At 34.6% G+C, this 139,530-nt stretch overlaps 1 protein-coding gene and 1 long non-coding RNA gene across 4 annotated transcripts; one reads left to right on the forward strand and one right to left on the reverse strand.

The window, feature by feature from the left end:
- Positions 1–48,092: 48,092 nt before the first annotated feature.
- Positions 48,093–71,617, reverse strand: LOC105237403. Of its 2 annotated transcripts, none has more exons than XR_002142569.2 (3): positions 71,544–71,617; positions 62,469–62,578; positions 48,093–48,187 (listed from the first exon to the last, which is right to left on the reverse strand). It is a non-coding gene; the product is annotated as an uncharacterized LOC105237403 (long non-coding RNA). The 2 variants fall into 2 exon arrangements; XR_004627882.1 differs by lacking the exon at positions 48,093–48,187 and adding an exon at positions 52,580–53,481.
- Positions 71,618–71,801: 184 nt separating this feature from the next.
- Positions 71,802–116,523, forward strand: EMC2 (ER membrane protein complex subunit 2). Of its 2 annotated transcripts, XM_019799132.2 has the most exons (12): positions 71,802–71,841; positions 77,908–78,021; positions 78,521–78,585; positions 81,230–81,315; positions 86,838–86,895; positions 95,636–95,721; positions 95,869–95,928; positions 101,369–101,450; positions 102,244–102,354; positions 104,600–104,704; positions 113,570–113,657; positions 114,921–116,523. In XM_019799132.2, exons 1-11 carry the CDS (start codon positions 71,802–71,804, stop codon positions 113,654–113,656), a joined length of 894 nt encoding a protein of 297 aa, XP_019654691.1. In that variant the 3' UTR covers position 113,657; positions 114,921–116,523. The 2 variants fall into 2 exon arrangements, with proteins under 2 accessions (XP_019654691.1, XP_019654690.1); XM_019799131.2 differs by lacking the exon at positions 114,921–116,523 and having other exon boundaries at positions 113,570–113,972.
- Positions 116,524–139,530: the final 23,007 nt, after the last annotated feature.

Below are 139,530 nucleotides of genomic sequence, written 5' to 3' on the forward strand. Positions count from 1 at the left end.
AAAAAAAAAAAAAAAGAAGAAAAATACAAGTGTACTCTTGATTTCTAGAGATAACAATTATTAAAACCTTGGTGCATTTTCTTCCAGATTTTTTACTTTGCATGCCTATATGAAAACATGCATGAATACATTAACACATTTGTTTTTGAGAAAGCTAATTTATGAAAGAGATTTAATGTGGAGCAATTGGAGCCCTCATACACTGATGGCAGAAAATGTAAAATGGTGCAGCTCTTTTCGAAAACAACTTGGCAGTTCTTTAAAAAGTTAAACACAGAATTACTATATGATGTAGTGATTTCACTCTTAAGTATCTAACCCAAGAAAAATTAAAGCATATGCCCCCACAAAAACGTGCGTAAAAATGTCCTAAGCAGCATTATTCATAATAGCCAAAAAGCTAAAATAACCCAAATGTCAATCAACTGGTGAAATAATAAATAAAATATGATATTCCATAACATGAAATATTATTCATCAATAAAATGCAATTAAGTATCAATACATGCTACAACATGGATGAGCCTTGAAAATGTTATGCTAGGTGAAGGAAACCAATCACTAAGGGCCACACACTGTATGATTCCATCCATATGATATGTGCAGAATAGGCAAATTTATAGAGACAAAGTAGACTGGAGGTTGCTTAGAATGGGGCAGGTATGGGTGGGAAATAAGGATGGACTGGTAACAAGTATGGGGTTTCTTTTAGTAAGAATGAAAATATCCTACAGTTAGATTGTGGTGATGGTTAAACAATACTGTGAATATGCTAAAAAAATTAAAAACATTGAATTGTACACTTTAAGCAAGTGATTGTATGGTATGTGAAATATATCTTAATAAAGCTGTTTTAAAAAGACATAGGAACTCAGAGTCCTTATTTCACAACTTAATGTTCTAATGCTGATTATTCATTACCTCTGTTTAAAGGTATTTATCCCCATTAGTTACTCTTCCTTTTCTCCTTCTTCCAATGGATCTTTTATAAGTGAGTTGACGGGGAACTCTTTACCATCTATCTCCTCCAGGAAAAAAAAATGAATTTTAAGACCTACTTAATTCTTGTTAAAAAGAAGTTTGATGTTACAAATCCCAACGTCACTAGAGTCTCAACTTCAAACCCATGGCAAAAGGGAGATTTGAGTGAAATCTGTGTCACTAGGAGATGCTGTCAACATTCCTTCAAAATTAAAATAAACTTTTTCAGGACTTGAATTCTTGAAACAGCATTCACTTAGCCAAGTTTCTGGTTTGTCTTTTTTACTANCTGATGGCAGAAAATGTAAAATGGTGCAGCTCTTTTCGAAAACAACTTGGCAGTTCTTTAAAAAGTTAAACACAGAATTACTATATGATGTAGTGATTTCACTCTTAAGTATCTAACCCAAGAAAAATTAAAGCATATGCCCCCACAAAAACGTGCGTAAAAATGTCCTAAGCAGCATTATTCATAATAGCCAAAAAGCTAAAATAACCCAAATGTCAATCAACTGGTGAAATAATAAATAAAATATGATATTCCATAACATGAAATATTATTCATCAATAAAATGCAATTAAGTATCAATACATGCTACAACATGGATGAGCCTTGAAAATGTTATGCTAGGTGAAGGAAACCAATCACTAAGGGCCACACACTGTATGATTCCATCCATATGATATGTGCAGAATAGGCAAATTTATAGAGACAAAGTAGACTGGAGGTTGCTTAGAATGGGGCAGGTATGGGTGGGAAATAAGGATGGACTGGTAACAAGTATGGGGTTTCTTTTAGTAAGAATGAAAATATCCTACAGTTAGATTGTGGTGATGGTTAAACAATACTGTGAATATGCTAAAAAAATTAAAAACATTGAATTGTACACTTTAAGCAAGTGATTGTATGGTATGTGAAATATATCTTAATAAAGCTGTTTTAAAAAGACATAGGAACTCAGAGTCCTTATTTCACAACTTAATGTTCTAATGCTGATTATTCATTACCTCTGTTTAAAGGTATTTATCCCCATTAGTTACTCTTCCTTTTCTCCTTCTTCCAATGGATCTTTTATAAGTGAGTTGACGGGGAACTCTTTACCATCTATCTCCTCCAGGAAAAAAAAAATGAATTTTAAGACCTACTTAATTCTTGTTAAAAAGAAGTTTGATGTTACAAATCCCAACGTCACTAGAGTCTCAACTTCAAACCCATGGCAAAAGGGAGATTTGAGTGAAATCTGTGTCACTAGGAGATGCTGTCAACATTCCTTCAAAATTAAAATAAACTTTTTCAGGACTTGAATTCTTGAAACAGCATTCACTTAGCCAAGTTTCTGGTTTGTCTTTTTTACTATCTGCTAAGAACACGCCTTAAAACAACTCCATGTATTCTGAAAAAATTTCTCATTGAAAAATTATGTTCTCATGACTTATCTTCCTAGGAAATATAATTACATAATAATTTAGATTGCAATGGGTTGAGAGGTACAAAAGAGGAAGCTTGGGGCTGCTAAGACTGCTGTGGGAAGTTAAAAAATTGAGTAGGAGTTTGTATTGATAAGGAGGGACATAATAGCAAATGCCTACTTCTCCGGCTGCATGTTGTGGTTAACTTGATTAAAGACAGGCTTAGAATCAGCTTGAGCTTCAGGCTTGCACTAAACTGGTCAAACTCAATTGTTACTTGAAATTGTACTTGGACACTTGAAAATAGCAATTTGGGGATTTTTTCCCTCCCCTTTTGCTTTCAAGTGGTACAAAATAATGTGAAATTTTCTGGCCCATCATAGACTCATTGAGTACGTATAGTAAGAAGTCAACCACTAGCTAATCTGCTAGGGCAGACATCCCAGAACTGGTGGATACATTCCCTTAGAATTAAAGTACCAGTCGAAGGCCTCATAAAGGAGGGCAAAGGGTGCATTAATCTTAACAAAACCCCAAAAGCATTTCCCATAATTTTTGCTTTTTTATTTATTTTATTTTATTTATTTATTTAATTTTATTTTATTAAAAGATTTTATTTATTTATTTATTTATTTATTGGACAGAGAGAGACAAGCCAGCGAGAGAGGGAACACAAGCAGGGGGAGTGGGAGAGGAAGAAGCAGGCTCCCAGAGGAGGAGCCTGATGTGGAGCTCAATCCCAGGACTCTAGGATTACGACCTGGGCTGAAGGCAGATGCGTAAAGACTGAGCCACCCAGGCGCCCCTATTTATTTATTTATTTATTTGAGAGAGAGAGAGAGAGAGAGGGAGAGAGAGTGTACAAACAGGGGGGAGGGGTAGAGGGAGAAGCAAACTACCTGCTGAGTAGGGGGCCTGATGAGGGGATGAAGGACTTGATCCCAGAACTCTGGGATCATATGAGATCTGAGTCAAAGGCAGACACTTAACCTATTGAGCCATCCAGGTGCCCTTCCCATGATTTTTAGATTTGAAGTGATTTAAAAGAAACTGGGAAGAAAAGGTAACTTAAAAGAAGTTTTACAGTCTGCATTAAGATAGAGGAGCCCATATCAAAGTCATATTCATGGTCCCTTTAAGAAGCATCTTCTGTATAAAAAATAAGTGATATAGAAAATAAATAGTATATTATACTATGACAGTCTTGTGTCATAAACTATTGTTTCTCAAAGAGATTTGTGTCCTTAACTCAGGATGTGTCCTTTTTTTTTTTTTTTAACAAAGGGCCCATAAATATACAGGTCCTTGCCAAAATGTAATGCTACATGTCAGTAGTCCTCAAACTTTAATCAATTTTACTTTTTAGAACAATTTTTGGTTTACAGAAAACTGGAGCAGAAAGTATAAGGAATTTCCATATACCTCTTCTCCCCAGCCCCTACCCTGTATATAATTTCCCCTATTATAATTTGCTATAAATGATGAACTAACATTGATACATTGTTATTAATAATTTACACTAGGGCTCATTCCTTCTGTTGTACAGTTCTATGGGTTTTGAAAAATGCATAATGGCATCTATCTACCTTTGCAGTATTATACATAATAGTTTCACTGGCCTAATAGTCCTGTTTTTCCACCTGTTTATCCTTCTCTTTCTCCCTCCAAAGCCCTGGCAACCAATGATCTTTGAAGAGTCCCTAGAGTTTTGCCTTTCCAGAATGTCTTATAGTTGAGATCTTATAGTAAGTAATCTACTCAGATTGGCTTCCTTCACTCAGCAATGTGAATTTAAGATCATTCCACTTCTTTTCATGACTTGAGAGCTCATTTCTATTTATTGCTGAATAAATATTCCCTTCAATGTATGTACCACAGTTTGCTTATCAATTCACCTATTGAAGGACATCTTGATTGCTTCTAAGTTTTGGTAATTATAAATAAAGTTGTTATAAACATTCATGTGCAGGTTTTTGTGTGGATGTAAGTTTTCAGCTCATTTGGATAAATACCAAGATGTGCAATTGCCGGATCCTATGGTAAAACTGTGTTTAGCTTTGAAAGAAACTGTCAAATTTCCAAAGAGACTGTACCATTTTGCATTTTACCATAAATGAATGAGACTTCCTATTGCTCCATATCCTTGCTAGTACTGGATTTTGTCAATGTTTTGAATTTTAATTATTCTAATAGCTGTATAGTGGTGTCTCATTGTTTTAATTTGTAGTTCCATAATGAGATATGAGGTTGAGTATCTTCTCATATGCTTATCTGCCATTCATATATTTTCTTTAGTAAGCTGCCTGTTAAGATCTTTCGCCCACTTTCTAACTGGGTTGTTTGGTTTCTTATTGTTGAATTCTAAGTGTTCTTTATATATTTTGTATATTAGTTATTAGACACATATTTTGCAAAGATTTCCTTCCAGTCTGTGGCTTGTCTTTTCATCCCCATCTCAGTATATAGCATAGTAATAAGCACAAAGTAAAATCAGTAAACGTTAATTGAATGAACAAATAAGGTAATTGGGGTCCATTTTCTTTAGGCATTCCTATTGCTGGCTAAAAGTTTCTTCTAAATATATGAAAACCTAATAATAGATTAATGGTTATTTAAAAAAATTTTCTCTTAAAATGCACTGAGCTTCTTGAACAACTGAAAAAAAAGATATGTGTTTGAGTATTGTATTAGCTCCAAATTATCTCAACAGGAAACCTATGCCTCCTATTGGGATGTCCAGATAGTAACAACTCATTGGAGGAAAAAGAAGATGTGTGTTTAAGAACTGGTTCACATGGGAATGCAATTTCTAGCCACTCTGGAAAACAGTATGGAGTTTCTTCAAAAAGTTGAAAATAGAGCTACCTTACGATCCAGCAATTGCACTACTGGGTATTTACCCCAAAGACAAATTTGTAGTGATCCGAAGGGCCACCTACACCCCAATGTTTATAGCAGCAATGTCCACAATAGCCAAACTATGGAAAGAGCCCAGTTGTCCATCGACAGATGAATGGATAAAGAAGATGTGGTATATATGTACAATGGAATATTACCATCAAAAATTGAATTTTGCCATTTACATTGACATGGAGGGAACTGGAGGGTATTATGCTAAGTGAAATAAGTCAATCAGAGAAAGACAATTATCATATGATCTCACTGGTATGTGGAATTTAAGGAACAAAACAGAGGATCATAGGGGAAGAAAGGAAAAAATGAAACAACAAAACCAGAGAGGGAGACAAACTATAAGAGACTCTTAATCATAGGAAACAAACTCAGGGTTGCTGGAGGGGAGGAGGGTGGAGGGATGGGGTAACTGGGTGATGGACATTGGAGAGGGAATGTGTTGTAATGAGCACTGGGTATTATATTAGACTGATGAATCACAAAAAAAAAAAGAACTGGGTCACAGAGAAACCTTTAAAGAGTTGGGAGTAATTCAATTTATCATTATAAAGCAGGTCACTTGAGAAGCTTTTTTTTTCCTGCACCCTTTGTATGAAATGGAGTTTGATTTCATAATTTTTTCTTTGCAAAATCATTCTTCATGAATCCAGTGTTTATGAGGGATCATTTATTCAAATCTACTTATGTAAGTCTGAAACCTGTTTTAAGTTTGCTTATAAAACAAATATGTATTAACAATAGGGAGAGGGGCTATTTCCCTATAAAACCTGTTACTGCATTTTTGAAAAGGCTATGATTGATGTACTGTGAGAGTCAAAGAAGTGTTTTCCACTTGATCTTAGGTGAAAAGATGATTTCTTTTAAATAAGTTTAAAATAAGTTCTCCAGTCAAATTAGTCATGGAACTTTTTATGCAATAGCTCATTCCTGTCATAGAGATTATAATGAACATATTATAGCACCTTAAAGTCTTAAAAAATTCTGCAATGAATAAAATAACCACCAATTTTAACCAGTTTGGCTATAGAACCCTTCCCTGACTTATTCGTTCCCTCTAATATCTATTACCATCCCATAAAACACACTTTGTGGTATGATTTATTAAAATACTTTTCCCCCAAGAAACCAATTTTGGAATAATTGTTTTTTTCCCTGAAGGCCAGAGAGGGCAGAGATGAGCTAACGAGTAACTCTTTATGCTTGCTTCATTTTTGTGTGCTGCATGACAGATTCTAGAGGAAGGAGGTAAGATAAAGACAGTGTATAATGGGTAATACAGAAGTCTCAATTCTTTTGCTGATGTACTTCTAAGTATATTTCGTATCTATGAATCTTTTTATATTTTATATAAATATATTTATATTTATATTTATATATTTATATAAATATATTTATATTTTTTATTTATATANTTCGTATCTATGAATCTTTTTATATTTTATATAAAAAGATTAAGTGAATTTTGTGAAACTGGGTGGTAAAATATAAGAACAGACACCACTTGCTAGGTTTGGATCTGTATATTGTATANGAACAGACACCACTTGCTAGGTTTGGATCTGTATATTGATTCACATCCACCTTGAATACCATATATTTTATATATATGCAATTTTATGTCTATACATTTGCTTCTTTTGACCTAAGAATTGTATAGATAAGGATTCCATTTCATATTTGTTTTGCATAATATGTAAGAGCTTACTGTATATAATTTGTGATAATATCAGCTTCTAGTAAAATGAAGTCAGCATATTACTTAAGCACACTTGTAGCAAATAAAATTCAACCTTAATGCTTTCCCATTTTAAAAGGATTACATTATATCTTGCTAAAATAAAAATTATGTGTAATGTAACAGTTCAGAGTGACTTTTTTATGTTAATGTAACAGTCACTCTGAACTAGTTGTTCTTCGGAATGATCCCTTTAGACAAGTAATCACTGATTTGAGATTAACACCCCAAAGAAATGGAAGACATATTTAACATACCTCATAAAACACAAGCCACATTTTGCAGTTCTTTAGGAGATAGACAACTGATTTTAAGATGTTAATCAGCATGGAGCATGTTAAAATCAGAAAGCTGTCTTGAATGAGAAGGAATTAAACACTGTGTTTTAAAAAAGAAGTAAACTAGAAAAATACTGATTCAAAGAGATACCAGTGTTTACAGCAGCATTATCAACAATAACCAAATTATGGAAAGAGCCCAGATGTCCATTGACTGATGAATGGATAAAGAAGATGTGGTGTTAATATACAACAGAATATTACTCAGCCATAAAAAAGAATGAAATCTTGCCATTTGCAATGACGTGGATGGAGCTAGAGAGTATTATGCTAAGTGAAATAAATTAGTCAGAGAAAGACAAATATATGATTTCACTCATATGTGGAATTTAAGAAACAAAACAGATGAACATGGGAGGGAAAAAAGAGAGGCAAACCAGAAAACAAACTTAACTACAGAGAACAAACCAAGGGACTAAGAACAAACCAAAGGGTGGGTTACATAGGTGATGGGGATTAAGGAGGGCACTGGTTGTGATGAGCACTGGGTATTGTATGTAAGTGATGAATCACTAAATTTTATATCTGAAACTAATATTACACTATACATTAACAAACTAGAATTTAAATAAAAACTTGAAAGAAAAAATAAAGAGAAGTAAACTGGGATGGATAGAGTGATGCATTAAAAATGTATTGACTGAGTTTTGAAATGTGTAAGAAATTTGAAATGAGATTATTTGGTGTACACAGTGCTTGATGGTTTGGATGTAACAGAGATTTCTCAAGTAACAAATAAAATTATTCTCTTTATAATAGCTTGGAATTATATTCATAAGAATAAAAAGTGGTATTTTGGTGCCCATACTGTGAATCAGTGTAATTCTTCAAAGACTTACATTAGAAAATAAATAAATAAATAAATATCAAGGTAGATTACTGGTACACATCAAGTGGTTGGACTAACTGAACTCTCAGATCCCTTAAAACCTTAAAGTATTAACAGTTAGAGTGTAATATAATGCACAAAATCTCTTGAATTAGATTGTGTTTGAATCTTGCTTCTGGCACTTCCTAGTTCTATGACTGAGCAATTTATTTAATTTATCTGAGTCTCAGTTTCCTAATCAATAAGATGGATCTTAATAAAATACTTCTCTTGATAAGTTACTAAATAAATAAGCAATGCCTAGAAAAGATTCAAAATCTTCCACTGAGAAAAATATCAGACAAAACAGTTCTCATCTAAGGATCAGGAATTAGAATGACATCAGACTTCTCAGTAGCGACACTGGAAGCTAAAAAATATTGTAATAGTCCTCCAAAATACTAAGTAAAAATTATTTTCAATCAGTAATTCTGTATCTGACCAATCTCTTAACCAGGCATAAATACATAATAAAGACACTTTCAAATATACAACACCTAAAAATTCTAAAACACCATGTCTAGGAAATTACTCTAGAATAATTTTCAGAAAACAAGAGAGTAAATCAAGAAATAAAAGGTTGGGGCACCTGGGTGGCTCAGTGGGTTAAGCTTCCAACTCTTGATTTTGGCTCAGGTCATGACTTCAGGGTTGTGAGATCGAGCCCCTGTCAGGCTCTGCACTGGGTGTGAGCTGCTTAAGATTCTCTTTCTCCCTCTCCCTCTGCCCCTCCCCCCACCGAAAGAAAGAAAGAAAAAGAAAGAAAGAAAGAAAGAAGAAAGAAAGAAAGAAAGAAAGAAAGAAAGAAAGAAAGAAAGAAAGAAAGAAAGAAAGAAAAGTTTAGGCTCAGCAAATTTCCTGCTAATCAGGCTCACAAGAGAATAATGTACAACCTAGAAGTCCATTCATTCATTTTCAATGATAAACACAATGATCAAGAGTCCTAGAATACTGTTTATCATCTGGCCATTGCATTATTTCTCTAACAGAAAACCTACATAAGAAATATGATTATAACTAAAAAGTTGTTGCTTTGTAAATATGAATCAAAGTGGAGGGAGATATTCTACGATGGCCAATTTACCCATGTCCACTATCAGGATATAATATATACAAAGGCCTTTTGGAACTCTCCCAACCCACCCAGGATAGTGGCAAAGATATGTTAGCATTCTTACTCAGAATATTATCCTGCAGTTAATTGTCACCCTCTCTGTTATGTCATTCTTCCTATCAGCTGGATTAAATCTATGGATTACACTTTATTAGAGGGTTTCCAAAATGTCCTTCCATATTTACAAATTATCTTTTTAGAGTGGATTACTTCTACACTTCATTGATTATGTATGATTCTTACTTCCTTCATTCAAAGAGGTTAACTTTATTTCCAACTTTTGAGGACATCTCACCATAGCCCCTTATGTACTGACTACATACGTTCCCTGGCAAACTGAATAAAATTAACAAGAATTCTCAAATAGAATCATCACAAGACAAATTTTTAATCAGGAGTTTTCTCAAAACGCTTACCTTCTTCAGAGCATGTTTGGTTGCATGGAACAGAAGGTAGCTCAAAAAAAGCATGGTAAATTATAAAGACAGATTTTATAGTATGCAAAAAAAAAAAGATGCAAGTCTCTGAATGGATGAGATCATTGAGAACCTCAGTGGCAAGAGATTTTGAATCATTAATAAAGAGCTACACTGTTTTTTGGAACCTAGCTTTATTACATTCTAGTCTTTCACTATTAATATGACCCAGCTATACTATATATGACTATTAATTTTTGGTTTCCCCATCTCTTTGATTTTAGAACATGTATTTTTCTGAAATCAAAATATATTTATTTTGAGCAGTCACAACCATCTTTATAACTACATTGCACACATGCACACACACCCAAACACACATGAACACACTCATGCATACACACTACTGAACACAAATTAAATACAAACTCAGTTCTAAAACTGGAAAAGTAGAACTAACAATATTTGGTGTAACTTCAGAAAAAGAGTAATTTCTGGCAGCAAAATTTCTCAAAGTCTTAGATTAGAAAGCATTACGTTAAAATATAGGGTCAATCCAAGGTTCCTATGCAGGATTGTTAAATTTGATCTATTCTATAACCACTGATGCTATAACCACTAATCCCAGACACCTTGACCCTTTGTATCATTAGTCACAGTGGGGACCTTGTTGTAGTGTGAATGGATCAATGCAAATCCACCTCTATTACTGAGATACTATTTCAAATCGCATGCCCAATAGCGGGTAAGGGTTAACATCTTGATTTATAAGGAGTTAATTGTAACCACCATTGAAAGCAAGATCAAGAGCTAGAACTAAAACAAGCTAAAAGACAATCTAAACATGTGGAAAGACTAGAGAGCAGAGCAAGTTAGATGGGAAATGCAAGTGTAAAGAGAAGAGGAAAAAATTAAAGACTATGCAGATAGGGGATAAAAGGGATGGGAAAGTAGAAAGATAGAAGAGAAATAAAATATTATAGATGCACTGATGCAATTTGAAAAATTGAGCTGACTTCATATTATAAACTGTTACATTAGGCCCTATTTAAAAAGATAGTGATCTGGGAACCATTTTTTGAGGATTTCATTCTCTTTACCTCACAACTGTAAATGGCTCTCTTTAGACAGGGGGAGCACATAGCTACACTGAATGACATAAAACACTACATCAAAAACTAATGATGTACTATGTTGGCTAACTGAACATAATAAAAAAAAAACACTTGCTTCAAATGAGGGACTAATATTTTCAAACTTATATATCTGGAATCCATGGTTTCTCAAGTAGTCCATGGATAGAATTCAAGAGATCTATAAACTTGGATGGGAAAAATTATATCTTTATTTTTATTAACAGCTAACTAAATTTGGCATTTTCTCCAATTATGAACTATAAACACCACAGTAGTATTAGTGGTATCTGTGACTATGTCATGAATAGAAGTCATCTATATTTCTGTATCACTTTGTAATTATTGTAGATATCCCAAACTATCATTTATGCTTATTATTTCTTTGAAATTCCATTAGTTATTAGACCTGTTCCTGGATTTGCTATCAAATGTGTCAATAAACAAAACACTTCTATTACTATATCACAAATTTGTTTTCTTTTTAATATTTTGATAATTGTATTCCAATATAGTTTCTTTTGTACTACTATGTATTTTACTTTAGGCACCTAGAAACATTATTGTGAGAAACATTTCACAGGCTTACATAGACTGCAAGAGAGTCCATGGAAGAAATTTCAAGACTCCCGAATAAGGGGACTCAAAATATCAGTGATATAGTAAGTACTTTCATGTCAATTAAAATTTTTTTTGTAAGAAATACAGATGTTTTTTAAAAAGAAAGAGAAAAAATAACAAATAGTATTAAAGTATACAAGTAAAAAGTAGGAGTCTTCCAGATTAAGAGTACATTTATGATGAGCACACAGTAATGTACAGAATTGTTGAATGACTGTATTGTACACCTGAAACTAATATAACACTTCTATGTTAACTTTACAGAATTAAAAAAAAAAAGTAGGAGTCTCCTGTTACCTCCATAGACTCCCACTACCCCGTTCACTCTTCTGTTATGTATCCTTGCTGACACTTCTATTCACACTAAAAATATCTCTTATTTATAGAGACTTTTATAATGTATAAACAGAATCACAACATACATAATGTTTTACAACGTGGTTTTTAAATTTAACATATACTGTGGATATTTCTCCATATCATTATATATAAATTTACCTCATTATTGTTTTGTGTCGTAATATTTCATGATGTTGCTATATCATAAATTATGTAATTAATCTTTAATGTGTATTAAGATATTTTCAAAAAAAATTCAGTGACCATCTTATTCACAGAGGTGATATTGAAAATATTTAAGAATTCTTATGTCATAGGCACTGACTAACAAAAATGGATCCCAACTTTAGTGCTGTAGGGAGATTTTAGTGGCCCCCCTGGACTGGGCATTAGCCTTTTGTTGCTGGGTCACAAAGAAGCCCACTGCAGAGGGTAGGGGCGCTGAGATATTGGGTGAGGAAATCAAGAACCTGAGTGGAGCACCATTTACAGAAGGGTTTCTATGTTTTAACAACCAGCATAGCTATAATTTTGCCTACTGGTTGAATATAAACTCTGCACACATATCTTTCAACATTTATGTGAGTATATCTATTGCTTAATGGCTGAAGTGCAATTGCTAGATCAATGTTATATTTATATTTAGATAAATAATGTCAAATTGTCTTTTAAAAAAGTATACTTATTCTCATTCTAACAAAACTTCATTAACAATATTTTTTCATCTTTGTCTAAATGTACATAGAAATTGTAATATTTAATATCAAATTTTAATTTTTATATGTTTATAGAAACTTGCATTGCTCTCTTTTATTTTGCATTTTTAAAAATTATGAGCGAGGTTGAGTGTCTTTTCATAGGTTTATATGATTAGGTTACTTTCTCTGAGGCCAGTCACTTTGAGTCCTTTGTCCATTCTGCTATTGACTTCATTTATTTTTTTATAGATCTTCAAATTAAGAGTTTTAAAAATATGTATTAAAAATAAATAAAAATTTAAAAAATTAAATATGTATTAAAGAAATTAGTCCCTTGTCTACCATATTTGTCATGTTCATTTTTTCCATTTTGTATCTTTTGGCTTTACTGATGTTTATAAACATTGAGAAAACTTTCATTTCTACGTAGTCAAAATTGTCAGTCTTTTCATTTTGAATTCTGGATCTTGTATCACATTTTAAAAGCCTTTCCTATTTCAAATTTATTAGAAACAGTCATCTGAGTCTTTTTAAAACTATTTTTATGGTTTTAGTTTAAACATTTTTTGATCCATCTGGAATTTATTTTAGTATAATGAGTGAGGTAGGCATCTAGCTTAATTATTTTCCAAATGGCTAGCCAGTTGTACCAACACAATTTATTGACTAATCGGTCTTTCCTCCATTCTCAAATGAACTTATATCCATTTTTAGATTTTTGGATCTGGTCTATTGATCTTTTTATTCCTATTCTAGTATCACATTATTTTAATTACTTTAGCTTTATAATATGTTTTAATACTTAGCAGGGCTGTCTCACTTTGCTACTCTTTCAGATTTTTTCAATAATCTTATGCATCCAATCATGTGTCACAAAAAAACTTGAATTATTTTTTCAAATTTCAAAAAATCAGTTATCTAATTGGGATCAGAATGGACTCATAGACTAAATTAGACATTTATATCATTACAATAGAGTCTTTCTATAAAAGAAAATGTCATATCTTCCTCTATATTGACATCTTCAGTAGAATTTTAATTTTTTCTTTGTTCTTAAAAAAGTTTACCTCTAGATTTTTTGATTTTTGATTACTATTGTAAATTGGGTATTTTCTTTCTGTATAATTTCAAAAGTTAATGATTTCTTTGTTTTTTAACTAGTATGTTTAACTGAATCATAATTGTTTCCCATTATTTTAACTCGTTTTTATTGGGTCTTCTAGATAAACTGCCATACCATTTGCAAATCCCGCCTCCTCTCTTACAATAATTGTATTTTTAAATTTAATTTTCTTGTCTAATTTCATCTTCAAAAATAGGAAAAACATCAAGGTAATAGGAAAGAGGTGGGGGAATTTCTCCAGGGGCAAAATCATACAAAGATGTTTAGGTAAAATAAGATGCTAAAATAACCCGTTTTGTTCAGTGAAGCTACTTTTATATATAGTTGTCACTATATGAATCATTCTTGGTCACATTTTCAAGCTCAGCATACACCTCCTGCTCTATAATTGCTCTAATAATTTTAAAATAAAAACACTGATAGCTGTGGACAGCTATAAATAACCAAAATGGAAGGCATTCACACCATGCTTTCAAAATGCACTTGTTTAGCTTTACTTTGCCAATAACTTAAACCATATGGAAAGGGCAAATCCTCCTGCACAAACACATTCTACAAGTGGCATGCACAACAAATGATAGCATCTGACAAGTTTTTACCAGTTTCTTTCTTTCAGAGACAGAAAAGCCAGTTGTTACAATCCGTGTAAAGTGAAAAAAACATGCACCTTACCAATCCAAAAGATTTTTTTTTCTTTTCTGCCTGTGTTACATCATGTTTATACAATAGCAGATCTGCTGGACAGGTTAGCATATATCCATTCCTTTTCCCTTTGCTCCTGTTCCAGAAGCTGAGGGTCAGTGACACAGAGATACCTATTAAATACCATTTGGTTATGAGGTTGGTAATTTTTAGGAGCTTGACTGAAGACAGTGATGGACTTCCAGATGTCCTGACTTACTTGAAGATCAACTTGAGAAACTGAAAGTTGAGCTTCATAGCACCTAAAAAAGCCCACTTGGGCTTCTCAGCTGAGATGCTATAGGACAACTATAGGAACAAGACATGAATAGGAGTTCTATACAGAAATTGATTACTTAAACCATTGACACCCTTTCCCCTTCTTGAATAGTGAGAGGAGTGGAAGTAAAAGAACTTAAGGACACCCAGATTTGAACAGTGAGCAGTTTTTCTGCCTGAGATAAAAAGTAGCCCCTCTGGTGTGCTTGTGTGTATCATGGCCCTTTTCCTATATATTGGGCCTGAAGCATGAGCAGAGAGAGATGGGAAGATGAAAGTAATGTGTGTCAGAGGTTAACTGAAGACAAGTTATGGTTGCTTGAAGATTAAGGAGTTTTCCAGCTGGTTCTTATCTACACTCATTGTGAAACTATATTTACTCACCTTGAGGGAAGAATGAAGTTGATGATTTGGTTATATTTTATATTTTATTTTTATTTCTATTGAAACATTTAGTCCTCTTTAAGATGGCTATTCTAAAAAAGTTACACAAATTTTGAAATGACTAAATTTGGTGAAATTGTAAATGATCAAGATCAAGCTTTAGGGGATCTTGTAACCAATTTATATAAACAGAGTTTTTCTTAAGAACCAGCAGCATAAGAAGAGAAAAGAGACAGAGGTGAAAAAGGACATAGTTATAGCCTGTATCCTGAGTGTTGAGATGGTAAAGATAAGGTAAGATAAGCAGTGGTGGAGTCTGAGATGGTGCTGCATAGGTGGTTACATGTGCTGTGGCTATTAGGTTGCATTTGAGACCCAACTTCTAAAAAATTGGAAGCAGAGCCTTCAAAACAGCAAATTTCAATTTGTTCAGTTGACCAAGCAGCCATAATCTTAGGTACTCTGTCTTTCTATCCCCAAATAGTTACACATTTATGGCATTATAAAACTAGGAATAATTTCATTACCATAAACTAGAACTGTATGATAGGCATAATGGTTTCTGAATCTAAAAAATAATGGTGTATAGAATTTATATTAAAATTATATATTTTGGAGGACAGATATTATCTACTTAGTTACCCAATTTAATATGAATGATTAGACTTACCAATTGAGTAATCTTCTGAATTTAATAATTTCATGTCAAATTATTTGGACATTTGCTAGAAGATAAGCAAAAGTGCGCACCAAAATTTTAAGAAAGGGTTCTAGAAAAATTTAACCTTGAGAAACCCCATTTACTAAATTAAATTCACTGGGGTTTGGATAAAGGAAGAAAAGTTAAGAGAGAAAGAGTTTTTCTTCATATGTGTGAATAGATGTGATTACAGCTGTGCTCAGTAACTATTTTTTAATTTATTTTTCTAGGAGCAAAATACTGAAGTAGAAATAAAATGCCTCTATACTTTTGTAGACAATTTAAAAATTCTATGTTTATTATTATTGATGAAAATTACCCCCATGTTCTTAGTACTGGGAAACTCTGTTCATCCTTAGTAAATTAATCAGGACTCTTACAACAGTAAGAAACAGAATCCTAAACAAATTATTTTAAGGAAACAAATAATAATTTATTGATACATATAACTAGAAAGGATACAAACATAATTCATGAAATCAAGGAAGAACTGAACTGGAGTTGGAACTCACAGCCACCAGGACTCTTCATCTCTTCATTTATCTATACTTAATTGAATTTTTTTTTTAAACTCCCATAACCAGAGTCTCCATTTTCTCATCTGTTTATACCAAAGAAAATGGTCCATAAGAAGTAGAGAATGTGGGCCAATGATTAAGTTGCCCTTTCTTTCCTTCCATTCAATAAGTACATAAGCTTCTGCAGTATAAAAAGTTTACGTGTTAAGGATTAATCTAAATCTGGAGAGTCACAGAAATTACTCACTATGATGACTTGTGTAGATTCCAATACCATGGGGAGACAAAATCTCTAGCAAATATCCCAATTTAAGAGTTGAGGAAAAATCTATCTTGGGTGGATCTAGGCAGATTGGCAATCTCAAAGACTCATTGAAAGATGTGCTTTACAATTTCCAGCCAAAAAAATGGATGATTGAATATACATGCACCAAACTCCACCCTCTCCCCCAACCTCACCAAGAAAAATCAGAAAATGGATTTTTTAAAAAAGAAATGAACCCAAGTGGATAGAGGATAATGAAAGAGGAAAAATAACACAGAATTTGGGGAACTAGAAAGCAGATTTCCAAAGTAGAACGGATGTAGCATACTTGAGAAAGTTAAATCCCAAGCCTGAAGTGGGAACAGTGAAGAATGAATTTAGTTTATTCTAAAGGATACTCTAAAATGTCAGGAATTGGTGACACACAGTTTATTCTCTCTATGCAGCTCCCAGACCACCACTGTCCAGTAGAAGACCAGAGGTTTATCGCTTGGACAAGATAATATGCCAGGGCTCTGGAACAGCAGACACTGGACACTTGTAGAGTGACGAGTACCTTACTGAAAGCAGAACACTGAGATGTTGAGTTCTTCTGCTCATTTGGCTCCCAGAACACTGGAAGCCAGACCTTTATCCTTCAGGAAGGAAATGGAAGAGACTCTTCAGGGGAAAATGATTGTAACCGAAGACATCTAAATATTTGAAGACTCTAAAATTTGGTACTGATCAACAAAATGTCTTAGCCAAATTATATTACTGTGATGCTCGCGTTCAATAATTATTCCTCATGCTCAGATCTTCCAATCAGTGTTTCAGTCCCCTATCCTTAAATATGAACTGATAATCAGGATTACTGAACATCTGAGGAAGGGTTTTAACATAGAACACAAAAAGAATGAAAAAGAAGGAAAAAGCAACACTTTGAAGGAAAAAGGAGACTATGCAATAAGAAAACTGACAAAAAATCATTAATTTTTCAGAGGGTGAAAAGATAGTACAAACAAGAGGCAAGCAAGAGCTCTTGGAAAGTAAATATATGAAAGCAGGAATAAATAACTGATGGAAAACACATTTGAGAAAATCTCCCAGAAACTATGACAAAAAGACAAAGAATCGGTGGGTAGGGGAAAAAGAATGAACATTAGATTAACTGTCCAGGAGATTAAAAACAATTATATGGCACTTTTATGATATGCACACAGGCATTCATATACTATATCGTTGACTAATCATAAGAGCCTAAGATGTAGGTACTTTTATCATTTCCATTATCCTAGTGGAAAAACTGAGACACAAAAAAATTAAGTCACACTGTTAATAAGTAGAAGGCCTAGGATTCAATCCTAGGCAGTCTGACTTCAGAGCCTGGGGATTTCACCGCTTAGCTTGCCCAGAGTTCAAGAAAGGGAGAGTAAGAAAACAAAGAGGGAAAAGAAAAAATCCTTCTCAGAAAAAAAAGCTCAGGTCATGATCTTAGGGTCCTAAGATTGAGACCCATGTTGGGCTTCCCAGTCAGTGGAGAGTCTGCTTGGGACTCTCTCTCCTTCTCCCTTTCCCCCTCCCCCTGCTCACGTGTTCCTCTCTCTCTCTAAAATAAATAAATCAATCTTTAAAAAAAAAAAAATAAAGCACCGAACACAGCAAATGAAAAGAGACCCACATCAAGGCTAATCTCAGTGAAATTCAGAAAACTAGAGATAAAGGAAACAGCCAACAAGCTCCAGAGACAAAAGAACAGGCCACAAACAAAAAAGCTGGAATCAGAAAGGCTTGGGAATTCTGAATATAAACACTGCGAGACAGACAATGGGACAATGCCTACAAAATTCTGGGGGCAAAATGACTTCAAATGGAGACTTATATATCATATAAGCTATTAATACAGTGTGAGAATGGAAGAAACACATTTTTAGATATGCCAAGTGTCAAAATGTGCTCTCCCATTTACCTTTGCTAGGAAGCGATTGGAGGGGAGTGCAAAGAAAGATGGGAAGGAAGTGTTATATGATGGGATGGGAAGAAGAAACACAGACACATCCTCAGCCCCAGTAGGATACAGTAGATGATGACTAATAATGAAAAAAAAAATTACAACCATGCACTTCTAAAGATATGGAAGTAAATAACAAATATATTCTCTAAAAGTACTGTTTTTCATAACAAAGTTTCTATATCTTTGTAGAACAATATAGCTCATTATGTCTATGAATTATAAAAAGTCCATTTTTGATTGTTACAATTTTCTAATGACTAAGATTACTTGGTGTGCAAATTAAAGTCCTCTTACATTGAGTTTTATTAAGAGCATTTACATGCAGAGCAAGTAGAACACATACTATTATTACATAAAATGTCTTTTAATTTTGCATATTGTAAAATTTCATTAAATAATCTATAAAATCCCTTTAAAATCATCTCTTCCTTAATGTATAAGGTATCCTTATGGAGCTAGGCATTTTTCCCAATTTAAAATGAAGTTTCAGATAAATAGATTAATTTTAATTTCCCACAGATCTCTTAGGAATTTGGGAGAGTAGTAAGATCAGAACATAACATTCCCAATTCTGTCATCAAGCCACAAATTCTTGTTGAATTTCCCCAAATATTTTAAAAATAATAAACAAAAAAAGACAAATAATTTGAGAATGCCAAAAAAAAAGTGACATTGTTGGCATGATTGTAAATTAATTGTGCATATTTAACAAGGACTCATGAATTCCTGTCAGATACAAAAGTAAAGAAGTCTATTTTCTCCAAAATTGTGGCAATCCACAGCTGAATAAAAACTATCATGAATAAGTGTAAATAGCAGAATAAGTGATAAGATCTAGTATATAATCAGTGGATAAATATGGTCCAAGCCTAATTAGAGTATATCTACGAAATCAATGAAGGGTAGAGAAAGCTAAACACACACACATCCACACACACACTTTATTCCAATTATTTTCCATCAGGGAGACTGATTATTTGTCTTTGATTGGATAGGACCTCATCTCGCCCTTTTAGATCAGAATATTATTTAAATCTAGTTTATATGAAATCCTTGTTCTTTAAGAAAATATTAAAAGAACAGAAACAGGGAGTAGATATAGATTTGGCCTCAGGTTCCTCATCTGTAGAATTAGGATAATAATTGTACTTATCTCGTAAAATTGTTATGAAAGTTAACTGAAATAATGCATGGGAGGAATTGGCATAGTGCTTCAAGCCATTTAAAAGGTAAACTCTAATTTCAATGCTTCTGCCTAGTTCTCTATACTGTTCTTATACTTAGAAGAATACCTTAATGGACGTAATATTTAAGTGATGACAGGATCCTTAGGCATAGTCTGGAAGGAGAAAATTGAAAGATGGGGGAAAAAAAAGGAAGATTGTCTGCATAATGTATTAACAGGGAACTTTCAATTGGTTGGGTGTGGACGGGTATGAACTAGAGGTTTGGGGGTCCTGGCCAGGGAGTAGAGGAGTGTACTGTAAGAAGAAAGACAGAGAAATATCCAAAGATAGAAGACAGCACAGTTTAAAACAATCTCCCCGTGAGTAATTTCACTTTTCCTTTTCTATGTTGGGCATATTCCTCCTTTTCAAATGTTTGGTTAATAAAACACTGTCTATTCACCCAACAGTATTTGTTGGTAGAGCTTTGGAAAATGCACATGGGTTAAGCATACAGATAAAAAAAAGTCCCAGAGGCAAGGCAGTGAATGGATATTGGGACTGAGTGAGAGATAACTATATCCCTTGAGCCTCTCCCATGGCTCCACCATTTTAGGAAACAACTGGGAAACTGAGGAGGGTCCTGAATTTCCTAGTGTCTACAGAATATGTAGCTGAGCAAATTTGTTCAATTACCCTAGAAGACTGGCAAATTTGGGCTTCTCAGGGTTAACATCAGCTTTTCTTTCCTTTAGCTAAAATACCCCAAAACACAAACAACTATGACAGACAATAGCAAGCCACATTGATTCCCTAAATAACAAGCAAGTTATGATAACATAAGGGAAGTGGATTAAAAAAATTTAGAATGTTTAATGTTATATAAAATTGTTTCACAAGCATTAGCTCAAGCAATTATCACAGGCTGTGAGGTCATAGAACCCCTTTTTATTTTTAATGAGAAAAGTAGACTCAAATATGCTCATGAACTTGCCCAAAGGATCACAATGAGCATAGGCTTCCACTGCAGTACAAAAAAATCCAAACCTTAGGTGGGGGAGAGAAGACAAATTTGGCCTATTTCAAATTTTGCCTATACCCGTTCTGATAGATAAATCAATTTGAAAATTGAATGTATACTTAGTATTATTGCAGCTGCCTTTTCAAGATATTAATGAGTGTGGTTTGGTTTTGGTAATCTGAGATTTTTTTTTATAATTCTGCCCCAAATTAATGTGCATTCTAAGAGAGGTTACCGTCCAACATGATTGTCTTAGCAATGTTTTTACCAGACCCATTCCCCTTAATCTTGGTCCTCCCTTGTTTTCCATGTATTTTAATGAAAGAAAGTGAATTATTTTAATAAGCCCAGTTCTATAAAGAGAAAATCTTTAAGCCAGAGTGAAAAAGAAATTAGTTTGAAAATGTATCATCTTATTATCAGAGTACTGATGGAAGTATGGGGTCTAAACACAAATGAAACAAGAATGTAATGAACTTTGAAAGCAAATACTCTAGGGTAGGCTGAAAGAAACTGAACTTAGGAAATGAATCATTAAGAAGAGATACTACCATTTTTAAGATATACATTTATGACAGAAATATATTGACTAATGCATTCAAAAGTCTACACATGAATAAGTGCCCAGTATGTGGCTTTGTATCATGTCTTTAATTTTTTTTTTAAATAATGACTTATTATAAGCACATAGGAGACCAGTTTGGGTACCAGATTTCTATTTCCCAAGTATGCATTTTTTCCCCCATTGGTGATGGCTACTATTTATATGCTTGGTGCTGAAAAAGCACATTTCTGCTTGCTTCCTGGTTTCTATTACAAGCAAAATGAAAACCCACTGATTGAATACTGGTGATGGTAATCTTAGTGTTTTGCTTGTTTTGTCAGTCTTCCATTAAATTGTATTTGAGATAATCATTATCATTTTGTTAAATTAACAGCATTTTTGCTTACATTTTGGAGTTGAAAAGTTCCCTGTACCTGTGCTTTACTAAGATTTAGTGCTATTGAATACAAGGCACTGTTCTGCCAAAAAAATCATGCCAAAAATTTATGAAACAATGGAACCCAAACCCTGTATAATCACATCATATTAGCAACAATGCAGAACAAAAGCAGACTGCAGTGAACAACTATAGGAGAACCCATTATGCTTCTTCCATTAGATTTCATTACCTGAGAACTTTCTTCCTCGATGGTTTCATCTATAATAATTTTGTTTGCCTGGGTTGGGGTATAGCAGTAAAGCACCTAATTCTACCACCTAACATTTGTACTGCTAACCTTTTTATACCTCACTGTCTTTATTGATAAAGATAATTATAGTGTATACCTCATAAGACTGTTACAAGGCGTAAGTGAGAACCTGCATGGTAAAAATAGAGCTTGGCACATAGTGACTCAATCCATATTTATTATTTATTCTTTCTGGTTTTCTTTTTAGCGTAACTTTTCATGTCAGATATACTTGTTAAAATGCTTTTAGCTGAAAGTTTTAGGCTACTTTAGAGTCATCAAAACACACAGAAATTTATTTTCTCACTTAACAAGAAATCTGGATGCAAGCAGTTCCCTCATAGGCTCAACAGTGCCAGGGTGTTAGTCAACGTTTCTGGAATTCTTTTGGTTTCTGTACCCTCACCCCTATCCATGATCACAAAATGGCTACAACATTATATGAGAGCATTCAAGCAGGAAAGAAGGGGACAGGCAGAAAAGAAACTTTCTTTTCTCAAGGAGATTTTCCCTGTGTCTCATTTTCCCAAACTGGGTGTCATGCTCACCTGTAGGCCAATAAAGAATGAGATTCCTATGACTGATAGAGACCAGTAAGAAATTATTCTCTGAGCCTGTTGCTGGGGGATTGCTACACAAACAAAACTGTGGTTTCATTTTTAAGGCAGATGAGTGGAAAGGCATCGTTAAGACAAACAACAGGGTGACTGTTTTGTTTCACGGCTCCCCTGTGATAAAGCTTGACTAACCACATAGAGCTGAATCATTACTGGTCTGTTTGCTGTTATTTTATTAAGTAGCAAAAGGAGGCCAGAACTTATTACTTGTTTTTTGCTCCTAAACAACAAAATAAAGGTCTATACAATTGTATAGGGAAATTTAGAGTGTACTAATAGGCTCTTCTCCTCAGTGGTCATTTGCTCATTTTCCCTGAATTATCTAGGTAAATATTTTCATTCCTAACCATATTCTATAGATTTATCCACAGTCTGCCAACATAAATGCACACAGATTTTTTATTTGTTTTATGTGTTTTTAGTTGATTTGAGGAGTTAGTTCTTCACTTAAAAAGATTCAAGGAATTTGATGACTTTTCATTGTGAATAATAGTCAAATATGAGAAATTTCTATTCACAGAGTGAAAAATCATGTTAGGTTCATCCTTAGGTCTCATATTTATTTTATTTGCATTTTGTTTTCCCCTAGGCAGGAGTCCTACCTCACTATCCTTCATTCTCTTTTACCTGCTGTTGCTTTTGGTATAATGCACATGAGAAGTCTCCAATTTGCTGTAAACGTCCCTTTACACCAATTGTTTCTAAGGTATCATGGTAAGCTGGCAGTGACACAAATATTCGTGAGGACACCACATGATCATTAGTTTATCCCTTTGTGGCTGTTCCAAATCCATGTAGCTAATACTGTATTACAATATGTTACTCTATGAATCTGGTTCAAGGACACAAGAATGCTGTGATAAAGAATTGAAAAATATTTGAGATGTGTCAGTACAGAAATGGAACCACACTCCTTTAAAAGGGACAGATTTTCTGCTCTCAAATCTTGTAAATTAAAATGTATCATTTATTCCTACAAAAGGTTTCACAAATGATTTCTGGTACATAAGGATCTTTTCAGCACTTTTGAGGAGGTTTTAATAACTGTAGTTTCTGTCCATGGAATAAACTAACCCAACTCTCCAATGGACTGGGTAATGTATAAGAAGAAGCTATATAATTCCCTCACATGAGAACATGCTGATAAAAAAATGTACGTACTAGACATGTAGGCATGTCTACATTCATAGCTTCTTTTTTGGAGATGTTCAGTTCAAAACAGTCTGCTAAAAATTAACCCAAAACCCATGGATAAATAATCTCCAATCCAAAGCTTCATTTCTGATGAGGAGAGAATAGAAAAAAACATCATGGCCATCAGCCCTGAGAGGTGTGGTGACTGTGTTCAGAGACTGTGATCTGTGGTCTCCTAGCTTTTTAATTGGCCTCCTGGGGTATGTAGAATGCTGTGTGTTTGTCACACTTGTAGAGATCTTGGCACAAACGATTTACAGCTGTTTGGGGCCTTAACATACAATAGAAGGGGCCTGCTGGGTCTGGCATTTGCTGACACAGCCTTGGAGTCAATGGAAAAGTCTGGCTTCTCTTTTGAGGTCCTCACAGTGAAGGATTTGCAGACTGTAAAGTATACAAGAAACTAAGAATCATCTTTAGCACAGCCAAAGAGCTTCTCTGCAGGGCTCCAGGGAATCTAGTGAGTACACTTTTTCTGCAGAGCCCTGGAACATTTTCGCTTTCTTCACTTGAATAACATCATCCTCCACAATAAAATCCTTTATAATATTTTGTCTACATTTGCCACGCAAAGAGATTATGATAGAAGATCTTGCAGTGGAGGTGGGGGCAGACTAAGAACTTGGGGGCTGAATCCAATGCACAGGCATTATTTATTTATTTTTTTTTGGTTTGGATCCTCATAGTGTTTCATTATGCTTTGTTTAGTTAATTTGAATTAGTTGCCAACATTGAAAAGTCAGAACATTTCGCATTTTAACAGAAGTCCAGATGATTGATTTCCCTGTAAAATCAGATCTGGCAACACAAAGTCTGAAATCCTACTTGGAACAGATAGCTAGGGATGGACAGCAGTTGCCCTCTTTGAGGGGACATGGGTCTCAAGTGCCAGAGACCTTCTGGAAAGCCTCTTGTATTTACATCCCTTGACTGGCACGACTAGGCACTTGAAATAACAACCACTATATATAGAACATGCCTTTAAAATACAGATTTCAAAAAATAAAAAACAATAAGAAATAATATTAAACACAACATAATCACCTCTTGTTCAAATAACATTTTCCTATTTTGCTTTATTTTTTTAAAGGAATAAAACATCATATATAAATTTAAGCTCTCTATTTATATTTCCAAAATCTCAATCCTCTTTCTCCAACTATACAGAACTGCTATTCTGACTTTGGTCTTTATCATTTTCATGAATGTTCTTTTACTAGATATCTATATAACTATATATATATATTTTAAATTGTGTTCTTTTGTAAATTTTTAAGTTTCTATTTATGTTTGCTTTTGTACCTTTCTCATTCATTCAAATTTATATTGTTGAGATTTATCCAGGTTGAAACATGTAGGCCTAGTTAATTCATTTCAAGAGACCCATATCTGTTTAAATTTATTTTGTGATCTACTTTGCAACTATACTTCAGTTAATTTATCCATTTTTCTATTGTTGAAAATTTGTGACATTTGCAATTTTTCACTATTTAGACAATGTTACTTGGAACATTCTCGTGCACAATTCCTTGTCCACATGTACCAGAGTTTCTTTAAGATATACCTAGCAAGGAATTGCTGGGCCTTAATTATCCTCAATTTTCTCAGATATAGCCAAATTTCTCTCGAACATTACATAATTCACCTCCCTATCAACAGCATATGAGAGTTCTCTTCTTCCTCACAAATACTTGTCACTTTTACAATTTTTTTGTCAATTCAATGGCAGTGAATGGTATTTTATTATTGTTTTTAAATTTATTTTATTTAAATTCAATTAGTTAACATATAGTATATCATTAGTGTCAGATGTAGAGTTCAGTTATTCATCCTTTGCATACAATACCCACTGCTCTTTACATCACATGCCCTCCTTAAGTCCCATCACCCAGTTACCCTATCCCCACACCCTCCCCTCCAGCAACCCTCAGTTTGTTTCTTATAGTTAAGAGTCTCTTATGGTTTGTCTCCCCCTCTGATTTCATCTTGTTTTATTTTTCTCTCCCTTCCCCCATGATCCTGTTTTGTTCCTTAAATTCCACATATGAGTGAAACCATACGATAATTGTCTTTCTCTGATTGATTTATTTTGCTTAGCATACCTTCCAGTTCTATCCACGCCATTGTAAATGGTAAGATTTCATCCTTTTTGATGGCCAAATAATATTCCATCGTGTGTGTGTGTGTGTGTGTGTGTGTGTGTGTGTGTGTGTGTGTATCTCACATCTTCTTTATCCATTTATCTGTCGATGGACAGCTCAGTTCTTTCCATAGTTTGGTTATTGTGGACACTGCTGCTATAAACATTGGGGTGCAGGTGCCCCTTCAGATCACAACGTTTGTATCCTTTGGGTAAATACCTAGTAGTGCAATTGCTGGGTCGTAGGGTAGCTCTATGTTTAACTTCTTGAGGAGCCTCCATATGTTTTCCAGAGTGGGTGTACCAGCTTGCATTTCCACCAACAGTGTAAGAGGGTTCCCCTTTCTCTGCAACCTCGCCAACAGTTGCTGTTTCCTGACTTGTTAATTTTAGCCATTGTGACTGGTGTGAGGTGGTATCTCATTGTGGTTTTGATTTGTATTTCCCTGATGTTGAGTGATGTTGAGCATTTTTCTGTGTCTGTTGGCCTTTGTATATCTTCTTTGGAGAAATGCCATTTTTGTTTTAATTTGCATTTCCTTGTTTACTAGCGAGATCAAACCTCTTTTCATAAATTTATTGGATTTTCAAGTTACCTGAGATTTAGTTGGTGGTCTTCTTTGCTAATTTTTTTATCATTGCTTTTTATTTTTCTCAGTGATTTGAAGGGATTCTTTACATATTCCAGATACCAAATCTCTTGTTGATTATATGCATTGAAAATATCCCAGGCTTTGGCTCATCTTTCACTTTTGGTGCCTTTTATTTACAGTAAATTTCCATTTTAATATAAAATTTGTCAGTATATTCTCCAGATTTGTGTTTTTTGAGTCTTGCATAAGAAATCCTTATTTAAACCTAAGTTATAAAATATTCTTATGTACTTTCTTCTAAAAGTTTTACTTTTCACAATTAGGTTTTTAGCCAAATTGAAATTTATCTTTGTGCATAAGAACCTAATCTTATTTTATTTTTCAATATGAACATCCATTTTTCCCAGCACAATTTATTGAATAGTCCATTTTTTCCCCAAGTTTATAATGCCGCTGATGAATATATAGAGTTTGGGGGCTATCAATTTTGTTCTACTGGTCTGTTTGTCTGTTTCTATGTCAGTATCACAGTCCTAATTAATGTAACTTTAAAATCAATTTTGATTCTTTGTAGGGAAAGTCTCTTCTTTCCTTCCTCCTATCACTCCTCCTTTACAATTATCTTATTCTTCACTTTTGCTCTTCTACATGAATTACCTTCTTAACTTTTTGAAACAAACAAGCAGGCAAATAAACATAGCCCTGTTGGGACTTTGATCAGAATTATAATGGATGTTCAAGGTCCATCTGGGGAGAATGGAGATATTTACAAAAGAGAGTCTTCTTATTCATGAACATGGCATAGTCTCCATTTGTAAAGAAAATTGTCAATAAAGTTCTGTAATTAGGACAGTGATACTGACATAGAAACAAATAGACCAGTAGAACAAAATTCTACTGAATTCCTGAAAAAATTCTATTGAAAAAACTGAATTCCTAGATTCTTTATAAAAGTTAATATATACTAAAAGTATATTTTAAAAATTACTATAACTTATTTCTACTCTTTTTCGGTAGGCAATAGAATTCCCAACCAATTTTTATTAATTGATCTTGAATCCAGCCACCTTGCTGCTTTGTTTTTTTTTTTTCTTTTCATCAGTCAGATAGTTTGTTCATAGGGTTCTTGGACTTTCTATTAAGCAATCATATCATCTTTATAAAATGACAGTTTTATTTCTTCTTTTTCTATCCTCATGGTTTTGGATCTTTTTTGTCGAATAGAATTAGCATAAGCAGGAATTATTACCTTTTTACCATACATGCAATTTTGAAGTTTTACCTGAGCTAAAGCCTACCTCGTTAAGATGAAAGAATAAACTTTTCTGGTATTTTCTAACAGCTCTCAATTATTTCCATTTAACTAATTAACTTAAGAGCCACTGGATACTCAGACTACTGCAACAGCATCCTAACAATATCTTTTTAAAGATTTTATTTATTTATTTATTTATTTGAGAAAGACTGAGTGCGGGGAGGGGGAGAGAGAAAATCTGGAGCAGACTCTGCACTGAGTGCAGGGCTCCATTTCACAACCCGGAGATCATCACCTGAGTCAAAATCAAGAGTCGCATGCTTAACTGACTGAGCCAGCCAGTAAAGATATTCTTTTGCTTCTACTTTTGTCCCTATATAAATTTACTAAAAATGTAAATAAAACCACATCACTCCCCTATCTAAAATTCTTCACTGACATTTTGCTGTGTTTTACAATGAAGTCCAAACACCTTTTAATGCATAATCTCTAGTCTCAGTGCTTACCACTCCTCCCTAGGTATTACCAAGGCTGGAGATTTTATCTCTTTTAAGAATCTTCCTTGACCACTCTATCTAAAATAGTTCCTCCACTCTTGTGTTGCCCTCCTTCCCCAGTTTCTCTTTAAAACATCACCCTGTTTTCATTTCTAGCACATATCACATTCTGAAATTATGTCATTTGCTTACTTGTTCATTGTCTGCTTCTTCCACTAGAGTATAAGCTCCATAAAGGCTGTCTTGTTCATGCTAGAATTCCCAGCGCTTAAACTAATGCCAGGCACGTAGCTGGTATTAATACATGCTTTTTGAATGAATAAATTAAAAAAACAGTTCTTTCTCCTCTTATCCATAATTATCTCACATGTACACTGTATTTTCTGACTGCCTTGACTTTAAGGAAGAAAATTATCAGAAGTTGGAAAATTTATCAAGGATAAGAATAAAGATCAAAGTTTTCTAGATGGCTATTTAAAAATATGTATTATTCATCCCAAATGTTAGGAAGATAAGCAAATGTGAACCTATTGGATGGGCAGCCTTTTCAGGTAAGGTTCTAGTCTAACCTAGGTTTTCTGGGGGTTAACATGGCTTCTTAGCAGTAGAGCTGTGCTCCTCACAGTGGTTCTGCTGTTCTGTAGGTCCAGGCATTTTTTTTCTTCCCCCTATGGATAATTGTGGGGAATGGGGCCCTGGTATGTAAATCCCAAGATTCCCGCTTTATGTCTTGTTGTCCACTCCTCTCCCAAGAAATTCCTCCACCCTCTATAGGCTTTCTTCCCAATATTTAAGTTTATTTCTCTGCTAGAAAAGACTTGTCCTCAAAATATCATGAGTTTAGAGTCCCAGTCCTTTGCAACCTAAAACTTGTACACCTTATCTTCAGAAAGTCTAGTCTTTAAAAACACGGTGACATTTTACTCCCTTCCTGGAGACTTCATATCCTGCTCCAAACGTACGCTTGTTTCTACAGGGCAAAGATTGGAGCAAATAATGCTGAGACCTCTACTGTGCTACTTAGCATGGAAAGAAAAGAAGCCAGGATTGTAGTGGAGGCTGGAAGTGGAAAATGTAACTCAACAATGAGTTCTGAAAGCACCATTCAATAAGCCCACTGTGATCCAGGAAGCCATACTGTCTTGTTACAACTCTATAAATGGGGAAGTGGTGGTTCCAGGAAACAATAAGTATTTAAAGTCAGGCAAATATTTTTATTATATCTATTCATGTAGAAGACATTTAATTAAGTTTGTTGCAACAACAGGTAAACAGCTGATAAGCCATCATCTACCATTCATATTCAACAAGTTTAGCAAGTCAGCCTCTACCTTTTCCTCTCTATATGCCCCTCATTCAGTCAGTAAACTCTCCTCCTCCTCATTATTATTATTATTGCAAACTTATTACTTTAGTTTTCAAGAAGTCCAGAAGCAGTCTGGCCCAAAGTTATGAATTCAGCAGCTCAAAGAACTTGTCAAGGACCTGAAATTATTTTCCTTCTTTCCTTTCTGCCAACCCTCAACATGTTGGAACTTGTTTTTAGGCTTTTTTTTTTTTTTTTTTTTTTTATTTTGGCNATCATGGCTGCTACAACTTTAAGCATTGTATCCTTACAAATCTATATCAAGCAGCAGAAAAGATAAATCCCTGCCCCTGTCCCCTTCTAAAGTTGGGAAAAAATTTCCCAGAAGGCTACCAGCAAACATCTCATTACATCTTACTGACCAGTGTTTCATGCTTAAAAAGATCACTGACAAGAAAAATGGAATAATTATGACTGATTTACACTGATCAACATTCACTCTCTGGAGCTGGAGAGGGGTCCATTGGCTATTATATTTTCAAATACCTGAACAAAATTAGAATTTTATTAACCAGGAATAAAAGTGATAATAGCTGTTGAGTAGGCGGTTCTAGCAGACACTGTTGGTGCCTAAACCATACTCCATGGGCCTACACTGAAGGACTCCTGCAGTTTCCTCACACACCCATGGCTTCCTATTTCCCTCTACTTGAGAGTGTTCTCTGACTATGGGAGCTTGCTCTATCAGGAGAAATCTTCAACTAATGAAGACAGAAGGTGATGGGCAAATACCCCAGCTTCCCCTGATTGATGGAACATTTTCAAGGCATATTCCACAGTTTCCCAGACAGTCACCAGTAAGATGACTTGCCCACAGTTGCAGTCCAATCATTCCTGCACCATTCATTGACTTTACTCCCTTCACTGTCTCACTTCCTCACAGTGCTTCCTAGGATCACACCCAAATCATTGTCCTGTGCTCTGCTTTTGCGCAAATTCAGTTAGGTGTCTGCTGGTTACAGCTTCTCTTCTGTGATGTCTTCCCTGGTCCCCAATACATGCTTATACCTTATACATATACATGCTTATACCCCAATACATATATATACCTTATATAATCCCCTAATATAGCACACATTATTTTATGTGTGTTTTTCTCCTACTACACTCTATGTTCCTTTTCTAGTCTTTGCTACACACCTATTGTCGAGCACAGTACCTGGCATATAGGTACTGACTGAAAGAAAATATTTCCAGAGTTCACTATGTGGTTTCTTACTGGGGACTCCTTTCAAAAAAAAAAAATGTCACAATCCTTTGAATATCCCAGTCATGGTCCTCCCTTCTCCCTTTTGTTTGCATTACTTCCATTACTCTCTGCTTTGACTGCTGCCTTAGAGGTTAAAACTCCAGATTTTTTCAGACTAGGAAGGTATTCGTATGGGATAAATATGCTTTCTATAAGTGAATACCCCTCAAGACACTTTTTTAACCTATGTTTCAGCAGTCCCAATCTCTGACAGATCTTTTAACCTAAATATTGCCTCACAGCTGGCCAATCACGTCCAGACCCACTGAACTCCAGCTCACTATGAAAGCCAATAATCCGATGTCCTAAAATATGGACAGCAGGGCAGAAGGCTGCCCTGCTGCTGCTGCAAGGAAATTTTATTTGAGAAACTCTAATTCTTAGTGACATATTTAGTATATTCCCATTTTTCCCTTAACTTTATTGCCTCATCAGTAAAACAAACTGCCTTTGAGTATAGAAACTGAGTAGCTGGAGTCACGTGAACAGTGTAGTGATTGCTGCATATCTGTCTTACCCCCGCTCTTAAAAATTCAAAAAATAAACAGAAAAAAATAGTTTCTATTGCCAATAAGATAGATGCCAATTCATGATGTAGAATGACAGTTAAAGAAGAAAAAATAGAAAACTTGAGACTTGGGGGAAAATTTTAGAAAGAGAGGAAGAATAAGATTTTTAGGCTAATGTGAAGCTAGAGCAATGCTAACATAGCTACTGACCTCATTAGCTTGGTTTCAGTGTATTAACAGCTGTTGTGGTGAGGTTGGCTTCCTATACTGATAGCCAATTGGCATTTAGTTGAACATAGTAAACAGGAGCAATGGGAGTGTGGAGAAAGGGTGAGGCTGCATCAAGGGTCAGACAGAATAATCTGTGAGATGAACGTGGCTCAAATACTATGTCTTGCAAATGTTGGACCTAAGTGCAAAAAGAAACATGTTGCGATCAAGATTTCAGTCCCATTAATAGAGGCAGATTTATTGTGGAATTAAATGAAGCTTGGGTTTTAGACTCCCTTCACGCATACAGGTCCCTACTAAGGACCAGTGCTTAATTTGTATTTATTATTTTTCTTTCAACAAGCCCCCCTAAATTGTGTGAGCTCTTAGTTCTGAAACATCTAACCCCCCCCACCAGTTACATTTAATTTTTAAGAAGTTCTCAAAAGATATCAGCCAACACTGTAATGAAATACTGTTTTAAAACAGTATGAAGGACTGCAATTCTGATAAACAAACAAGCCAATAAATAAGTCATATCATTCAACAAATATTTATAACCCCTGATTAAGAGGTTTAAGATCTGTTTCTTTAAAGGTATTACACTGTAATTGAGGAATCAAGGCTTAGGCACATAAAAGTAATTATTGTAATTAAAAATGAAAAACGGGATGTATTCATTTAGCAAGAATTTATTAGTTGTGAACTCTGGGCCAGGCACTATACTAGGCACTGGGTATCCATTAGTTAATAAAACAGACATAATCAGCTTTCATGAAGTCTATAGTAGGAAAGAATTTTTTAAAAAAGTAAGTGAATAAATAGAATCATTAAAAGTTGTGAAAAGTTCTATAAAAGAAATTATCAGGTTGCCAAAACAGAGATTAAAGAAAAAAACTTTTTAAGATTAGGCAGTCAGTGAAGGTTTATTTGAGAAGGGACACACCAAAAAAGAGAGAATTAACCATGAAAAGAGATGAAAGGAAATATGTTCTGATCAGGGATGCAGAGATCTGAGGAAGGAAATATCTTGGACCTTCTTGAACAACAGAAAGGAAGCCAGTGTGGTTAGGCACAGGAGGCAGCCAGAGACATGAGATGAGGCAAAAGACCCATGGTGCTTGCAGATGGAGACTTCTGAGTGTTTCCCATATTACATTTCCTTCTTAACTTGGGAAGTTATGAGATTGGAAAACTGACTTGGCTTCTTAGAACATAGTAGTACAAGTAGCACAAGATCCAACGATTGTGTTTTAAGAGATCGTTTATAAAGTTACAATAGAGGAAGAAAAATTAAGTATGTCCTGTTTTGTAAAGTTCTTAAACTCCAATCTCTATTTTAAAAAAGTATATATCCTTGCTGATTTATGTTTTTATTAAGTTAGGAAATGGTGAAAGCCTACCCCCAGTGTTGCACATAAGAAACATGGTAATTGGATATCATCATTATCATTCATCTGGGTTGTAAAAGAATGGATAAGGCTGTACTCCTTGCCACCTTTGGAAGAAATTACTGACATGTTCATAGACTTTAACCTTGGATGAATCTGATCATATCTATGGTGGAGGAATGACATTAGGAATAGCAGTTCCAACTGTCCCGACCTCTGAAATAAAGAAATCTTACCAGCTAAGATCTGAGGAACTATGTGGGTAAATTTTTATTACTCAATAGTTAGGTAAAAATAACAAAAGGAATTTTGGTAAAAATATTTTGGCCGATTACTTTCTCTTGGAGTTCTGAATCCCCATTTCACCTCTCAATGAAAGAACTAATCAATTAGGGTTTGACAAGGAAGAGAGGACAGGGGCCTAAACAGACCTGGTCCTGAAACCAATGGCATGGAGATTAGATTTTGATTTAAAGTCACTGGAAAGCTGGGGCACCTGGGTGGCTCAACTGGTTAAGTGTCTGACTCTTGATTTAGGCTCAGGTTATGATTTCAGGGTCTTGAGGTCAAGCCCTACATCAGGCTCTGCACTGGGCATGGAACCTGCTTAAGATTCTCTCTCTCTCTCCTCTGTCCCTCCTGACCCTCCACCCAAATAAATAAATTATCTTGGAAAATCATTTGGTCCAGTTCATGTTTTAGGAAGCTATATGTTTTAATAAGTAGCACAGATAATGAATTCTATATTGGGAGATTAGTGTGTGCTCATCATAGAGAAGGGGACTTCTGAGTGTAGATAAAATTGGGACTTTAAATGATGGGTGAACATAGACAAGCAGGGGAGGGAACAAGAAAGGGCATTCATAGTAAATTCACTGAAATGAGAAAAGGTTTTGAGGTTGGCTGGGATGGGAGAGGGTAGGGAATATCGCCATCTAACCGAGATATGTTAAGTTATAATCAAATTGTAATGGACTCTGCTGATCAGACTAGGAACATTTAGGTCATAGGAGACTTTATCATATGCATGATAAATGGAAGCTAAGCTTCAGAAACACAAATTTGGTAGAAATGTGAAGGGGGGATCCATTCAAAAGTAAAAAAGTAAAAACAACTAATAAGAAAAACCTAAGCAAAAAAATACAGTCTGAAATAATATATACATTTTCTTTTTCTCTTCTAGTTAAAACCTAGATAAGCTTGGCAATAGTTGTTTTATTCTTTGATTAGCAGGCCAGGGAGAAACAGAGAGCAAGACCAGGATAATGCAGATGGAGCTAGGGTTAGCTGTAGGACAGGTGCCAAGGACAGACTAAGCATGGCAACTTGGGCGTGGGTATAAATCAGTGGTATTCAGTGAGTCTTATATGAAAGGTGGGGGATGGTAGCTGGTGACATGTATGTGTTGTTATAATGATTATTTGTGTTGTTACAGTCAGGTAAGTGGTTCCAAGGGAGTAGGAATGAAAGGGAGGCACAAGGAAGAAGGGGGACTGGCAAGCTAGGTCATCTGTTAAAGTCCATGATGCAAGTTAAGAATTTACCACAACTCAGTCATAATACAAGTATCCAAGGTTGCATTTGAGGCACTCTGACTTCAAGTAGGTAATATACTAATTAAATATCCCAACCATTGGGGGAAAGGGGCACTTAACACTTGCAAGGCTTGGTTGCAGTAGTCTCAGGACCTGGACAAATCTGAGACTGCTAAATGTAGGGAGGTAGTGTGGTATAATGTAAAAGAACCCGGGGACCTGGACTCACAGCCTGGCTTCCCTCTGCCACTTGCTAGCTGTTTAAAAATGATGTCATTAGCAAAATAGTCTGGAACCTGAATAAAATGTTATCTCAAAGGATTGTTATACAACCTGAAATACCTATTCATTTCTCCCTGGGATAATGAAGTCATAAGGATAAACATGAGTATTGTGTCTCTGCTTACTGGGCCATAAATGGGAATATACTGAGGTGAATAATAAGGAACACCATGGTTTAGAATGTAGAGTGATTCCTTGGTGAGCGTGATCTATATGCTCACCTCTGGAGCCCTGGTATCTCATGGCATTTTAGGAAAGGCTGCTCAGAGTCCAAGGAAAAACTGTTACAAGCACCAGCTTCTTATGAAGACATTTGAAAAATGATACAGCATCAAATCACTTGGTAGATGGTTCAGAGGAAGAGGAAACGTATTCCACATTAATGAATCTGCACACAGAAAAGCCCAGTATGCTTACAGGAGAAGGGTCTTTTCAAAGACGGACATGCTACTTTTGGGTATAACGAGAGTAAAATTATGTATAAAAGCAAAGTTACTGCAGAAAACAAATGGGTATTAGCAAGTAATGGAGCTACTGAAAGTTCCTGAAAAATAAAGCGGAATTATACAGGGGGAATATAATCCCACAGGAAAGAGAGGTGACTGTTTAAGGGAAAGTCTCTCCATGTGTTCTGCTAGAACCTGTGCTTCCGCCATTGGAGCACTTACATCCTAGAATATAATTAACCATCTGTCATTTTCTACCTAAATTCACAAGCTCCATAGCAAGAGGAAGTCAGTCTAACTTGTTTACAACTCTTGGTACAATCCCCAGGGTCTAGTGCATGTTTGGCACACAGAAGCTGCTTAATAAATATTGATATTAAATAATCAAGCTAGCCTCATAGAAAATACCATAGCAACCTGCATAGAAGATAAAGTGAATATAAGGAATTTCACCAGGGGAAAAAAGAAAGAAAAGAGGCAGTGCGGCATATAGGCAGATATGTGTTTTAAAGTGCCCTAATGTTTCATGTCTAAAAAATACAAAACCAATTTTTCCATCTGTGACCCTGATGAGTAAGAGAAGAGATAAAGAAAAATTAACTCTAAGTTGTAGGTGAGTGTATGTTAAATTTTAAATGGTGGCCATTGCGGCTAGAAATCAGATTCAAGGTCAACTTATGATGAAAATAGTTGTCATTTTATTTAGCTTATGATTTAAAAGGTTATTTTACATATATGATCCAGTCTTGGAAAATTTTACACAAAAAGGAGAAAGAATCTTCCAGTAAAAATTAAAATGTAATCAGGAGCAGTAAAAACAATATGCTTGTTACTTCAGCACTGAAGAAGACAAAACTTCAGGTCCAAAAGCCTCAGAGAACTTTGACAAATGTGACCCATGAGATGTAGGATGACCTGGAGGTGTTGGAATTGGATGCACACATCTATTGCTCTATGTTACAGCTGGATGATTTAAGAGACCCCAACACTAATGAATATCACAAGGAACCAGAAACTCCCTTGACAGCCATGTATACATGTGTAAAATAACAAAGAATTTGAATGCAAGTGTTTGTACTTCATCACTCAGTCTGAAATTCTACCCCGTCCATTCAGGCCCAGAGAAATGTGCAACTTTAGCAAAAATCAGTTCCCTCTCTTGAAACAAAATATTAATGTTACCACTGATGCACCCACTTTTCTAGGCATTCTTCATTTCAGATGTTCTTAATAGAACTCTGACACTGCGTCTAATCAATTCATATTAAAAGGCCAGCAATAGGATTTGATATTTCTTCTGGAAAATTACATTGTGTTAATATAAAATCTGGGTATTTGCCACAGAGATATTTCGTTTTAAGCGAAAACTGCTGCTTAAGAAAACAAAAAAATTTTGCCTGAAGAAAATTTGGAACTTTTTATCCAGCTTAATTTGATACTGAAATTAGAAAAATGAGACAGGATAAATATGTTGCTTTCTCTATGATGATACTTATGCATCAAATGAAACTACTCTTGCGTTCGTGTCCTTGTGTTTTCTATGGTACCGTTTACCCCACAGTAGGTCTAACTTTAAAATAATAAATGTTTTGAAAGTAATAAAATTTAGCTTGAGGGAAAAAATGTCAGTTACAGTTCATGTGGACTGGGCTAACTGAACAACCAGACAATATACAGCATCTTTCTAGAAAGCCTATGGTTGAATAGTGGATAGTTTATATCTTTTCCTAAGATAAAAAAATATTATTATATAATACCAAGGATAATTGAACTCTTATTTTTTTAAAAAAGATTTTATTTATTGGAGAGAGAGAGACAGAGATAGTGAGAGAGAGCAGGAGCAGGGAGAAGAGGGAGAAGCAGACTCCCCGCTGAGCAGGGAGCCCGATTCTGGACTTGATCCCAGGACCCTGGGATTACGACCCGAGCCGAAGGCAGACGCTTAACTGAGTCACCCAGGCACCCCAACTGAACACTTATTAATAACTTCATCATGAGATAATGGATGCCTTTAATGTCAGAATAATCATTTTTAAGATTTGGAGATTTAAAAAGGCATTGAATATATGCTATATCCCTGCCTCTTTAATAAGTACATTGCTTAATATATACTGATTTGTACTGGCCAAAATTTGGTTGCTAATACCATTAATTCAACCCAATCCATATTCGCTCAGCTTTTTACAAGAGAAAACCACAAACTAAAATTAAAATCTTATACTCACAGTCACATTTCATGATAATAGACTGGATGAACATGAAAGGTCAAAAGTTATCAACACTTCACGCTTTATAACAACTCAGTCTTGGCTGGCCAGAGAGGGTCTAAATTTTACTTGGACCTCTCGAGCTTCTCCCTCTCTACTCAAGCACCTGAGTTTAGACAGCTTCAGGAATTGGTCTTGGATGTCTTCTTTTCTCTGTCTAGACTCTATCCTTAAGCAATTTTACCCACTCCTAGGGCTCTACATAACATTTCCAGCATAGACCACTCACCTAAACTCCATCTTTTGTATCTCCACTTAGCTGGCACATGTCCATTTTAGAATCTGTTTTATTTATTTACATGTTTGTTTGCTTATTAAGTAGGCTCCATGCCCAATGTAGGGCTTGAACTCATGACCCTGAGATCAAGAGTCACATTCTCTACCCACCGAGCCAGCCAGTTGCCCCACATAATTATATTTTTAAAATGTGAAAGATTGTGCCTCTTTCCTGGTTAAATTTCTTCAGTGGCTTCCATGTCTTTTAGAATAAAGTTCAAATTTCCTTACCAGGGTCTAAAATGCCCTGTCTGATGATTTCTTTGTAATTCCTCATATCATCTCTCCATTGCTCTTAGCTATTGTGATTTTCTTTCCCTTCCTTGGAGGGTTTGCTCTTTTCAGACCTTTACACTTGTTCCTGGACTGCTCTGCTTTTCCTGCAGCTGTTCCCTTGAGCTTGCTTATCCTCAACCTTGGGTCAAGGAGCAAAGACCACCCTCTCAGAGGCTTTCCTTGGCCACCTTCCAAAAATTTCTTTTTTCTATTTGCTCTCCTCCTCCTCACCCAGATTTTTTCATCTTAGTACTAATGATAATCTGAAACTACCTTTATTTCTAGATATTTTGAATTCTATAAACATGCTTTTGTTTTCCCACCTTCCTATTTGTGCCCTACTCTCTGTTCAGCTAGAGGCCTCCATTGTCTTAGGGAGGATTAGGGTTGCTATAGCATGAATAAGAGAAAAAGATGGAATCAGCGTTCTCCCTCTTTCAGTGACAGCAGTTATAAAACATGAAGCCTTTTGATTCCTAAGAGCTTTTTAAATGGTTTTTGAAAAGGAAAATGTTTTTTCCCTAAACTTCTGACAGAGTTTTGGTTTATCCATACATGACAGTTTTAAAAGAAAATAGATTGAAAAGCATCAACTATCATAGAATATTGAAGAATTGTGGAAAGTATAAAAGAGGGGTGAAGCGAGGTAGAGATGAGGAGCTTTAATTAATTTAACCACTCTCCACAGGATGGGCTTAGAGGAGGGAGAAACTGAAGGCCATTCCCCCTACCTCTAATAGGCTCAGGGTCAGACTTTCTCAGATTGACTTTTGACTTCTCAGTCTACAAGCTGAGAGTCTTTGAGCTGGATGCTCTAGTTATCTTATCTGTAAGATGAAGCTAATATTTCCCACTTCTAGATCCTGAAGATTAAAATAGTTACTACATATATAGCACTCAGAACAGGTCTACTAACACAGGGAAAAGCTCAGTATTTACTAGTTTGTATGGCTATCTGCATAACAACCTCTCATTCATTGTTTAAAATTGTTTGGGCCTCATATCTCCTCTCTGAAGACTTTCTTTAAGGTTATCCCTTTTCTAATCCCTCCACCCCCAAAACACACGAAGTATTTGCGCCTTTATTTTTGGTGTCTATTTGAATTACTCAGTATTGTGAAGAAATTTACTGCCAGTCCAAAATTGGTAAACTAGATAAAGAAGGGTTAAAATTTTCCCAATGACTTCTAATTCCTTTTAAAGGAACGAAAGTATCTGTAATGGTTGTTTCTTAGAAATATATTTAAAATAAATTATGGAATTGTAGAATTTTCAATTACAAGTAAATTTTATCTACCCAGAGAAACTTTAAGAGGCACACTGGTAACTTAATTTTTTAAAAAAAGAGCTTGAGAGGAGAATTTATATGCTGTTCTCAAGAAATGAACTTTTATAAACTAAAAATTTCTCTAAGTGATTTATTATTGGGAGGGACAGTATACCCTTCTTATGTTCTGAATCAAATATTAATGTCCTCATCTTATACTTATGGCATCATTATTATAAGAACACAAAATCATATTCCAATTATTCTCAATTGCATGTTGCTATGACTTTTTCCCTCTAAGAGATTGCTTATTTAAAAGTACATCACATGCACTTGTGGGAACTTCTAGAAATCACACTAATTAAGTGCACATGGAAAAATTACTTAGCATTCCAGGGCTGCTTCATAGGCTATACTTAGATAATAGATTAGCACAAGTGGAGCAAGAACAATAAAATAAACCATAAGTCAAAGGAATGATAAATTTTAAACCTGTGCCCCAAAAGGTAATGTATAACTTCTACCTTATAAGATTGCTACTAATCATTTCTTGTATAGAGGCTTTTAAAAATACATGTTGAATCAATAACTACAGTTTCTGGAATCCTTTATAATTTGTCTAACAAATTGCTATTGATATATGTCAGAAGACAACTCTGGAGATTAAGTTTCTAATCCTCAACGAGAGTGATTCAGCTGTAACGTAAGTCTCCAAAACATAATTCTAATTTGGTAAAGTGCTGAATTTCATCTTTGGTCTTAGGAGCTAACATATCAGTAATCTAAATAATTTCATTGATAGAATTTGTATCTTTTTGCCTTTCTTCGTGAAAAACTTCTTTCCCTTAACCAACTTGGTATTATAGTCGGAAACATAGATTATCTACATAAATATTCATTTCCTTTTCAAATGACCATGTTGCAAACCCAAATGTATAAAGCATACTTTTTTTCTAAAGATTTTATTCTTAAGTAACCTCTATACCCAATGTAAGATCAAGAATCACATGCTCTGGGCGCCTGGGTGGCACAGCGGTTAAGCGTCTGCCTTCGGCTCAGGGCGTGATCCCGGCATTATGGGATCGAGCCCCACATCAGGCTCCTCCACTATAAGCCTGCTTCTTCCTCTCCCACTCCCCTGCTTGTGTTCCCTCTCTCGCTGGCTGTCTCTATCTCTGTCGAATAAATAAATAAAATCTTTAAAAAAAAAAAAAAGAATCATGCTCTACCAATGGAGCCAGTTAGGTGCTGCCTATATATACAGGCACATACATGCTGCTGAAGTGAGCCAGGTGCCTCCTATAAAGCATACTTTTTAAATCTCTATTCTTGGAATATTCTCCCTTTTCATACCTTATTTCCTACCAAATATACTTTCCTTTCTGCATCAAAGCTCCCCCAAATCTCACCTTTTCCCCAAAACTTTGCAAACTAAATGTCAACAAATCTATTATACTTTAAGCCTAAATCTCACAAAATGGGCTAGTTTAATGTAAAAACCTTACTTTGGGGGCACCTGGGTGACTCAGTCAGTTAAGCGTCTGCCTTTGGCTCAGGTCATGATCTCTGGGTCTTAGGATCAAGCCTGGCATCTGGCTCCCTGCTCAGTGGGGAGTCTGCTTCTCCCTCTACCCCTCCCCCTGTTTGTGCCCTCTCTCTCTCTAAAATAACTAAAATCTTGAAAAAAAGACACATTAATTTGTCTTTTTAAATCCAGTCCTCACTTCCCCCACTCCCAGTAACCCCACTCCTACTATAGAGCTCTGTCCTTTATGGCCCTTCGCCTCTATTTCTATAACCTATACTTGCCTTGCATTCCATTCCTTCAGGGCTTTCGAGTGATGATTAGATCATTTGACAAACTAATTTGAACTAACCTAATGTACTGAAGTAGTACTGCCTATGGTCATGTGATAGGATGGGTATAAAACACAAAATCTGAGACCGTATGAGCTCAGAGAGCAGATATCATCAGTCACCAGGCAAGGGAATTAGAACCACCAGATTTTACCACAATTAGGAAAAAATTTGTTTCTGGTTTGTTTTATAGCTTATGGTATATATTTTAAGTTTTGGTGCTTTAAGGAAAATAAATTTAATGACTAGTAAAATCCTTCATTTAGAGAACACAATCTTTAAAAATTTCATGGAATAAATAGGTGTTACTGGAACTAAAACTTAATGATTTATAATCAAGTGGCTATTGTAATACATGCCTTCTCATTAGGTATTACTTTCCTTGAGCATATTCTGACGCACAAATCTGAAGGCCAAATGACTTCATTCTTCCCAGAATGGCAATTTCCCAGCATAACACACCCTGGAATGTATTATTGTGGTTTCAAAATGGTCTGTGTAGTGGCAAATTTGTCATAATTAAGATGTTTTGCAGAAAATAATGACGGCCTATTAAAGTAATAAGTGAAAGATATTTCTAATTTTAAATGTTGACATGTGTGAAGATTTATGTATATAAATATACATAATATACTTTTACATTTATATTTTATACTTATATAATTTATAAAAATTTATATAGACATATATAATTCATATGGCTTTATATATATTATATAATTTAAAGTCATTTTAACTTTGTCCAGATTTAGTTCAAACTCTTTCGTCATGCAATTTATTTAGCTGGCATCCTCCTTCTTAAATATAAAACTTCAGAGGAGAATGATGAACCAAAAATAAGGTAAGTGGAGTCTTCAAGAATTTAAAAAGCAAATAAACTAATACCTCTGTTGGTAACAGTAGGGAATAACAGGTGAGTTCTCATACTACTAGTGAAGATGTGTATTGTTACCTTTTTTTTTTTCTGGAGGTCAAGTTAGTCTTTATAGTAAATTCCTTAAAGTTGTGCATACCTTTTCCATCTAAAAAAAATCACCTTCTAGTGATTCATCCTAAGGAAATAATTTGGTAAAAGTATAAAGTTGCATATATACGGATGTTCACTGTAGCATTGCATATCACATTAAAATGAGGCTAATCATCTGAAAGTAGAAAAAGAAAAGCTTGATTAAATATATTATGATATACAACTACAATGAACAATTCATACTTTAAAATAATTATGCAGATCACATATGTTAACGTGGAGAATGTTTATCTGTGTTTAATGAAAAAACTCATATTACAAATATTACACATAGTATGATCCACTTATACTTAAAATATGAATTTATATATTTATGTACACCTTGGTGCACGTACGTGAAAAGTCTACATTTACAGCACTGTTGGATAAATTTTCCATGATGAAAGAAACATTCCATATCTTTGCTAACACAGTAGTCCCTCGCCACTTCTGGCTGTTGAGCAAGTACAACTAGAGCAAGTGAGGAACTGAATTTTTATCTCTCTCTCTCTTTTTTCTTTTTTTTTAAAGATTTTATGTATTTACTCGAGCAAAAGAGATATAGAGCACGTGTGCACAAGAGGGAGCAGCAGGGGTGGGGAGGGGCAGAAAGAGAGGGAGAAGCAGGGTCCTGGCTGAGCGGGGAGCTGATGCATGACTCTATCCCAGGACCCTAGGACCCCAGATCACGACCTAAGATGAAGAAGGCAGATGCTTAACTGACTGAACCACCTAGGCACCCCCTGAGTTTTTATTTTATTTATTTTAATTTAAATACCACATGTGGCTGGTGGCTACCATACTGGGCAGCGTAGAGCAAGAAGGGTGCATACCACGGTGGTAACAGTGGTTATAATTTGCTGTTATTTTCTTCTTTTTGTCTTTTAATTTCTAAGGTTTACAAATGAACAGGTATTACATATGTGATAAGAATAAAGGTTCTTTTTTAGAGGTCAAGGAGGGAATTCAAGTGTAGGTCTAAGAGTTTGAAGACCTGGATTTGAGTAGCATTCTGCCATTTACAGGCTACATTAATTTTTACTTAAAATTTTTAAGCCTGTGTAATACCTGCAGCACCTCTTATATATCATTTCATGTTGTTTTTATTAAATTAGTTAATGTTTGTGACCAATGACTTCATTTAGAGAAAGTTAGGAGTAAAATATCCTTTCTTTATGTTGTATTTTCTATGTAGAGAATGAAAGTATGGATAAGAAAGAAGAAATATAAGAATAGTGAAATCAGGGGCTCCTGGGTGGCTCAGTCGTTAAGCGTCTGCCTTCGGCTCAGCGTGTGATCCTGGAGTTCTGGGATCGAGCCCCACGTCAGGCTCTTCTGCTGGGAGCCTGCTTCTTCCTCTCCCACTCCCCCTGCTTGTGTTCCCTCTCTTGCTGACTGTCTCTCTCTGTCAAATGAATAAAAAAAAAAAAAAAAAAAGCCTTCTGCTCCAAGGATCATACTATATATAGTCTTTGTACTTTGTTTAAAAAAAAAAAAGAATAGTGAAATCAACTATGATCTTGATGTTTATGAAATAGGAAATAAAAACTAAAAGCTTGTATAGAGTGAGAGAAGAGTGGCCACATTTACCAAAGAAAATGAAATTACTTGAGACATTCATTAATGTGAATGAAAACTTTGGCATGTGTCTTATAACCATTAACCATTTTAATAAGGCATAATAAAAACAAAAACATTCATCTAAGAATATCTCACTGATTAGATGAGTTATCCAAATTATTAATAGAAGCCATGTACTCTCATTTAAATTTCACTAATTAAATTTTAAAATCCACATGACTGCAATGAAAATATGGCTTTTTGTTTGTCAGCATATAATAACATGGTAGTTAAAAAAATAGTTCTCTGATTTAAGAGATTGAAGAAGGATCTTCTTAAGATAATATTTTGTAAATTCAGAAGAACACCACTTAAAGAGTTCTTAATTCAGTGAAAAGGGTTATTGCTTCATGAGGTCAACAGAAATGCTGATGGCAGTACTTTAAAAAACACAGCAACACTTTAAAAGCATTTACTTAGAAGTCAGATGAACACCAAATTATGGATTTTATATTCATAAATGAAATCAGGCACAATATACAATATAATGGCACTTGGAAGCTAACATTTAAAGCAACTCAAAAAACTTGTTGCTAAGATATCCATAGAGAAGAATGTTTTTAAAGAGTACTGAATGTATCTTAGGAGATTCTTGTAGAATTCAAATAAGAAGCCAAAAGAAATAAACTATAATTATGAAGAAAAATAAAAGATAAAGATGTTTATTAAATATACTAGGTATGAGAAAATTGAATTTCTCAACTAACCCAATGATTAGGTTAAAGTGTTATTATTTACTCTTAATCTCTGTGAAAAACTCATTTGTGACCTGATTCATCTAGGTAGTTAATATGGATGAAAGACCAAAGACGGCACTAAAATATATGAGAAAATAGGTAATTTTCTTAACTGAGAAGTTTCCAATTTGTAACTTCCAATTCTTTCCTCTTATGTTTTTTAAGGCATTAGCTGAAGTCATCACAAGCCACTAACAATTATTTTCAAGCTCTGGGGAGACTGACCAGATGCCAATGGGCTAGGTTATAAGTGCTTATAACCAAGGGGGGGAAAACAGCATTAGAAGCTATAGACTCATTACATCAACTACATAACTCAGAAAATATTGATATATATTTCCCAGAAATAGATTTGCAGTCATTTAGACCATGGATTTAAAAAAAACAAAACAAAACAAAAAACCCCAATCTGGCCCTTTTTCTTTCTTTCTTTTTTTTTTTTAAAGATTTTATTTATTTGAGAGAGAGAGAGCGCGCATGAGCAGCAGGGAGGGGCACAGAGAGAGAGGGAGAAGCAGATTTCTTGCTGAGCAGGGAGGCCAACTTGGGCGGGCCTGCTCCATCCCAGGACCCTGGGATCATGATCTGAGCAGACACTTAACCATCTGAGCCACCCAGGCGCTCCACCCTCTTTTTCTTTCTTTGATGTTATTTAAAAATGACCATAGCAATTATTTCTAAGTTTTTGCATTTGAGCAAGAGATTGTAATATTATAGTTATCTGTAGTTTATATTTTGCATGTTACTTTTATTTTTACTACAAAACTATGAGTTAAGATTGATTAAGATGAGATGAGAATTTTACAGATGAGAAAATTCAGTAAATTAGTAAATTTACCTAAGGTAAATGGCATTGGTGGGGCTTGAACCTTGGTTTCTTGATATTAAGGCTGGTCTTCTGGACTTTATGACTACTTTAAGGAAGAGTCATACCAGGCACATAGCTTTTTATCGATCCAGACATCTTTGATTTATGCATTCCTAGCGCTGCTTAAGCAATGAAGGCCTGATGCATCTTTTCTCCTCTTCACTACTCACTCCCCCACTCCCAATAGTATAGGCAGTATGGCTCCTTCCTGGTATTCAATTATTCTTGTTCTGAGTTAGACACACATGCCCTTCTGTTTGGAATATAGATTATTACCATATCCTTGAAAAATAAACTCCAGTCTAGGCCCACTGATTCTTTTAACAACATGCAATATCAAACCCACATGTAAGCATTATTATAAGCTGCTGCTCTGAAATGTCAGGAAACTATTATTCCAGGGACAGTAAATCATCAGAGCCATGTAGTTACTTAGTTTTAAAGCAAGACTTGTAACAGGAAAGAGATATTTGGTGTGTCACGTGCAATTGTCTGGTTCTTCTCCTTTCCTGAGAATTCTTATACTAAAAAGAACAAACCCTTTACACAAGCCAAATGAAAACTTAGCCTGTGGTTGACCGATAAAATTATCTGTGGTTGTATAACACTAATGCAAATAACAAGTTTGGGACTCTCCAAGTCAAAAAATAAAATATAAGGTAAAGCTGTATTTACTTTTGTGTGTGTGTATGTGTGCGTGCACACGTGTGTTCGACAATTATATCCTTGTTTTCCAAAAGTTTTTAGAGATGTTTTTATTTCTTTTGGTAGAAGTAATGGTTAAAGCGCAGATATTGATCTCCAAGATTACCCACACAGTTGAAGTTTTTCCAAACGTATGATGAGGCAAATGAGAGCATGAAAGGATCAACTATCTCCTTAACCCTCATGAACAAGGCTAGTTTATAAAACAGGCATGTTTGCCTCTTTTCTTGTGGAAGTCATTTCACAAAAGCTATTTTCAACCTGTAAAATAACTTGAAATAACATTCAAGGTGGTGCTGAGGAACACCTTTTCATTTCGTCAGGCCTCTCTCTGGAGGGTGACATTAAAATGTGGTGAATCTGGGCTGTGATAACAACTCTTCTTTAGAATTTTGACAGAACACACATTTTGCTTATGGATCCAGTAAGAAAAACCAATAGAAACTTAATCATGTTTTAAGCAAGTCATTTTAATTTTCATGTTTATGATATTTATAATAGCATTAACAGTGACATTGAAAGAGTAAGCATACAATAAATGTAGAATTCATGCTCCAAATTAATATATGAATTAGATTTTAATGTTTGAATATGTCTTGAGCATTTATTATGTGCTTGACATTAAGCTTAATGCTTTCTCTACATTATCTTTGTTACCCCTCATTAATAATCCTAGGCGTTTAAAAAGGAATATGTCCATGTTATACATTTTGTATATTAGCATTTCCCAGTATGTTCCATAGATCATTAGCTCTAAAAAGTGTCTGATGAAAAAAAGGGGCCTGTGGTCAAAATCTGTATCATTGTTCCTCTTAGAGATTTCGAATATACATTATAAAAGATATGAGAATTAACAATATCAACAGCATGAAAAAGAAAACCAATATGATCTTTTCAATAGCTGTAGAAAAATAATTTGACAAAATGCAACATCCACTCATGATAAAAGCTCAACAAACTAAGAAGAGAAGGGGACTCCTTCAACTTGATTAAGGAAATTTACAAAAATCTAGAGTTACCTATCATATTTAATGCTAAAAGAATGAATGCTTTCTCTCTAAGATCAGGAGAAAGGCAAGGATATTCCCTTCATCACTCTAAAGCTGTCCTGGAGATTCTAGCCAGTGAAATGAAACAAGAAAAAAGAAATACAATTAATTCAGATCAGAAATTAAGTAGTAAAACTTTTTTTATTCATAGATGACATGATCTTCAATACAGGAAATCCTAGTCTACAAAAAGTCACTAGAATTAATAAGTGAATATAGTAAACTTGCAGATAAAATAACAGTAAAAATTGATGTATGAGATAATATTATCTTTGGGAGAAAACTCAAGTGGTTTAGTATTGTTGGAATACAAAGAATTTGTGGAGATTTTAACTGGGGAAATATCAGATCTATATTTTAGAAGGCAGTTCTAATTGCGCTGTGGAAGTGACTGGAGAGGTAAGACTAAAACTGAGAAATTGTTAGGGTATGAACTTGGTAGTGGCAATGGACAAGGAAAAGAGAAGACATTTGATAGAAATATTTAGAAGGCAGATTTGGTATTCTTTGAAGACTGACTGAGTGGACACTGAGAGTAAGATTAAAGAAAGGATCCTTTCTGGCTCTTGTTAAGAACACATGGACGTGAAGTTCCAGATAAGAATCCTCAAATTATTAGCACAAGACATAAAACAATATTTATACATGTTTATTCCCTACAATTCCCTACAATATGCAATAGGCAGGAGATTCTCAAAAACTTCCTGTTGGATGAATGACTAAATGAAAGAATAGTAAAGAACTAAATGTTCATAATTTCAAATTCTGGGAATAGGCAGATGAATTTTTTTTTAAAGATTTTATTTATTTATTTGACAGAGATAGAGACAGCCAGCGAGAGAGGGAACACAAGCAGGGGGAGTGGGAGAGGAAGAAGCAGGCTTATAGCGGAGCTCAATCCCATAATGCCGAGATCACGCCCTGAGCCGAAGGCAGATGCTTAACCGCTGTGCCACCCAGGCGCCCAGAGGCAGATGAATTTTTTAATAGAATTTCAAGAAACTACAATTGTTTCCAAGGCCCAGAAAGTGCAATTCTTCCCAAAGCTGTAAGAATCAAAACATATGAAAGACTTCATAGATTAAAGGCTCAGTATCTTTATTTTTTAATACCTAAAATATGTTATAAATTTGAAGATAGTTAATAAAAAATATGAAGCTATTTAAGTACTTAAATGTACCATTTCCTTAAATCTTAAAAAATGTTTTTATTTATAACAAAAGTAATTCAGTAAATTTTCTACCTTACTGTTAACAGTCATCATTCTAAATCTTTTCTCTGTTTTTTGTAAATACCCATTCTTATTTTTATCCCTCCATTTTCAGTTGAAGACCCCACCTCCCGCTTTACTAACAAAACAGGCACCCAGCCTGAATTACCTCATTCTCCTTCTCTATGCCTCTTAAATTACTGGAAGGAAATTTTCCTTCATGGAAAATGATTTCAATTGTTCTAGTGAAAGTGACTACCTTTTGGTATATTGGACAAAAAAAAACTAAGTATGAACCTTTCTAATATTGTGATATACAAATTGAATATTGATTTAAAAGATGAGCAGGATTTACAAATTGACTTTGATTTACTCAATTACGGATAAAGAAACTAAGGTCCAAAGAGGTTCAACAAATAGTCCATGATGGCCAAGCGATTTTTCGCATTAAAAGGTCCATCCTAGCTCTAAAAATCTATTATCCTATGATTAGAAAGAAAATCTATGAATAGGTTATGGGTAACAGAAAAATACAAAGTAAATTGGCTATGATTTATCAAAGTAAAAGTAGACTTTGGTTATTTAAAATCTACCTGTGAATAAGTTAAAAATAAAGAAGAGTGTATCAGTATATATTAATTTATTTTTGAAATGTTCATTAAAATTATATGCTAGGAATTGTTCTAGGCTGTGGAGACAGAACAGTGAACAAAACAACAATCCCTCTTTGTGGGGCTCATATTCTAGTGAAGGGTAGCAGAGAAAATAAGACTAAATAAGCAAACTGCACACTATATGAGATGGTGAGAAGTGCTATAGATTATCAGAGCAGAAAGGGGTATACTAATTGCCAAGAGTTGGGTGGAGGGAGAGTTACAGTATTTTAAATAGAGTCATCAAGGAAGCTTTCATTAAGGTGACATTGGAGCAAAGACCAGAAAAAGAAAGAACAGGTCATGCAATGACTTAGGCAGGGGAGGCGGTTGGGAGGGGTGGAGAGGGACCTGGTGAGAAGGCGGGAGGATGCAGGGATGTGATATTTCAGGCAAAAAGAAAGTCAAGGGGAAAAGCTTTGAGGTGTACTATTTGTAGCATGTTTCACGAACAAGAGGCTAGAATAAGAAAGCCAATGGGGCTGGAGCAGAGGACAGGAGGAGTTAAAAGGGAAAAGAAGAATAGGAAGCTACTGAAGTAGCAGGCTGCTGAAAGGCCTTATATTAAGAATAAGATAGAAGCTGTTGGAAGTTTTTTGAGTAAGGAAATGATAGGATCTATAAGAAATGACAAATGTTGGCGAGGATGTAGAGAAAAAGGAACCTTCATATAGTGTTGGTGGGATGCAAACTGGTGCAGCCGCTCTGGAAAACAGATGGGGTTCCTCAAAAAGTTAAAAATAGAACTACTGCATCCTCCAGTAATTGCATTGCTGGATATTTACACCCAAAATACAAAACACTAATTTAACGGGATACATACACCCCTATGTTTATTGCAGCATTATTTACAATAGCTAAATTATGGAAGCAGGCCAAGAGTCTTTCGATAGATGAATAAAGAAGATAGGGTATGTGTATGTATGTAAGTATGTATGTGTGTATATATATTCAATGGAATATTATTCATCCATAAAAAGAATAAAATCTTGCCACTTGCAACAAAATGGATGGAGCTAGAGAGTATAATGCTAAGTGAAATGAGTCAGAGAAAGACAAACACCATATGATTTCACTCATATGTGGAATTTAAGAAACAAAACAGATGAACAAAGGAAAAATCCAGAGAGAGAGAGAAAGAAACAGAAGAAACCAAGCAGCAGAATCTTAACTATAGAGAACAAACTGATGGTTAGCAGGGGGGAGGGAGGGGAGGAAATGGGTGAAATAGGTGAAGGGGATTAAAGAGTACACTTCTTTTTTTTTTTTTTTTAAAGATTTTATTGATTTATTTGACAGAGATAGAGACAGTCAGTGAGAGAGAACACAAGCAGGGGGAGTGGGAGAGGAAGAAGCAGGCTCCCAGCAGAGGAGTCCGACGTGGGGCTCGATCCTGGAACGCCGGGATCACGCCCTGAGCCGAAGGCAGACGCTTAACCGCTGTGCCACCCAGGCGCCCCTAAAGAGTACACTTCTCATCATGAGCACTGAGTAATGTACAGAACTGATGAATCACTACATTGTACAGCTGAAACTAATATAACCACTGTATGTTAACCATGCTGGAATTAAAAACTTAATTTTAAAAAAAGAAATGATAGACTCTAACGTCCCTTTTAAAAGGCCTATTCTAGCTTTTATATTGACTATAAGAGAACAAGGGGTTATGCAGGGACATAAGAAGGCAGTTCCAATAACCCAGGTGAGAGATGGAAGTGGTGAGAAGTTAAATTCTGAATATATTTCAAAGGCAAAGGTAAAAGTATTTGCTGACAGATTAGACATGGGTTATGAGAGAAAGACTATAAGCTTTTTTAGTCTGAACACCAGAAAGGACAGAGTTGCCATTACTGAGGAAGGGGAGACTATCGGAGACACTGGTTTGGATGGAGATTGAAGAATGGAATACGAGGAGTTCAAATTTAACCATATTAAGTATGGAAATGCTTTTTAGACATCCAGTTAAGGATGTCAAGAAGGCAGTTAGATATATGAATCTGAAGTCAGAGGAGAGATATAGGGGGGAGATACAAACTTAGAAGCCACAAGCAGATAGATGACATTTAAAGCTATGTGTCTGAATGAGATTACAGAGATGTTCAGAGGCCTAGCTTTGGGGCATTCTAATGTTTTAGGTCAAGAGATATGGAAGATCCAAAAAGAGTTTGAGAAGTGGCCAGTAGGGTAGGAGGAAAACCAAGAAAGTGAGTGTCCTGGAAATCACCGTTTGTAATGTTGCTCTTAAGGCAAGTAAGATGAGATAATAAAATGAACCAGTGTATTTAGAATGGTGAATGTCATTTGTGTTCTTGATGAGATAGCTGGGGAAAGAAGTGTATAAAAGTCTGATATGAAAAGCCACAACATGTTTTATTGCTTATGATCCATGAGAATGAGAAATAGTGATAAAGCAGGAAAGGGAAGAATTACTGGAATGACAACCTGAATTGAAAAAAGGGCATGAAATCTATTGAGCAAGTGCAGGGGTTGGTCTTAGAAAAAGCACAAACCCACAAAGAGGAACAAAAGAGAAAGTCAGAATATAAACTGTTAACAGAAAACAGCTTATGTTCATTTATTACTATTACTTTTCTTAGATTCATATTTTATCTTTGTTCATTATTTAAAAAATAAATTAATATCTATTTTACTTTTGTACATAATAAAATAATGGCTTTCTGGATTCTAGAATATCTCCTTTCAGTCCAAAGAACTTTCTTGAAGACCAAGCAATTCTAGCACACTGCAAAACTATCCCAAATGGCAGAAATAACTCAGATTCATATGGGACATTCCAAGTCTCTTTACAATTTTTCTTAACCAAGAAAAAAGTAACCAGAAATCTCATAAGGGCATACCATTAACAGGGATATGCCAAGATAATATTCTTTTTACACCACATGATTTATGTCAAATATAATCTCTCTGTATATTAAATACCCTGGGACAAATAATATACAGGAAGATTATATTTCAATATTCAGGGAGATAATATTTGACATTTGTTATATTTAGTTATATACAGTTGTCCTCTTCCCTTTATTCATAAATTGGAGCAAGTAAATTTATATCAGTAAATTATTCAGACTTTTAAAATATTTTTATTGATTTATGAATAAAGAATAACCTAAATATTAATAACCTAATATACCAAAACTACAAGTTTCAAAAATTCAAGTTGTTTTAAATATACATGAGAAACTACATTATTTTTCAAAGATAGTGACTTCTAAGTTTGTATCTCCCACCTAGACCTTTCTAATTTACTGACTATATATGTACACAGAGATACATGTAACTTATATACATATGTAAATTGTGTGTATATATAAGTTTACATATAAATATATATAAACATCTATACATATACATTTGCCAGGAGAATGACTTGTATACTAGCTGTATTTGAGCCTTTAGCTTAGTAAATTTCATTTAGTAAAACAGAAAAACAAAGCTAATCACACATATACCCAATGACGCTACTGAAGGCACGACTGACTATACAGCAGTTTTATTCAAGAGGTATAAAACATTACCACCGTATCCATTAATAAAATTTAAACTAAAATAAACACAATCAGGAATAATGTGAACTACAACATTAAAACAGTAAAATTACCAACTTTTTCTGTTTCTAAGAAGTAATCTTTTGGATATTAGTGAAACTTCTAAGAAAGAATGCATGCTGTTCTGGGACATATGCCACTGACTGACATTTTTTTTTTTTTTTACAATAAAGCAGTGGATTTGTTTTCTAGGGCTCACATAACAAATTGCCATAGACGAGGTAGCTTAAACAACAGAAATTTATTTTCTCACAATTCTAGAGGCTGTAAGTCCAAGAGCAAGGTCTTTGCAGGGTTGTTTCTACTCAGCCCTCTCTCCTTGGCTTGCATGTTGTGATCTTCTTGTTTGCACATAGTCTTCTGTCTGTGTCCTAACCTCCCATTCTTGTAAGGACAGCAGTCATATTGGCTTAGAGTCCACCTGGGCAAACCCATTTTAATTTAATTACCTCTTTAAAGGTCCTATCTCCAAATAAAGTCACATTCTGAGGTACTGGAGGTCGAGCTTCAAAATATAAATTTAGGGTGGGGGGGCACAATTCAGCCTATAATGAACACTACAGTTAGTTACAAGAAAAATGTATAACTTGGTTTGAAGGCCTTATGGTATTTTTCTTTTCTGAAATCACAATATTTTAATTAAAAGTTAGGTCCCTCAAATTAATCCACTGAAATTCTTTTTATTACAAAGATTAAAATGTTCATTCCTTAAACAGGATTATCACTCAATGTTCCCCGAAAAACTAAAAATGGTGGAAAGGATTATACAGATTTCTTTATAATTTACAAGGCATTTTCATATATCTGTTACTGACTGGGTCACACAACTCTGGGAAATTCAGAAAATATGGCTAGGTCTAAAACTTCTCTTATTCTTCATTCAGTGGTCATTTAACTATATTATGTGACACCTAGAAAAGAAAGTAGATGAAAATTTATGTGCATGAGGATTTGGGAGACTTGTCTAGAAGAATGACTTAGGCCTAAGCCCACAGTTGCACAACGCTTTTTCAAGGACCACAGAATGGTTACATCTATGATATGATAGCACAAGCAGGGTAAAATTAAGAAAGGACATGCTTATTTGGTAAACTGGACTAAGTTATTTTCCTAACTAATCTGATATTACTTAGCTTATAGTTTATAACCAGACTTTCCTCAGACTCTGATAAAGTAATTTGAAAGCTTTGGCCAATGTTTAAAAGTTCAGATGACTTCTGGTGATGAAGAGTGGCTATGGTGAACTAAAATTCTGTACTGTATTTTTAAAGTTTCGTTTAAAGAGCAGAGCACACTGATAGGATCAGGGGCAAACACACGGTATTCTTCCTCTGGGGATGTCCCTAGAGCTCCATCAATCAGCTTGATCATATTAACTGAATCATTGTTCCACTCATTGAGCCGGTGTGCTCACTGCCTAAAAATTCACAACTCTGCCAACTATGGCTACCACTATTATGGTGTGCTTTTTCTTGTTGACTAATATCATGCTTTTTGCTAAGGAAAGCTATAGAACATTATCATTGAAATTTCTCTATCGTAAATACAGGAAAATTCTTCATGCTAGGGTTCTTTTTTTTTTTTTTTCTCTTCATGTTGAAATCCCTAAAGTATTCTACCCTGGGGATAAACTCAGGATCTGGCAAAAGCAATGAGCAGAAACATCTTTTAGAAGGGAATCTAAATTTATACTACATGAAGTGAAAACTTCTGATTAAATATGCCTTTATTTCCTCATTCTCCTGAAGCTTCAATAAAGTAAGTAAAGGAATAAAAAGAAAACAAAAAAGAATAACAAAAAATGAAGGGAGAGAAAGATGATGAGAGATTTCAACGGAATTCTCTGGGAGATGGAAAGCAGCTGGAGAGTGGTGCTCAGTAAAAGAAGCTATTAACATGGGTGCCTACGTAGGAAGTTATCTGTAAAAAAAACTTGCTTTTTGTCTTTTCTTCCTTCTTTCTTTTTAGTCTAATTCACCCTACAGAATACTGGAAAGGTTTAGGACATTGAGGCATAACATACTGGGGAAGTTGATAATGAACTCAATGCTAAAAACAAAGAAAACGGTTGAAAGTAGCTAGATCCTCATATTTTGTCTACTCCCCCACACTCCTAAGCGAAGTAATTCCTTCCCTATTTTCTCCCTACTTCAACCTTGGAAGATACAACTGTTTTAGCTTCTTGATAAATTACTACATCCAAGAGGCTTTGGACCAGGGACAGTAATCAGTGTGAGGGATGGGATGGGAAATGGGACTGAAGTCAAAAGGATTAAGTCCAAATTTTTGTACTGATTGGTGGGACTCTGGCCCCCTTCTCTACCCTGCTCCTGGAATGTAGGTGTTGAGACATATACTCACGCAGGTGGGAGAATAAAAGAATACTTCTCTGGAGAACCAAATGACCCTAAAGAAAAGACCTAATGAAACGGACACAGAGAGATCCTAATTTAAAAAAAAAAAAAAAAAAAAAGCAGGCACCGTATTCATCACAAACACACAGTGCTTCCATATAGCATTCTAGTGTCTTATACTTAAATATAAAACAGACAGCTAAGTATCACAAGACATTTGAGTAAAGTCTTCTATATGAAAGTTAGACACTAGATAAGATAAGAGAAAATAAAATACCTAGAGCAAATAGAGACACTGAAAGGAGCAGAACATTAAGGAATATTCTCAGAGAGATAACTGCTTATCTCTGATATCTGATATTTATCTCTGATAACTGATTAGTGCTAGCTAAAACAAGAACAACATGCTATTAAAAAAAGAAGAGAACATGGAAGACTTGGAAATGAAAAATAAGATAGCCAAAAACACCAATTTAATAGAAGATTGGGAAGATAATATTGAAGACATCTCCCAGATAGAACAGAAAGATCAAGGAGATGGGAAACAAGAGATGAAAAGCAAAGAACTCAGAGAATCCAACAAAGGATCTGACTATCAAACAAAAAAATGAAGGGAATGAAATCATCTGAAGAATTACACAAGAAAATTCCCCAGAACTGAAATGTGTAGAGAAGTCCAGATTGGAACAGGGCATAGAAAAGAAATAAAAGCAGAGGAGGAAGAAATTGATAATTGAGCCCTCATAAAACAGTATTGAAAAAACACAGTAAATTTAGACAAATGAATAATAAAAACTGTCAAATGTAAAGTTTAAGTAGTTACTAATTCCAGGAAAGAATGAAATGTTGTAGAGAAGGAGGGAAGAATTGCTCTACGACCTACAATGGCAAATGTATTTGGGTGTTTGATAAAGTAAACCCTATATAAAAAGGATGGGCAAAGCAGAAAAAAAGCACTGGCAGAGATACCACTGCTATACTGAGACAGCAGTAATCTATATTATTAAGAAATATAGAAATAGCAGGGAAAATGTATATTTAGAAGAATTCAGTGTTCGGTTTGGGAGAGGAAGATTGGCTTTATTATAATTTTAGTGAAATTTGCCTTAATAAAGACTGTTTACATATTTTGATGAAAATAAAAATCTAATTGATACAAAAAGGAAAATCTAAGATTATAACAAAGGGTAAATGAGACTGGAAAACAGCCAAAACTTATATATTTCATTTATATGTAAACTTTAAAAGAACTTTTAAATGTAAAGCTGGACTTCATTTATAATAGTTATTTTTAGTATGATCAAATAATATTTCTCTTATTTTCACATTATGTTAATGCCTTGATTTATGAAATTTATGCCTTTGTTTGGCATCTTTACACTTACATATGTACTAACTTTTTAAAAACAAAAAAGATCCAAATGTCATACACATTCTACTAAGTGAATTACAGTAACTCTTTAAGAGTATTTCTCTGCAAAACTTTGTTTTCAAGTAAGACAAGGCTTACTTCCTACCTTAGTCATTGGTTGTAAGGAACAGACAATCAGACAAACTAGCTAAGAAATGATGGGACATTCATTTAAAGGATAAAACACTATTTAAAAAACTTAGGGGCCAGTTTTTTGAGAGACTGAACAAGGTATAAAACGCCATCAAGACCCAAGGCAGTTGATTTCATTCTCTCTATTCTCTCCTTCCAGGGCCAAAGGGACTCTCATTTCTTCATCTTTTTATGTGCCTGAACCAATATTTTCTTTTTCCATGGAGATTTCCGTGTTTCACTTATGCAAGCCCAAACATGGTCACTCCAGGGTCAGCTTTACCTCCTCTTCCTAAATGGTCCAAAGTTGTCAAGTAGAATTTCTAAATTCCAATTCCAAATGCTTGGAAGATGAATCTGATTGGCTCAGCTTGAGTCAAGTACCTACAATTGATCCAATCAGCTGTGGGCTGTGTTTGGGGGAGCTGTCATGTGACCTGATACTCCCTGGCAGCTATTGTGGAAGGAGAGAAGAGATTGATAAGCAAATTGACTAACACATTTGCTTTACTTTTCAGCTAACTTGATAAGGACTCACACAGTCTCTTTCCATCCCTAGCCCAGTTCCTCCAAACAAAATAGACACTTCAAACAAACTGGAGTGACTGACAGGTATCCCAAATGAAGCGGTGAAATGTGAAAAGTATAAAGAAGAATGTATGTCTTTTCTCCTGTTCTTGAACTTTTTTCACATGCATGCATTAAAATTCTAAATCAGGGGAGTTATAGGAAACTTCTTAATCTTATTTTTCATCCCAGAGACATTCCTACAATTGACCAACTTTTAAGGCCAATATGATTGCCTGGTGATGTGAGTTGTTACTTGAAGATTTTCATTATGGCTGTTAACGGTATGAGAGTAGATCCTGTGTTACAGGAAAAGTTTCCAGAATTTGTTTATGCTACTGTTGCTTTCCTTTTATTACAGGATTAAAATTACATTTATATTTTCAACCATATGAAGCCAATTCTTGCATCCCCATCTATTTTATAGCCTATGTAGAGAAGTATTAAGGAACGGGGTTGGGATGAATGATGGGCTGGAAGAAATACTTAGATTCTAATACACAAGGTATGTGAACTAGCATTATGTTAGCTCCCATTAAAATGTCACATATGTTCGTTTCTTGATAACTGCTTTCATTTACTTTTAAAGCTGAAAAAAAAATTTTGTTAAATGACACTTGTACCTTGGCTTTTTTTCCTAAGGACATTAAGAAGAAATTTCAGAGAAGAGACAGAAGAAAAAAACCTTTTGTTAGCAGGGTTTATCAGTAGTGTTTTTTATGGGTAAAAGAGGTTTGGTTTTAGGTTATGTGTTGGAAGAGATGTAAGAACAGGTGTGATTATAATCTCATTGCATTCCACATCTTCATAGACAGGTTAGTTTAGAGTAGGCAGTTGCTTATTTTATAAACTTATGAAACCATACAGGTTTCCTGGATATCTGGCTGAAAATTCAAGACAACTGCCTGCCGATTTCACAAATTTAAAGTAGATGGATTTGTAAATGTGGATAAAAATGCAACAAATAGAAATTATCTTTTCTTCTTCCAAGATATTATTTTCAAATCTATGCCAGGCTTCTATTTAACTATCACCAAGGAAATATTACACAGTTTGCTAGATCATTCTGTACTAGAGCTGAATGATGAATGGAAAAGAAAATAGAACTAGTCTATGAAATGATGACTTCATTACAGTGATTATTTTTAACCACTTAAAGTTTATTTTTATTCATGTGTCAGGTATTGTGCTATGCTTTCAGCCATTTTCACATTTAATCTTCTTAATAACCCTCTGAGGTAGGTATTATTATCTTCTATCAAATGAGATTGCCAAGGACTTACACCAGATCATGTCATGAACAATTGGTAAAGTCAGAAATCAAGCCAAAATTTTAGTATTTCAAGGAATATCACTGTTTTATATATTAACTGCAATTGAAAAAAAAAACAGCTTAATTGAGTTTCTTTTTTAGCAGTAACTGTGAGAAATGGCATGTCTATGTATTTGTGTCCTGTATTTATTCAGATCACTATTTGTGTGCCTACAATTTCATTTGAGTGTCTATTCCTTGGTGACAATTTCTTCAGAAACAATGGTCTCCTCATAGATTTGTCCACTGGTAATTCAACGACATATTTCAGAAGCTCAGCTATCTGAGTCTTTCAACAAAAAGAGCTTTTACACTTTGAGTAATATATACCTTTTATCCTCTCAAATTAAAAAAAAAATTATATATCTTTTCTAACTAAAAAAAAATTGTCTATTTAAGTTAACTCATGTAATTGTTCTAAAGTGACCATAATCTGAAACTGGGGAGAAGAACTCTCAGAATTAGACCAGTGTACTCTGGTTGAACTTTGGTTTTTCAGTTAATTGTGCTTAGCTTGCAGCTCAGGTTGATAAGCTTGTTTGTGTTGACACTAAAGTATCTACTTAGTGATATTATGCTGCCAATTATAACTGTTTTTATAAGTAATGAACCAAATTTAACTCCTGATAGTTTAAAAATATTTGACTCCTATCATTAACATTTCTCAAAAAATGATATTATCAACATCATTTTGTTTTTCATTTTCTAGCATTTTTAGAATGGGAAAACTTTCATTCAAGATTAATGGTTAAAGGTGTTATTAGCTATTCACGAATTAAATGAAAACCTGCAAGACCAGCTTACATTTTAAAAAAATATATAGTGTAAGTGTGACCTCTTATGCCCTATACTCACATTGAATCAGGCTAGATTAATAATAATCATAAATACCATTTTTAGCTACTCAGTTATTCCTTAAATTAATACATTAGGTGGTATCATAATTGGGACAGCCAATACATTAAAATAGATTACTTTTCACAAGTCAGATTATACATGTTGTGCATTTCAAACCTGAATTAAATGTATTGCTCTTTTATTTTCAAAGAATGCTGATGAGGCAAAAAACACAATGTAAAAAAAGCATAATTCATCTTGAGAGTTTACAATGTATAGAGATCTATAATTCATGCGATTTCTAATCTTTATTCCTGCATATGGATGTTGTTTGACGTATTTTATTGAGAGGCTGGACTTTAGCTGTGAAACTTACTTGTGAAATTGTTTTATAACAAAAAATAACATGCTTTTACTTTCACTATTCTATTCGGTGTACTACTGTAAGAAAAAATGTACTAAAATCAGAATGTTAAGGCCTCTTTTTTTCCCTCAGGTCAGCAAGGAAGTTATAATACATAGAAAAATAAAAATAAGAAGAAAGCAGATTTGTGAAGGCACAAGTCAGATTCAGAAATCTCTCTTTGCCTGAAGCATTACAAAAGACACAGCATGAAGGCAGACTCTTTAAGGGAGTCTCCTCTGTCATCAAGGGTCTAGATTACATCATCACTGATTTCATCTTTTCCATCTCCTAATTTTAATGTCTCTGCTTTCTCAAAGGCTGCTGTAATTTATCCCATGGGTTCTCAAAATAAGTGACATTTAAAATAGAAATATGGCTTCTGTGTTTTCTTTATTGTCTCTGCCATTTGTCGATACCACACCTATTTGCAGAGATAAATACCTTCTGTTCCAGAAATGAAAATGCTCTTTACATGTCCACTGTTTTGTCAAGAATTTTTGTGATTTGTAAAATGAAACACTAATAATACATTTGTGCTGCTTTAGTGTAAAACTTAATAAAAATGAATTTTGTTGAATGAAATGAAATGCTAATGAAAATGCTCTTTACGTGTCCACTGTTCTGTCAAGAATTTTTATGATTTGCAAAATGAAACACTAGTAATACATTTGTGTTGCTTTAGTGTAAAACTTAATCAAAATGAATTTGGCTGAATTTATGAGACAAGAGCTATATTCAACATAAATTTGCCAGAAATGTTTTGCATCATGTGATACTTCAACTATAATTTTATTTTTCTTCTTAGCTCAGCCTGGAGCAACCCTTCCCCAAGCATGTTTTAAAGACAAACAAAATTACAGTAGTTCTTACTTTCTAATATGTTCACTCCTTCAGGGATTTATTGGGAAAGAGTAAAATATCTTTAAGAGGATAGTTAAGTCCCGGCTGTGAATCATGTGCCAAGATGTTCAACGACTTCTTTTTCTTTAAAGACATAGATAATAAGAATAGGAAACCAAGTGTTAGCTACTTGGGAGTGTTTCTTTAAAAAAAAAATCTAGAATTTCCCACTTTGAACATAGGTGAGTTACCATTTCAAATTATCTATCTGAGAATAGGAGGGATTTAAGGAGTTTTCAGCAGTTCTCAAATGTGTCTGCCATGTGGTAGCCAATTCAGGTAGAAGCTGTCACTGGTTTCTGGTAAAGAAGTTAAATTTACTCCTTTTCAGGGACTGTTCCTACTGATTCCTGTAACTCCTTTGGTGTTAAAATAGCAACTTTAAGATGAAATTATGTGAAGCTAAATTATAGTTATTACTTTTAATGTCCTCACTTAGCAAAATAAAAAGCTGGCAACTTATTTGGCTCCTTTACCTTTTTCCTGTAAATTTTACTGGTTCATAAAACCCTAAATCAGTGAGCATTGATCTAATGGAGCTTCTGCCCTTCCACGAATAATTATTGAGTCTTTGGGGACAGATCATGAATATGACACACAGATGCTGAATGGAGCTTAGAGTCTAGTCATAGACACAAATGATAATATATAATGATTATAACACAGTGGGATAAGTGCTTTTAGGGAGAGGAAATACTGGAGCATATGAGCAGGGCACCTAACCCCGATGGGGTGAAGTCAGGCAAAGATCTCTCTAGGAAAGAGATAACAAAATATGAAGTATAGTATATTGGCTTTGTGAGGAAAGCACCCTTTTCAAGATGTCTAGGTACTTGGAAAATCAAACCAAGTGTTACTTTATCATCATGGAATCAGAGCAAAGAGCCATTAACTAAAGCCTGTTAAACTTTGATGAAATAATCACGTCCCAGCTAATATAATAGTTCTTTAGCGGGCAGACATTAATTTCTCTAGAGACAGGGCAGTGGGATAACATTTTTAGGTTAAGAAGTGATATTCTCTTTCTCTGCCCATCTCTCTGAGAGTGAAACTTGCCTCACTGTCCTCCAGGCCCTGAATTACTGTCTCTGGGAGAGAGTGTCAGGGGAGAAAACTGGGAAGTCAGGAACCTCATCCCTTTGGCTTTGGTTTTCAAATCTCATCAGAGAGGATATACGTAGGTGCATCTGGAAAAATCACAAGACAATTCTTGGGGGAATAAAGCACTGAGACTGCAGGGGTACTTCTCTTGAGACTGAAATATTGCTCTCACAGGGTTGGGGAATGGAGGCAGGAGTGGTAAGGAAGATGAGCCTCAAGGGGAGCTGATAAAATTCAAGTTTAGAGGCTCCAAGGGAGAGAAGCCGTATTGTCTAATCAGGGTGTTAAGGAGGTGAGAGCACCCAGAACAAATAAAAGATTGGAAGGTATGCAGAGGGAGGGAACCTCAAATTCCCATGTGATTAAAAAGTAGTTAGGAGAGCCACAACACGTGGAGGTGCTTGTGGAGGGAAACAAGGGCTGTAGTGCTAACTGGAAGACCAGGTGGGCTTCCCAAAGCCTCGAGACTACATAAGCATGACTGATATATAATTGGTATGGCTGTACCGGTTTATAAGTTATCAAAGTACTTTACATTCACTGATAAATAGCCATTTACCCATAATCACCTACCCTCCCCAAACAAAGAATAATGCCTGGGATAACAGAGGAGGCTCCAGGATGCTGTGTAAGCAATAAGCCACTGTCTGCATCCTTTCTGATTTTTTTGGTGTATTAAGTTACCTGTTGTTGTATAAGAATTCATTCCCAAAGCTGGCAGCCTAAAGCAATAATAAACATTTGTTCTCTCACACAGTTTCCATGGGTCAGGAATTTGGCAACAGCTTAGCTGAGCTGTTCAGGCTAAATGTATCTCATGAGTCTGCAGTCACAATGTCAGCTGGGTCTGAAGTCTAGATCGAAGATGTGTCACTTACATGGCTTGCAAGTTGCAGGAGACCTCAGTTCCTCACTACATGTATCTCTCTCTGTAAAGCCGCATGATTGTCTTCATGACATGGGAGCTTTCTTCCCCAGAATGAGTGATCTAAGAGAGAGCAAGGCAGAAGACACAATACCTTTTATGACAGCCTCAAAAGTTGCACTGCATCATTTCTGAAATATCTTATTGATAACACAGGTCACCCCTATTCAATGTGGGAAAGACTCATACAGGGTGTGCTAACCAGAAGGTGAAAATCATTGGGGACCATCTTAAAGGATACTACCACAGTCAGTGACCTTGCCCTATGGTTTGTTCAACATTCTAAACATCACTTTCACACAAGTCAGAGTAGTCTTGAAAAAGGAGAAGGCAGCAAGGCAGGGGCAAGTTTCAACCTGAGATTAAATTTTTGTCTTCCTCCAAGAAGGTACCCCAATTAGAAATTTAGTTTTATAAAAATGCAATTTCATTCTTGCACAACTGAATTTGTGCATTGAGATTCATAGCTTCTGTGTTCCATGTAACTAGTTGTTCCCTGAAAATAACTGCCAAAGTTTTGTTCACCAATACTCTACTGTTGCTTTAATTCTTTCTTTAAAAGGTACAATCCCTCAATAACTTTGCTACTCATTTGAGTCTGAGAAGCACTCTGCCTTCTTCCATTAGGTACTGCTTTCATTATATCATTCATTCTGGCAACCCAGGATATGGAGCACCTGTAATATCGTTTCTAGGAGGGCACCTGTGCAGCACAGCAAATGCTAACTGGGACTGCCTTGGCATTCAGTAGGAAGAAGTACAGGTTGACAGTGAGGGTCTTTGAATTTATGCACCATTCATACTTTAGACCCGTAATCAATTTTGTTTTGGGGGGCAAGTATTAACAAAATTTGGCCTTGCTTAAGTTTATTAACAAGCAATCATCAATGATAGTATGGCAGCTATCCAGTGAATTATCAAGGGACATTGTGAGCACAGTATCTTTGGAATTTTCTAGTACTTCATGGAGATCTTGAGTTATAGAATTTTAGAAATGCTGCCATTTTTCAGAGTTATACTGTTATTCTTGGAAAGCTGTTTAAAAATTCTAAATTACTTGTATATACTTGGAATCTGACTGAAAAAAAGAAATATGAAATCCTAGGTAATTTATCAGTGGTAGTAGCATTAATTCCCTTTCCAAGAAAATAGTGAATAATTCCTGATTAGTGTCTCATAAACAAATGAGCAAATTTTCAGGTCTCTGTGGGCTATTTATAATCTACCATGTCTTTTTTTCAATGCAAAGCAACCACTGCTGAGCTATTAATCATATACTAGAAGAAGATATTCTGTGGAGTTGAAATAAAATTTCCACATGTCTAAAAGCTATGTTAAATAGCTTCGCAATCTAGCTAGTATTTCAGGAGACCTACTTCTCAACAAAAATGGAAGATTACACCCAGAATGGAATAATAATAACAATACTACTGTGGCAGCAAGGGAAGTGTACTGTTAGAATCTCCCTTCAAGAAAGAACTTGCTATTCAACTGCAAGGAGTGCAAGGCAGCTGACAGCTTCCAGCTCTTTAAGGCTTCAAAATTCATCTCAGCTTCTGAGCTGGGGCCACAATCTTCCAGGCAGCCCCCATTCAATGACTGAACATGTGAGGGTTCTAGGGCCTGACCATTTCTACCCAGTGCAGTACTCTAACGGGTAATCTTTGCTCAGGAGCTTTTCTCCTTGAAATGGCTAATACTTTGTCAGATCTAAATCGTGGCGTGAGGCTCTTACTGTCCAATCCAGCTTCGTATTCTCTTTTCTTTCACAGGCGTCAAATATGCTTCGTGGTCTGAAAGCTTTCCCTGCTCAAGCTTTCCCTTCCCAGAGTACCAAAATGACAAAGCTATTTTTTACTAAGATCCTACTCTGTGAAGGAGTGTATCATAGTGTGTTTGGGAAAGTTATTTAACCTCTCAGAACTGTTCCTTCATCTGGAAAGTGGAGTTGTTGTTTGAAATAATCTACAAAGAGCAATTTGTGAAGTGCCAGTATACAGTAAGTACTCAATAATTGGTATATAATACTGAGTATTATTATACCACATGCCAAACTCTGTGTGAGAAATTCCCAGTTTATTACTTGTAATCTTTGTTATAATCAGCAAGTATTAATACGCTTATTCAACATATAAGGAAACTAGGATTCAATGAAATTAAAATAACTTGCTCAAATTGCTTAATTACATAGCTAGAATGTGCAACCTTGGGTTAAAACCCAGCAAGTTCCGCAGAAGGGAGCAATGTACATGTATACTGGCAAATAATCCACTGCTATTACCTCGGAACGTAAGGAAACTCCATGCCCTCCATGACATGGTACGTACAATTTGTAGTTAATACAAATTACTTTGGCGACTCTTTCATAATTGTCAAGTCTGTACATTTAATTCCATTACATATGTGACACTAGAATCTGTCAATGGGTGTCTAAGACTAAGCATTTGTCTAAAAGCTTAGAAGAGCAATGTATAATGTCATTACCAGTCTCTGATGAGTACTGGTCAGTTATTCTCATAGAATGGCTCTCAAACTGGGTTTGTCTGATGTTTTCTCAAGATTAGACTGAGGTTATTTTTAATATTCCATAATCTTGCTATTGCTAGAAAAACTGCGTCAATTGAAATTATTCCCCTCTGACTGTTGTGGTTCCCACCCCACCCAAAGAAATGCTCAAGCCCATTATTAAAAGATGCAAAAGAATCTGTAATGGAAACATAATGGCTGAAGGAAGTTAAAATACTATTTTGCTCAAAAAATTTTTAGTGAGGTGGCAGTAATTTGAACTGAGTGGCAGTTTTTGAAGCACACTTATACTGTTCCTTAACTCACAGTTTCAAGATAAAGAACCACAATAAGACCTTACACCTGTCAGAATGGTTAAACTCGAAAAGACAAGAAATAACAAGTGTTGGTGAGGATGTGAAGAAAAAGAAACCCTTGTGCACTGTTGGTGGGAAGGTAAATTGGTGCAGCCACTGTAGAAAATAGCATGGAGGTTCCTCAAAAATAGTATATAATTACCATATGATCCAGTAATTCCACTATGGGTATTTACCCAAAGACAGAGAAAACACTAATTCAAAAAGATATATGCACCCCTATGTTTACTGCAGCATTATTTACAACAGCCAAAGTATGGAAGCAATCCAAGTGTCCATCCATAGACAAATGGATAAAGAAGGCGTGGTATATATGCACAATGGAATATTACTAAGCCATAAAAAAGAATGAGATCATGCCATTCACAACAGCATAGATGGACCTAGAGGATATAATGCTAAGTGAAATAAGACAGAGAAAAACAAATACCATATGATTTCACTCATATGTGGAATCTAAGAAACAAAGAAAATAGAAAACACACAAAAAGACAGACTCTTAAATACAGAGAATAAACAAACGAGTGACTACCAGAGAGGAAGTAGGTAGGGGGTTGGGTGAAATAAAGGTAATTAAGAATATACTGCTTATGATGAGCATTGAGTAATATACAGAATTGTTGAATCATTGTATTGTACACCTGAAATTAATATAACACTATGCTAATTATACTTCAATTAAAAAAATAATTTTAGGGGCACCTGTGTGACTCAGTTGGTTGTGTCTGCCTTCGGCTCTGGTCATGATCTCAGGGTCCTGGGATCAAGCCCCTCATCAGGCTCCCTGCTCAGTGGGGAGTCTGCTTTTCCCCCTGCCCCTTATCCCGCTCATGTCCTCTCTCTCAAATAAATAACATCTTTAAAAAAAAAAAGAATTTTATCTACAATTTAAAAAATTATGTTACATATGTTTAAAAAATATTTGAGATTGTGGTGCTTCTGCAGGTATGAGATAGAGATAGATGAAGCTGGTAGAATGGATTTAGGTGGTGGGCAGTTTTCTTAGTGGAATTCTGCCAGGAAGCTGGTCTTTTTCCCAAACAAATCCATGGGGTTGACTAAGTACGCCCTCCTATGTGCAAAAAAGCATATGACTTTGACCTGAAAGATAAGATGGATACTTTGTGTCTGGTGTTGCTATTGGCATTTAAGTGAATTCTGGCCAAGAGTGGTCAGCATGACCATAGAAAGAAAAAGATGACCAGTAAAGGAAATGAACTTGTGGCCTGATGGCAAGGGTAAGATATATCAGAACTACAGGTCTGAATAAACAACTTAAGCCACTTGAGGCTAGAGTGATGCTAACAAATCACAGAAGAGAGACTGTAGAAAAATGAAAATTATATTTGTAACAGAATAACATGTACTTAGAAAAAATGTATAAGTTAATATTCAGTATATACATTTTTAAAGATTTTATTTATTTATTTATTTGAGAGAGAGACAGAGAGTGTGTGAGCACGAGGAGGGTTGGGAGGAGGGCAGCGGGACAGGGAGAAACAGACTTCCTGCCAGGAAATATTATGGAGCAGGGAGCCCTACACAGGACTGGATGCAGGACTCCATCCCCGGACCGAGATCACAGTCTGAGCTGAAGGGAGATGCTTAACTGAGCCACCCAGGCGCCCCAATATTCAGTATATTTTTGTGTGAGGTTACCCATAATGCAATTTATTTCTTGTGAATAAATACTTTTTTGAACATTTTTCAAGTAAAGAATTCAGTTATAGTTCTACTGTAGAAAATGGAGTCTAATTGGGCTCCATAAACCATCAGGTCACTGTAATACTTCATAGACCCTCCTGGATGTTTGGTACACAAAAGGGATATTTACAAAAATACAGTTTTGCACAACGACTACTACATATACACAGATGTATGTGTGTATGAGAACAGAATATACACTTTGGAGAAATTAAATAACTATCATTTGAAAAAGTGGACTTTTAAGTATGGTTATAAATCTTAAAAAGAAACAGCTCTAATTTATTGCTCATGTGGGAGAAATTCTGGGTGTACTCTTTCTGGATGTACTTTCCTTTTCACTGTTACAACTATGGCACAGAGGGGTAATTATCAGTTCGTGAATTCTACTGTGAAAGGACCAAAGTGATCTCACTGGAAAGGTTTCCCAGAGACTCTCCTTTGCTTTCTAAAATAATATAACTGGATGTGAAATGAACTGCCGGAACATTTTAAAACATATATTGCAAATGATGGCAAAGTTGGAAAAACTAGAAGTGCCTAAATGCTATAGTTGTGCCAGCAAAGGGGGTATAGGCTCTTGTGTTTGGAGGGTGGGACATATCAAATTATATAATCTTTTAAAAATGTAATAAAAAGTATTCAGAGGTTTCTAAAACAACTCCATGTTAATCTGGCTTTTGGTAAATAAAACTCTAAGGAAAACTTCCTTCCAAATGTAAATGTGTCACAGTGAAAAATCTATTGACATGGAATGAAGATGAAATAAGTAATATTTTCCCTTAAATACAAAGGGATTTATGGCTATGATTCACTAATTAGAAACAATAACATGATTTAAAAGGTATAGTAAATTTTATATGAGACTTGCAGTGAAACCAATTTACTTTCATGGATAATTGTCACAGTAAATAGAGGTTATAAACTGTGCTACATAATGTGGAATATTTTAATTCAGTATGATTAAGACAGAACAAAGCAAACAGATTCTAAATAATGATGACGATGTTGGATATTGCAAAATCAATTCAAATGGTATTTTGCTGTCTTGTTAAATGATGTCCATTTTGCAAATGCCATAACGTTTATTACATCTAAAAAGTTGCTTTAGTCTTTCATAATGTCTGAAGATATTAATTGAAGTAAGTAAACTTTGACCATAAAAGAGAAGCACTCCAAAGGGCTTGTGATAAATATGGCTTGATAAATAAAGCTTAACCCACCTCAAAGATAATGTAGGCTTATTCAAAGTTATTCCTTTCTGACTCTAATTCATCCTGATGTATTATCATTCTAACTATTCAAACATAACCTTTTAAAAAAAATTAAAGCATGTCATAGACCACATTCATATGCTTTTTTCATTGTTTTACTGAGACCATTAGATGAGATAGTTATTTCCCATGATGTCTAACATGGCATAATCTAATATTTGGCTGCTTGGATATTTCCTTGATACTTCTCACCAATACTGGGCAGTGTTCAATCAGAGAAATTGAATTAAATTTTTTTTTTGTTTTTTAAAGATTTTATTTATTTATTCGACAGAGATAGAGACAGCCAGCGAGAGAGGGAACACAAGGAGGGGGAGTGGGAGAGAAAGAAGCAGGCTCATAGCAGAGGAGCCTGATGTGGGGCTTGATCCCATAACTCCGGGATCATGCCCTGAGCTGAAGGCAGACGCTTAACCGCTGTGCCACCCAGGTGCCCCTGGATTAAATATTTTTAACATATATGAATGAAAACTACTTTTTCAAAGTAGTGAGAGAGTGAGAGATAAAATTTTGAAAATATTTTATAAAAGCAGATTTATAGGAAGTATGATTGATGTTTATGTTTTCAGGGTTATGATTTTATCTATAGAAGATATTTCTTTTTTATTCACACTTATAATTACATTATAAAATGTTAAAGAAAAATAAAGACGTTTTGTTACTGATATACCAGTTTTTTCCTGGCCTGAGGAGGGCAAGTTTTATTAGACACCCGCAATGTTACAATATGTAAACATACAGTCACTTTCCCCACTTCAGAAATTATTATTGGTAAAAAAAATTTCCCTTAAATATATTTTTCCTGTAAATAGTTCATTTTTTATCTATGATTTAAACAGCATACCTTCTTGATATGTATTTCCCATCTTTGCTACCTACTAGTGGCAAGAACTTAAGCAAACCATTTTACTTCAGGGCCTCAGATTAGGAAACATATACAAAGTCCATTTGTTTTTCAAAGTATGGGCATTACCCCATTAATGGGTTGCAACTAGTGCTTTTATAAAAAAAAGTGAAATTGAATCAATTTGAATAGAAAATATAGAGAGAAATACATCGAAGGCTAGTTTTTTTTTGGTTTCAGTTTTATATATATGTATGCATGCTGTGTGATGTAAAATGTCTTCCTTCATATAGGTTGCAGGCAAAGAAGTTTGAAAAATATAGTTCTAATGATTTATAAATATCGTCTAAGTCAAAAATGAAATCATTCTAGCTTCCAGCTCAGAAATTCTGAAAATGGCCTCCTTTAACATACTGTCGTATGGTTTACTGCCTGAGAGACACTAGCAGCTAGTTACAAGGGCATTTAGCTGAAATGACTAGAGAATATTTACTCCCTTAATTAGTTTTAACTGACAATATCCATTGTAAGTATTTAAAAGGCACCTCGTTGGGCTTTCACCACCTCAAAAAATCCAACACAATGTTAGGGATAAACAAATATTAATTTGTAGATGTATGTCACAAATACATATGCCACATACTGTGGTAAGGGGCTGGGAGATGTAAAATGAATTGGTATAGTCCCAAACTCACTATGTTTATAATTTTTAGGAAAATATTAGATATAAAAAGAGAACATCCTATCCATAATCAGGGAGAAGAGTTCATATGTGCCCTACTATGAAATATTATCCTAATAATCACTAACAGAAGTTGTTATTTTTTGAGTATCTAATTCACTCATTCAATAAACATTTACTGTATGCCAGGTGTTTTCCTAGGTTGGATGTTCCAAGGTTAAAATGACAAAGTCCATACTCTCAAGGAAATTATATAACAATGAAAAATACAGAAAATAAGTAAAGAAAAGAAATCAAACTGGTAAGTGTCATAACGATGTAATAGGCATTAACTAGGAGCTACTTGTTATTGGATAGTCAACAAAGGCTCCCCATATAAGTAGATAGTAGTTTTAAATAAAACTGAGATATAAAAAACAAAAAGAAAAGAGCCAAAGATACGGAGAAGAACATTCCACGAAAAGGGATAATGGGCAAATGCTACCCAAAGCAGATAGGAGCTTGAAATGTTTGAGGAATAGGAAGTAGGTCAGAACGGCTGGGATCTAGTGAAGAAAGAATGGTAGATGATTTAAGAGATGTAGGAGAGAGCCACACTGGTTAAAGCCCTGTGAACTGTGGTAAAGTGTTTAGAGTATATTTTTATTGCCTGGAGGAGTCATTTGAGGGCCACAGGCAAAGGACCTCTGTAGTCCGATTTTTTTTTTTAAGACAGTAGGGGGGCTGTATAGAAAATAGATTTTACACAGCAAGAATGAAACTAACACGGTTAAGGGGCTATTACACTCAGGTGAGAGATGGTTGTGGCTTAGACTAAAGTAGTAGTAGTGGAGATATAAATAGATTCTGGGAAAGTTTTGGAAGTAGAATACAGAATTTGCTGACAAACTGCATATAGGGTGGGGAATCAACAATACTTCCTAGAATTTTAGTTTGTGCAACTAGGTGGATAGTTTCATCAACTGCAGTGGGGAAGGTCAAGTTGGGGGGCATGGTGGCAGGAACCCTGAGTTCTCTTCAGGATATGTTAAGTTAGGGATGCATATTAGCTATCTAAGTGAATATGTCAAGAAAGCAGAACTGGATCTCAGGGGAGAATTTGGGAGTCATCAGCATGTAAGTAGTATATATAGCCAAAGGACTAGTACTTCCATGGGAATGGAGGAGCGAAGTGCGAGGCCTGGGATGGTCTCATTCGTACATTATTCGGTATTTCATTCATTCATTTATTTATAAGATCTTAATGCGTTTTCAAATCTAGAGTGGCAGACAGTGATTCAGATCGGCAAGGAGACAGGCATATGAACAGTAAGAAGTCCTCGACCACACACACATAATGTGCAAAGACAGAATCCCGCTTAGTCCCTCACAAAGATTTAAAAAAAAATTTGGAGTGTATCAGTTTAGTCGAACATTCAAAAGAAAATGGAAAGCAAATCCCACTAAGGAAAGGAGGAAAGTTGGGAGCAAATAAAGGACTGGAGAAGAACGTCACGTTGAGGTAGCGCATGAAGAGAACAAGATACTGATTAGGGAGTGGGAAGAGAATGAATACACCTATACAGAAAAAAATGAAAAGCTGGGAGTTGCGCATATTAAAAAAAAACAGCATCTGCTAAAAAATCCCTGGTAAAACAGTCACCTCAAACCACGCCGGCTCCACCTTCCAGCGCCTAGCCACTGCGTCCTCAGAGTCCAAGAACGCCGCTCGCCGCCCAACTCGCCCCGCCCCCTTCCCCAACAGCCCCTCCGCAGAGCCGCGTGCACGTGCGCAGCGATTCCCGCCCCCTTCCCTCTCTCGACCAATGAATAGTGGTGTCGTAATTCGCCACCGCCCGGTCGCAGGTCACGTGACGGTGTCTCCCCGCCCTCTCGTTCCCTGCCTCCAGGTTCTGAGAAGATGGCGAAGGTTTCAGAGCTTTACGATGTTACTTGGGAAGGTAACTGCGGCGGGGCGGGCGCGGAAAGACCAAAAGCCTTGGGAAGCGTTTCGGCAGTACCTGCTTCCCGTGGAGACGTGAATTCTCCGGTCTGTCTTGTGCACTGGAGCTCCCTCTGGACGGGCCAAGCTGAGGTGGTGGCTATGGTGGAGGCTGAGGCTGACCCCTTCCTTGGCCCGGCCTCCGACTGGAGTCTGCGGTGTTCCCCACCGCTTGTGCTCATCGATAGACTGACCCACGTACCTCTGCGCCAGTACAGTGGCCCAGGGTAGCTTCCATTATAAGGCGGGAGGGCTGTCACACATTTCATGTGGCTGCTGGGCGGCGCGGAGGAGGCGAGATAGTAACCTGCTGAAGCTTCCCTGCAGCCAAGAAATACAGGACCTGTAAGGCCTTTTATTAAGTGCTGTGTAAAGGTTACAACTCTGTTCAGTAAAGGCCTGTGAAAGACCCATGAACAAATCTGATTTTTCTACATGCCACCTTACATTTAGTTCTCTGCAAAACTGGGTCTCTGAATTCTCCTCTTCAATATTCTCTGCCCCACTCCTTCTCAAAACACAGTTAGACTCGTAACACAACTTTCTTCTCACTTTCTTCCAGTAATTCCTTTTCTGAAAGGGCAGATTACTGGTTATCTTGGTCATATGCTCACGTGTGGTGGACTTCTTTTCCCATCCTACTTCAATCTAAGGTGGAGTGTGTTCTTTAAATCTGGAAGCAGCCAAACTTTGAACCACTTCTATGAGATTTTTCTCTTCTTAAAAACTTGAGTGGGAAGCATGGTTAAGAGAAGGGCCTCGAGTTTCTTGTACAACTGAAATTTCTATTCCCATCATTTAACAGTAGACTTTAATAGATTATTTGTTTAGTGAATGCCTTCTTCATATATTTAAACAATGACCTAATAACACGTGGACTGAAAGTTATATTGATCATTTAATGGTGAATGCACCTATCCAATATTACAAAATTGCAAACACATATGGGAAAAGGTAAAATTCCTTTATATTAGAACTGAATTCAATAATTTATCATTGATTTTGTGGCCTCTAGCTCACTGTGAATGGTATTTCTACCTGTATTTGGGGAATTCATTGTATTAATCAAAAGTATTAAGTGCTTAATGCTAGATCTTGGGTATGTTAGACTAAGTAACACACAGTCCTTACTTTTAGGGAGTTCACAGTCTAATGAAGAGGACAGACTTGTAAAATACATAGTTTTAAAAGATTTGTGTCAGGATATATTTTTAAACCAGATGGTAGATATGTGGATGTTACTTTTAATGCTTTTTAAAAAACGTTTCAAATATTTCATAGTTTTTAGAAAGTGCTACTTTGAAGGTATGTTCAGTATAGGTTTCTTAGATGGTAGGAACAAGTAGATGTGTAATTATCAGACCTACCAGCAGACAAGGTGATTTAACTAGGTAACTTGGACCTTACCCTGTGGGTATTCGAAAGGGGAGTGAATTTAGAATAATATTTACTACTTCACAAGTATGTTTGGACAATAGAGAAAGCATGTTAAAGTGCTTTTAAACTATTAAGTGCTTTATAAAAAAGATGTTCTAGGTCCTGCTCATGTCTCCAGCGTTATCTTAACTATTTCCTCTCTTACTCTATGAGTTCAATTGTTGAATTCCCTAAATGTGTTCTACTCCTCTTTGTCTTAGGGCTGGACAGATGCTGTTTCTTCCAGTAGGAGTGTTTTCCCTTTCTTGCCCTACTCTTGCTACCATTATATATTCTATTAGAATTTCCCTCAAAGGTCACATACTTCAGAGAGCCTTCTTTGACCACCCTACCCTATCCCACCCCTAAAATTTTTTAAAAAGAAAAAACAATGAAAGCAAAATGTACTCTTGGCCCTTTAACTCTGTGTCCTCACACTATTGAAGTACTTATCCAATTTGTTACGTTTTAAAATTTTGTCTCCTAGAATGAAGGGAGGGACCAGTTGTATCTTGTTCTTGTGCTAGACATTTTGGATTTGCTCAGTCGTCATTTATTGACTAAGTGAATTGTTAATGGCATTAATAATAAACATTAACAAATTGTCACAAAAGACTATAAGCCTTTTTTCTAGTATTGGAAAACTTTCTTTAGTATCTTAGGTAGACTTAGGCAGCTCACTTTACTAATAAGATACAGTATGCTTATTTGTAAAATGAAGGTTTCAGACCTTTTCAGAATCGAAGTTCTATTTTAGGGGACTTTTAAAGAGTGTTCTAGATTTTTGTTTCAGAGACTTCTAGTAACAAATTTTTAGGATGTTAGAGGGTGATAGAGGACTCTTACAGATTGTTTTTTGTTTAGATTTTTTTGGGAGGGCGTGTTATTTGGAACTGTGTCCTTAAGAATTCCATTGAATTCTCATCATGAGTTAAGGTTGTGGAAATGGCTTTTTCAAAAAGTATTATAATTCTTGTGATAGGAAAATTTATCATGTTTATAAAAGACCCATATAGTAAGTCTAACACTCTTCTAATCTTTTGGGCTCTATAAAAAAAGTAGAATATATGGTTTACTTATTCAACCAGCTGAAAATTAATGATGTTTGTTAGAGGAGTTACTACTTAGGAGTTTGGAGATGGGAAAGAGAGTTGTAAGAAGGGTATAGCCAAGTTTCTCAAAAATAGGATATTTGACCAGGATATAGACAGGACGTCTAGTACAATGCCTGGCCTGTAATAGGCACTAAATGCATATTTGTTGGAAAAATACTTATAAAAATGCTTACTGTCTCTACTTTATTCATTTCTTCAAACAACATAATTTGGTTTCCATGCCCTCTCATTCCAGTAAGGTTTCTAGGGAGACCTAATGCCAGTTTGTTGCAGATCACTCCATGAAACATTCTTTCCTTGGTTTCATAATAACATTAAGGGCCTCCTTTTCCTTTTCAGACCTTTCCTTTGTGAGTTTTTGACATCCATTTGCTCCTTGATTTTTAGTGTGCCTAATGGTTCTTTTCTTAGCACTCTACTTAATCTGTTATTGGTGGTTATTAAACCTGAGATCAATAGAACCCTGACTGATGGAAGGATAAGTTTTATGTGGTCTTTGAATTCACTGAAATTGTATGTAAAATTGAGTATATGTAAACATGTACATATTTCTGGGAAAAGAAGGTTCAAAGGTCTCATCCGCCTCAAAAAGTCTAAAATTAAAAGGTTAGATGCCTTCTGTGGGTGAAATCATTCACACCTAGCTTTAACTATTAGCCTATATATTAAATAACATGTTAATTAAATACACATCTGGAGTACTTTGCACCAGGCGCTATTCCAGTTCTTGAGGATACAGTGCTAAACAAGACAGGCAGGATCCCAGATCTCATGGAACATACCCTGAGATTTCACTTCTAAGCTAAAGATCCATACTTACCGATATGTATATGTTTTGTGAAGGTGATTTTTTTCAAGGTGAGAGGTAGATTGATGCCTTGAATGCTAGCCTGATTTGGGTTCAGCATATGGGCAAAGGGTGAAATGTTATGGATAAGATCTGTAAAACCCTAAATAATTTATATTCCCAAGACACTTATTCCTCTTTTAAAATAATCTGTGAGGTTGGGGCACCTGGGTGGCCCAGCTGGTTAAGTGTCTGACTCTTGGTTTTGGCTCAGGTTGTGATCTCAGGGTGATGAGATTGAGTCTTGGGTCAGCCTCTGTGCTCAGTGCGGAGGCTGCTTGGGTTTCTCTCTCCATCTCCCTCTGCCCCTCCCCTCTTAAATGCTCTCTCTCTCTCTCCCCCTTAAATAAAATAAATCTTTAAAATAAAATAATCTGCCAGGTCAAAAGTGAATGTGGATTCAAGACTGTAAGTGAACCGTGGTATAGGGGATAGAGTTCGAGTTTTGAGAACCCATGCTGTGGATTTAAAGATAACATATGTTGTGATATGATAAGGGATGTGTATTTGTTTTTTGTCCCCAGTTCCTGTCACAGAGCTCCTAAACTCCTGAAATTTCCTAAATGGTAGGGTTGATAGGAACAGCTTTTGTTATATTTAGTCTTTTTTCTGGGTTTCTGACACAAGAGCCTCTAAGATCTTTGGAGTTTCTAGAATGATAAGAGTATCTTTTTTGTCTGCTAATGAGATGATTGGTAGCTGGTTGCTTCTGGTTGGGGGCTGATCATCCAAAAGACCAGGGCAAGATTAAAAGGTTGGAACTTTAGTCTCATTCCTTGATTTACTGGGAGGGGAGATCATATGGAGATCAATCATGCTGGTGGAATGAAATCCCCATAAGCCCCCTTAAGCTATGGTGTTTGTAGAGCTTCCAGTTGGTAAGCACATCAAGGTACTGGGATGGTGACTCTCTTGGAGAGAGCATGGAAGTTCCTCTGCTTCCCTCTCCTCCCCGCCCCAGTTTGCCCTGTGTAGCTCTTCCATTGGCTGTTCCTGGGTTGTATTTTTTGTAATAAACCCATAATAATAAGTGAAGCAGTTATCTGAGTTCCTTGAGGCATTCTTGCAAACCTAAGGAGGAGGTTGTGAGAACTCCCAATTTTTTTTTTCTTTTAAGATTGTGTTTATTTATTTGAAAGAGAGAGACAGAGATTACAGAGGCAGAGGGAGAGGGAGAGGGAGAAGCAGACTTGCCACTGAGCAGAGAGCCTGATGCAGGGTTTGATCCCAGGACCCTGAGATCATGACCTGAGCCGAAGGCAGACACTTAACCAACTGAGTCACCCAGGCACCCCGAACCCCAGACTTTATAGCCAATTGGTCAGAAATACTGGTGGCCCTGACTTGTGATTGCTGTCTGTAGTGGGGGCAGTTTTGTGGGACTGAGCAATTCACCTGTGAGTTATGAATGACCTGCCTTTTTTTTTTTTTTTTTTGGTCTGTTCATTTCCTCTTCAGCCTTGTAAGATTCAGTTCAAGGTTATTTCCTGTGCGGAGTGAGAACTAAAGCTGATTTCTAGTTGTCAGTAGAAGGAATTAACTGTGTGTTAATTTGATTTTCTAAGACCATTTAGGATCTATTTTTGTCTTGGATTTTTGTTCTGTTTTTTTGTTTGTTTGTTTTTTAGACTTTGAGCTATAAGGACTCAGATAATGCATATGAAAGTAGTGAAAATCCCTTCTGCTTCTTTTATACTTATTCTCTAGAGGCCTAGCATATTGTTTATTTAACTCATATGTTCAACAACAATTTAGCTGTTTAAATCTGTAGAAGGAAGAAGTTGGTACTTCAGATGAGTAAATATGTCAGATTTTCAGAGGTAAGAGGAAGAAAGCATGTATGTGATTGGTGAATTGGACAGTTCATTCTACCATAACTATATGAAAAAGATCTTTTGTTTACTGGATTAGGTACTCTTTCTTTTTCCTTGTTATTATTTCTGCTGTTGTCAATATGTTGTTCATTAACACTCCTCAGCTTCCACTTGCTTTATAATATGCAAAATTGTTCTTGTGACTTTCTTGTTTGCTAGTGGTTTTTGCCTTATTCTACGTTCTTCTTTTCATTTATTATTGTGTATACAATCAAAAGATTTCCTTTGTTCTGAATCTTTCACTGTTTATTTTCTTGCATGTTTCTGTATCTTTATACATTATATGTGTTTTTGTAATGTTAATAAAGAAGTTTTGTGCTGATTGCCTAATATGATCCCCTGATTATGAAATTTTACATTTTTGAGTGAGAGGAGCTTCAGGAGTACTTTGGATTTTTGAGATTTCTATGCATAATTTTATGTTTTTTTTTTTTTCCCTGGGAAAATTATCCCTAGCTTTTATCAAGTTCTGAGAGTTGTCTGGAACTTCAAAGAAGTTAGGATCCATAGTTGCTTTAAAGGGTTAGAGGATCTTTGTAGTGGACCAATGCTGTTCACTACTTTTATAGTTGTAACATCAGTTGTAATGTCTTTTTAATCTTCTAAAGGATGTGTTGCTCTTGTTAAATTGATTTTCTGCTTTATGAATTTTGACATACCATAGACTTATATTAGTGTGACTTTATTTTCTCTACCTGAGAAGTTGATTTCAACTTCATTATCAATTTTTCCCTGCTCAAATGTATATGTAATAACAAACTCTATTTTTTTAGAAATGCGAGATAAGATGAGAAAATGGAGAGAAGAAAACTCACGAAACAGTGAGCAAATTGTGGAAGTTGGAGAGGAATTAATTAATGAATATGCTTCTAAGCTTGGAGATGATAGTAAGTTCTTTATTCATGTTCAGCTCATGTTCTGTTTTGGTTTTTAGTTTTTTTTTTTTAACCAGCTTTCTATTATGTTTTTTCTGCTGTTTATGCCAATCTATGATTTGTCCCTTTTTAAAAAAAACTTCTCAGGATGTCTAATGATGCATTATTTTGAGAAGGATTTCTAATTGCTGATTTCAGTGAAGCAATCAAATAAGCATTTTTGTTTTAAAGCTCACGGGGCTATGGTCCTGGTCTGGTCAAAATGTATTTTATAAAGAATTTTTTAGAACAAAGGTATTAAATAATAGTAGATTTTTTTAAACCTTATAAGATATTAAAATATTTTGCATTATTGAAAGCAATTGAGGATACTTTCTTAATCCTAGATATGCAATAAATCAATTTTCAATTGAAAGTAATGTTCTGTAAAATATCAGAAACAAGAGGAATAACTAATTTCTATTGGGAGATTTTTACATTAAATTCGTTTTTTTTCTCTTTCTGTGTCTAGTTTGGATCATATATGAGCAAGTGATGATTGCAGCCCTAGACTATGGTCGAGATGACTTGGCATTGGTGGGTATTCAAACTAATTATATTTTATTTTAAATTTGCTATATGAATTATAAGTAGCTAAGACTTAGTACATGGCTTGTATTTGAATGCTTTTCTAGGTCATTTTCAGTGCTACTCTTAAGAGTAGGGGAGACTAGGTACTTTGGGACAGGGAATGTTATTAAATCTTTTTAATAATCTTGGCAAGTATTTAGTATCCCAGTTTTACTGAAGAAGTTAAATTAGTTGGTGAGGGTCATCCACTTAAGAGGTGAACTATGCTATTATAGAGTTTAAAATAAGAAACAGTTTAAAACAAGTTTATCATTTGGGTTATTGAATGACTTTCATAACAAAGAGAGTTACTGACTTACAATGATTCAACTTACGATTTTTCAACTTTATGATGGTGTGAAAGTAATACACGTTCCGTGGAAACTATACTTTGAATTTTGATCTTTTCCCAGGCTAATGATAGGTGGTATGATACTTTCTCATGATGCTGGGCAGTGACAGTGGGCTGTACCTTCCAGTCAGCCATGCGATCACAAGGGTAAACAACTGATAAATTTACTACCATTCTATACCCATACAACCATTCTGTTTTTCACTTTCAGTATAGTATTTAGTTAATTAAATGAGATAGTTGATACTTTATTATAAAATAGGCTTTGTGTTAGATGGTTTTGCCCAACTGTAGCCTAAAGTAAGTGTTCTAAGCATGTATAAGGCAAGCTAGGCTAAGCTATGCTGTTCGGTAGATTAGGTGTATTAAATGCATTTTTGACTTTCAATATTTTGAACTTACTAATGGTTTATTGAGATGTAACCTTATATGTGGAAGATCTATACATAATGTTATTAAATACTCTTTTGCAATGTTATAAATATATCTCTTAAATTATTAGAAAATCCTAATGTGCAGTACATGACTTAAAATACTAATACTGCTTTTAAAATAAAAGAATGATGATAGCTGTATTTTTGAACACTCGTGATAGGCACTGTGCTAAATGCTTTATATCATACTTTATTTAATCTTCACAGTTATTTCTTAATTTGATTTGTGCCTGATGCTGTCATTATACTCATTTCCTAAATCAAGAAGTGGAGGTTTCAGTTTTGTTTGTTCTGTTGTTCTATAATCCTGAGTTCTTAAGTTCTACTTCATGATACTTCCTCATTTAAGCCAAAAAGAAAGTACATGCGAACAGAAAGTAGAAATATCAGGAGAACATATGCATATCTGAATTAGCATTGTTTTTTTCCAAGGTAATTATGTTATTTTGGCTATACATCTAATTTCAGTGGAGTTGCTAGTAGTAAAAAAAAAAAAAAAAAAAAAAAAATTCCGTAAAACCTTTTAGATTACCTTCAGAACCTATGCGATTGTCTATTTATTTATTTATCTATTTAAGGGGGGAGGGTAAGAGGGAGAGGGAAAGAGAGAGAGAATCTCAAGCAGGCTGTATGCTCAGTGCAGAGTCCAATCCGGGGCTCGATCCCATGACCCTGAGATCATACATGAGCTGAAATCATGAGTTGGGCGTTTAACCAGTTGAGCCCTGAAATAGTCTTAAATATTCACAGAGGTGGCAGCCTACATCTTAAGGGAAAAATTGAGTTGTTTTTTAAGTAGCCAGATGCCATTTGATAAAGTAGGAGATCACATTAGATAATACTGATAATCAAAGCAGGAGATCAAATTAAATGATAGCTTTTTTGGTAACGCAGTATTTTTTTTGATGTTCAGAATTTCTACACAGCTTGATTGACTAAATGGTATGAGTTTTGTGTGGTGTCAGAGAAATAAGCGAACATCATCTTCAGTTTTGACTAACTTGAATATTTTTCTTAGTGTGGCAGATTTTTAGCCATATACTTGGAAGCTATACTTCCAGATCATGTTATAACTTTATTACTAATTAATAGTTTCTTCACTACTGAAAGGTGTTTTTTGATCACTTATGCTTTGGGGCACTGGAATGGACCATTTTTATAATCCTTAACATTCTGGTGCTTCCAAGACTCTTAAAATCTTCCTATGTTGCTAAGAACATAGTTGGTGCTCAAAATACTTGTTTATTTATTTATTGAAGTTGTTGGGTGAATTTTGGATATCTCCCAAAAGAGATTGGTACTCTATAGACTTGGTGTCAGTGTTTTATGACCCCAAATCATGGTATGTGTACTGACAAAATGATTGATTAATACATGATTTCAGCAGGGCAAACAATGTTACAGTATTTCTGGGACTTCAGAGTACTGTCAGAGAGCTTAATTTTTATCAAGAGAATGCTTAGATAATAGAAACTAAAAGCCAGGAAGTTGTTATAAATGTTTAAATTGGGCCTAACACATTATGAAGGAGGAGTACTGTGGCAGTATCTGAAGAGTTATTAGTATATCCCATGACCTGCTTATTTTCCCAGTAAAGAGCATGATCAGTGTCTGAGAACTGATTATTGCTCCCACTGTAATTTCAGAGTTCTTCTTTTATGCCATGATTCATTACCAATTAATTTCACTTCATGATGTTAGAGTACACTAATGAAATGATTTAAGAAGATACATTGAAGACTATATAGGCCATTCCTTGTAGCCCATTTAGTATATGTAACGTAATTACTACTCTTTAAGTCTTTTTTACCAATTATTTTTTCAGTTTTGTCTTCAGGAATTGAGAAGACAGTTCCCTGGCAGTCACAGAGTCAAGAGACTAACTGGCATGAGATTTGAAGCCATGGAGAGGTAAGTGAATCTTAAAAATAGTATAATCCCATTTTAAAATGGCAAACATGGTGTCTAGATAAAAGGTCCTCCTACCCCCATGGCAACATCAGTAATTGTGCAAGATCTTTTGCTGCTGAGTTTCAGAATAGTGTCAGAGTGCTTCTCAGCATAAATCTTGCCAGTTACTCCCAATAAATAGGATTTGACGTAGGAGTGCAATTCATTTACCGCCTCTGGCCTAGTGAAATGGGATCGTGTTTTGGAGTAAGGATTGGTTTTATATCCTGTTTCTAAGATTTATTAGTTGTTTATCTGACACATTATTTAACTTATTTAAGCCTTTTAGCCTTATTCCTTTGCAAAATGAGAATATTATCAACTTAACAGGATTGTTTTGGGAATTAGTAATGACCTCTGTGTAGGACCCTTTCAGGCATTCAAGGTATAGAAGTTATTATTTTTTTAATGAGATATAGTTGACATTGTATTAGTGTCAGGTGTATGACATGATGATCTGATATTTGTGTATATTGTGAAATGATTACCACAATAAGTTTAGTAAACGTCCATCACCATACATTGTTAAAATTTTTTTTCTTGTGAGAACTTCTAAGATTTACTCTCTTAGCAACTTTCACATACACAACACAGTATCGTTAACTATAGTAACTATGCTGTACATTATATCCCGAGGACTTATTTTATAACTGGAAATTTGTACCTTTTGAGCATTGTTACCTATTTTGCCCACCCCCACTGCCCACCTCTGGCAGCCACTAATCTGTTTTCTTTTTCTATGAGTTTGTGTTCTTTTTGACGCCACATATAAGTGAGATCATGTAGTATTTGTCTTTCTCTGTTACTTTTAGCATATGCCCTCAAGGTCCATCCAAGTTGTCATAAATGACAGAATTTCTTTCTCTTTTATGGCTGAATAATATTCCATTACATCGGACTTATTTATCCACTCATCTGTCAGTGGGCACTTAGATTATTTCCATGTATTGGTTATCGCAAATAATGCTGCAATGAACATGAGGTTGGAAATATCTTTTCAAGATAGTGATTTTGTTTCCTTTGGTTAAATACCCAGATGTGGAATTGCTGGATCAAATGGTAGTTCTATTTTGAATTTTTTAAGGGACCTCCATACTGTTTTTCATAGTGTCTGTGCCAATTTACATTCCCATAAGCAGGGCACAGGGGTTCCTTTTCTCTGCGCACTTGCCAAAATTTGTTATGTCTTGTCTTTTTGATAATAACCATTCTAATATGCGTGAGGTAATAGCTTATTGTGGTTTGATTTTCATTTCCCTGGTGATTAGTGATCTCAAACACCTTTTCATGTCCCTGTTTGCCATCTGTATGTCTTCGTTTGAAAAGTGTCTATTCAGTTCCTGTGCCTCTTTTTACTTAGATTTTTGTTTATTTTACCATTGATTGTATGGGTTTTTTTTTTTTTTATATGTATTGGATATTAACCCCTTAGCAGATGTTTGCAAGTACCAGATGATTTGCAAATATTTTTTCCAATTCGATAGGTTGTCTTTTCATTTTGTTGAATGTTTTCTTTGTTGTACATAAGCTTTTTAGTTTGATGTGGTCCCACTTCTTTATTTTTGCTCTTGTTGGCTTTTGCTCTTGGTGTCAAATCTAAAAAGTCATCACCGAAACTGACATCAGAGAGCTTACTGCCTGTGTTTTCTTCTAAGATTTTTACTATTTCAGGTCTTAATGTTGACGTCTTTAATACATTTTGAGTTGATTTTTGTGTGTGGTGTAAAGATAGTGGTCCAGTTTTAATTTTTTGCACGTGGCTGTTCAGTTTTTCCAACACTGTTTATTGAAGAAACTATCCTTCTTCCATTGTATATTCTTAGCTTCTGTTTTGTAAATTAATTGGCCATGTATGTTTGGGTTTGTTTCTGGATTTTCTGTTGTTACATTAATTTATGTGTTACATCAGTTTATGTTGTTATGCCAATACCATAATGTTTTGATTACTATACCTTTGTGATATAGTTTGAAATCAGGAAGTACAATGTCTCTAGCTTTGTTCTTATTGCTCGGGTTGGCTTTGGATATTCAAGGTCCTTTGTGATTCCATGCAAATTTTGAGATTGTTCTAGTTCTGTGGGAAATGCCATTGGAATTTTGATAGGGATTGCACAGAATCTTTACGTTATTTTAGGTAGTATGAAAATTTTACCAGTATTCTTCCAGCCCATGAACATTTATATCTTTTGATTTTTTTCAGTTTCTTTCATCAGTGTTTTAATTTGGTGTTTTAGGTAAGACCGAGTTAACTTGTACCTCAGTTATAGTAACTTTTAGTGAGCAGAATGTGTTGATAGAATTTTTTTAACCCCTTTATTCCTTAGCTTTTGGCTTATGTGTTTATGTATATGTACAGTTTAATCTCATTGGATCGTCTCTGTAAGCAAGTGAAGGGCATAGATAAAAATAAATAAAATAGTATTTTTTTACGTTAGCAGAAAGTAATTTTGAATCAAAGGACAGAGGGAAGAAATCTACAGAGGATTGTTCCTGAATCAGTGTTCTACTCTAATATGACTTTTTGTTTTATTTCAAATAGTATACATTTCTAGACCATTCTTAAAATGTGTAAATAGCCAAACACATCCCAGAGTCCAAGATGAATGATTTTTTTATTTTTCTGATTTTATTTATTTAAACTCAATTAGCCAACATATAGTACATCATTAATTTTTGATGTAGTGATCATCGATTCATTAGTTGTGTATAACACCCAGTGCTAAGGTGAATGACTTTTAAAATTAACTTGTAAAGGTTTGAGAGGTACTAGTTTCTAAAGCACACGTTTTAGTAGTTACTATCCCTCTACCCACCTTCCAACCATACAAAAAAATTGATATGATAACAATAATTTATTCTTAAATCAAGTTTTCTAAAAGATCTACTGAACTCTGATTCTTTAAGCCTTAGTCTTTAATTGAAACTTATGTAATCATTTTACTCAGTAAGGTCTTGCTGTTTTTTTTCCTGAAACAGTGATTACTATGTGTCTCTATTACATAGGACCATTAATCATTGATTCCCGTACACGATTATGTGAATTAGAGTGATCTGTGGTATTTTAAAAAAAATAGGTAGCTACCTACTCCCCACTTCACTTAGATCACTGAGATTATTAGGGGTGTGATCCAGATCTTTCTTTTAAAGGAAGCCTTACAGGAGAATAGACAAGTAGGTTTGAGAACATTGCTAACTAAAGGTAAATTCTTGGGGACTTTCTGTGTATTAGGATTCTCTGAAGAAACAGAACCACAAGGATTTTGCTATACATATATAGGCATGAGGAGGAAGGGAGGATGCACAGGGAGAGGGAGAGATTTATTATGAAGCAATTATGAAGGCTGAGCAGTCCTAGAATCTGCTGTCTTCAACTTGGAGACCTAGCAAAGTTGGTGCTGTAGTTCATTCTGAGTCCATGTCCAAAGGCCTGAGAACCACGGAAGCCGATGATGTAAATTCCAAACTGAGGGCAGGAGAAGATGAGATGAGATGTCCCATCTCAAGTAGGGAGGCAGTAAAAAGGGGTGAACAACTCTTTCCTCTGCAGTTGTTTTATTCAGGGTCTCAAGGAATTGGGTAATGTCCACCCACATTGGGGATGACTATCTGTTTTACTGAGTCCACAGATTGAAATGCTAATCTCACTGGAAACATCCTTATAATATTTAATCTGGGCACCACATGATCATTCAAGTTGATATATCACACTTAGAAAAATTAACCATCATAGTTTTTACAGAACTTACTATTTTTAAATTATAGTAAAAAATATATTTAAATTAATGTGTATAGTGTTTGTTGTTGTTTTTTTTTAACTATATTTATTTGAGAGAGAGTACGCATAAGCTGGGGGTAGGGGCAGAGGGAGAGGAGAAGCAAACTCTGCTGAGCAGGGAATCTGACACGGGGCTTAATCTCAGAACCCTGAGATCATGACCTGAGCCAAAGGCAGTGCTTAACTGACTGAACCACCCAGGTGCCCCTATGTGTATAGTTTTTGTACAACTATAAAAACAATGTAGGTTCTCTAATAAAATACCCAAAAAACTAGAAAACTATTAACATTAAGATTATCATTATATTAATGAAATGAATGGTTTCCTGTCACCTTCTGTTATTCCCACTGTGTTTTCCAGAGGTTTTGTAGTTGAAAAAAGATTCCCAGAGGAGTCTCACGTCCTGTGTCTTGTGAGAACCCTTGCTGTGTAACATTTAATTTGTTCTTATTTATATACTTCATTATTTTATTTTATTAATATTTAATGATTTTATTTTAGGTTTCCCCATTTAGTTGCAGGTTCTTTTGAGGCTAGCATACTTCCTATATTACCATGTATTTGAGGTCCAAACTAATTTTATTTGAACTACTGAAGTCTGATTGATGCTGTTTGGCCTTCATAGGGTATGAACACATTTACAAATTAAGTCTGCTTTTATTTTTCTCAGTTGTCTGCTACAGTTAAAATATTCTTACCTACTAGAATGATCATAATCACAAAGAGGCTTGGGCACTAAAATTGTGGGGCATATTCAGTTAAAAGATGTGTCATTATAATGATATAGGATATTCATATATTGAATATCATTGAGAGAAAAATATAAAATTAAAAAACTCTCTTAGGAAGCTTATGAATAGATCTCAAGAATATAGTTGTTGTTCCTAGTTTTAGAAACATTGCTGTGAAAGTTTTAAAACATTGTTTTTTGTTTTCTTTAAAGATGTATATCTAGAAATGGAGAAATTGATAGGAATAAGTTGGGGTTGTGGAAGGAATTTCAGAATCAGTTAGTTCCTTACACCCTAAACAAGATTCCCAGATATAAGAGTATATAATGTCCTTTATGTGATTTCTGATGTATCCTTCCCCTTGATTCCCTATCACGTAATGTTTATTTTGGCTTGTTAGTCATATGCTGAAATATTTGATTTTTTTTTTCATTGATAAATTGTTAACTATTTCCTTAATAAGGTTGTAACCCAGAGAAGTGTATTGCAGGTATATAGTTAACAGGTGCTTAATGAATTGAACTGAACCAGCTCAACTAAGAAAAGCTATCATAAGTATTCATTAAAGGAGAATTAAATCATAGATCATTTCCTTGTGAATTTGTTAAAATTAAACTTGTTCTTACGCTTTATTGGCTGTAATTCTAGGTATACCTAGGACCACAAAGGTATCCCTTCGTGTTGCTTGTTTTTACCTTCGTATTTAGGCCAAATTGAATCAGTGTATTTTTGTTCATCTCTCTTTTTTTTGTTGTTCATGAATTAGTATATTTTTGAAGTAAGTTTTTATATAAATATACATGATTTTTTTTCTGTAAAAATGGTACTGTAGCAAATATCTGCTGTTACGTGAAGATCAGAAAAGACTTGGACTGCAATTGTAAACGCATTTAAAGTCCTGCCAGTTAAATCTTTCTCTGTATTTACTATTTGTCACTAAAATTTAATGATTCTTGCTTTTTTTCTTTTTAAATAGATACGACGATGCTATACAACTATATGATAGAATTTTACAAGAAGATCCAACTAACACTGTAAGTTAGCTGAATTGTCCTGAAGATTGTCTAAATTTTGTTTTAAAAGGTGATATTAATTCAGTTTTTGAAATAATAGAAAAATACATACGAAACCAGGTGTTATCTTTTTAGATACTTTATGTTGGGCCACATTTTTAAAATAGATTTAAAACTTTTCAGTGAAATTCGACTCATAGGATATCTTATTAGAAACTAGTGGAAATTTGGAAAGAACGAATTTTATGTGTTTGCAAAAAAGCCCAGCAGAGCTCAGTGATTTTGTAATATTTTAAGTTTATGATAAAATAACTTGTTTGGGTAGTTATATTTTAGTTGTCTCAATGAAAAATGAATGAAGTCATCATAGTAATTGGTATATGGAATTAATAAAGATGTTTTGATTTGATTTTGCTTTTCTGCCTTATACTTGAATAGAACACATATATGTACATATGTATAAAGAAGAAATATATATATATTGTATTTCCCATATGATAACATCTTTACTTTATCCTGAGTTGAACAATATATCAGTGTATTGGACGGATTATTTGTTCCAAATATACTTACATAGTATTATTTGTTTTTAAAATACCCTGAAGATTTTTTTTAATTTTGAGAACATTTTAGTTTACTATTTTTGCATAATGGCTTTCTTCAGACTTACCTTTTTATTCAATGAAAAGTTAGATTTTATATAACACGTCAGGCATTTCAATTTTTTTAATTATGTCCACGCACCCATATCCCTCCTAAAATAAAGTCATATTTTTTAAGTTTTTAAACAAAAACCAGTTTGAGTTTGTTTTGTCCTTTATAGAAGGAGATATTGGTATATTAACACAATACAAATACATGAAATTTTTCTCTTATTTGCCAAGTATTTCATTAAAAATACACATTTTTAAAAAATCATTTAATGTTTAATTGTGGATTAAAAGTTGCAGATATACTTAATAATTGAACATTAGTTATTTTACTTAATTTAAGTAAATTATTTATGCTGTATTGGGCAATTATTTAATATTGAACTGTGCAGTATTCAGTTAGCATTTATCCCGGACATTCATTGGTCGTAAATCCCTGATGTCTGCTTGTCCCTTCTGATACTCCGTGGTGATAGTTAGATCTATTGCTTAAATGATAGTCTTTTTTCAGCTTTATTGAGATAGAATTGACGAGTAACGTTGTGTAAGTTACACAGTGTGCTTATGTATAGTGAAATGTTTAGATTTTTGCTTTTATATTATCCCATCCCAGGGAAATTTTCTTTGGAAACTTCCTAGGTCTTTTTGGAGGGAGGGCTGGAGGTGGGGAGGTAGAGGTAGATATTTGAATAGCAAGGATTTATTATTTTGTGAGGATTCTCAGCATATACAGTTCAGGGAAAAGTTCCGACAGAGCTGCAAGCCTACCCATTATTAAAAAAAAAAAAATCAAAAATCGAGCTTCTGTTGGTTTATCTACATATTTCCAAAAAAAGAATTAAAATTGGGAAGGTTTGAATAATTTTTTTAATCTTAACTATCCTAATCACTAACCACCTGTCTTAATAAAACAGCACCGTTTTTCTTTTCCTGAAGCTTTTCCCATGTACTTATTTCAGTTATAAGACTTCACCGCAATTTCAAAGGTATTCATTTTTCACATAGGAAATCAAATTTCTGAAAAAAGTTTGTTTCATTTTTTTTTTAATTCCAGGTTAAAAATCAATAGCTTTTGATTTATTTTCTTGAAATTAGGAGTCAAAACATTTTACTTCTATGTCAGTTTAAGTTGGAGATATTTTTAATAAGTTATTTCACTTTTTCAGGATCTAAGATATTATGTAATTATTTTTCTGTGTTTGTAGTACTTTCCATATTGTGTAGCTCTAAAATTAACTAAAAGAAAAACCCATATAGTTTCATTCATAGACCATGTGGTAGTAACTAAGTCCCTAAGTTGCTAGGTAAACCTTTTCAAACAAGGTGACTAAAAGCTTTGCTAAATATATTATTTTTTCATTAAATATTATCCCTATCTAATGTCCCCTTTGTCCCTTTTGTCCTTCTGTAGATGTTTATTGAGTATCTGTCATGAGCCACCAGAATGTTGGTATTACTAAGAATAAAGACACTTTCTGTTAATGTATCCATAGAAAGCACTGTGGTAGACTTTGAGGGAGATAACAAAACCATATAAGACCTAGAACTAATTAAGTCTAGTAGGGGAAGACTTCACTTACATTAAACAGTTTAGTGGCAGCATAGAAGACATCACAGTTTCTTTTTTCAAAGCAACTGTAAAGTATTACCTCAAAGGTGGGAAAGTCTAGTTTCATCCTCATCCATAGGTATAATTCAAGCTTTTACACTGTAGTTCTTCTTTGCATTGTATAAAAGTGATCATATGACTCTATTACTGGTTTTGTGCCTCTGTGTTTCTAGATATAGAGTATAGAAATGAGGTTGTTCATTCAGGCTTTAAGGAGTTCTCCTTCCCTCTCCCATGCATTCATTAATCCTTCAAAAAAACATTTGTTGGGGCCCCTGGGTGGCACAGCGGTTAAGCGTCTGCTTTCGGCTCAGGGCATGATCCCGGCGTTATGGGTTCGAGCCCCACATCAGGCTCCTCTGCTGGGAGCCTGCTTCTTCCTCTCCCACTCTCACTGGCTTGTGTTCCCTCTTGTGTTCCCTCTCTCACTGGCTGTCTCTATCCTCTGTCAAATAAATAAATAAAATCTTTAAAAAAAAAAACAACATTTGTTGAGTGTTTACAGTATGCTTGATGCTGGGAATAAAAGAACAAATTAGACACCCACTTGACTTTATGCTTAGGGATTCAGAGTGATTTAGTGAACAGGTTATGGACTTTGAAATAGACCATTAAATTCTTAGTCACCTGCTGTGTGATTTTTGAGCCTTGCAGCTCTTGAAGGATGAATGTGGTTGAAATGAAACAAAGATGATGGACTGGGGAAAGTCCTCATATCTCATGAATAAACCCTTGGCACTATTTAAGTACCAAGTCTACCTAGGGAAGAAAGAATAAAGTGATTAGAAAGGAAGTTTTCAAATTTTCTTTAGGGAGGGTGCTGAAATGGACTCCCCCCCATCTTTTTAAAAGGTTGTGAAATATTTTTTTGAAAATGTAATACATACAAATGTTAAAAATTAAAAACAGAAGAGTATTTGGTGAAAAATAAGTCTTTCTTCTCACCCCAATCTCTTATCCTCCTTCACTTAGGCAAACATTGTTAATAATTTCTTATGTATTCTTCCAGAGATTTTTTCCCGTGTGCACACACAAATATGTATGTGTGCATTGGTGTACCCTTTTTGACAGAGAGAGTTGTTGGAAATGCAAATGGTGGCATATTTACCTTGCAGTTGTTGTAAAGATCATGCTGTACGTCAGCGCATCCTTACATTGTCCTCTGAATAGCTGCATAGCATTGCGTTGCATGTATGAAAAACACTTTCTTGAAAAACAGTTTCTTGAAGTAAGTTCCCCTTGATGAACCCTTAGATTGATTCTGATATCTTCCTCCCAGGAACAGTGGTGCAGTGAATGTCATGTGTACGATGGATTCCTACTCTGGAATCTAAGTCTGGAGGTCCATGCATTTTAAATTTTGATGGATGTTACCAGATTTCCTTCCACAAAGGCTTTTTGGCTATCCATATTCATTTCTGTGGTATATGAGAGTGTGTCTTCTCCTGTATCCTCCCACATGGTATACTATCAGCTTTTTTGTTTTTAACCTTTGCCAGTCTAATTGGTAAAAAAAAAAAAAACATTATCTTGTTATAATTTGCATTATGATTGATGTTGATTTCTTTTAATATGCTTAAAAAGCCATTTGATTTCTTTCTGAGCTGCCTCCTTTAATATGTTTTTCATTTTATTTCTGTTTTTGTTGAAGAAAGGGCATGGTTCTGATGCTCTACATAGTTAACCTCTCCCTACTTCCTACTCATTGACCTCTGAGAAAAATTGGGGTTCTGAGGAACAATATTTTATACTAAACTGTGAGTTGGTTTATGTACAAAGTGACTGGAGATGCAACAAGATGGCCTATATTTGTGACCAACCTGGTATGTGACACTTCAGAGTTTAATTTTTGTTCTTAGAAAATGGACAATGGGGACGCCTGGGTGGCTCAGTCATTAAGCGTCTGCCTTTGGCCCAGAGTGTGATCCCGGGGTCCTGGGATTTAGCCCTGCATCAGGCTCTGGAGCTGGGAGCCTGCTTCTTCTTCTCCCATTACCCCTGCTTGTGTTCCCTCTCTTGCCGGCTGTCTCTCTCTCTCTGTCAAATAAATAAATAAAATCTTAAAAAAAGAAAAAAATGAAAATGGACAATGAATGGGGCTCCTGGGTGGCTCAGTCGGTTGGGCATCTGACTATTGATTTTGGCTCAGGTCATGATCTGAGGGTTGTGAGGTCGAGCCCCGTGTCAGGCTTTGAGCATGGAGCCTGCTTAAGATTCTCTCTCTGCCCCACCCCCCTTTCTCACACGCTTGCTCTCTCTAAGAGGAAAAAAAGAAAGTGGACAATAAAGTCAAATTTTGATGAGGGAAATACCACCAGATATTTTTAGAAATAACTTTGTTAATAATATGGGAGATAGTTTGAAGGAGGTGCAGAGAATGAAATAATTTGTAATTTGGAGGCTGTTCTGTCCAAGGCCAGAGATCATGGCGGTATAAACCTAGGACAAGTGGAATTGGAAGGGATAGGGAATGGAAGAAAGAGTATTTTGCAGTAAAAATATGCAAACAATTAAAATTACTTTAGCTGTGAATGGTTTTTAGAAGGGTAACTCTCAGATGTGAAAATTTTAGTCATTAACCTGTGAGAGTCAAATATTGGAGTAGGCTCACTGAGCTTTTATCCCTTAGCTTGCCTAAGCACCAGTTTTTTGTTTGCTTGCTTTTAAAATAAAAGTAGGCTTTTCTTCTTTGAAAGCTCCTTGAGAGAAAAATTTATGTCCATTGTATGAACTAATGCCTAGCATATGGTAGGCCTTCAGTGAATACTTGTTGAATGAATACTTTTCAGAAGGAGGTATGATAATTATTGTCTTTTTAGTTGAATTTTGTATTTCAGAAAGATCAGATTTTATCTTGAATTGTGAACTACCTATTGTGATTTATCAAATATTTGAAGTTTTGTGTTGGAATTAGATGTAATTTTGCCTCTGTGCCAAGAGTGAAGATGCTTTTAGAATGTCACATTTCCCAGGGTTATGGGCATGAGCTTTAGAAGAATCCAGAACACTGCTTTCCTTCTGTTGGCCAGTGGTCTGTTTCTTTCTGAGTCCCAGCATCTGCAATAGGGAGAGATGTAGGTTGTATTTTGCTGGTAGACCTTAATCCTTTAATCCTTTCCTTAGTATCCCTCCCCCCACCACCCCCGCCCCATAGCTTATTTTGTAAGATATGACAAGAGTATCAGGAAGAACTGCTGGCTAGCCCCCTTGTACATAATGTTACAGAAGGCATGTAGCAAGTTTGATGAATTGTTCGTGGTTATTAATATTTTATATTTTATAATAGGAATTCTGTTATTAAAACCACTTATAAAATGTGGGACAGTTTTCATTTTTAAGATTTAAACTGACATTTGCAAAGATTGATCCAAACAAGACATTTAGAAAAATTCAGAACATTGGCATATTTTACAGGAAAAAAGAAAGAATAAATGGAAATTGATAAATATTCAAGACTCTATTTAACATTTAGTCCAATTAATACTATTTTCAAACTGTTCTGATATATAATTGATGTAGAATAAGCTGCATATATTTAAGTAGGGTGTGCAATTTGATAAGTTTTGACATTTGTATACACTTGTGAAGCCATCACCACAATCAAGGTAGTGAACAAAACTTATCATCTTCAAAAGTTTTCTTTGCTCCTTTCCATTTTTATTTTTATTTTTTTTTAAGATTTTATTTATTTATTCGACAGAGATAGAGACAGCTAGCTAGAGAGGGAACACAAGCAGGGGGAGTGGGAGAGGAAGAAGCAGGCTCATAGCAGAGGAGCCTGATGTGGGGCTCGATCCCATAATGCCGGGATCACGCCCTGAGCCGAAGGCAGACGCTTAACCGCTGTGCCACCCAGGCGCCCCGCTCCTTTCCGTTTTTATATTCCCAAAATATGTTCTTGAGCTTTCTTGTGGGATATAATTAAGTTACTTGAAAACTATTTGATTCTTTTGGGTCTCTGTTAGAAAGGTCCAGAAAGTGCTTATAGGGCTAGCTAGTTATTCCCCATTACATTCCTTCTGGGTACTCTAGCCAGTGCCACAGGACTGATGGCATTTTCCAGTCAGTCTGGTAGGAAGAGGCACTATTCCCAGCCCTGTATGAGCTCCAGACCCTTCCCCCTAAACCTTCCTGGTGGTTCTTTCCTTGGCTTTGGGTAGTTTTTTTCAGACACATGCACTGATCAGTACAAGACTGAGTACTCAAGGGAAGCCCTTGAGATTCAAGGGGAATCTAGAGTTTTTATTCTGTATTCTTTCCTCTCCTGTGCTATGTCTACAAACTCTAGCCTTTGACCTTCCTGGGCTCTCAGCTCCTTCTCCTCAACTCACAAGTCCACTGAACTCAACCTGATTTTCTCTTCTTGCACAGGACCCCTGAAACTGTCTCAAATAGTGAGCCAGGGCAATAAAAATAGGGCTTGCCTCATTTGTTTCTAGCTTCTCGGGGATCACTGTTCTTTGTTGCCTGTTGTCCTGTGCCTTAAAAATTATTTCATGTATTTAATCTAGTTCTTTGGTTGGTTCAGGCAAGAGGGTAAATCTGGTCCCATCTTGGCCAGAAATGAAATGCCTGCTTAATGCTCATTTAAAACTATCATGATAAATAAAAATTGGTTCTTATGTCAGTATGTGTGGGAGAATTTTTGCCTTTGGTTAGAAAGCTGGTAAGTGCCAAGAGTTGGAATTTGTTTCTTGTCTTTCTTATTTTAAAATGTGGACTCTGTTCTACCATATTGTCTGTAGAAGAAGTAGTATTATGATGAATGAAAGGAATAAAGAGTTAGATATGTTTCAAATGATGTTGGGTTGGTGAAATTAGATATATATCCAAAAGAAATTTGTTTCTTAATTATATATTAATTTATCCATCGCCTATTTTCAGAAGTACTTGGGAGAAGGCTCTCATTTGAAGTCTAATATTCTTCATAAAGCCTTTAGGACTGAGTTACTTGTAGAGCTTTTCTTTTACTTTCTTTCTGAATACTTGAGGCTTTTTAAATGGTACATTTATTATGGCACTTTCATTGGTGTACATAGTGAAATTATTCCAAAAATAAATATTTGAGTACCTCTCATTTGGCAGGCATTGTGTTAGGCCTTCAGCATGAGCTGAATAATCAAGGATATACATTTTTTAACACATTTCATTTTTTATTGCCAATATGTTGTTACCATTGTTCTTATAAATATCACTCATGGTCTTATTTATTGGGAGTCTCTTGATTCTCTCTGATTTTTTGACTTTTCACTTTTTCAAAGCAAAACCCCCACCTTTTTTTACCCATGACAGGTAGCTCCGTTTGTCTAAAGAGGCCCCATTCATTTTACTTCCCTTGTCTGTATCTTGTCGAGTGTGTATTATATGAAACAATAACAATCATGTTTATAATTAATAAACTTAATTTGGCTATAGCTTTTGTTCATTTCATTGTTTAGCTGTCTGCTAAACAGATAAAACAGAGATGGAAGAGATACAAATTTAATAATTTATGTAGTACTCTTCAGTCCCTGTTAACTCCAGCCTCAAATGGATAGTCTTGATTATACACACTGTTGCTGTCTTCTTTACCTTTGTTCTGTGTTCCTCCACCTATGCCGTATCTTCCACACAATTCCCTCTTTTGCTTTTTTTAACGTCTCCTTGCTCTTTCTATTTCAGTACAGGTATCATATCTCAGGCCCTCTTTGCTTCCAGCCCTTACACCACCCCTGTTCCGACGCAGCCTGTGTTAGGCTCTCCTCCATGTTGCCACGACATCCTAGATATCTCTATCATTGTCTTTTTATTTGATGTGTCTTTTTCTCACGAGTCTCTCATGAGATAATGAGGAATTATCTGTTCTTTTTTTATCCTCATATTTTCATTGTTTTGCACAGTACCTGTCAAACAGTGGATGTTCAAGTACATATTTGATGAGTGCATACATAAATGAGACTGATATTTTTCATTTTCAAAACTTTAAAATGCAAGTTTAAATGTTTTGTCTGTTTATAAAATATTTTTTTTCAGGTCCTATGTTATTCTTGAAAGACTTACAGGTAGATTTTTCTCTTAAAACTGAAAAAAGTTATCAGGAGCTGTATTTTATAATGACATTCAAGTGGCCATGGTGAGATTTTTTTTTTTTTTTCTAATCTCCATTATCCTTCTATCTCTTAGCATACAAATCTTATGAATGAGACAGAGTAAAGGACTTTAGGCTGGGTAAAGATTAGGATTCCCTGCTGGCTTGTAATTATCAGAATCTGGATGGTTATTTATTTGAATGAAATGATGCATACATTGTGTACATCAAAAGTAAAGCATATGTGATTGTTAGAGGAATGTTTGAATTCCCCAGTGGGATGTCATGGGGTATGTTTATAAACTCCCACTAAGCAGTAGTTCTACAATGGAATTTCACTGGCATTGAGATAATAATTTGCACAGTCAAATTACCTTCTTTACAAAAACCCAGGGAATCATGAGGGCCTAATCCTTTATTAATGTCAACCCATAGGCTGCAAGAAAGCGTAAGATTGCCATTCGAAAAGCCCAGGGGAAAAATGTGGAGGCCATTCGGGAACTGAATGAGTATCTGGAACAGTGAGTGTCTTACAAGAGGATTGTGTTTTGTTATTCTGATAAATCTTTTTTAATTAAAATGGAATTTGCATTTGATTTTCCTTTTTGCCTCCATGCTGTTCATTTACAGAATATCTGCACACTTTTTTTCCCCTTTCCTCTCACCAGATTTGTTGGGGACCAAGAGGCCTGGCATGAACTTGCAGAACTTTATATCAATGAACATGAGTAAGTTGTAAATTTTATTAGGAGTGAAGTTTTTATAACTATTATATAAGTCCAGAAGACGTTTCTGAAGGATTGGTGAGAGGATATGAATCATGTCATTTTAAATGAACAAAGTAAATAAATGAAAACAAATCATCGGTTGGTTATAATATGTGAATTGCTTTAATTAGGTCATTTGTGTTTTGCTAAATTATTTTTGTTTGAGAAACAGGTTTTTCTTTCAAATACAGATGGATTCTTTGGAATTAGAAAGGTCTACATTTGCTGAACTAAGGCTATTTTTAGTGATTCAAAATTGTGAATTTTTAGTCTAAATTGTTCTAATATACAAAGAGTGTTATACTCCCTGCTGTTTAAAAATTCTGTCAATTGTATGCATTTATTAGCCTTAGTATTAAGAGAATCAACTCTTCCAAAGTAGAAGCATTCTGTTGCCTGGGTAAAAGACCAAGAATAATCAAGAATGTTGAATGCTGTAGGAACTTGCTTATTGGATATTTAATGTTTTTGTTAGCTTTTTTATTGATGCGGTGACAGGAGGAAATCCCAGTGTGAGAGGATTAGCTTCGTCTTAGTGCGAGTTTTCTAATATTGCAGCATTAATGCTAACCTCCATCTACAGGCAGGATTTTTTTCTTTTTTCTCTTAGTTCTTCTAAATCTGAAGTATATCACATTGTTTTGTTTCTTCTTTTTGAGGCAATAGAATCATAGTCTCATGTGCATATTCTTACTGTGTATGAATAGTTAACCTCATTGTTGTACTACAGATAGCTGACATAGGAAATAAAATAGAATGAAGATACTGTCTTACCTTTGCCTAGGGCTATATGTGTAATGTGAAATGGAGAATTAAGGTAGTCATCTGCATTTTTCTAGTAAAACCGGAAGCTAAAATAAAAGTAATAGCTGTGATTTAATGAATGTGTACTGTATTCTGGGAACCATTCTTCAGTTCTCTTCTGTGCTCTGGCTGTCAGAATCTTTTTTTTTCCAATTAGGAAATTATGTCCTGAATCATGTTCATATAGATGTATGTGTGCTTATATAATCACGTATGTAAATGTACTCAAGATTCTCTTATGTATGTCAGAGTGGTAGTACATTTGGCTTAAATGGTAATGTTTCCATTTTTCATAGCTTTTTTTTCAAAATTTATTTTTATTGTTATTCTGGTGTAGTTAACATAACAGTGCTATATTAATTTCAGGTGTTCCATTTTTCATAGCTTTAAAGTCCACATTTGTAAAGTATACAGTATATAATTTAAATAACATGAAACTGAATTGTTGGAGTGCAGTGAAACAATCAACATTAGTTTTATTTTGTCCCTAAAACAGATGACAGTTACTTAAAATGTTTTTGTGCCTTTTGAAGATGTTGTAATTAAAAGCTTTAAAAACATTTCAGATTAATCAAGGAATTTTTTAAATTAAAGAAATACCTAATGAAGAAAATTTGAAAAACACAATAAAGAGTAAAGACCAAATCAAGTGTAGTTGCATCATCTTAACTTATCTACAATTTGTATTTAATTTTTTTCTTAGTACCTCTTGAAATAGATACTTAAGATAGAATTATCTTTTATAGCTTATGCTTTTCACTTAGTTATGTTTTGATAGCATTCCCTATCACAATAAATATTTCACAATGTGATTTTAATGGCTTTGTATTATTCATCTTATTAATGTATTCTAGTGTTCTTAATCAGTTTCTTAGGGGAATAGAAAGCTTTTTTTTTCTTTTTTTTTCTTTTTGACTATAATTCTGTGTTAATTATTTTGTTTCCTTGGACTAAATTCTTAGAATTACTTGATTATATGATACGCACATTTTTAGTAGTTTTCATAAATCGTTCCTAGTTCTTCACCAGAAAGGTAGTATCAGTTTACTGTCACATAAGCAATTATTAGCATCCCCTCAACACTGGGTGCTATCATTCTTTTTAATCTTTGTAAATTTTGTTAGATGAAAATTGGTTACAACTTTTTAAAAATTTTATTAGCTCCTTATATAAATGGTATGAATCTTTGTCTTTTCAAAAATATATCCTTGTTTGTTATATATCTTTTTCATATTGATTTTTTAACTTATAGAAACTTCATATTTTTATGTAGTCAGATTATATGTTTTTATTGCTTTCATATCCTCTAAGAACTACATAAGTATATCAGCTCTGTTTTCTTTTTTCTTTCTATTTTTTTGCATGTGTTTCTAATAGTTCTGTATTCAGTTCTAAAATAGGCTATACTTTATTTTTAACCTACAATTAAATTTATTATTATTATTTGGTTCACCTTGTTAATGGCCACATTCAGTTTTGCTTTATTTTGAGTCTGTAAAGAGTTCATAGAGTTGGATGTATACTTAAGAGAAATGAACTGAAAAATCCCAAGAAATCAAGAAATACTAAGACAGAAAAGCACCTGAAAAGTAATTTCCTTTTAGGGGAAATGATAATTGTGTTCAGCCTCCCCTTTTAGCTTGTTTTACAGAACTCTTTTTGGTCTTGAAGCCTGTTATTTACAAAATGACCATTTATTTTTTCTTATTGAACTCAGGGAATATTCAGGTTTAGGGTGAGTGGAAATAAATATCTCTAGGTTTTTTTGAAACTATATGAAATCAGAATCTGTTCATTTAATTCATTTAACCTATTTGAGCAAGTCATTGTAGTAGGTAGGGGTTCTTTCCTTTTACTGTTTGTTTTTGGTAGAAGAGGTAAGTTACTATGAGATGTCAGTTTTGTGGGCACAGTGGCAAAATGTAGCAGTTTAGGAGTTCCTAGATATATTTATCATTTTGGCGTTCTTTTTTGCTTAGGAATAAGTAAGAGTAAGCTCTTTTAAATATAATAGGTCACAGGCAGCATTGCTACTATAGATCTAGAATTTTTACTCCAAATAAATTTCCAAAGTAGAACGTTCATATAAGCCTATTCATTGTTGTTACAGAGGTTAAAGAAGATATAGAATTCTGCCACGTGCTTTTTTTGAATATCTTTGTTTCCTTTATTTAAATTTACTTCTGATTTATAAATTCTAGTTTCTATTTAGTGATTGCAGTGATATATATTACACTAGTTGACAATATTGAGACATTTTACTTGTTCTAAATATAAAAAATTAGTTAAAATATACATTATTACTACCAATATGGATTATAAACAAATACATGTATCTTGAACAAAGACATTTAATTTTTTTTTATTTGTAGTTAAGACTAGATGTTACATCAGCAAGGAGCAATTAATAATATAAATTAGTTACGATTGTGACTGGTTTCTTTTTGTAGGTCCAGCCGTACTATAAAATTCTATAACAAATGGAATTATCAGAATCCTATAAGGAAAAATCCTAGTGTTGATAAAGCAATGTAGGGATAGATCTGTAACCTATACAAATGCTTTTATGAGGAACAGAAGAACTTAGAAACTTTATTTAGTTATTGACTCTAACATACTAATACTAGTAGTTATTTTAAGTTGATTCAAATAATTTTAATTCTCTAATCATTGAGTCATTGTATGTAATGAATTAACTTTTTTATGCATTTGGCTATGTATCATTTTTGGGAGAATTGAGACTCAAGTCACTTGCCATATGGTTTAAATACTCTTGAGTGAACTTCTGTTGAGAAAACTGTATTGGCCCATCTGCCCCTTTCAGTTCTAAGTTTATTTGATTCTATACTTTATCCACAAAATTAGTTTGATTTTATACTTTGTAAAATTGAGGGAAGGAATCCTCTTCTGTATGTGATACTAAATAATTTTTGAGAAAAATATCTTGGCATTCATTTTTCAGTAGAAACTCATACCTGCCTATTTTATCTTTATGTTGTATATAAACCAGAGTCACAGTTGTACTCAACCCATTTAAATCTGTAAGAAGATTTATTCTTAGCATTAATATGAGTTTTGGATCATCTTAGTAAAAGGAACTATATTTAGAAGGAACTGTCCTTTTGATAAAGTTGAGTTTTCTTCTCTTGTAGAATGATAAATATATATCAGATAGGTAGTTACAATACTTTCGTTCTAGACATTTATTCAGTCATTTGTTCAGTCATTTATTATATACCTATCACATATTCAGAACCAGTGCTAGGTTTTGGGTATAAAAATGAAAAAGGCTAATAAATAGCTGTATGATCCTTGATAACAGTATGTGTGTATAAATCTAAAATGCTGTGATTTTTGGTAATCTATAGGGTGTTTTTGGTTTCTCAGGCCCTTTGGGTTTGATTGTTGTACCCGTTTTTATGTTACCATTGACCTCTTCATCACTACCATCATTACTACGATTTTTCCCTGTGTGTAGTGCATAGAGGCAGTATACATAGTGGTTAAGAATAGGCTGTCTGGAGTGGCACAGCCTAGGTTTCGGTTTGCATCTCTGTGCCTTTTCAACTATAAGATGATGATAATTTCCTACTTCCCAGGGTTTTGGTAGGATAAAATGAATTAATACATACAACACACCTAGAGAAGTGTATGATACTTAATGAGCACATAATACAAGTTAGCTGTTATTAGTCAGTACACGTATGTGAAACTGCAGCATGTGTATTTTGAAAACTAAGTATATTAGACTTAGTATAAAGATAGGTAGCTTTGTGTATTGGTGACAAATGCCAAAAATAACTGTAGGTGGTCTTTTTCTCTTGGGTACTGTCATCACCTTTCATTGGAAATAGATTTTACAACACCTGTGTTCTTTAGGATTTCCTATAAATAGTGATGATATTCACATTGCTTAAACTTATAAAATACATTGAGGAGAATTAGTCATGTGGTGTAAAACCATTTTTCCAGAGCCCTTTGTAGCAGTCCTCTCCTCAAGTTTTTAGCAGGATGTTTGTTTCTTTACCACATGATGAAATAGTAGTAGAGTGCATATGAAAACCATTAACTTGATCTGTTTTTCATGGGTTTAAAAATTTATAACTTCATTATAATTTCGTATTGACAAGTAATGAAAAGTTTTTAGAATATGTTGGTAGATAGGTGTCAATAAAGGATTTTTGTGAATAGATAGTATTTAATAAAATGTTTATTTCCTCTTTACACTTTAGCTATTTGAATATTTCATTCAGTGATCAATGGACTTGAAGTTATTTTCTGTGTAAGCTGGTCCAGGGTTTTGAAGTCTGTGTTTTGAATAATGTTTGGATGTCATAATAGTGACCCAGTTTTAAGAATGTAGTATCTACTGATTGTTCATAGGCTGCTTTAGAATTTAAGCCTTTGTTATTTGTATTTAAGGATTCAGCGTAGCAAGTATTCATTAATGAAGCTATTTAAATTTTGGGAATAAAATGTCTAACATCACTAAAATTATTTTAAAATTATTTTCAAGCATTGTTTTAAATTATTTTTATTTTAGCTAAGATGGTATATGTGAGTTTTAAAATTGATTTCTCCTCTTCATACTTTTCAGCTATGCTAAAGCAGCCTTTTGTTTAGAGGAGCTAATGATGACTAATCCACACAACCACTTATACTGTCAGCAGTATGCTGAAGTAAGTGCTTTCAAAAACAACAGTTGTATATGATTTTATTTTTGTTGGTGTTAGGTATTATTTTGGAGCTAAGAATATGTCTTTAATGTGAGGTATATATATAAATGTTCATGAAAACTGACTTATAGGTGTAAAAGCTTTACATTTTTAATATTATAATGGGAATATGACTTTAAAAAGAAAAGCACTTACTTAAAACAGTGAAATTCTTTGTATTTTTTATTGTATATTTTCTTTCCTAATCATGATCTAATGATGCCACAGTTGTCACCATTTAATGGCTTCTGAGACATTTACAATGATTATGATTTTTAAATCCATATTCTAGGACATTCATATTAAGATTAATATTTTTGGAAGTAAGAAGTACTTATCTTACTATTAAGAATAGTAATACAATTGAATGCTGTAAGGTTAGAAGCATTTCATTAATAAGGAATGTCAAGGTGACTAGAAAAGAGCAACTCAGTATGTAAGTATAGATTTAAAATGCTACTAATAGAAAATATAAAATTGTGAGGCATTAAAAAGGCAGCTAAAAAAGAAATTATATTGGCTTTTTCGACAGCACTTTGTTTTAAAAAATACTCTGTGATCTTAATGTTCATAGAATAGGTTTCTTGGGGTTATGCTTTAAAATTTGTCTTTAACAACTTTAAGATGAATTCTTTTAACATCTTGTATTTGTTTACAGAATATCTGTTTCAGTTACTAATGCTTATGGTATGATGAAACATGCTATATTTCAGAGTAGTAAAATAAACAGGTTTCAGCACTTTGCAATTTTTAACAGGTTAAATATACCCAAGGTGGACTTGAAAACCTCGAACTTTCAAGAAAGTATTTTGCACAGGCACTGAAACTGAACAACAGAAATATGAGAGCTTTGTTTGGGCTTTACATGGTGAGTAGAGGTGCATGTTTAATGTTATTTTATGAAATCTGTCATTTAAAGTCCATTAACTATCCCATCCAATCACTTCCCTCTTGTTTGTATTTTGCTGATAAGCATATTTTTTCTTCTGGTTAAATACGAGCAATAGGTTATAAGGCAGTTTTATTTTTAAATGTTAATACATCCTAACTATTTGACATTTAATTATAAAATATCTTCTATTGTATCGGAATTTAAATCTGCCTTTTTATTATATAGTAATAGATACAAAACCATTTTATGTATCTTATTTGTTTTGCTATCTTGAGTTTATGCCCAACATTATTGTATTTCTTACCTTAAATTATAATTGTCTGACATAGTTTTAAACTATGCAATAAAAGACATTAGCAATAAAATCTCTACTGTCAAAACTTTTTTACAGTACAGATAAGAGCTTGGAAATTGTGGGAAGCATGTAATTAAATATTTCTATGGTTTATGTATGCCAAATGACTAGCTTAGAAAAGGCGATTAACAAGAGCTATGGGAAATAGAGGAAGAATTTGCTGAGCTTTAGAATATACATAAAATGAGCCCCTCATACAATCAGAAAACTTTTTTTTAATAGGCCAGTTCTTTGAAATTTTAATTTATCCTGGTCTTTTCAAGGACTTTTGGATGAATGTCTTGTCGGGGCTCAGTGAAAAAGAATTGATTACAGAAATAGAGGCAGGAAGAAATATTAATGAAATAATTTTTTAGGAAAGGAATGGCAAAATATGATAAGAAAATAGTTCAAAGGAATTTCAAGAAATTTTTCCTGGATCTACCAATGCTGATTGTAGTAGGTTGGAGATACAGTGTAGTAGCGGTTATGTCTGTTTTTACGAAATAAATGAAAGACTAATTTAAAAAATGTGTAAGAATAGATTATTAATGATAGTTTATACATAACACTTTATAGGCTAGGCATTGTTTTGAGCTCTTTTTTTTTTTATTTTAAATCATGAAATCCTCATATCAACTATTTGAGAAGATACTGTTATTACTACCACTTCACAGAAAGTGAACCTGAGACACAGAGAGGTCTAGTTAATTTGTCAGAAGATGATTACAGACTTATTAAGTGTAATTGAGCTGGGATGTCAGTTCAGTCAGTTGATTCCAGAGTCATTCTCTTAATCACAGCATTTGCTAAAATTCATACCAAAAAGGTGACATTAAAGACGTAGTGGTGTAAAAATAAGATTTTGGCCAATAAATTCCTCACAGAGGAGGAGAGAGTGGGAAAGAGCCTGTAACATAGGCTAGGTATAAAAGAAAGGCTTAATTTTTTTTTAATCATATCGCTGAATCCTCTTAAGAATAAGATATATTTAAGCATAAGATTAAAGATCTTCCTCTCCCTAGAAGTACAACATATTCTTAAAAATTAGTATATAATTTTGGTGGTTTACAGATTCTTTCATGGATCCTAGATTAACAATCTCTCGTTTAAGTATTTTTTAAAAGGAGAGGATGGATTGATCAAATTGCAGTGATTCTAACTGGTGCTGTGCAACATAGTTCGGAAACTCTTGGTAAAGTGAAAAGAGAACTAGATTGGAAGTGAGGATCTTTCTCTGTTATTAAGGCTTTCAATAACTTGCTTTGGTCAAGTCATATCACTCCTAGTAGACTTACATTTTTTTTAACCTGTTAATGTAGGAAATTGGACTAAATTATTTTTGAGATTCTTTCTTACATTAATATTCAATAATTCTATAATTCTGACATAGAAAAGCTGAAGTAATACAACAATAAAGAGTTAAAAATAATAATTTAATAACAAAAATAATGACCTTCAATATCCTATGATACATATTTAAATGGTATTCTAGAGTATTTAAGTATTTAATTTTAAGAGTTGTGATAGATAGCTAATAAAATAAATTTAGGTATTTAAGATGCTCCTCTTTTTGTCACTTTAGTCTATATTTTATTTTATTTTTTTAATTTATTTTTTCTTTATTTTTTTTATAATTTTTATTTTGTTATATTAGTCACCATACAGTACATCCCCAGTTTTTGATGCAATGTTCCATGATTCGTTATTTGTGTATATTTTAAACTATATTTTCATTTTTAAACACTAATTTCCTTCCACTTTATTTTTAAAATTGTTTTGGTACTCTTTGTTATCCCATTGCAAATGTGACCCATACATGTTTTTGTTGATTATCTTGGCTAGAAAATAGGAATTTTGTTTTTGATGTTTCTTTTTTGTTTTTAGTCGGCAAGTCATATTGCTTCTAATCCAAAAGCAAGTGCAAAAACAAAAAAGGACAACATGAAATATGCTAGTTGGGCAGCTAGTCAAATAAACAGAGCGTATCAGGTCAGTATTGATAATTTTATATTCTCATATAGGTCAGTTAATGTATTTCTTCATTGTTTTTGTTTCAGCAAACTGCAAAGCCAAATGTCTGTCAATGGACTTTTATGCCTTTGGGTCTTAAAGTGTTTTAACTGTGTAGAATTAACTTGTAGGATCACTTATTTTTTTTCTGTTTTCAAAAGAAATCTGTTACTACTATGATGCCATAAGTAGCCTTACTATCTGGAAATTTCAGTTGTCAGTGTTGGCAAATAAAAAGTAATTCTGAAAATCCAGAAAAGGTAAACAAATTGTGCAGTGTATTTCAGAAGCGGATTGAGTGTGTAATATATTATCATTTAGAGTATCTCAGGTAATTAAAAGGGAGGAAGAAAAGCCAAAAAGTAAACTAGCCAGACTATATAAAAAAGTTTTTGTACTCTGCTTACACGTCAGATCTTATCCGAAACTTCTCCACTCATTTCTTAGTTTTCTGAAGCTTGTCTCTAGGAGACTCTTCACGAAGAGCACATGGGAAAACAGTCCTATTACATCTTGCATGTTTATAAACTTAACCTCTCTGTAGTCTTTATATTTGAGGGATAGTTTGGCTTTTTGTACAACCTTTGGCTTACATTTACTTAAGTATCTTAAACATATTGTTCCATTGTGTTTTAGGATAAAATATTGCTGTCAAGAAGTCTTATTCCATCCTGATTTTCTTTCCCTAAGTGACTTAGACTTTTTGTCTGGATGTCCAAAGGAATTTTTTCTTTATCATTAAAATCCAGTAGTTTTACTATAATATGTTTTGTTGATTGTTATTGGGTCAGTTTTCCCAAATGCACTATAGACCCATTTAAATTGTAAATTTAATCCTCTTTTAATCTGAGAATAGTTGCTTTTCTGTTAAATATTTTTTCTGTTTGATAGCTCAAGTTTTTTTCCAGGTCTCTAACTTTCCCAACCTGTCTTTTTATGGCTTCCTTTTTGTGATAGAGAATTTAAATATGACCTTTCTGTGTACACAGTCTTTCTCAGAACTAGTCTGGTTCAGAAAGATTTTCTCTCTGGGGCGCCTGGGTGGCTCAGTCGTTAAGCGTCTGCCTTTGGCTTGGGGCATGATCCCAGGGTCCTGGGATCGAGCCCCACATGGGGCTCGCTGCTCTGCTGGGAGCCTGCTTCTTCCTCTCCCATCCCCCTGCTGTGTTCCCTCTCTCGCTGGCTGTCTCTCTCTCTGTCAAATAAATAAATAAAATCTTAAAAAAAAAAAAAGATTTTCTGTCTTCAGCCTTCTGTTCTACCCTTAGAGCTCTATAGATCTTGAATTTTGAAATGTTGCTTTCAGCTTGAAATGTTGCATTTTGTTGTTTATTTTATTTATTCTGGGATTTGCTGCCTGTGGACATCACTACCTTCTTCTCATCGACTCCTTTCCCTTACCTGAACCATCTCTCCCTTTTACCCCTAGTGTTTCTGCCTTGTTCAATTTGGTTTTAGTTTCTGATGATTATCCTTCAGTGCGAGGTTTTTTCCTCCTCGAAGAGGGTGTTTCCTGGACGTTTTAGAGATTTTGAGGTTGTAGACTGTTAGACTTGTTTACTGTCACATATGATTTGGAGCTTTTGAGACTGTCCTGGTTTTGCAGTCCATTTGCAGATTCATTAGTTCATACTTTTTTTCATTTCTGTGGCTTGTAGAGTAGTAGGTTGTTCATCGTAGCATATATACTCCTGTCATACAGCAGTTGATCTTCTGTAGGTCCTGCCACTGTTGGTGATAAAAACCACATTACAGGGTTTTGGAGGATTACCTGTAATGTAGTTTTTTGAAGATGTTCTCTTTGGGCTTGTTTTCTGTTATTTTGTTTTTGGTGCTGTTTCTTTGTTTTTGTAGTCCTGGTTGGAGAAGGTTGGGGAGATTAAAAAAATTCAGTGCCCCCATGGTCACATTATTTAAAGTCACTTTACTGTATTTTTATTATATATAATAGAGGATATTGTTGGCATACTGTAAGTCAGAATATTTATAAATATTAGCTAGGCTGTGCTTCTTCAAATGCAGTAATTTTGAGATAGCACAAATTATAATAGGGTTCCACACATAGTAACTGGTCTAGAGTGTGTGTATGTGTGTGTGTGATTTAAAGATAAGACTTGGATAATATAAAACTAATGTGATGGTTTGCAGAGTACATCCTTGTTTTTAAGGTATTTTTGAGAAACAACTAGCTGCTCAGAGTGCTTTTTTTGACATGGCATGACTGTATTTTTAAAATCAGTTTTTATTACAACATACATAGAAAAAAAGAACCCAAGTCATAAATGTACATTTCAATGAATTATACAAGGAAAATGTATCCAGGTCAAGAAATAGAAACATTACAGCACCCAGAGCCCTCATAGTACATCCTCTTAATTTCTATTCTTGTTAATCTCAAGAATATTGATAATCCCATAATCTTGGCTTGTTTTTGAGCTTTATGGTATCATAGTATTTAATTTTTATCTAGCCTGTTTCACTGTTGTGTTTATGACATTTATCCCTCTTCGTGTCTATAGTTCATTCGTTTTCATTGTACTAGAGTCTGTTGTATGAACATACTAGAGTTTATCTAGTCAGTTGTTGATAGGCATTTGGATTATTTCCTGTTTGGGGCTATTTTGAATAATACTACACTGATTATTGCTGCAGTCTTTTGGTATACATGTACTTCTGATGGATGTATCCCTTTGAGTGGAAAAACTGGGTCATAATTTGTTTTCCACATTAGTTGTTTATAGTCTCAGCAGCCATATTTGGTAGTTCTCGTAGTTCCACATCTTTATCAATACTTGGTCCTGTCAGTTTTTGTCAGAGCCAGACTTTAAAGAATGGCTTTGTTATAGCCATTCTGGTGTATGTGTAGTGGTATCTCATGGTTTCATTTTGCATCTCCCTGATGACCAGTGAGATTGAACACTTCTTCATATGTTTATTGGCTATTTGAATATCTCTTACATGAGGTCTATCTTTTCAATTGGTTTATGACTTTTTATTTTGGTTTTTAGTTCTCTGATTATGAGCTTTTTGTTATATGTGCAGCAAATTTCTTCACTTTCTTACTTGCTCTCAATTGATTTTGATGAATAAAAGTTCTGAAGTGAAATACATTCATTTATATTCTTTAATCGTTTGTGCTTTTTGTGTTAAGAAATAGGTTGCTACTCATAGTCATACAGATAATTTTGTGTGTCTTTAGAGGGTTTTTTTCCATCTGCCTTTTGTACTTAGATCCACAATCCATTTGGAATTGATTTCTATGTATAATGTGAAATAAGGTTCAATTTTCCCCCATGTAGCTATCTAGAGAGTTTCTGTCCATTTCTCTATTCTGTCATGAGTTCCATTTTTGGAAGCTAGTATCACCATGTAGGAGTGAAGAGAAGAACACAAATGCTGGATCCATATTGTCTATCTTTAAAGTCTGGCTCTGACATTTATTATATATGTGATTTTGGATAAATTGTATACTATTTCTGGGCCTATAGCCTTTCATCTGTAAGATGGACACAATAGAAGTTTTGAGGATTAAAGAAGTTAATACATAATTTTCACTAAATCACAGTAATACTAATTATATTGTTTTTACTGATCACATGCTCCAGGTTTACTTTATGATGCTTGCTGTGTTAATTGTAAATATAACCACCACAACAAGAATAGTTATAAGAACAAATATTTATAGAAAATTTCTTATGAGCTCTAGGTACTTTATCTGTTTTACAAATGAAGAACTTAAAGCATGGAAAGATTAAATAACTTTCCCAAGGTGACATAGCTGGTTAATGACAGCTGTTTTTAAACCTAGGGAGTCTGATTCCAGAGTTGATGTTCTTAACAGCCAAAATATACTGCCTGTATAAAGAAATGTCGGGTATAAATGTATCTGAAGCTATAAATGCAGTTTTTCACTCTCTTCTCAGTTATTTTCCTGTGTTTCTCTTTACATTTCAGACTTAAAGCCCTGAATAGTAACTAAATTCAGAATTTAGTTTTGTTTCCCTTTCTCTTCAGTAATACAAGGCCAGACAAGTATGCCCTTCCCCTGCCTTATGAGATGCACCTTATCACTAAACACGAACCTATCATTTCAGTATTTTAAGCCATTGTTCATAGATCTAAACCCTGTTCTTTAGTAATATTTGCCCTCCCTGCTGTTCTTTTTTTTTTTTAGATTTTACCTTACTAGATCCATTCCATTTATAGACTTATAAAAGTCTCAGTGTTCTTTGGAAGGAGCTCTAAGAGTGTCAGTGGTACTCTTCAGTATTTGAGTTTTGCATCATAAACTCCTTAGTCCACAGCAATATTGTGCACATCTTTACGGAAGATATGATTTGTCTTCTCTTGACTCTATAGGAAAGGATAGAAAAAAGAACTTTTGCCAGTTTCTATCATTTTAGATACCACTCCAGGAAGATAACGTTTCTCTCAGTTGGCCATGTCGGGTTTCTCTGTAGCAACTTCCAGTGCTCCTCAACCAAACCCATCATGCAAAATTTACTTGCCCCTAGATACCAGTAACGTTTTAAATAAAATTTCTTTGTGCTTTTAAAGCTTACGTATTCTGTGCTTTTTCTGTAGAGGTGTTCTGGGTTCTTTCTGTGAATCAGATTCCATAAATATTTGTATCCATAACCTTTTGCTAACTTCGTGAGTTAAAATAACAACTTGCTTGTGATTCTGTAGGTAGGCTTTTTGGCTTGGGCTCAGTTGAGTTATTCTGCTCGTCTCGACTGGGCTTATTTATGTTTCTGCACTATGCTAATGGTTGATGGCCTCACTTAAATATCTGACTTTGGCTGTCTGTCAGCTGGGAGTGCTCGGCCTCGTGTTTCTCATTTGGCAGGCTAACTTGGACTTACTCGTGTGGTGGTCTCAGGGTTCCAAGAGTAGCAAACAGGCAGACTCTACTGTTCAAGGGCTTTTTGAGTCTCTGTCACATATGGCTGATTTCCCATTGAGCAAAGCAAGTCACATGGTCAACCCAGATTCAGGGGATGTAATACTTCACCTCTTAATGGGAAGAGAAATATGTGATCATTTGGCAATTTATTACACTATTGTAAAGCTCCATAGTCCCCGCCTTCTGTTTTCATTTATTTTGCCTTTTTCTCTTTATCTGCTTCATTGAGGTATGATTTATAGACAATAACATGCACACATTTTAAATGCATAGTTGAGTTTTGATAAATGTATATTCCCATCTCACCATCACCCCATTCAAGATATGCAGCATTTCTGTCACCCCAAAAAGTCCCTTCTGCCACTCTGCAGTCAGCCCTTCTGACACTGCAGACAAGCACTGATATGATTTTTATCACTATAAATTAGTTTTGCCTGTACTAGAACTTTATATAAATGAGATCATAGGTTATGTACTCTTTTGTGCCTGGCTTCTTTCACTCAGTATAATGTTTCTGAGATTCATCCATCCAGTGTTCCAATTTATTTATCCTAGTACTTCATCCACCCATATTATTTTCCACACATTATGCAAAGGTAAATTTTAGCCCAGTTTATCCCAGTTATCACAGTGGATAAATTATTGATCTTTGAATTTGATAAACAGGTTTTATTATTTGAGTGTGCTTTCTGGTGAGTTTTCTTTAAGATCCATAGGGAATTACGAAAGGAGAGTTTAAGCAAAATCTAACTGTGAAAACAAAAATGCAGGATTTGTGGTTAATGTGGAAAGTACAACTCTCAGAGATTGGCATTTTAGTAATTAGATAAATCTCTGGCATCTAATTGAGAATTTTATGACTCATGTCTAGGCATATAAACAAGTATAAAATATATAATAAATACTTCTTATTGTAATGTTTTTCCAGGCATTTGTAAATTAGAGAAAATGAGATTTTAAGAACTGGTTTTCCTTCTTTCTTTCTACTTAATGAAACAGAATATGGCTACTACTTGCTCTTCACTTAGGTAATTGGTTTAGCATGTTCAGTATAGGCAGGCAAGTTTGATTAATGCTCATGAAAAACTTTAATGTGAACCTACTCACAATAATTTTCCAGATAAATGCTTCTTTGCTACACTGTTAAATTCGTCTATGCTAGCAATCCATATGTTATTTATGATTGCAGAGGTGATTCTATTACTATCCTTTTGGGAAGTGGAAAATTAAATCATGATTTGAGGGAAAAATAGGATTCCGGCTTAATCAGTTAAATTGCCATATAATTCTGGAATAGACAAAATAATTGCATGTCAGGCAAAATTTGAAGTGATAGATTTATATTTCCAACTTTTTATTTGTTCTGACACAAATAAGTTTGGTTTATTCTAAATTGCACTGGTTGTCAGTAGTGTTGACACACAATCTTAGGTGATTTTTTAAATTAGCTAATTAAAAAAATCACAGATTTATATTTACTACTATTATGTTTAAGAACAAATCAAGAAAAGTACTGTATTTTAAAATTTTGGTTATGACTTCAGCTCTACAGAAATTTTTCATTATTTTGCTAATTAAAAAATTGGAGTGAATGTTACTATGTGGTATCCTATTTTGCTCAGACCCATCAAAGCTTTTTCTTAGAATTAGGCCTTCAAGTATCTGATTAGGACCATTCCTGTTTACTTTGGATAGGCAGTAGTAAAAGAAAAGGCTTTCTGTTCTTATTAAGTCCTTGTGAAAGTGAATTTATCAACTGGATAATAGGAGTAATAACACACCCCACATCCTTTAGTCACCATGGAAATTATGAAAAGGCAGAGTTTTAAATGTTGTGTTGTTATTACCATATTTTGTGATTATGAATTATAGATTTAACATTTGAATTCCTTGAATTAGTAATGTTTTATGAAAGGTAAAATGATGTTGATTCTTATGAGAAACTTTTCTCTTCCTCTGGCATTTCTTCTAGAAATCCCCTTTGTTTACTCTGTCAAATCAAGATTCAACCATAGAAGCTAATGGTTTAGGAAGTAGGAGAATCATAATGTTAACCTGCAGCCAGAGAGGTCAGAGGCAGGTTACCAATTCCTGAAGGCTATTGCTTCTATGATTTTACCTGTGCTTGATCACTTGATCTTTCTCAACAGGTCATGAGAAGTTTGCCAAATTAAGTTAATTACAAAAGAGAAGGAACACATCATAAATCAAGTGCTAAGTGCTTAAGACAGCATTGGTATTTGCAGGGAAGATCAGTCACTTGAAAATATATTGAGTGCTTAGATGTTAATTTGAAAATACTATATTTTGCTAATAGCAAATGTTAGTCAATACTTTAACCAAGGGCAGAGGGAATATAGATATGTATAATAAACTGTCTTTTACCCCCACAAGGAACACTTATTTAGTAAATTTGTAGTATTCAGTCAAACCGATAAATGATGAGAATTGTCAGTCTAGTTAGAAAACCCATTTTGAAATCATCATGGGAAGTTCAACAGTGTTTCCCTTACTGATTATATGCACTATACTGAATTTAATATATCATGAATTTGCCTTTAAATATGCAAAGGTGCCATTTCTAATCCATTGTATTTTGTTTTCTTTATAAAATCCAATCCCAATTTAGTTTTATAAAATAAATTACAACTTCATAAACTAGAAATACCTATTTTAAAACATGTTTACATCATTTTAACATGTAGCATGGAGTTTTATTTGACAGCTCTTTACTACAGAAATATGTTATCTTGTCAACTAATTGCAGGAAAATTTAAATATTGTGACTTACTTTAAATAATTTTAGAGATGTCTTGCAACTTTAAAATATTTAATAGAAATTACACTCACATTTGACTTCCGTTGAAATTGTAAATATTTGTTTAGAGGCCTGAGAAGTAGAAGTGGTGCACATTTCTGTAGAAATACAAATTTTACTTATAAATTACGCTTTTTATTTCATAAAAGTTTTCTAGTCGAAAGAGGATAGTTTTAAAATCAAATTTATGCTTTTGTAGATAATCACACTACTTAAACATTTAAATTGGCCAATTTTGTGGTGAAATCTTAGTACACTTCAAATAAAAATGAAACCTTAATGAAAATGTAAAGTCCAAATGTAGAGCATTGATAAAATAAATTAAAGACAACACAAGCAAAAAAGAAGGATATTCCATACTCGTGGGTTGTGAGAATAATAATTGTTAAAAGGTACATACTGCCCAAAGCAGTCTGCAGATTTAATGCAATCCTTATTTCGATACCAACAGCATTTTTCACAGAACTAGAACAAATAATCCTAAATTTGTATGGAACCACAAAAGACCCCGAATAGCCAAAGCAATCTTGAAAAAGAAAAACAAAGCTTGGAGGTATCACAATTCTGGACTTCAAGTTATACTACAAAGCTATGGTAATTAGAACAGAATGGTACTGGCACAAAGATAGACACACAGATCAGTGGAATAGGATAGAAAGCCCAGAAACAAACCCACGTTTATATGATTAATTAATCTTTACCAAAAGAGGCAAGAATATGAAATGGGAAAAAGACAGATCTCTTTAACAAAAGGTGTTGGGAAAACTGGATGGACAGCCACATGCACAAGAATGAAATTGGACCATTTTCTTAACCATACAGAAAAATAAAATGCACTAAAGACCTAAATGTGAGATCTGAAACCATAAAAATCCTAGAAGAGAGCGCAGGCAGTAATTTCTCTGACATTGGCCATAGCAACATTTTTCTAGATAGTTCTCTGGAGGTAAGGGAAATAAAAGCAAAGAATTAAACCCAAATTCTGTTTTATTGAAGAAAAGATATTTGATTTCATGCTAGTGATAAAATAATGTTAACTCTCGTTAACAACGTGAAGGTAAGATTGTGATATTGAGCCTGCCATGAAATTGAGCCTAATTGCTTTTTTTTTAAAAATTAGTTTGCAGGTCGAAGTAAGAAGGAAACTAAATACTCTCTTAAGGCAGTCGAAGACATGTTGGAAACACTGCAGATCACCCAGTCTTAAGGTTTCAAACTCTTTCACGTTACATTTCACAACTGCACAATTGAACTTAATGGCCTGTGACTTATTTACTAAATGCCTAGTGCTATTTATATACTAATCTTTTGTTAAGAGAGCAATTGTAAAGAATGTTTATATAAACCTAAAAATGCCTTTTATTGCTAAGCAGGAAGATGGAGAAAGTCCACGGAAGAGAGATTTAACAAGATTCATATTGATTGTACATCATTCTCTTCATATCACACATAAATAACTTCTTTTAAACCACAACCTGATGTAGAAATCCCATAAATAAATCATGTGATTTATTAAACTTGCATATGAAGATTCTAGATTCTTTTTGTTATACTTAAATAGTGAATATGTTGTTTTAGAATTCAGTTTCTAATTAACTACTTTTTATTTGTGATAAAGAAATACATAGCATGCATTGCTGACAAGCAAAATGTTGGCAAATTTATATTGATTCTATTTACAGTGTCAGGTTGGATTTTGCTGTGCATTCCCGTAGGCTATTGTTTTATGTGCTATAATGTTATTCTGATAAATCTTGCTTACTAATGTTCAGTAATATCTCTGTAAAATTTTTGTTTTGCCATAGAACATAATTGAGATTTTTACCTTATAAAAAGCTTTAAGATTCACGTATGCTATAATGCTATAACCTTTATGAAAGTTAAATTTATTGAACTTCTAAGTATTTTGCATAAAAGAATATTAAGAGAACATAGTAGGGATTAAAGAGGTTTCAGTGGCTGAGTTATTTTTACTTAGGGAAAATAGGAAAATCTAAACTATCTATTGGAGCAATATTTTTACAATTCACATATTTCCTTACCTCCTTAGTAATAATAAGAACTTCTTTTTTCCTTTTTCTCTTACAACCATTATACTACCTTCAACAGTATTTTGCATGTTTCAGTGAAATAGAAAGAACTTTGAGACACAAATCAGTTTTTAAAATAGGCAACTGGTCATTCAGGGCATGTATTGTTAGTAGTAGTTTGTAATTTACATATACAAGTTATATGTTCTATGTATTACATGTGTAATTACTTATATAAATATAAATAGTTAGTTTACAATAGTATACAGAGACTCCTGCATACTTGCCATTGCTGGATTTAGGCATATGGGGTTCATGGAGGACTTGACAAACTGGGAAGTCTTTAGAAGAAAACTACTGTCAATATCAGTTTTTTAATCTTTTGAATAATCCTGTTAGTATATTTTTCTCCATATCTGGTCTCTTTCTTTTATTTTGCAGTTCTTTTCATTTTATTCTGCCATGAGAAATGAGCAGATGTGAAATAACTCTCCCCATATAAAGGTACTTCTTATCAACAAATCATTGCTATCATAAGATGCACTCTTTTTTGCCAGTGAATTTAGTAACTGCATTTCAACATGATCAGCCATCTCAGATTTGTTTGCTATGAAATGCTCATACATTACTCCACTATGTTCTTACTTCAATCCCCTATCAGTCAATAGGGTAGTGTTTACTTTAGCAATTATATTTGTGTAAGATAGTGCCTTGTATAACTGTCAGCCTAAGTTTCACATTATTTTTCTAATTTTAATACCTACTTGCCAAAAATTTTTTTATGAAGTACATTGTTAATGTGCAATTTGTAAACCTCAGTTTAAATGTACGGATCATCCTCTTGTGGCAGTTATTTGCCAAGTGCTTTGAACGGCACTTTTTCCTTGTTAACGGTATCTTATGTTGTTCAGGTAGGAGCAGAAATCCCTGCTCTTCAAGGAGATAAGGACCTTACCTTATGTCAGCCCTAGGATATGTATCATGATTGATCCAAAACAAGGTGGTTTCATTTCTTATGATCTGTGAGACGCCAAGGCAGAACTTTTTTCAGTAAAGGAGATATTCTGTATTTGTGCTGTCCAATATGGTAGCCACTAACTGTAGCTATTGAGCACTTGAAATATGGTCAGTAGAACTGAGACATTGAATTTTTAATTTAATTTAATTTTAATTTTAATAGCTGCATGTGACTGATGGCCACCATAGTGGGTAGTACAAATATCTAAAGTGTGGGCATATGACCTATTTAAGGCTAATAAAAGGTTCTATGGAATTGAAAGTCCATGTCATCAGCAGTTTGGGGGAAAAGTACATCCTTATTCAAAATTGATATTTTATTTCAAATAGTTCTATAAAACTGTAAAAAAAATAAATAAAATTTTTAAAAAAAGGGTCTGTGGGACCTTTTTGGGAAGGGTCTTCCTTTCAAATTAAAAAGTCAGAGTTTTGTGAAGTGAGGCTTTTTGCCTCTTTCTACTTCAGGCCATGAGTGTCAACAACATGCCTAGAGGTACAATAGCCATCTTACAACTACGAAACAATAAATAGGAGAATGAAAGCTACTTTTTAGAGATGGCTTTGTAGAAAGATTAGAGGGAGCCTGCGTCCCTGATGGGATGTTGAACACCTGAACCAACATGAGCACTTGCCAACCTCTGCACTTATTACATGAGAAAAATAAACTCTTGATTAAGACATTGTTTGGATTTTCTGTTATTTTTTGCCATGTATGTTTCTGACTAATATATCCATCAGCTTTTTTTTTTTTTTTTTTTTAGTGTGCAAAACTCTTATTTTGACTGGGAATGGTGTTTCAGAATGTAATGATTTAAAGTTAAGGGGACAAGTACATACAACAAAAAAAGTAGTATCTTGTTGCAACTCAGTACACACTAAGCCAACTTTAACAATAGGATAATATTGACTTGGGAGCAGAGGAGGATGTGGAAAAGATAGAAATGGAAGACCAGTGTTTCAGTATGTTGGGAGCGTATAATTTTTATTGGTAAACATTTCAAAGAATCTTTTTTTTTTTTTCTGATGCCACAATCCATTTATTCTCAAAGTAACTTTATTTTACTTTATTTCATAGAACTGTAGGATTTTGGAAGGGACTTTAAAGATGAATTAGTTATATTCCATTTTAGGATGAGAATCGAGGTTCTGAGAAATTAAGCTTTTCTCTGACAGAGCAGGACCAGGATATCAGGGGTTCCCAAGTCAGTGTTCTTTCTAGTATACTCTGAGGCATATGTCTATTCTGTGGTATGTTCTTCCTATTTAGAATGAGAAAAATATGAGACAGATATATCCAAGGGGCATTGTTTATTAGCAGAGCAGGAATTAGAATTCAGATTTTCTGACTTGTAAAATAATTTTTTAGTGGAATAATAAAATCGTAATTTCTTTTTAAAGTTGTAATTTCATTTTGAATTAAACTGAACTTAAACTGAATTGCCCATTTATGCTATTACTTCATGTAGTCATTTTGAGAACTATTTCAGACTATTTAGAACTACTTCAAACCTCTTTCACTTTGAACCTCTGATGTATCTTATCTCCCTTCTCACTCTTTACAAGTAACCTCTTGTTACAGACTGAGTTGTGTCCCCCCAGTATTCGTATGTCAAAGTCCTAACCCCCAGTACCTCTGAATGTGATTTTATTTGGAGATAGTCTTTAAAGTGATAATTAAGTTAAAACTAGGTCATACGGGTGGGCCGTAATCCAATGTGATTGGTATCTTTATAAGAAGAGATTAGGACACAGTCAACAGAGAAAAACCATGGAAAGACAAAGAGAAGATGCCCATCTACAAGCCAAGGAGTGATTCCACAGAAGAAACCAACCCTCCTGACACCTTGATCTTGGACTTCTGGCCTTTAGAACTGTGATGAAATAAATTTCTGTTTTTTTAAGACACCCAGTTCTCTGTGTACTTTGTTAAGGCAGCCGTAGCAAACTAATAGAGCTCTCTTATATTTCAGAGAAAAACATACCCAGTATCAGACATTTTTGTACCTCATTTCACCTGTTTTTCTCTTGCAGCAGAAGAAAATAGCCCTGCCCTTTTCTGAATGATTTCCCACCATTGTCCCCCTCGTTTTTTATACTTCAGTCTTACTTTAGTTTCATGAATTTGCCATACTGCCTTCTACCATAGAGCATCCTGCCTTCCCCAAAATGTCACATCGTCTCTATTCTTCACACTTGTCCTTAAACTATTTCTTTTCTTATCTCTTTCTTTCATTTCAACTAAATTCTTGCAGTTCACACTCAAATGTGCTCATTTCGTTACCTTTTAAAAATGTCCCCCCTCATTTTCACAGTCTACCTCTAGCTACTGCTCCATTTCTGGTTTTTGTTGTTTTGTTTTGTTTTTTTACAGCCTAATTCCTTCAGTTTTCTAAACTTTTATCTGTTCTTCCCCTCCCATTCTTCAAATTGTTCCAGTCTAGCAACCCCCACCCCCACCCACACCATATTCCTTTGAAATAGTTTAGTTCTGTGTCACCAATCTGATGGAAGTTTTCTGTTTATAGAAACTGCATTCTTTTTATTTTATGCTGCATTAAACATTTCAGATCTGTCCTTTTGCTCCATTTTCATTGCCATCACCACCCTAAAACAAGCTATCATCACCTGACTCCTGAATTACAACAGTAGCCAGAAAGCTAGATTTCCTGCATCTTCACTTCTCAGTCTATTGTTCTCCATGCAGTTAGAATGTGACTAAACATCACAAAAACGCCTTTATACCCTCCCCCTCATTAAAACTCTTCAGTTGTTTCCCTTTTTTGCTCTATACATGGCCTGTGAGGTTCTATGTAGTATCAGAACCAGGAAGGATGATTCAAATTCCCTGTTGTAAACTGTCTTCCTCTCATGTCCCCTCTATTTCTGAATTTAGCCACATTTAAATTCCATGGAGTTGTTAATGCTTTCTCTTTCTATAAACTTGGTACTCATTCCCTCCACGTAGAACAAAGCTTTCCTTGACTCATCTTTCAGAGGTGAGGCCCCTCTTTTTTTTTCCCCTACCTGTATTTTTTAAATAATGTTTTATTTTATAATACTTTGACTCACAAGAAGTTGCAAAAACAGCATGGAAGTTCCCATGTACCAACTTCTTCCTATTATCTTTTTTTTTTTTTTAAGATTTTATTTATTAGAGCCAACACAAGTGGGGGAGGAGCAGAGGGAGAAGCAGACACCTTGCTGATCAGGGAGCCTGATGTGGGGCTGGCTCCCAGGACCCTGGGATCATGACCTGAACCAAAGGCTTAACCCACTGAGCCACCCAGGGGCCCCTTCCTATTATCTTAACCACAGTATATTGTCAAACTAGGAAATTGACATTACAGCAATACTATTAACTAAGTTACTGGCCCTATTTGGATTTCACAATATTTACATGCTCTTTTTCTTTCTGTTTGTAAAATGTTATATCTTGGATTCATGTTATCACTATAAACAGAATCTAGAACCTAACATCACAAAGAAACTCATTCTTGCTACTTAATAGTTATACCTTCATCTAACCCTAATGACCAACATCCACTGATCTTATCTTTATCACTATAATGTAACTTTAAAAGTGTTACATCAGGGGCGCCTGGGTGGCACAGCGGTTAAGCGTCTGCCTTCGGCTCAGGGTGTGATCCTGGCGTTATGGGATCGAGCCCCACATTGGGCTCTTCCGCTGTGAGCCTGCTTCTTCCTCTCCCACTCCCCCTGCTTGTGTTCCCTCTCTCGCTGGCTGTCTCTATCTCTGTCGAATAAATAAATAAAATCTTTAAAAAAAAAATACTCAATCCAAAGTAAAATGGACTCAGAACAGGGCTTGTGTAAAATAAGAACAGATGAGTAATTAAGGTCTACTTTAAGACAATAAACTCTTTAAATAATAAATAAATAAATAAAAATTTAAAAAATTTAAAAAAAGTGTTACATCAATAGAATCATACAACTTATACCCCTTTGAAACTGGCTTTTCACTCAGTATATTGCCTTTTAGATCCATAAGTGTTGCTGCTGTGTCAACAGTTTGTTCCTTTTTATTGCTAAATAGTATTCCATTGTGTGGATGTACCTCTGTCTTGTAATCAGTTCAGTGTGGAAAGACCTGAATTGTTTCCACAACCAAGTGGGGTTTATTCCAGATATGCAAGGCTGTTTTAATATTTGAAATTTTGTGAATGTAATCCATTGATGTAAAAAAAGTATTTGACAAAAATCAACACCCGTTTATGATGAAAAAAACTAATTTAGCAATAGAAGGAAGCTTCCTTGATCTGATAAAAAAAAAATCTATAAAACTTACATCCAGGGATGCCTGGGTTGCTCAGTTAGTTAAGTTTCTACCTTTGGCTCATGTCATGATCCCAAGGTCCTGGGATCAAGGCCCACATCAGGCTCCTTGCTCAGCGGGGAACCTGCTGCTTCCTATACCTGCCACTGCCTGTGCTTGTGCTCTGTCTCTCTCAGACAAATAAATCTTAAAAAAATAAAATAAAACATCTAGCATCATCTTGATGAAAGAATACATGCTTTTTTCCTAAGATTGGGAATGAGGCAAGGTTGTGTACTCTTACCACTTCTTTTCAACATAGTACTTGGTATCTTTGCTGGTGCAGTAAGATAAAAAAAATAAAGGGGAATAAAAGGCATACAGATTGGAAAGGAAGAAGTAAAGCTGTCCATATTTACAGATAACCTGATGGTCTACATAGAAAATCCCAGGAAATCTCCAAAAACATCCTGAACTAATAAGTGAGTTTTACAAGATCATAGAATACAAGGTCAACAAAAATCAATCATATTTCTATATGTTAGGAATAAACATCATTTACAATTGGTCAAAAAATATTAAGAAATCAAAGAAGACTTAAGTGAATAGAGAGATATACCATATTCATGGATTGGAAGACAATATAGTAAAGATGTTAATTGTCTCCCAAATGGGCTATAGGTATAGTACAATTAATATCAAAATCACAGACAGATTCTTTGTAGGTAGAACTTTATAATTTATATGAAAAGCAAAGGAACTAGAATAGTCTAAAATTTGCAAATGAAAATAAAGTTGGAAAAATCAGACTATCAGATACTGACATATGTAGCTATAGCAATCAAAACAGTGTGGTATTGTTACTGTGTGGTTTTGTCTGAATGATAGACACATAGAGCAGTGGAACAGAATAGAGTCCAGAGCAGACCCACACCAGTATGGCCAATTAGTTTTTGAGAGAGATGCATAAGCAACTCAATGGAGGAATTGGTCTGGGACAATTGAATATTCAACAAATGATGTTGAAAAAATTAGACATTCATAGCAGAAAAGGCCCTCAACCTAGACCTCACACCTTATAAAAAAGTTAATTCAAAATGGGTTATGGATCTAGATGTAACATGTAAAACTACAAAGTATTTAAGAAAAAAAAAACAGGAAGAAATTTCTTTGACCTAGGATTAGGCCAGAATTCTTCAAGTGACAGCAAGGGTGCAATCTTAAAAAAAAAAGAATAAATTGAACTTTGTCAAAAATAAAAACTTGTTCTGAGAATGACCGGTTAAAAGAGATGAAAAGCCATAGACAGAAAATACTTGTAATCATCTATTCAATAATGAACTTTTAAGATTATATAAAGAACTTTCAAAATTCAATAAAAAAGGGCAAAAGACTTGAACAGACACTTGAAGAGGCTGCAGATATGGCAAATATGCACATGAAAAAAGTTCAACATCATTTGCTATTAATAAGGAAATGCAAATCAAAGCTATAATGACATACCACCCACACCTACTAGAATGGCTAAAAACATACCCATAATTTTATGTGATGATTGTGGGAGCAACTTGGAAATGTCAAATGTTTAGCTACTCTGGGGAAGTTTGTTGTATACTTTTGTATTATATACCTTTCATTGGGAGCATTTATCACCTCAATTATGTTTTCAGATAATTGGGTCTGTCAGGAGATTATCTAATTATAGGAAGTCAGAGACTAAGCCTATATTTGTCCACTTTTTTCATCCCAGGTTCTAGCATACCTGCACATAGTACATATTTCTTTTAATACAAAAAAAAATACTGTGCACATCTTGATTTAATTTATTTAACAAATCTTACTTCTAGAAGTAGTTTAGCTTCACTTTGTTTTGTGGTAAAATAAATATAATCAGAAAGTTACCCAAAAATCTAATCTGCATGTTGTATGAACAATATAAGACTGCCAATGAGATTATATATACCATATAAATAGTAGAAAAATACAATGATTAACAATAAAAACTGGAGCCATTCTCAATAAGCTGTAGAAATTCCCCAACTTGTAAGGATATTGCAAATGACCGAAAGAGATTAATGGGCTATTGAAAATTTTAGTTAATTGTTCTCAAAGTATTTTTGAACTTGTTAGAAATACAAATTATTGAGCCTCACCCCAGCCTACTAAATAAGAGACTCAGGATTCAGTCTAGCAATTTGTTTTAACAAATCCATCAGGTATTCCTGAAGCCCACTAAAATTTGAAAACCAATTTTCCTGTAGTTGATTCAGTTATTGGAGGACTGGTTGGAAGAAGCAAGTGATTCTGTGGAAATTTGCATTATTTCCTTTGTTTTTTGAATTATATTTGTGTATAATGTTCTTTGTGTTATCTTCTCTTCTGCCCTCCCTTTTTTCCCGTTTCATTTTGTTTTTTGCAACTCTATTTTCCCTTGATGCCAAAATAAAGAACTGAGGCATACATGTATGTTTTGTATATTGAATGGAATATTTTTCCCTTTGTAATTTTAAAATTAGTATATATGTTGAAATATATATACATATTACTTTTCTCAGAAGTCAAACTGAATTTATTTGATTTATAGTTGTGCCCTCAATAGCTTTTTTAAAAAACTTATTTTAAGAGAAAGGAGATGGAAGTGGGTCAGTGGTCTTTAAAAAGAGAAATTCTGTGTATCTACACACACACAGATGTTCGTATATATGCCTCTCTCTCTCTTTCTATGTATATATGTATATTTTAATTTATTTTCGCACTCAATTGTAATAGCCACAATGGGGGTGTAGATGGTGTGAGCTTTGCATTATAATGGGCAGAGTAGAAAACAAGAATAATATTAAGTCCTCTGTTCTACATTCATTGTTTCTTAATATAAAAATCCAATTAATAGAAAGATTTGTTGCTTAAAAAGTTAAATTAGGGGGCACCTGGGTGGCTCAGTCTGTTAAGCATCTGCCTTTGGCATAGGTCATGATCCCAGAGTCCTGGGATGGAGCCCCGTGTCAGGCTCCCTGCTCAGTGGGGAGCCTGTTTCTCCCTCTCCCTTTGCCCCCTCCCTGCTTGTGCGCGCGCTCGCTTGCTCTCTGTCTCAAATAAATAATTAATTAATAAATTAGTAAATATCTTTATTAAAAAAGTTAAATTAGAACCATATCACAGCAAACCATTCCACCACCAATGAATGAATTCCAGTGGGGTCAGTTGCATGTCTACTGCTTAAGAAAACAAGCATCATCAGAACATACAACATATGACTCATTTCCAGGTCTTTAGGTCCTGGAAGATTTCCTCTACCTCAAAAAACTGCTGCTACCAAAACAACTTGGAGACAGTAATTTTGGCAACTAAGTCACTGATACAGAAATACCTACTTGCAGATGTCCAAGTAAAATTGAACTTTTCCAAGTATGGAATGGACACTAACTTTGAAGAAATCTGAGTTTATACCTAAGTAACTGGAGAGAGATACTACCAAGAGATCCTTTGTGAATTCAAATCTTTTATAGAGAACTTAAATATTACATGAAAACATGGATAAGAATTATTTTAATATGTGATTGTATCATGTGAATGACCAAAAAAGTTAAGATTTATCAAAAAGCATATTCTTTCAAAATTTAGGTAACAATATCTACCATAATATATCAACTCAAAATCAGTTTGAAGTTCTCCAGAGTGTTAACTATAGCCAGTAGTTTTAAGAATTGGACTCAAATGACAACTGATTTTGGATCCAATTTCACTGTGTGTTTTATGTGTCATACTTAGTATGACAGAGAGAACCAGAGATAACACAGTCCATTGTTTGATAATTCCTCAATGTAACCCCCACCCCCACTCTGACCAAAAAAATTACTGGGATAAATGACCATAATTCTTGTGAGGGGAATCAAAGTTGGGAGGTTCCAGATAAAAATGATTGAAGAAAAACTATAAAAATTGCATTGCTACCAAGAACTTCAAATATATATGATGATTTAAGGGAACTAACAGCAGTTAGAAGATAGACATGATACCAAAGAAGTGGCTGTATCATAAGTGGCACCCAAGAATCAGAACGCTGGTGCTTGCTTAAATGCAATCTTATAAATATTAGAATGAGAGGGAGTTTTAAAAAATAAGTTAAAGATGTAAAAATAATTGAATACAATATTGTTTCTCTTTCATTTTGTAGGGTACTGCTCAATATTTCATTTTTCTGCATGAGATTTCTCTAAAGATTTTTCTACAAGAAGTATTTACTAGTCTAAAGAGAATCATAATGGAGTATTTTGTGTTAATAATTATATCCTAATTTAGCTTAGTAACTTTAAATTTGCACTGAATTTTCTATTAACAGATTTCAAATGTGTGTGAGCTAATATTGGAATTCATATTTTTAGTAGTCATTGATCAGAAATGAAAAAACTTGATTTTCAATTATTTTTTTTTCCTCCAACAAGCTTATAGAAGTACGCCACCTAGAGTAAATTTTACAATTTTTAAAGTACAAAACTATTGGGCTGATTTAATGTTATTTTAAACCCCACAAAGTAGGCATACCTTAATCAAAATCAAACTAAATAATATAATTGTGGATTTTTTCATATACTTTGTTTTTACATGTGGTTTTTTTTTTTGTTTTTTTAAGTAGGCTGTATTCCCGATGTGGAGCCCAGCCTGGGGCTCGAACTCATGATCCTGAGATCAAGCCTGAACTGAAATCAAGAGTCGGACACTTAACTGACAGAGCCACCCAGCTGCCTCTACATATGACTTAATATTGCTTTATATAAGAATATTTTTGTTAATAGTTTCAGAAAAGCAGTTTACTTAATAAGTCCTCTTGAGATGTATGACATATCAAGTTCAGGAATCACACTTTTTAAAACCTGGTTCAATGACATTAGAGCTGATTTTAATATGTTATTACCAACTAAAATAATTATGGAAATATTTGAGAGATATTATAAATAATGACTTATACACACACAAACAGTAAAAATTAATCTTGGTGTGTTCAATGAATTTTTTTTAAGTATAATTTTAGAAGACACAGCCATTGAGTAAGATTTGATGTTAGAGGTCTGAACATACAAGTAGGTAAGGTTTTTCAAATGCTAATAAAATGTGAGTGGAAAGAACCTTTTATTTGGTTTCTTATGGTTTTTCAGGTGGGGCAGGAAGCATATAAAAGAACAAGTTTTAAAATTTGTTTATTGACAAAACACTGTAAGATGTTGAGACTTACAGGTTTCTTCAACGAGGCAGTGTTAAAAAGCATTATTTTTTCTTTTTTCCCCAGCTTTATTGAAATGTAAGTGACATATAACGTTGTGTAAGTTTAAGGTGCACAGTGTAATGATTTGGTGCATGTAGACATTGCAAAGTGCTTACCATAATAAGGTTAATTAATAATCCTTCACCTCATATAATTACCATTTTGTCGTTGTTATGAAGAAAACATTTAAGATTTGTTCTCCTAGCAACTTTCAAGTATACAGTACATATTATATACATGCTGCATGTTAGATCCCTAGGACTTACTCATCTTATAATTCAAAGTGTGTGCCCTTTGACCAATATCTTCCCATTTCCCCCAACCTCTAGCCCTGGTAATTATCAGTCTACTCTCTGTTTCAGTGAGTTTGACATTTTTAGATTCCACATGTAAATGAAATCATACAATATTTGTCTTTCTCTGACTTATTTCACTTAGCATAATGCCCTCAGGGTCCATCTATGTTATCACAAAAGGCAGGATCTTCTTTTTTATAGCTGAATCATAAACACACACCACATTTTCTTTATCCATTCATTCATCAGTGGACACTTAGGTTCTTTCCATGGCTTGGGTATCATGACTAATGCTGCAGTGAATGTGGGAGTGCAAATATCTCTTCAAGATAGTAATTTCATTTCTTTTGGATATATACTCAGAAGTAGAATTGATGGATCGTATAGTAGTTCTATTTTTAATTTTTAAAGGGATCTCCATGTTGTTTTCCATAATGACTGTACCAATTTACATTCCTGCCAGTAGGGCACTAGGGTTCCTGTTCTGCCACATCATCTCCAGCATTTATTATTTCTGGTATTTTGATGATAGCCATTCTAACAGGTATAAGGTGGTATCTCACTGTGGTTTTGCTTTGCATTTCCCTGATGATTAGTGATATTGAGCACCTTTTCATGTACTTGGTGGCCATAGGTATGTCTTTTTTAGGAAAATTCAGATTCTTTGCCCATTTTTAATTTTTAAAAATTTTTTTGCTATTGAGTTGTATGAGGTACCTATATAGTTTAGATATAAACCCCTTATTAGATAAATGGTTTACAAATATTTTCTCTCATTTTTTAGGCTGCCTTTTTATTTTGTTGATTGTTTTGCTGTGCAGTTTTTTAGTTTGATGTAGTCTCACTTGTTGATTTTTTGCTTTTATTGCTTGTCTTTTTGGTGTCATATCCAAAAAATTCATTGCCAATGCTGACGACAAGGAAATTTCAGTACTTTGTTGAATAGCAGTGGTTAGAGTGGGCACCCTTGTCTTGTTCCTGATTTTAGTGGGAAAGTTTTCAGTCTTTCACTGGTGTTATATGTGTGTTTGTCAGGTATGGCCTTTATTATGTGAGGTATATTCCTTCTATACCCTACTTTTTTTTTTTTTTAACTTTTATTTATTTATTTTTTATTATGTTACGTTAGTCACCATACAGTACTTCATTAGTTTTTGACGTAATGTTCCATGCTTCATTGTTTACATACAACACCCAGTGCTCATTGCAATACGTGACCTCCTTAATACCTATCACCATGCTAATCCACCCCCCCACTCCCCTCCCCTCTGAAATCCTCAGTTTGTTTCCCAGAGTCCATAGTATCTCATGATTCATCTCCCCCTTTTATTTCAGCCCCTTGATTTCCCTGTCCTTCTTCTAATGTCCTCCATGCTATTCCTTATGTTCCACATATAAGTGAAACCATATGATAATTGTCTTTCTCTGCTTGACTTATTTCACTTAGCATAATCCCCTCCAGTTCCATCCATGTCGATGCAAATGGTGGGTATTCATCCTTTCTGAAGGCTGAGTGATATTCCGTTGTATGTATGGATCACATCTTTATCCATTCGTCTGTTGAAGGGCATCTTGGCACCTTCCACAGTTTGGCTATTGTGGGCATTGCTGCTATGAACATTGGGGTGCATGTGCCCCTTCTTTTCACTACCTTTGTATCTTTGGGGTAAATGCCTAGTAGTGCAATTGCTGGGTCATAGGGTAACTCTATTTTTAACTTTTTGAGGAACCTCCATACTGTTTTCTAGTGTGGCTGCACCAGTTTGCATTCCCACCAACAGTGTAGGAGAGTTCCCCTTTCTCCACATCCTCTCCAACATTTGTACTTCCCTGCCTTGTTAATTTTGGCCATTCTAATTGATGTAAGGTGGTATCTCAGTGTGGTTTTGATACCCTATTTGTTGAGAGCTTTTATCATGAAAGAATTTTAATTTTTGTTGTGCTTTTTGTCTGCATCTATTAAGATGTTCATGTGATTTTTGTCCTCTAGTACATTAATGTGGTTTATCATATTGATTGATTTGCATTTAACTATCTTTGCATTCTAGGGATAAATTCCACATAATTATGGTATATGGTTCTTTTAACATGCTCTTGAATTCAGTTGCTAGTATTTTGCTGGTATTCATCAGGGATACTAGCCTATAGTTTTCCTTTCTTGTGGTATCCTTTTCTGGCTTTGGTATCAAAATAGTGCTGGCCTTGTAAAATGGATTTGGGTATGTTCTTTCTTTTTCAGATTTTTGGAAGAGTTTGAGAGTATCAGGATTAATTACTTAAATGTTTGATAGAATTCACTAATGAAGCTGTATGGTTGTGGACTTTTCTTTGTTGGGAGGTTTTTGATTACCGAGTCAATCTTCTTGCTGGTAATTGTGATCTATTATGATTTTCTAGTCATGATTTAGTTCTAATAGGTTGTATGTTTCTAGGAATTTATCCATTTCTTCTAGGTTGTCCCATTTGTTAGTGTATGATTGTCCATGGTAGTCTCTTATGATTCTTTGTATTTCTCTGGTGTCAGTTGTAATGTCTCCTCTTTCATTTATGGTTTTATTTACTTGAGTCCTCCTTCTTTTCTTCTTGGTAAGTCTACCTACAGGTTTGTGAATTTTGTCTTTTCACAAAACCAACTCTTCATTTTGTTGATCTTTTTTATTGTTTCTCTATTCTGTCTTTTTCCTTTTTTTTTTTTTTTTTTTTTTTTTTTTTTCTTTTTTTTTTTTTTTTTTTTTTTTCAGAGAGAGAGCATGTGTGTGCACATGAGTCGTGGGGAGGGTCAGAGGGAGAAGGAGAGACTCAGGGTTGATCTCACCATCCTGAGATCATGACCTTAGCTGAAATCAAGAGTCAGACACTTAACTGACTGAACCACCCAGGTGCCCCTGTTTTTCTATTCTCTTATTTCATTTCTCTATTTCTATATTCTCTATTCTATTTCTCTGTTGATCTTCCATCTTTGTTATCTTCTTACTTCTGCTAACTTTGGGCTTAGTTTAATAACTACTTTTTCTAGTTTTATTTATTTATTTTACTTATTTCAGAGAGAGCGTGCGCACGTGTGCACGAGTGAGGGGGAGGGGCAGAGGGAGACTCCCGCCTAACAGAGCCTGATGTGGGGCTGGATTCCAGGACCCTGGGATCATGACCTGAGCTGAAGGCAGATGCTTAACAGAATGAGCCACCTAGGCGCCTGCCCCCTTTTTCTAGTTCCTTAAGGTGTAAAGTTAAGCTCCTTTTAGCACTGCTTTTTCTGCATCTCATACGTTTTGGTAGGTTGTGTTTCCAATACCATTTGTTTCAAAATATTTTCTAGTTTCTCTTTGATTTCATCTTTGACTCATTAGTTTTTCAGGAGTGTGTTTAATTTTCATGTATTTGTGAATTTTCCAGCTTTTCTCCTGTTCCTTATTTCTAGTGTCATATTATTGTATTTGGAAAGGATTCTTGGTATGATTTCAATCTTCTAAATTTGCTAAGATTTGTTTTATGACCTAACATATAGGTCTAGTCTGGAGAATGTTTCATGTGTACCTGAGAACAATATGTGTTCTGCTGTTGTTGAATGGAACGTATATTTCTGTTATGTCGTTTTGGTCTGAAGTGCGACTGAAGTTAAGTGTTTCCTTACTAATATTTTTCTACCCATTGTTGAGAGTGGGATATTGAAGTTCCCTATTATTATGTGTTCTTGTTTATTATAACCTTCAGATCTGTTAGTATTTGCTTATATTTAGGTGCTCTGATGTGGGGTACATATATATATTTGTAATTGTATATTTTTGATGAACTAATCCTTTTATCATAATACAATAACCTTCTTGGTTTCCTGTTACATTTTTTGACTTGAGGTCTGTTTTGTCTGATATAAATGTAGGTACACCTGCTCTTTTTTGGATTCCATTTGCATGACATATCTTTTTCTGTCCTTTCACTTTGAGCCTCTGTGTGTTCTTGAAGTTGAATTGTATCTCTTATAGGAATCCTATAGTTGGGTCTTGTTGTTTTTTTTTTTTAAATAATTTAGCTACCCTATGCCTTTTGTTTGGAAAATTTAATTCATTTACATTTGAAAAAATTATAGATAGCTGAGGACTTACTATTGCCACCTTTTTTTAATTGTTTTCTGGCTCTTTTGTAGTTCCTTTGTTTCTTTCTTCTCTTGTCATCTTCCTTCGTGAATTAATGATTTTCCATAGTGGTGTCCTTTGATTCCCTTCTTTTTTATGTTGTATGTATCTACTATAGGTTTTTGTTTTGTGCTTATCCTCAGGCTTACATAAAACATCTTGTAGACATAAGTCTGTTTTAAGCTGATAGCAACTTAGGTTGTATATAAAAACTCTACCCTTTTCCTTCTTCCTCTCACATATATTTTTTATGTCACAATTTATATCTTTTTGTACTGTGTATCTATGAACAAATTTTTTGTACCTACAGCTATATTTAATACTTCTTTCTTTAACATTTATCATAGACTTAAGTGGTTACCACAACAGCATATTGCAGTATTAGAATGTTTCAAATCTGACTATAAACTTACCTTTACCAGTTTATTATATATTTTCATGTGTTTTCATATTACTAAGTAGTGTCCTTTTGTTTCAGCTAGAAGAACATCTTTCAGTTTTTCTTAGAAGGCAGTTCTGGTTGTGATGAGTCCCCACAGCTTCAGTTTCTTGGGAAGGTGTTTATCTAGCCTTCATCTCTAAAGGACAACTTTGCCAGGTAAAGTATTCTTTGTTGGCAGTTTTTACCTTTCAGCACTTTGAATATATCATTTCACTCTCTCCAGGCCTGCAAGTTCCCTGCTGAGAAAACCACTGATAGCCTAATAGGGATTCCCTTGTGTGAGGGAAATTATTTCCCTCCTATGCTTTAAAAATTCTCTTTGTTTTTGATTTTAGACAGTTTCATTATGATGTATCTTGAGAGGATTGTTTTGGATTGAAATTTGGGGAGACCTATTAGCTTCATGAATTTTGATTGCTAAATCTGCCCCCAGTTTTGGGAAGTTCTCAGACATTATTTCTTTACATAAACATTCTCCTCCTCCTCCCGCTCTTTTTTCCTTTGGGACTTCATTGATGTATAAATTGTTTCCCTTAATGGTGTTTCATGATATTGGAGGCTTTCTTCATTCTTTTTCATTTTTTACTTTTCCTTATGTGACTGGATAATTTTAAATGATCTGTCTTTGAGTTTACTCTATTTCTTTTGCTAGGTTGGTACAATCTCCTGATGAAGCTTTTGTAGACATCCTCAGTGCAGCTATTGTATTTTACAGTTCCAGAATTCGTCTTTGATTCTTTATGTTTTCTATCTCTTTGTTGAAATTTCTCATTTTGTTTTTATGTAACTTTCTTGATTTTATTAATTGTCTATTTTTTTTTGTAGCTTTATGAGCATCTTTATAACAATTACTTTGAATTCCTTTTCAGGCAATTCCTGGATCTCCATTTCTTTGGCATCGTAAACTGGAAATTTACTGCGTTCCTTTGATGGTGTCATGTTTCCCTGATTCTTCATGATCCCAGTAGCCTTGCATAAGTGTCTATAAAATTGAAGGAGTCACCCCTTCCAGACTTAATGGACTGACATTGGTAAGGAAAGACCTTTACCTGTGTTGGGGGGCATCCTGGAATGTGATATGGGAACTATAGGTTTAGGGTACCAAGTGCAGGTATGTGTGGTGGCTCTGAGCCCTTTGGGGCATGATTTTCAGTGGCTCGGCCTGCTGGAGTCCATAACATCTACAACTATGTGGTCCTTGATAAGCATTTTGGGGAATCTGCATTGGCTGCAAAGGCTTCTGGTTCCTCAGCAGCACTTCTGCGTCCAGTGGCTAGGGACCAGAGCAGGTAGTGGTAGTAGTTAGAGCTAGTGGTATACACACCTTTGGCTCTGGGCACCAACTGCAGGCTCCAGTGTAGTGAGAGGGGCTGGTTGAAGACACACACATAGTGTCAGGGGAAGCAGCAAGGGCCAAGGTGAAGTGTGGATGCACTGGTGGCTGTGGAGGCCCTGGGTATCAGTGGGAACTCCCATGGCTGCACGGTCTTGTCTCTGGTGTACATATTGCCGTGGAGGTTGGCGATGGAGTCAGGCTGGAGGTGTGCAGGAGCACAGCTGGAGGAGCTAGCCCTGAGCACCTGCATGGTGATGGGGGTCAGCTGTGGGGGTCTAGGCTGGCATCTTGCAATCCTGCAGCATTAGAGGCCCCAGCAGGGTGCTGGTGTGGATCCCAGGCTCTAGGAGGGAGAGAATGTCAAAGTGGGCAGAGGAACTCAGGTATCTGGCTTCTGTGAACATGGAAACCTATCGGGTAAAAATCAGTGAAATCTGTAGGTCAACCTATGTGACGGTGGCAGAAACTCCCAGGGTCCTTTGCAGAGGAGGTCACAAGGAGCCATGGTCACTCCCACTGTCTGGCTGATAGTCCCTGTCCTTCTTCCTTGTTTCTTGCTATAGCTATACATTTCAGCTTTGCTGGAGTCTCAGTGGGGTAAAGCTGAAGTGGATTCTTCATACAGTGCCCTGAAAAGTTGGCGAAGCTGATCACTCACCCTGTTCTCCCTTTCCCAGTGAGGGGAACCTTTTCTAGTTGATAAGTTCCCTTTTGGCAAGGAGCAGTGCAAGCCTGAGGAGATGAGGCAGGCAAAATGAAGTTGTTTTTTCTTTCCTTTTTGTGTAGCTATTCTCAAGTTTTTTATTCTATTGTGGTTGCTAAATTTCTGAAGTAGACTCCTGAGCTCTCCCAAAGCTGATTTTTTTTTCATGAACAGCTGCCTAATTGTTGATCTTTGTGGGGAGATGGAAGCTGGGGTCTCCTACTCTGCCATCTTGGTGATGTCACTTTTCAGCATTGACATTTCACAATGAATGTGATGGGGAAAGATTTTTATAAAAATCAATGCAAAATATTTTAGATTTAATACCAAAGCTGTTTGGAGAGATCGTGAACCTCTATCTTATCTCAGCTCTAAACGATCCTTTCCTCGTTTTTGTATCTGTTGATATATAATGCTTGAAATTTTTCCTTTGGTGAGTTCAGTCTTTAGAACAATTGTGGGCAAATGATGTTTCTTATAATATCCTACAAAGGATCAGATTTTCTGGTGAAATACTGCTTTGACTTATTACCATCCTAGATAAGTGATTTCTACAAACTATAGGAAAACATTCCTGCCGAATTGAGGTCTTGTCTTCAATTTCCTTTCCCCATAGAGTCTGACATACATTGTTGCACAGTGGATGCTTATAAATATTTGTTGATTTCATATTTTGTCTCCAAGCCACTGATGTTGGTGAGGAGTGTCATTCGGCTGCTAAAGTTTAGCACTCAAATTAAGTTATAAGACTGTGATTTTTGTTAGCAATTTTTTTTTAAGTTTTGTTTTTGTTCTTGTTTTAACATATGGCCAATTTTACTTAAGGCACAGCTGGCCCTCCTTGATAGCAGTTATGTATTGCAGAAGTTCAGAATGAAAAATTTATAAAAATTTCTTAACTCACTAAGAATATGAACCAGACAGGAAAATCACCCATTGTGTAATAGTAAATAGTTAATGTCAGTGCTACAAACTGAACACATTTATATTTCGGTTATAAGGGATGCATGCATTTTATTTACAGTATAGCTTCAAGACTTTAATGCTGCCCAGAATATCTTCCAGTTGCTATGGGGACTTCTGTTATCCGTCAATGTGGGGTTTCCTCCTTGGCAGCATTATGTATTTATGATGGCATCTGTGTTTGCTGGTTGTTGCATTTGCAGTGGAACTTGTATTTTGGCCAGTTGAAAAGGGAGAGAAAAAGAAAGCAAATTAAACTTGACTTCTTGGCAGTGAAGCAGTAGCCTCTTGTTACTTGGACCCATATATTCCAAGAACACCAAATGTAACTTCTGTTGTGTGCCAGTTACTCTTCCTATAACTGACTATGTTTGACCATAATAAACTTGTATAATAATATGAAAATCCAAAAGTTAAAAACTAAATATTATGTCTTATTTGTTGACATGATACTTTTCAGGTGGAATTTTAATATGGAAAATTAGCCTATGTAGAATGATACTTGTTTTGTTCATTTTGGTCAAAGAATAATCATCATTAATATTAATATCATTATATAAGCTCTTATCTACTTAAAACAAGTGAAAATCTAAATGAGCTGGTTAAATAAGTTATTCCCTTAATTTTTATAAGATAAACAAAATAGAAAATAAATTTAAACTCGTTAATTTCTGAGTCTTCTTTTTAAAAATAACTTTCAGTATATATTTTAGAGTCAGTACACATTTAGCTCACAAGCCAGTGTTCTAAACCATCTACATCTACCACATAAACCTGTGATATTTAACATTTATAAAGATTTTCGGGTATCCCAAGAAGTACCTTCTTAATATTAAAAACACAGAAGCACCTTCTTATTTATTCTTCATGTAAAAAAATAAGAATTAACTCCTTAATGTTGACATATTAAATTATATTCATTGCAATTTGTAGATTTATTATAGATTATGTTCATTGTAGTTATGTATTTCATTTTATTTTTTGAATACTGGCAGTCTCTGAGGCAAAGTTTAGAAAAATATCTACTAAGTTCGCATACAACTTTGTGTATACCTCCACTATGTTGCACAATTATATTCCCTGGTCTGTGGAAGCATATGAAGTGGATGCACTGGTGTTGCCAGTATGCATAAAGCAGAAGGCACATGGAGACAAAAATCTGAGATCTTGCCCTTGTAGAGCTTACAATTTAGTTCGAAAGACAGTATATAAGAATGAAAGTTCTGTTAGTGTAAACATCAAATAACTGTCCAGTAGGACAATATAAGAGTAATTCTTATTGCCTAGTGATTTAATATGTTAGTGTTGTACAGCTTTAGATGAAAGTGTCCCTGCAGGTCAAAAGTTCTGCAGACCTTGAGGAGGGGGAGAGACTTAGTCTTGATACTGAAAGTTGGATGATAGTTTAGATTCAAGGTAGGGGCAGCAATATATGCATCAGTCTTTGAGAAGACAAAATAACCTTCTAGCGGTACAGTGAGTAAACTGTTTTCTCTAGGATGAGAATTTAGAAGAGTGAGTATAGAGAAAGAATGCTGGGAAGTATTCATTTTTAGAACAAATATTTCTCTAGCACGTTATAATTTATAAGGTATTTCTGTGTAATTCTCATTTAATCTTAAATACCTGTGGTGTAGTATCTTCATTATTCCTATTTAAATATAGAACTAAGACAACTGGGAATTATTATTACAAAATATAAATGAACAAAGTATAAATGTAAGCTTTGATGATCTAAAGAGAAAAATATAATAAAAATCAGGGTAGGGTGGAGATTAGGTACAAGGAAAAATGTGATACTCGAATCTTTCATTGCAAGGAGCCAGTTTAAAGGTAAAACACAGCTTCAAAAGTGACAGCAAAGATTTTTATAATTTTCCTCTTACCTTTAGAGAGTTCTTTTATGTAGTAATCCTCTGTGGAGGTTAAACTTTTATCTGAATTTCAGTAATGCCTTCTATGTATTTAAAAAATTAATTAAAAATAATCATAATTATTCTATTTTTTCCTGAAAGTATATGTATCTGCCTATCTGAAGTACTCTTTTGCAAATTGTACACATTTGTGAAGATGTTCAATAAGAGTTGGCAGTGATTATTTTTGGGTGATGGAATATTGGTAGTCTCTTTTAGTCTCTTCCTGGCACTTTCCAGTGTACTTTCTAAACTAAATGTGCATCCTTTTTTTTTCTAAAACAATAAAGGCATTATTCTTAAAATTAAAAAATTCCATAAAGTACTGTTCTGAGGAATACACTTTGGGAACTACTGATGTAGGTAATAATTCCTAAACTTTATGGATGGATGATCACTTCACAATATATATGATTTTTCAAACTCAGGAGTTCTAAAAATTATTTTCCAATTTTTATGTGGGATGTAATGAAGTGATTTAGCAAAATGTTTTTGTAATTACTATATTTTATTATTAAGTGATGACCTAAGAGAAAAGGTTGCTACTTACTAATATACCTCCACAAATATATCATAGATGTTAGTGATTTACATTCCCAGTTAAAATAAAGGCAAATTGGATACAATAGTCAATATAGTTTACTTTATTAGCATTGCTTTCTGAGGTGCAAGAAATACTGATGCATTTTTAAAGAATTTTGATCAGACAGATTGACCTAATAGATCTGAAGGAGATCATTTTGAGAAAATTTGCACATTTATCATGTTTGTACTCATTAATATATGTTACTGTGTATTCTAGCTCTTTCTTGTGTCATCTTTCTTTTAACAGTGACTAATTATGGGCATAAATTAGGTAATAAAAGACCAAAAATAGAATATTTAAAACTAAGTATTGATTACTACCTTCATGATGACCAGCAGTACTCTGCTGAGTTATATAAAAACGACAGTGGCTTTATCTGGAGGACCTTCCTCTGATTTCTGATAATCACTGTTCATTCAATAGCATTTGCCCTCCTGGGCTCTGCAAGTATTCCATTTTAGATGGATATTTAAAAAAAATTTTTTTTTTTTTAAAAATTTTATTTATTTATTTGACAGAGATAGAGACAGCCAGCGAGAGAGGGAACACAAGCAGGGGGAGTGGGAGAGGAAGAAGCAGGCTCATAGAGGAGGAGCCTGATGTGGGGCTCGATCCCATAAGGCTGGGATCACGCCCTGAGCCGAAGGCAGACGCTCAACCGCTGTGCCACCCAGGCGCCCCTAAAAAAAAATTTTTTTATTCACATTTTTAAATGTAGATGCTGAAACAGATACCACTATTAAGTTTAACATCATAATCTCTTTCAAGACCTTTGGGAACCCATGAAGATTACTATTTGGAAAATGGCTAAACAGGAACTAATATAAGCATGGATTTCCATGTAATTCCTAAGGAAAAGAGGGAATGTAGAGAGGGGAGAGCAAAAAGTGAGGGACTGAAGTTAAGGCTTATTACAATTTTGGGAATGGATAAATACCCAGTAGTAGAATTTTATGCTATTTCAGTTTTTAACCTTTTGAGGATCTTCCATACTGTTTTCCATAGTGGTTGCACCAATTTACATTCTCCAGCAACAGTGCACTAAGGTTCCCTTTTCTCCACATCCCAGCTGACACTTATTATTTCTCATCTTTTTGATACTAACCATCCTGATTTGTGTGAGGTGGTATCCCCTTGTGATTTTGATTTGCGTCGTAAATACAAAGAACAAACTCCTGGTTGCCAAACTCAAGAAGAGGGGTGGGGGTTGACAAAATAAGTGAAGGAGATTAAGAGGTACAAACTTCCAGTTAAAAAATAAATAAGTCAGAGAGATGAAAAGTATAACATAAAGAATATAGTCAGTAATAATGTAATAACAGATGGTGACTATGCTTATCATGGAAGCATTGACTAATGTACAGAATTGTTGAATCACTGTTTTGTATACCAGAAACTAAATAACATTGTATGTCAACTATAATTCAGTAATAAAAATTTTTAAAAATTAGAATTAAATAAAATTTGGGGAGTGGAAGAAGAAAAAAATATTAAAGAGTGAAGAACTAAGGAAGTATAACAATTCCAGAGCAATCGCCATTGAATGAATGATGTTACATACTATGTCTCATTTCATACAGTATCCTAACCTAATTAGAATGAGAAAGTTGCAACTCAGAAATACAAATAATTTGCCCACAGTGACCCAGTAAATGGTGGAGCAATGACGATTCATAGCAAGATCTATAATAAAGTTCGTGCTTTTAAGAGGGTGATACAATAAAAGTTAAAGAAGAGCTTTAACAAGAAAGTGCTCTACATTAGATGTGGCAGGGAGATCAAGCAAAATGAGATCTCAGGAAAGATCACTGTAATTGGAGGGGCCTTTTAGGGTTGGCTCTAGCAGCTCGAAGAGGCAAAACCATATTCTGTGGAGTTAAGGAGACATGGCTTCTCTTTCACACAAAACTTGTGCTTTATGCTGTTAGTGTTATGTCTTACTCAGTTTATCCTGGTATCCCTAAGGCTTAGCATAGAATTTTTCCTGCAGTAGGCACCCGACTAAGATTCTGCAGGTACATGACTAATGTCGATTGCAGGTCAGAAGGGTCTTGATAGAATCAGTCTGAGGTCTTGGTGGATACTGAAGATCCAAAGGGTGATGGCACTCTGAGGAGTGATCCACAGAAGGACTGATGATTTGAAGATGGTGGTAAATGAAAATAACATGAGCGTTAAATGATGAAAAGCAAAGATGGGTGGTATATGAATCACTGGGTTCTGCTTTTGGAGTCCGAGGAGAAGATTGTACCTCTGATTTCTCCCTTACTCTGGCATGACTGAATCAGTAATGCCACCCAAACCCAGAATTTTAGACAAAGTAGGGTCACAGAAATATGGGTCTATCTTAAATTGATGATAGCTATAATTTTTAAAAAAACTTATTATATAAAATATGTTAATGCTAATAAGTAATTTTTCAGTAGATAAAGAAAAAAACATTTAGCTTTTGCATACAGTAATGAATTTTAAAAAATCAATGAAAAATGGGCAAAGCATATGAACAGGTAATTCAACAGAAGGATATATTTGGCAAAATAAGGTTCAAGAAATATTTATTTAATAAAAAACAGGCTGCGTAGGAATCTAAAAGGAGAAACAGCAAGTAGCCTTTGTGTGTCATACTCTGCAGTGTGGGCTTTGTCTTGTAGTTGGTGGGAGTCTTCTAAAGTGCCGTCCACATTGAAGTAACATTGTCTTATTAGCACTGTAGCTGATGTACTCAAAATAGACTTGAACTGGTGGAGGAAGGAAGTAGGCAGACTAGGTAGGTGAGAAAAAAATGTGACTATGGTAAAGAAAAAAGAGATGAGAGAAAATGGGCAGATTTAAGAAATGTTAAAACTTAAAAGTAGTAAGACTTGATGAAATGGATGTAGATGGAGCTAGAGAGTATTATGCTAAGTGAAATAAGAGAAAGACAAATGCCATATGATTTCACTTATTTGTGGAATTTAACAAAACAGTTGAACATAGGGGACAAAAAAGAAAGAGAAAGGCGAACTAGAAAGCAGACTTTTTTTTTTTCAAGGTTTATTTATTTATTTGAGAGAGAGAGAGCATGGTAGAGGGAGACAGAAACCCTAGCAGACTCCAGGCTGAGCGCAGAGCCCGACATGGAGCTCCATCCCACAACACTGAGGTCATGATATAAGCCAAAACCAAGAGTTGGCTACCTAACCAACTGCGTCACCCAGCTGCCCCAGAAAACACTCTTAACTATAGAGAACAAACTGAGGGCTGCTGGAGGGGAGGTGGGCAGAGGAATGGGTTAAAGGGTGATGGGTATTAAGGAGGGCACTTGTAACTAGCATGGGGTGTTGTTAAGGTTTTGGCCATTAGATTTAGTACTGCTTGATGTTTAAAATAAAAAAGAATACTTTATTAATTTCACTTAGAGAATTTAGAGAGGGACACAGAGATCATTTAACATTTCCTCTTTGTATCAGGTAACAGTTTTTGATTTAGAGATTATTGTAACATGTAACATCTCTCGTTTTCTCTATAGAAGTTCAGTTAACCATAGGAAATAAAGAAGTTCATTTGAGATACATAGATGTTTTTCTATGTAAAACATTCTAACATTCAGTTCTTATGATGTATGGAAATGCTCGTTCAGAATGGTATGTAAAACATTTTGAAAAATCCAATTAATAACATGAAAATATATACGGAAAAAATGATCAGTGTCGTCTGCTTTGCATTGCCACTTTTCCAGATTTGATAGAAAGGTAATTCATAGAAATTCTATTTGTGCACTTTTTCTTATTTGTCCACTTTCAAATTTGACTTAATTTAGAATATTTTCAAATAGAGGAGACAAAATTAAAAGAAAAAAACAGCACCAATTTGTGGCACAGATCTAAATGATAACATTATATGATAAGATTAATAAATATTCTCATTTACTGCTAGGTTTTGATGCAACACTTTATTTTTTTTTATTTTTTTAATGTTTTTTTATTATATTATGTTAGTCACCATACAGTACATCCCTGGTTTCTAATGTGAAGTTCGATGATTCATTAGTTGCATGAAACACCCAGTGCACCATGCAATATGTGCCCTCCTTACTACCCATCACCAGTCTATCCCATTCCCCCAACCCCCTCCCCTCTGAAGCCCTCAGTTT

This window comes from Ailuropoda melanoleuca, chromosome 9, assembly GCF_002007445.2.
Source record: "Ailuropoda melanoleuca isolate Jingjing chromosome 9, ASM200744v2, whole genome shotgun sequence".
NCBI classification, from domain to species: Eukaryota; Metazoa; Chordata; class Mammalia; order Carnivora; family Ursidae; genus Ailuropoda; species Ailuropoda melanoleuca.

Bases quoted from the DNA above. Each gene is read 5' to 3' on its own strand.
- EMC2 (XM_019799132.2), top strand. From the start codon at position 71,802: ATGGCGAAGGTTTCAGAGCTTTACGATGTTACTTGGGAAG. The intron at 81,316-86,837 runs GTAAGTGAATCT...CTTTTTAAATAG, and splicing joins AGATTTGAAGCCATGGAGAG to ATACGACGATGCTATACAAC. The intron at 104,705-113,569 runs GTCAGTATTGAT...TTTAAAAATTAG, and splicing joins AAATAAACAGAGCGTATCAG to TTTGCAGGTCGAAGTAAGAA.